This window comes from Armigeres subalbatus, chromosome 3 (assembly GCF_024139115.2).
Source record: "Armigeres subalbatus isolate Guangzhou_Male chromosome 3, GZ_Asu_2, whole genome shotgun sequence".
NCBI classification, from domain to species: domain Eukaryota; kingdom Metazoa; phylum Arthropoda; class Insecta; order Diptera; family Culicidae; genus Armigeres; species Armigeres subalbatus.
Window position 1 is genome coordinate 417,837,218 of NC_085141.1, and position 144,179 is coordinate 417,981,396.

The window sequence follows — 144,179 nt, forward strand, 5'->3', positions numbered from 1 at the left end:
TGTCACCCTCGATGACGGTACTTACATCATAGTTTTCCTTTGAAATAAACTACTGTTCTCAACACTATGGCTTTTCAGTTTTAACCAATTTTGTAATTTCGACCTTTTGTCCCTTCGACCTTTTGTCCTTTCGACATTTTGATCCGTCGACCTTTTGTACATTCGACCTTTTGTCCCGTCGACCTTTTGTCCATTCGACATTTTGTCCTTCGACCTTTTGTCTTTCGACCTTTTGTCCTTCGACCTTTTGTCATAGATTCATTTCAATTGCCTCTGGCAGTTAGGATTTTTCCTCTGGTTGATTTGAACCATGTAGGAATTACAATGTTTTCAACGAAATCTGATTAATAGTTTCACACTAGTCACACAGTAAATTAAAAGGCTTACCCGTTTTTAACCGAAATTCTTCAAGACATGTTTTAGAAGAATTTAAGAAAAAAAATTCTACCATATTTTTAAAACGTTTTTTTCTGCCCTCTTTTATTTTTGCAACGCCAAATCCTCAACGATTTTATATAATCCAATGCCAACAAAAAATCGACATAGCACCTTTGAATTCGCTGGAGCAGAAAAGCGGAAACTAATGAGAATAAGATTGCTTCTATGGGAGCCAAAGCACAGAGCTAGCGCCTACAGATTCCGGAATGACCTGTCAATGATTCCATTGTCTGCATTCGCTGTTCAACCTGGAGGAAAAAATCTAATTAAGATTTTCCTCATTCTTCACCGAAGTTCCTGGATTGGGGGAGACTTGCGAGCGTTTTTCTTTTTCGCTCACCTTCCCATGTGGGGCTTTCCATAGTCAAGGCAGTTGCATACGTTGAACCCCTCGGACACGGTATATGTAGCATCGTAATTTTCTAGGAGTAATAAGAAATATGATTATTGTTATTAAATTCCTTTTTACACATTATTATTACCGGTTCAGCTCCTTCCAAGTACTTGAACCATTGGATGTAACCGTTCTCCTTGCCCCAGATTGTCATAAGGCTTAGGCGAGGAAATTTTGCTCCACTCGCTCTGAGTGCCAGTTCCTAGTCGTATTTTTTGATGATGGGATTTAGGAAGTGAAGTGATGAAACATGAAAAGAATAACTGCTCTGTAGTTCATAGTACCGCTCTAATGACGTCTCCTTGGTTGGCAGACTGCAATGATTTCCCTAGCCCTAGAAAGATGCTACAAAGTTCTCCAACCAACCAAGCCAGTATGTAGAAGTCAGTTACGTGTAGGTACAGAAATTTCTTTTGGTCCTTCTGAGCCAACGGCAAAACCTACCGTGTGAAGGGATGAAAAGAAATGCTAATAAATCTGTCTGAAGTATACTCTCATTATTCTATCCATTTTTCTTGGGTACGATACACGTATCCTTTTCCGTTCTTAATCCAACTAATGATGTAAGAAATCAAATTGGGTTCTGCCTGCTCAATTATACTCCCGAACCATTGCGGCAGTATTGTAGCAGTTTTTTTTTATTTCCAAGTAAATTAATATAAATCGAATTACGTTTTGCAATAATAAAGTTTGGCAAGTGCTAAATCTATTGCAGCCCAATATCAAATTGTTGAAGGTGCTACTTCCAATTTGCAGCAGGCTTGGCAGCTTTTAATGATGATACTTCCATTTACTCGTTTATCTTTCAATTGAAACGTGCCTGCCTTGCTACAATAGGGTTAGCTACCTTATTATAGAAGAATGAGACAAGAAGAAAGATTCTTTTTGCTGAGAAAGTTACAAAAAACGTGGTCTATAAAACCATCGCATGAACTGAACAAATTAGTAATTTTAGCAAAATAAATATCAAACTTTCCATTCATTATTTTTAGTCTTAGATAAAGCCAACGATAAAGTTGTACCGATAGTCTATCATTTACTACAAAAACGCACTTCTTTATAGTAGACCCGTAGACCTGTAATTAGGGACATCGAAGGATTTATTGTGGTTTTATAGCACACATGGAGAGTAAATCGCTGCACAAATGGTTCATAGTTGCTACATCGCGATTGGACCATAAGAATCGCATTTGCACAGCGGCCCAATGAATAGGGCATGGGATTTGTTTTTCCAACCTCAATGTGCACAGTTCGAGCTTTAGTATTTCAAATGGTCAATAACGGTGCTTGCCACGTTCTAACGGTCTATCGGGTGGAGATGGAAATTAATTTACCGCACTGCAAGACGAGAGCACCTCTGCGCTCAAGCGAACTTTTTAGAATCTGGCGGTTATGTTCTATGACAGAGGTTCGTTTAGGTTAACGGGTCGCCAATATGATAGGACTGAAAGGATGGTGCACCCAAACAAAATATTGTGACATTATTTGTATTAAGTGCATGCAAACCGCTTAAAAATGTTATACTTGATATGCCAGCTCATTGCATTACGTCGGCGATGAAGATGTCTAAACGAGCCTTCGATTATTTGGAAATCTGACAGTTACTACTACAATCAGTCAACGGTTGAACTTACGATATCTGGGGTATGTAGCAGAAGTGGTAGCCATTGTTTAAGTTTTATAACGCTGTTAACGACCATAATTTACTCTACAAGACTGTTATAAAACCAGCATAAAACCAAATTGTTGCTGGGGATATGAACACCATCCCCATTTTTTCATAAATCAATACCTGCATAAACACAAATTAGGATGCACAAGAAAAGCATCACTACTGCTAGGTGCAAAAATCTGTCTTCTATTTGAAATAAGATGAACATTTTTCTTCAATGGAACAAGTTAGCCCTTTAAGGTTTAGCTGCTGGATATACCTACCGTTTTAACACGTACGTCCCCAACCCCCATTTTACGACAAAACTCAAAATTCAAAACCACGCTGCTCTGCCAATTTCTAACGGATTTTCAAGCAATCTTCTGGATTCGATCACAAAATTCCTATAGTTTTAGGAACCGAGGTCAATTTTTTTGCTATGGCCATGGTTCCAGAGATATTCCGGGGAGTACTGGGGTTACCTCCCTTCCGGAAAAAATGGTCACTGGCAGATCGACTTCGAAATCCATCGAGCGACATGTCAAACTTCATGATTTTGCAAAACAAGTACACTGGAGTACATTTCGGCGACTTTCGATCGAATTGACCACCCTCCGGGTGCTTCCAGGGCCTGGTTCCCTTGGGGAAGTGGCCAATATCCGTTCAATCTTGGAACCCATCTTGCGACATGTCAAACTTCATGATTTTGCAAAACAAGTACACTGGAGTACATTTCAGCGACTTTCGATCGAATTGGCCACCCTCCGGGTGCTTCCAGGGCCTGGTTCCCTTGGGGAAGTGGCCAATATCCGTCCAATCTTGGAACCCATCTTGCGGCATGTCAAACTTCATGATTTTGCAAAACAAGTACACTGGAGTACACTTCGGCGACTTTCGATCGAATTGACCACCCTCCGGGTGCTTCCAGGGCCTGGTTCCCTTGGGGAAGTGGCCAATATCCGTTCAATTTTGGAACCCATCTTGCGACATGTCAAACTTCATGATTTTGCAAAACAAGTACACTGGAGTACATTTCGGCGACTTTCGATCAAATTGGCCACCCTCCGGGTGCTTCCAGGGACTGGTTCCCTTGGGGAAGTGGCCAATATCCGTTCAATCTTGGAACCCATCTTGCGACATGTCAAACTTCATGATTTTGCAAAACAAGCACACTGGAGTACATTTCAGCGACTTTCGATCGAATTGGCCACCCTCCGGGTACTTCCAGGGCCTGGTTCCCTTGGGGAAGTGGCCAATATCCGTCCAATCTTGGAACCCATCTTGCGACATGTCAAACTTCATGATTTTGCAAAACAAGTACACTGGAGTACATTTCGGCGATTTTCGATCGAATTGACCACCATCCGGGTGCTTCCAGGGCCTGGTTCCCTTGGGAAGTGGCCAATATCCGTCCAATCTTGGAACCCATCTTGCGACATATCAAACTTCATGATTTTGCAAAACAAGTACACTGGAGTACATTTCGGCGACTTTCGATCGAATTGGCCACCCTCCGGGTGCTTCCAGGGACTGGTTCCCTTGGGGAAGTGGCCAATATCCGTTCAATCTTGGAACCCATCTTGCGACATGTCAAACTTCATGATTTTGCAAAACAAGCACACTGGAGTACATTTCAGCGACTTTCGATCGAATTGGCCACCCTCCGGGTGCTTCCAGGGCCTGGTTCCCTTGGGGAAGTGGCCAATATCCGTCCAATCTTGGAACCCATCTTGCGGCATGTCAAACTTCATGATTTTGCAAAACAAGTACACTGGAGTACACTTCGGCGACTTTCGATCGAATTGACCACCCTCCGGGTGCTTCCAGGGCCTGGTTCCCTTGGGGAAGTGGCCAATATCCGTTCAATTTTGGAACCCATCTTGCGACATGTCAAACTTCATGATTTTGCAAAACAAGTACACTGGAGTACATTTCGGCGACTTTCGATCAAATTGGCCACCCTCCGGGTGCTTCCAGGGACTGGTTCCCTTGGGGAAGTGGCCAATATCCGTTCAATCTTGGAACCCATCTTGCGACATGTCAAACTTCATGATTTTGCAAAACAAGCACACTGGAGTACATTTCAGCGACTTTCGATCGAATTGGCCACCCTCCGGGTACTTCCAGGGCCTGGTTCCCTTGGGGAAGTGGCCAATATCCGTCCAATCTTGGAACCCATCTTGCGGCATGTCAAACTTCATGATTTTGCAAAACAAGTACACTGGAGTACACTTCGGCGACTTTCGATCGAATTGACCACCCTCCGGGTGCTTCCAGGGCATGGTTCCCTTGGGGAAGTGGCCAATATCCGTTCAATCTTGGAACCCATCTTGCGACATGTCAAACTTCATGATTTTGCAAAACAAGTACACTGGAGTACATTTCGGCGACTTTCGATCGAATTGGCCACCCTCCGGGTGCTTCCAGGGCCTGGTTCCCTTGGGGAAGTGGCCAATATCCGTTCAATCTTGGAACCCATCTTGCGACTTGTCAAACTTCATGATTTTGCAAAACAAGTACACTGGAGTACATTTCGGCGACTTTCGATCGAATTGGCCACCCTCCGGGTGCTTCCATGGACTGGTTCCCTTGGGGAAGTGGCCAATATCCGTTCAATCTTGGAACCCATCTTGCGACATGTCAAACTTCATGATTTTGCAAAACAAGTACACTGGAGTACATTTCGGCGACATTCGATCGAATTGGCCACCCTCCGGGTGCTTCCAGGGCTTGGTTCCCTTGGGGAAGTGGCCAATATCCGTTCAATCTTGGAACCCATCTTGCGACATGTCAATCTTCATGATTTTGCAAAACAAGTATACTGAAGTCCATTTCGGTGATTTTCGATCGAATTGGCCACCTTCCCGGTACTTCCAGGTAGACCTGTGCGGTGATTAATATTTTACCGGCGGTGGCGTGATAGATCATTTTCAGGCAGCGGCGGCGGCGTCACGCCGTTAGTGATCAGCGGTGGAGTGGATCGGCGTAAACCAGTTCAAGCGTCAAAATTTCTTCAGAAATTCATCAAGGAAATCTTCCAGAAGTTCCTCCACTAGTTTTTTTTAAAAAGATCGTCAAGAAATTCCTTTGGACATTCCTCCGTAAGTGCCTCTGGGAAGTTACTCCAGAAACTCCTCTTGGATTTCGTCTGGAAGTTCCTTCAGGAATTCCTCCGGAAGCTCTTTTAGGAATTCATCTGGAAGTTCCTCCAGGAGTTCCTCCGAGAATTCCTCCGGTAGTTTCTCCAGGAATTCCTCCAAAGGTTTCTCCATGAATTCTTCCAGAAGTTCCTCCAGGAATTGCTCCGGAAATTTCTGGAGGATTTTCCGGATGAATTCCTGGAGGAATTTCCGGGGAATTCCTGGTGGAGCATAATGGATAAATCCTGAAGGAACGTCCGGACGAATTCCCGGAGGAACTTCGGCAGGAATTCCTGAAGGATCTTCCGGAAGAATTCCGGTACGAATTTCCGGAGGAATTACTGAAGGAACTTCCAGAGGAATTACTAGAAAAACTTCCGGAGGAAGTACTGGGGAACTTCGGAAGAATAAATGTAGGAACTTCTAGAGGAATTACTGGAGGAACTTCCGGAGGAATTCCTGGAGAAACTCCCGGAGGAATAACTGGAACTTCTTGGAGGAACTTCCGGAGGAACTCCTGGAGGAACTTCGGGAGGCATTCCTGGAGGAACTTCTGAAGGAGTTCCTTGAAGAACTTCTGGAGGAATTTCTGAAAGAACTTCCGGAGGAATTCCTGGCGGAACTTCGGGAGGAATTCCTGGAGGAAATTCCGGAGGAATTCCTGGAGGAAATTCCGGAGGAATTCCTGGAGGAAATTCCGGAGGAATTCCAGGAGGAAATTCCGGAGGAATTCCTGGAGGAAATTCCGGAGGAATTCCAGGAGGAAATTCCGGAGGAATTCCAGGAGGAAATTCCGGAGGAATTCCAGGAGGAAATTCCGGAGGAATTCCAGGAGGAAATTCCGGAGGAATTCCAGGAGGAAATTCTGGAGGAATTCCTGGAGGAATTCCGGAGGAATTCCAGGAGGAAATTCCGGAGGAATTCTTGGAGGAAATTCCGGAGGAATTCCTGGAGGAAATTCCGGAGGAATTCCTGGAGGAAATTCCGGAGGAATTCCTGGAGGAAATTCCGGAGGAATTCCTGGAGGAAATTCCGGAGGAATTCCTGGAAGAAATTCCGGAGGAATTCCTGGAAGAAATTCCGGAGGAATTCCTGGTGAAACTTCCGGAGTAATTCCTGGAGGAACTTCCGGAGGAACTCATGGACGAACTTCCGGATGAATTCCTGGAGGAACTTCCGGAGGAATTCCTGGAGGAACTTACGGAGGAACTTAGGAAAGAATTCCTGAGGAATTTCAGGAGGAATTCCTGGAAGAACTTCCGGAGGAATTCCTGGACGAACTTCCGGAGGAAATTCCGGGGGAATTCCTGGAGAAACTTCCGGGGGAATTCCTGGAGAAACTTCCGGAGGAAGTCCTGGAGGAACTTCCAAAGGAATTCCTGGAGGAACTTCCGTAGGAATTCCTGGAGGAACTTCCGTAGGAATTCCTGGAGGAACTTCCGTAGGAATTCCTGGAGGAACTTCCGTAGGAATTCCTGGAGGAACTTCCGTAGGAATTCCTGGAGGAACTTCCGTAGGAATTCCTGGAGGAACTTCCGTAGGAATTCCTGGAGGAACTTCCGTAGGAATTCCTGGAGGAACTTCCGTAGGAATTCCTGGAGGAACTTCCGTAGGAATTCCTGGAGGAACCTCCGTAGGAATTCCTGGAGGAACTTCCATAGGAATTCCTGGAGGAACTTCCGTATGAACTCCTGGAGGATCTTCCGTAGGAATTCCTGGAGGAACTTCCATAGGAATTCCTGGAGGAATTCTTGGAAAAGCTTCCTAAAGGAACTTCCAGACGAAATCCGGGAGGAGTATCTGGAAGAATTTCCCAGAGGCACTTATGGAGAAATATCTGGAGGAATGTCCAAAGGATTTCTTGACTTTTGAAAAAACTCGTAGAGGAACTTCTGGAAGAATTCCTGGAGATACTTCTGAAGAAATTTTGCCGCTTGAAACTGGTTCACGCCGCCAGCAATCACCAAAGGCGTGATGCCGCCACACCGCCGCCACTGGCTGCAAATGATCTATCAGGCCACCGCCGGTAAAATATCAATCAGCGCATGGAAGTACCCGGAAGGTGGCCAATCCGATCGAAAACTATCGAAATGGATTCCAGTTTACTTATTTTGCAAAATCATAAAGTTTGACATGTCGCAAGATGGGTTCCAAGTTTGGACAAATATTGGCCACTTCCCCAAGAGAACCAGGCCCTGGAAGTACCCAAAGAGTGGCCAATTCAATCGAAAATCGCCGAAATGTATTCCAGTGTACTTGCTTTGCAAAATCACGAAGTTTAACATGTCGCAAGATGGGTTCCAAGATTGGACGAATATTGGCCACTTCCCCAAGGGAATCAGGCCCTGGAAGTACCCGGAGGGTGGCCAATTCGATCGAAAATCGCCGAAATTTACTCCATTGTACTTGTTTTGCAAAATCATGAAGTTTGACATGTCGCAGAATGGATTCCAAGATTCAACGAAAATTGGTCACTTCCCCAAGGGAACCAGGCCCTGGAAGCACCCGGAGGGTAGCTAATTCGATCGAAAATCGCCGAAATGTACTCCAGTGTGCTTGTTTTGCAAAATCATGAAGTTTGATATGCCGCAAGATGGGTTCCAAGATTGAACGGATATTGGCCACTTCCTCAAGGGAACCAGGCCCTGGAAGTACCCGGAAGGTGGCCAATTCAATTGAAAATCGCCGAAATTTACTCCATTGTACTTGTTTTGCAAAATCATGAAGTTTGACATGTCGCAGAATGGATTCCAAGATTCAACGAAAATTGTTCACTTCCCCTAGGGAACCAGGCCCTGGAAGCACCAGGAGGGTAGCTAATTCGATCGAAAATCGCCGAAATGTACTCCAGTGTACTTGTTTTGCAAAATCATGAAGTTTGACATGTCGCAAGATCGGTTCCTAAATTGAACGGATATTGGCCACTTCCTCAAGGGAACCAGGCCCTGGAAGTACCCGGAGGGTGGCCAATTGGATCGAAAATCGCCGAAATGTACTCCAGTGTGCTTGTTTTGCAAAATCATGAAGTTCAGGCCCTGGAAGCACCCGGAGGGTGGCCAATTTGATCGAAAGTCGCCGAAGTGTACTCCAGTGTACTTGTTTTGCAAAATCATGAAAATTGACATGTCGCAAGATGGATTCCAAGATTCAACAAAAAATGGCCACTTCCCCAAGGGAACCAGGCCCTGGAAGCACCCGGAGGGTGGTCAATTCGATCGAAAGTCGCCGAAATGTACTCCAGTGTACTTGTTTTGCAAAATCACGAAGTTTGACATGTCGCAAGATGGGTTCCAAGATTGGACGCATATTGGCCACTTCCCCAAGGGAACCAGGCCCTGGAAGTACCCGGACGGTGGCCAATTCGATCGAAAATCGCCGAAATTTACTCCATTGTACTTGTTTTGCAAAATCATGAAGTTTGACATGTCGCAAGATGGATTCCAAGATTCAACGAAAATTGGCCACTTCCCAAGGGAACCAGGCCCTGGAAGCACCCGGAGGGTGGCCAATTCGATCGAAAATCGCCGAAATGTACTCCAGTGTACTTGTTTTGCAAAATCATGAAGTTTGACATGCCGCAAGATGGGTTCCAAGATTGAACGGATATTGGCCACTTCCCCAAGGGAACCAGGCCCTGGAAGCACCCGGAGGGTGGCCAATTCGATCGAAAGTCGCCGAAGTGTACTCCAGTGTACTTGTTTTGCAAAATCATGAAGTTTGACATGTCGCAAGATGGGTTCCAAGATTTAACGGATATTGGTCACTTCCCCAAGGGAACCAGGCCCTGGAAGCACCCGGAGGGTGGTCAATTCGATCGAAAGTCGCCGAAATGTACTCCAGTGTACTTGTTTTGCAAAATCACGAAGTTTGACATGTCGCAAGATGGGTTCCAAGCTTGGACGGATATTGGCCACTTCCCCAAGGGAACCAGGCCCTGGAAGTACCCGGACGGTGGCCAATTCGATCGAAAATCGCCGAAATTTACTCCATTGTACTTGTTTTGCAAAATCATGAAGTTTGACATGTCGCAAGATGGATTCCAAGATTCAACGAAAATTGGCCACTTCCCAAGGGAACCAGGCCCTGGAAGCACCCGGAGGGTGGCCAATTCGATCGAAAATCGCCGAAATGTACTCCAGTGTACTTGTTTTGCAAAATCATGAAGTTTGACATGCCGCAAGATGGGTTCCAAGATTGAACGGATATTGGCCACTTCCCCAAGGGAACCAGGCCCTGGAAGCACCCGGTGGGTGGCCAATTCGATCAAAAGTCGTTGAAATGTACTCCAGTGTACTTGTTTTGCAAAATCATGAAGTTTGACATGTCCCACGATGGATTTCGAAGCCGATCTGCCAGTGACCATTTTTTCCGGGAGGGAGGTAACCCCAGTACTCCCCGGAATATCTCCGGAACCATGGCCATTGCACAAAAATTGACCTCGGTTCCAAAAACTATAGGAATTTTGTGATCGATTCCAGAAGATTGCTTGAAAATCCGTTAGAAATTGGCTGAGCTGCATGGTTTTGAATTTTGAGTTTTGTCGTAAAATGGGGGTTGGGGACGTACGTGTTAATCTGCTTCGTTTTCTTCGGTTCAGGTTTTCTATTAACTATCACCACCGCCATCTCGCTGAGCACCGCAGTCGTCGTCTTTCGAATTCCGATCAAGATGGCGATTGTTCTAACTTCCACCCTCATTGGAGCCTTCTATCTTAGCAACCACTTTAACGGGAGAAGAAATATCCAAGTCCTAACTATAGCCGGAAACCTTTGGCTTAGACACAACCAGCTAATGTAAGATTTTTGAACAGAATTCTTTATAAGAACCGCCCAGAACAACACAAGCTTCTGAAAATTCCATCTGTCTGGGAGGTAACCTTACTCCAAGCATTTTTGCATTACCATCCTAAACATGTCCGAGAAGGCCAGTAGAGCAATTTTCAATACCACATTGTGAATTCCGTCCGGACAAGTAGCTTTTTTTACTTTCTGAGATTCCACGACAAGTACACGCTCTTCGTTGGAGGCCTTAGTGCCAACAATATCCTCTTTATCATCGTATGAAGTCGGTGACCACAGCGTAGAGCTGTGATGCGTGAAGAGACTCTCCACGATTAACTTCGGCGTATTCTGTCGTCACATGCGTCACATGCCCTCGCATTCAGGTTTAGATTACCACTTGGCGCACGAATTGGCTCAACTAGTCATAGTCAAAGAGCTTCATTTACAACAGCTTCTGTATCGACGTAAGATATCTTTGACCGAAGCTGTACCGGGTGGCCTGATGGTCGCTGTGAGTGAAATGTTCGCTAACTCTCCAATTTATTTCTCCCATCAGCGACAAGCTGCAGAACGTGATATCGACAATAGATTCCCGATCGTTTTTGCAGGATGTGCTAACGTTGCCTTCGTTATACAGTCTAACTTCCAGCTTTACTAGAGCCTTCAGCAAACTGTAGCCTTTAAGACTCAACTATGTTCCATTTTTATAATTTGTGCCAAAAGTAGGAATGCGTGATATAATGCATCCTAAAATTTACTGACTAAGTTCCACTTTGCCTGCAATTGCCTTGAATCATTTTTGATAGATGTTTTGTTGATCATGCTGGGTAGCACCAGCCATTCTTATGAGCGGGGGATTTCATAATTTCCGAACTGTCACTTTTAAGTTTAATTTGATTTTAATTCGGGAATCGGACCAAAGCCTTAGTTTTATTTTTAGAATCTGAAGGACCTTTGGGCAACGCTTTTTATTTGCCAATGGATCGTGCCATGAAGAAACGAAACTTCGACATGGACATTTTCAAATGGATTCACACCATGCTTGCAAAAAAAAATTCTTCAGAACTGGGAAGTTCGTCTATCATAGCATGGGCAGCAAAAGGTTGCCCTCAAAGAAAAGTCCTCTACGCCACTAATGTGGTCTATAGCTTAGAGGAAAAAGGTTTCGAGGTTGTAGACTTTGCGATGATTTTGTCATCACAGTGAGGGGGAAAGCTGGCAATATCATTTAAGAGAAAATGCAATTTTACTCAAATTTACTCATTTATAGTGTATTCAGGAAGGCGAGAGGGAAGGTGTATTCATGCCTTAGAATTAATCCGTTAAAAATACAATACACAAGGAAAAGGAATTTTAATTTAACAGCTCTTAAGCTTGGAGGAGAAAATCAGCTTAGTGCATATGTCAAATATCTGGGAGTCATTCTGGATTCCAAACTGAACAGGAATACTTTTATTGAGTGTGCGATCGGAAAGGCAATCAGTGTCTTCTGGATGCTCTAAAACATTTGAAACAACATGGGACTTAAAACCAAAAATGATTAATTGGTTCTCGTTCTCTTCTCTTCATTGGCATAGCCGCCTTGCAGCTTAGTGTTCTATAAGCACTTCCACAGTTATTAAATACAAGGTTTCTAATTCAGATTACCATTTTTGCATTAGTATATCATGAGGCCGTGCGGTAAGACGCGCGGCTACAAAGCAAGACCATGCTGAGGGTGGCTGGGTTCGATTCCCGGTGCCGGTCTAGCCAATTTTCGGATTGGAAATTGTCTCGACTTCCTTGGGCATAAAAGTATCATCGTGTTAGCCTCATGATATACGAATGCAGAAATGGTAACTTGGCTTAGAAACTTCGCAGTTAATAACTGTGGAAGTGCTTAATGAACACTAAGCTGCGAGGCGGCTCTGTCCCAGTGTAGGGATGTAATGCCAATAAGAAGAAGATATCATGAGGCTAATACGATGATAATTTTATGCCCAGGGAAGTCGAGACAATTTCGAACCCGAAATTTTCTTAGACCGCACCGGAATCGAACCCAGCCACCCTCAGCATGATCTTGCCTTGTAGCCCCGCATCTTACCGCATGGCTAAGGATGGCCCCTTAATTGGAGCTACACTTCCATTATTCGTCCACAAATGACGTATGCTGCTCTTGTATGGTAGCCAAAAATAAAAGATTGTCATCCTCCTGAGTAAGATATAACGGTAGCGATGGGTAGCACTCCTTCAAGATCCTTAGGGTCTGTCTCATTTGGAGAATTAAACTTAAAAGTGACAGTTCGAAAATTAAAAAATCACACCGTTATAAGAATGGCTGGTGCTACCCAGCAATTCCAACAGGACATCGATGGAAAATGATTCGATATCTGTCAAAAGTAATATTGCTCTGCGAGCAGGGTTATTTGATAATTATTTAGATGTCACTTTTAAGTTTGATTTCAGTTTAATTATTCAATTGAGACAGACCCTTAGATGCAATTCTAAATCTGTTACCGTTGCCTGAATTCGTGCAGTTAGAAGCGGAAAAGCATATGCAAAAACTCAAGCGATTGAAGTTATTCAAGTCAGCAAACTTAGTTGGTCACTTGAGTGTTTCACAAAATTTTCAATATGGCCCTGTAAAGAATATGAATGGAGACTGGATGAAACCTGTGGAGCGAACTATATGGCATTCCTTATAACATATGTGAGCCATCACGGAAGACTGCAAAAGGTAGACGAGCTTGCGAAACAAGGTTCAAATACACAGTTTATTGGGCTCTGAACCTTTCTGCTGTGTATTATTAAAAATGAATTGAAATCCTGGGAAGCACAGAGGTTGATGATCAACTGGATGGTTGCCAAAAGGGTTTTCAATCAAAGAGATTTATAATTCCCAATGTTTCAGTAACCGATAAGCTAGTAACCGGAACTAATAACTTGGAGCTCAATAAGAGAGCTCTTTGCACCTTTACTGCCCTAATAACCGGACACAGCCCAAGTAGATATCGTTTGAAAAATATCGACCAGGTTCAGATATCTGATGACATCTGTCATTTCTATAATATCCATAACATGGAACGTGAAACCTCGGAACATCCGCTTTTTAGTTGTGATGTGATGCATAATACAATAAATTTGGACTGTTGTGTGTATGTGTGTGTGTGTTTTTTTCTTCCTAAGCAATGGAAGAATCTGCTCAACAGACATCCTGGGTTGTCCAGGAAGTGCGGGGTTAGGGACCACCTCCAACAGCAAACGAGGGAGGCAGGACTACATCCCCGACCTGCTAAACCGTTTCCATTGCCGCCAAGCCCATCGTCCCTTCGGTACAACCAGAAAGTAATGCTTCAAAGGGGGGCCAGTGCACAACGCACCCTCGAGGTTAGCTGCGTGTCCTTGCAGCATCGAACATCGTAACTCGCTTTTTTAGAAGAACACCATGGTATCGTGCCAGCGCGTTGCCGGCTTTCCAGGTGGCCTTACCACGCCCTATGTCCTCGGAAGGTGGGAAGGGTCGACTTCGCGCCTGCTTCCCTCTGCACGACTGGTATCAAGAATGATGATGCCGGGTGCACCCCAAGTTGACCTCTCTGCGATAGGGCCTATTCGCCAACACACAGAGGGACTTGCCGACGCGGTGCCTACCCCAGCCTTGACGAGGACCCCTTTTCATCCTCGGGCTCGGAACCCGCCCGGTTGACCGACGCCGCGAAAGCGACGATACCATGTTGTTCTTCGCGCGGCCACTTGTTCGATAAAAGGATCGAGTTCGACCACAGGGCATGACCACCGGTATGACCCATGAAGCCGACTCCGAACCATTGGACCACCTCTTATTTGCGCCTGAACTAGCCATCCTTGAGTCCACGCGCCACCTTCTGTGTAACTCCGAGACGATTTGGGCGATAGCCGATAAAACGGCGTTCCAGCCAACTTCGTCTTTACACATCCTCCGAACTAGGTTGTCCGAGGTAGTGTCCGGGCCACATGTGGCAAGCATGTGGTCACGCATTGCGCGAAAACGTGGGCACACGAATAACACGTGTTCCGCCGTTTCCTCTAAACCTGCGCACACCAAACAATCGGGCGAGGCTGAGCAAGCCAGCTGCGTTACCTGCACTGTGATTTTGCAGCACGCTTAAACACCAGGCACTTCGAACCCCCCGTGGGGTGCTTGCTGTTCACAGCTTTGCTAGAACAAATCAAACAATTGGGAGGGTCCGTGCAGCATTGTGCCTTATGTCCCTACAATACGCAGCGTCGGCAAAGATTGCTTCTGTCAGGGCCTTTGCAGTCCCATTGCTTGTGCCCCGGTTCCAGGCACTTGAAGCAAACTTCGGGATGCTCGCATATGCCCACAGGGCACACCGACCATCCCACCTTGACGCTCCCTAACTTGAGTACCTTGGAGGCGTCCGCTGCAGATAGCCGAACCAATGCTACCTGCGTCTCTGCCGGACCTTTCCGTAGCCGAACGGCTGCGGTGGGCGTCTCCACTTCACATTGTCGCCGCAGTGCCGTGACGAGCTCTTCGACTTCGGCACGTGAAAAATTGATGAATAAGATGTGGAAATATTTTACTAGTAACACTTGTTATTGTAGAAAAAGTGATCGAAATTAACTTTTGTAATACCTTCATACCCTCCTTAGCCGTGCGGTAAGACGCGCGGCTACAAAGCAAGACCATGCTGAGGGTGGCTGGGTTCGATTCCCGGTGCCGGTCTAGGCAATTTTCGGATTGGAAATTGTCTCGACTTCCCTGGGCATAAAAGTATCATCGTGTTAGCCTCATGATATACGAATGCAGAAATGGTACCTTGGCTTAGAAACCTCGCAGTTAATAACTGTGGAAGTGCTTAATGAACACTAAGGTGCCCGCCAGAGTAAACGCGACGTGCGATGCGACGCGACGCGACTCACGTAAAAGAATAACAATCATTATCAACAGGCTGTCAAATTGCACTGTCGCGTCGCGTCGCATCGCACGTCGCGTTTACTCTGGCTTCATCCTAAGCTGCGAGGCGGCTCTGTCCCAGTGTGGGGATGTAATGCCAATAAGAAGAAGAATACCTTCATACAGTAGGCAGTGAGTTACAAATTGTTACACAGAATTATGTTTTTTATTCAAACCAGAATTTTGTAGAAAATTTTAAACTATTGTGGAAATTTTTTTTTTGTATGATTTAAGGACATAGATGGAGGAGTACCACGATGGCAGTCAATATGGCACCGAACCTCCCACGGGTCAACCCCACACCTCCCGCACTCCTCTCCCACCAACATACGAATGCATCGAACAGCATCGAACAAAAGTTAAATATTCAAATTACTAACCTGTTCACAGCGTATTTATTCACTTCCCGTGATAATGAACATGTTTATCCAAAGAGTTTTATGTATTTCAGCTCGAATAATATCATAAATCAGCAGCTTCGTGCCGATTTATTAGCCGTTCGCGATTTGATGGGTTCATCACTGCACTTCACTTCTTCTCAAAGGGCACTGAAAAAATCAAGTTTTAACTCACTTCTCCACACATGAGCAGCCCGAAATGTTGATGGAATGCAAATTAAACATCACTTTTCGAAATCAGTCACTTGTTTGAACCGAAAACTTAATATAAACTGCTATTTTTGCCCAAAAAAAACCATTAAAAACTGATCGCGGAGCGAATGTAAACAACGGCACCGGCAGCAGCAAACTAGTAACTAGGGTGGTTCAAAAAATAATTTTGCTTCGCCACGCTCAGTCGATTATGATTTATAATTTGGGTGTCATCCGATGGTTTGGGCTGGTTTGAACAGAGGCTTACCGTGCACAGGTCGTTACAGGTTTGTATGACAGTTGATATGGCGAGGTTGAATTTTACATTATTCTGATTGTGGCGCTCCGTCATTGGGCGCTGGCGAGGGGGGAGACTATATGAATGGATAAAATATTCAAGAGCTTTAACTCTGTAGACAATGCATATTGCTGCATATTGTAGCCAGTGTAATGAAAGGTTTTGTTTCCCATACTAGTTTTCATACAAACTTGAATCGGCTTGTGCTCAACCAGTTTTTGTTCAATTCGATTTTTGGAGGACACTCGGAGCATGGGACGGAATCGAGTGAGCGTGTTGGAGCTGGGTCGTTTTTTGAACCACCCTACTTATATTCTATGTTTTTTATAAATACGATACCAATACTACTACAGTATATGACAGTTTTTATTGTACCAACACTTTCAAAGCTTTGTTTTGGTACTCAACCCACCTTCACCTTAAACTTATGTAAATAATTGCTGGATATCGGATTATTTCGACTCACAAAACTAAAACAGATTTTTCTGTTGGTTTGAAAAACTTTTAAAAATTGAAATAATGTTGCCATTTAGAAAAAATACTATTTTCAGAAATAGCATTGCAGAGTCATAGAATATATTTTGAACATTATTGGACAAATAAGCAGCGAGCGTAGTAACAAATTTAAATATATTTTTTGAGATTAAAGGTTCGAAGTAAGATGCAGAGAAAAATTTAAATCTCCTCTAAAATAAAGTCAGGGGTTTCTTATGCGTAATCTAGGAATTTTAGAAAACAATAATTTCTATATGACAGACTTAAATATGGTAGTCATAGCACAGAATCTTGCCGGAGACCAAAGATTCATATTAAAGTTAAATAGTTTGTTCAGGCTTCTAAAATTCCTTAAAAATTTCTTGGGTTTCTTGGGAATATCAAACGGTAGTTCAAATTATTTCAAGAACTGATCGTTTGATCATTTGAGAAGTTCCTCGCTCACAATTAGTTTCTTTGAAATATCAGGAAGTTCATGTTGAATTAAAAAGATTCAATATGAATAGTTCAATTGATTATGGAGATTAATAGTTTGTTTTTTCAAAAATGTTAGAATATCAGTAAGGTCTGCAGTTAAGCTTTGGAATATATTTGGATTCTCGATCGCATTTTTATTACTTCACAGTATAAACATTCATGCATAGTGACATAGAATCTGTCCATTGAATTGTTATTGAAAAGCTAATAATCGAGTTAAAAGGCTGGCCAAGTTTAAGTGCATGAAATTTGTGAAAATAGTGACTTTTTACGAGAAAAAGTTATTTTAGTTACTTGAGCTAAAAAAGAGACTTTTTAGAGACTTATTCGAAAAAAAATGACCCGCTACCAGGCCTGTTACATGGATAAAATGTAAAGATTTCTATTACATGAAGAATTACCCTAAGCACATCATGCCACGGCTGCTATACGCAGCCAGGACGAAAGATATAATCATTAGCACCAGACTGCATCGAATCTGCACCCTCTGCGACGGCGATGCCATTGTCAACTGTCACTCAACCTTCACAGGAGGATGACGACTGACTGCTTGCTGTTGATGTCGTGATTTCCGTTTTCAATTGTTATTATCTGTACGATTGTGATGATGATAATCGTGATTATTGCCATCCATGATTTCGCTTTTTGTCAAAGATTCATCGAGGATAATCACGTCGCAAATAATTTAGAACACAATTAGGCTTATTATCTACCCGTTGTTTTCTAGGTCGTACTGGATACGTTTGTATCATAAATTATTACCCGAGCAGGAGGAAAGACCTCGATAACATTTATTTAGTTTATTTGGCTTAGATCTAAACAGATAACACTGAACCAACAATTTGACGCCACAATACACGGTTCGAGGCCGTATCTCTCCATCCTTGAATGCGCCCCACGCTCGCCAAGTCATTCTATACCTGTTCAGCCACCTCGCTCGCTGCGCTCCACGCCGTCTCGTACCTCAATAACATATTTTGGTATAAATTTGGAGTGTATAAGAGGTAAAACACCCAAAAATAATTTGCAAAATACTCTAGGCATTACATACTAAGTATTTTATTACCAAACGAACAATTTTTTTACGCGTTTGGTATTGTAATAACAGGCTTGCAGAAACGGAAAAATAGCCTGTTAAAGTATTTTGTTAAGAAAATTATTTTGAGCTTTTTAGTGGAATGTCTTCACTTGTCATAAGACGAGTTTGTACAATCCCATTGAATTCCACCACTTAATTGTATCTTGACAGATACGTATTTCGACCTCAACAGTAAGGCCGTCTTCGGTGTCTCGTACTTGACTCGACTTAAGTCATATTTTGTCATATTTCGACTTAAGTCGAGTCAAGTACGAGACACTGAAGACTGTCTTACTGTTGAGGTCGAAATATGTATCTGTCAAGATACAATTAAGTGGTGGAATTCAATGGGATTGTACAAACTCGTCTTATGACAAGTGGGCTGTTAAAGTAGTAAGATCTAAACATAAAACTCCAGAAGTCATTTCATATTACATATAATTATGTGTCAAATTTCAAACATTGTCGCATTTATCTGAAATATTGAGCTTTTATAAATCACTAAAATGATTTTTTTTATTTCTTTGACACGGTTATTATGGGACGATAATCCAAGATATGATCATCGTCTTCAACCAGAGATCGTTCAGACTGAGTACTTAACAACTAGCATTAGACAACAGGCAGGACTTTCATACAACACCCAGTGGACCAGTGTAGAATTTTCCACTTTATGAAAAGTTTTATACTTACCAGGACGGGAATCGCACCCACACTCCACGGAATGCAAATGCGCTTAGACGACTGACACCGCAGCCACACGGCAACGAAGCCCACTAATTATTATTTATGACTGCCTATTATTACCCTGATTTATCCCACTAAACATTATTATTTTGATGATGAAGTTTGGTGTAAAGTTTTGTAATTGATAAAAATATCTCCGCGTGTACTTCTCGGGTATGTTTACCCGACCAGTATATGGTATCAGAGCTTGTTATTCTGCTACAGAAATTTTGTATAAAAGAACAAACAAAACAAAGAACAAAGTTATCACTAGTTTTGTTATAAAAAAATCATTCGTATTAATTATATAACATTTTGTAATAATTTTGTTAAGGCGATCATGATTTTTTCTTTTCTTCATATAAGACAGAGATTGTATAATCATTTTTTTGCAGTTATTGTTATTTGTAAACACATATTGATATAATTTTGTTATGACTATAGCTATGAGATGGCTTTGAGATGACTTGTCAGACCTGGGCAAGTTTCAGTGGAAAAAAGTTTTCCAAAATTGCTTTATTACCACAAAAAATATTTTAACTGAAACATTGCAACGATAATTTTTCAATTTATCTTTCATTAAAATCTACAATAACGAAATGTTTTGTTTCTAATTACAGACCGATTATTATATAGATTTATATATTTCTGTGACTGCCTCATGCTTATTTCGATTCTATCGCCTATTATGCTAAAACTTTCGTTTATAGAATTACTTGTTATTACTTGCTGATGGAATACAAAATATTTACACTAACACCACTGCCTTTCTACATTAATTAACGAGGGAATCATTCAATTCATATCGTTAATAGTTAAAAAGATCATCCGAAACACATCTCCACCAGCTGAATGCACTGTCAATGCACATAGAATTGAATTATGTCGAGTATGGAACGAAATTAAAAGAATAAAAAACGAGACCAATAGGATAATCTGACAAATTGATTCACCGTTAAACTGATGATCGGTTAAGGTCACTCCTGACAGAATCCAAGTTTCAAAGTGCTCGCGTTTTCGGGGGCACACCACTCGATACGGAGGCGGCGGACAACTGTCATTTTTGTTGATTCAGCTTTGCTGCGTCGCATCGTGCGTAAGAAAATAAAAATGACAGTTGTGCGTTGCTTCCATATCGAGTGGTGTGCCTCCGAAAACGCGAGCACTTTGAAACTTGGATTCTGTCAGGAGTGACCTTAAAATCGTTATTTGCCTCAATGGTTCAGATACCGCCGACCCACTATAGGATGCCATGCGGTCAAAACGATAGTTTTGATCTAACTTTATATCTTTCGTTTAGTTTCACTTATTCAAAAAAGCGAAATGTTCGAAGCAATGTAAGTGACACAGAAACATTTTGTCAGAGATGAGCCAGTCTAGGGCTGCAAGTCACTTTAATAAAGACGGAAAAAAAACGCATTCTAGAATATTTTGGTTTCTCGGCAATATGTTGACATAATTTGTAAATAATTAGTGCTTTTTTATTCTCATAAAAATTGTATGGAGGTTAGAATTATGGAATAACTTAGCAGCTCAATGTCTCGATACCGATTTTTCTTGGATGTATCATATTTATTCCGATGAAGTTTCCGAGCTGAATAACGTTTCCTAATATCTAATCTACTGTGCGGTGAACTTTGTCGCTGTGCAATTTTCGGTCCGTTGTATCCTAACTCCGTTATAGCCAAATTAGAACAAGTATAGAGGTGTTTTTCTGTGAGCTGAGATCTGGAGAATATTTTAATCCTCACTAGTAATAACTGCAATATACAATAAAAAACGAGTCGAGTACGGTCATCGATGATATCTTTTTAGTAAATATTATGTTTGTTAAAACTTTGTTAGTGGATTTTCACCAAGAAAAAGTCCATCACGAATAGATTGGAGTACCTCACCGTTCAGGTAACATTAATTCGTTCATTTTCCAGACTTGGGACAAATTAATTTGAAATCCAATCTATGGTAATCTCCCATTGTGCATCCTCCCTGAGCGATTAAATCGCGTGAATGTGATAGATGAACTGAACATAATGCGTCCCCATCATCATCATCATCTGCCCAGATAGGATTTCTCTATCGCAAAAAAATCACCTGCCATTTCACCACATTACACCTTTATTTTTATTGATTGGGTGTCATTATCGTTGAAATTGATGCAAACCTGATGAGATTGGATAAAGCCAATACAACCGTAAGTTGACGGTATGGACTTTTTTTTATCGATGCATTTATTCTGCCAACCTGAACCCATTGGAATTTCTGTGGTAGATTGCTGTGGCAGGGCGCTTCCACAAATTGACAAAATCGTTTTCCGTTTTAATTTATCGGTTTTTGAATTTTTCACATGCCGTCAATGAGTGGTGGACAGCACCGCTTCGGAACATCACATCCATTTCTGCCATTCCGTCGGTGATACTGACTGGCAGAGGAAAAGAATAAAATAACACCATCAGGGCCCATGGATGACAGGAGAATAAATCAATTAATTTAGACTTTGGTTGCTTCGGCCACGGGTCACCAGGGAAGGGAACGAAGGCTGACTGGAACGGCCAGACAGTAGCGTGAAATGCGGTGTTCAACGTTCGAAGCGAACCGCCTGGAGGGTGGAGCTGTTGATCACGCGCTCCAAAAAAAATGTCCATCGTCATCAAATTCTAGAACGATTGAGATTGTCCGAGGTGATGAATTATAGAAGGCTTAAAAATGGACGGCAGCAATAGATCAGGTAATTGGGAAAAAAATGGACAAAAACCAATAGGGTCACTACCAATCAGTATTATTTTGAAAAATAAATTACCGTAGCAGATTATCTTTAGATGTTACTTCAAAGAGGAAAAGTATGACAAATTGTTTCTTTCATTAAATATGCTAAAGGCACCCACCCGACATTGCTAGAAATAGTCTGTATAATTTAACAGTTGATGATAAGTACTTACTGAATAGTGGTAAAGGTCGAAGTGGTAATTACTCATCTAAATTAGAGTGGGACAAAAGTGCGCGTGGGGTTAGAGTCTTTTCGATTTTTTGAAGTTATAAAAAAGATAAACTAGCAACACTGCATCAGTTTGACAGGTATTCTGACCAACTATTGTCATGTGTAATTGTAAATGATTTGAATAAACAACAAGGGAGATATGAAGTTAGAAAACTTTCTGGTCATTTTGCTAAAAATAATCGTTTTTCCGCAACTAGTAGGGTAACCAATTTAATTTGGACCCTTACACATTTTGGACCCTCCTGGCGACATTTTCTTGATTTCTGAACTAAAAACAATACCGCTGCTAATTCCCCCATTGGCTTCAGAAATAATAATCATTATCTGTTTAACTGGTTTCCCGTGCGAAAATACCGATGTTCAGATGAAATTTCGAGAAAATTAGTTTGTTCAAGAAGGCGAGCGTTACAATGCGTTACGTTTAAAAGTATACATCCCTGAAAATCTCAGAACGCACACAATAAGTTTTAGTCGAAATTGTGAATTTAAAACGTCAATCGAAAGATAAGACTTTGCTTCGGCTCTATTGACCGGGGTACATTAGGGGGGTACCAGATATGCATTCCTAGCGCATGAGATGAGTCTCATGAGACGTACATTGAGACACGCTCACTCAGTTTTTTATGCGCGCGCTAGCTTCTCTCGTCGCACTGAATCGGTGCTACGTGAGCTTTTGTAGCTCATGGCACACTGTCTCATCCATGTATACACGAGAATTAAGAGACTCTGGTTAATATATGACACAATCTACGCACTTCTACGCTAAGGGACCCAAATTTACATACATATTAAATTACAAGAAAAACATTTTTTCCACTGGAAAATGATTTGGAAACATTGTTTAATAGCTAATCAAAGTAGCAGAAGCAGACTATTAGGTCTGTTTCATTTCGAGAATTAAGCTGAAATTAAACTTAAAAGTGACATCTCAATAATTATCGAATAACCTTGCTGGCAGAGCAAGATTACTTTTGACAGATATAGAATCATTTTGCATCGATGTCTTATTGGAATTGCTGAGTAACACCAGCCATTCTTCTGACCGGATTATTTGCTAATTTTCGAACTGTCACTTTTAAGTTTAATTCTCCAAATGAGACAGACCCTTAGAATGAAAAAAAACTCCCTAATCAATGTGCTCCATCGTACCTATTTAGGTGCACATGTATTGGTGAATACGTCATTGAATACAGTTTTTATGGACCTTTTTGTGTGCACATTGTATTGCTTCGAAAATTTTAGTTCTCATGCTATATTTGTACTTTAAAAACAGTGACACTGAAATGGTGTCACGTTACGAAAATAGTCGTATAATTGATACTATACAAAAAGTACAAACATTGGAAAAGTAATATTTCGGATTCTTTTAGTACTCGCCAAGAGCTTTCTTTTCGTGTATAAGATCTAAAATCGGAGCATTTTTCATGAAGTTACTGCAGTACTTCTAATTCACCACAGTTACAAAAATATGGTGTCGCGTTACGCGAATTGAACGTGCTTCTGAAATCTATATAATAAAAATGAGTTGAGATTTCCTTCCTGACGATTTACGCGAACGGGTTGACTGATTTGCAAGATTTTTCCCTAATCCATTCGTTTTGGGAACCGTATTTACAAAAAATGATTAATTTAACCGGGAAATATAAAAAGACAAAAAAAGTGAAATTCAGCGATGGTGTCGCGTTAGGGTCTGTTCACAAATTACGTAACGCTTTCGGGGGGAGGGAGGAGGTCCAACTTACGTTATACTTTGTTACACTAAAAGGTGGGGGAGGGGGTGGTTACTACCAAATGTTACGCATAACGCGAATAAAAATTTATTTTAATGTCTTTTTTAAATCACTGATTGAAGTAATTGCTGTTTATCGTTATCGTACATTAGTCATTATCGAAATCAAGCCTGCTGCCATAGCGGGACTGATATGTGTAAAAATACCAAGCGAATATTGTATTTCTCGACACCACAGTTCCGCTAAACTATGTAAATGGTTATGATCGCAAATTCCTTTTTTCGTTTCTACAAGCTGCATTCTTAAAATCCTTGATTTTTGATCATGTGCCGTCCCTAACTGTGTTTAAAAAAATACCAAAACCCAAATGCAACAGCGAAGAAAAAAAATCTGCCTTTAAAATTTTCACAGTTACGCGTTATATGGGGGAGGGAGGGGGTACCAAAAATGTTACTTTTTGTTACAAGGGGGAGGGAGGGGGTCAAAAGCTCGGATTTTTGCGTTACGTAATTTGTGAACAGACCCTTACGAAATGCAGCGCGTTATATTTATCATATTCAAAGCGAAAAATCTCAAAATAAATATTTCATCAGAAAGGAAATTTAGAGAGGATAATTTTACACCTGTTTAATCATATGTCCCCGAAGCTAATTTTTGAATGCTGATCTAATTTCTCGCTAAAAGTCGGCTCCTCAAGATGTCGCGTTACGCTGGTATGTGTCATATACTTAAAAACATGATTGAAATATTACGTACTCCTACTCCACCCGACGCGCACTCTCACCCTACCGCTGGGTTCTACTATAACGAATTTCATTAATTTCAATATTTTTTTCCGCTGGGTAACATAATACAAAAGTGTAAGAATCGTCGACATTGATATGATATGCAGAAGCTTGCTTCATAAGAGCCATGTTCGATTGAAAACTAAGTGCGTACTATTGCCCCACTCTACTCTACTCCTAAATAGAGAAAGAAGCAATTGCACGCTTAAAATCAATAACACAGAGATATGTTTGCTTCACACCAGAGTCTATTATATAGAGTTGCGCAAAGAGGATCTTCTTACTCTTATTCTGAATGATGCTCTTGTTATTATGTTGAAAACTTTCATTTTTGTTCAACCCTTCAAGTGACTTCAAGGGAGTGATCACTTCTAAAGCTTTTTAATTCGATAACCAAAGTCACCTACAGAGTGCAAACACGTGAGTTTCTTGTTGCAACTTTATTGGGGGGTGTATTGAAGTTTTTTGAAGCTGTTTCTAGAACAAATCTAATACATTTCAATTCATGAGTTTTAATTCGCCATAATAATCATCAGGCGATAACAATACTTCCGCCTTACCAACAATCATTTGTTTACTTTGCTCGATAGGTAGACGGTTTGACAGTTCAATAGGTAGATTTGGCTTCACTCTTTGCGTAACTCTATATATATAATAGACTCTGCTTCACACAAAACGGGCCTAATGCAGAACAGCACCTAGATGAGCGAAAGCTACACAGCCACAAAAATAGCTCTTGTGATTTTATTGAAGCTTGGATTTCAATATTTTCAACTGTATTCGGTTCCTCATGAAACAAGGAATATATACAAACGTTTACATGTTGAAAAGGACCGACCGTACGAGGCATTTTTGTGCCTATGTAACTGTCGCTCATGTAGGTGATGTTCTGCATTAGGCCCGTTTTGTGTGAAGCAAACACATCTCTGTGTTATTGTGTAATTATTTGGAACTCGCTGAGATTTTCAACTTTCTGAAATGAAAATATTCTTCATTTTAAACAGTGCAACATATTTTGTACCCCCATTTTCGACACCCCTAGTTTAGTCTGTTCAAAGCCGAATTTTCAAGTTATATTGGTCAATTGAGCTAAAGCAAAGTATTATCTTTCGATTGGCTTGCATCGATGAGTCTTTTAAGTTCATAATTCCAACTTGAACTGATTGTATACGTTCTGAGATTTTCAACGATGTATGCTTAAAAGTGTAACGCATTGTAACGCTAGTCTTATTGAACGAACTGATTTTATTAAAAAAATTCTAAATATCGTTATTTTCGCACAGGAAACTAATCAAACAAATGCGTAGCCAACTTATCTTCATAAAAAGAGTGAAGGACGTATCAGCGGCATTGATTTTAGTTCAGAAATCAAGAAAATGTCACCAGTAGGGGTCCAAATCAAGTAGGTTACCCTATTTGAGCTTTATTTTGAAGTTTGTTGCAATAGAGTGGTCCTACTATATTTTGAGATAAAATTTTGGCATTGTACGATGTTCTAGAAAGTTGTTCCTTATTTAATGTTGAGGAACTTTGCTTTATGATAAGTTCAAATAATAATGTTGGGGTGACCCTGAAAAATCAATATTTTAATTGTAACTTTTTAGTTTTAATTTTTACCGAAATGACGTTTTCTGCAAAATGTAAGAGCATAAAAAATGCACGTCTTGGTTACACAACCGAGTGAATATACATTGATGGATTGCAGAGATATCACTGTTTTTCTTGAAAAAATCCTCCATTTTCAAAAGCCTGTATTTTTGAATGGGGGAAAAGGGGGGATCCATTTCTCCTTGAATTATACAGAGGAAGGGTTAAGGATTGCTCTGCATATTTTGGAACTGTGGAATTTTATGTTTTTGCCTTTCTCGTACAACAAAGTTGTACCAGAAGGCTAGAATTTCACTCCAAAAGCCAAATTTTGATAGAAGGCTCGGAGACCCATAGTGTTATATACCAATCGACTCAGCTCGAAAAACTGAGTAAATGTCCGTCTGTGTGTGTGTGTGTGTGTGTGTGTGTGTGTGTGTGGATGTGTGTAGCCCCGGGAATTTTCTAATGGTAAACACGTTTCATATAGAAGGACTTGACCGATTCGAGTGCAACTAGTTTCATTCGACGGAGAAACTTTCCTAGTTGGACACTATTGTTTTTGTTTGTTAATAACTCATTCGGTTTGAATAATATTTCTATTTTTCTTTTAACAAACACGCTGTTTTCATGCACACTTTAAGTCATTAATCAATTTAGCCGTGACGCAATCCATTACTCTCATTGTTGAGTAATTCTTAAGTAGCGTGATATAATCGCATCAAAGCTTTTAACAATTAGTCTTTGTTTTAACTGCCAAAATGTAGGCATTTTACGTTGCATTTACCATACTAATTTGAATTCAACACATTGAATCGAGAAAGGCATAATCACCACTGGTGGATAAATTTGGTTTTTTTTTTCATTATTTTATAATAGAAAGGCAAATATATATTAATTAATATTAATATTGAAATGCGTAAAATTAGAACACATTACGGTCTGAGGGCTGTGTATAGAGTCAAAACCAATGTCAAATAATCTCCAAAGTAAACTGTCAAAAAGTATCCATCGCATCTAGGGATGTTTTGAGTATTTTGAGCGCAGTCGGGAGAGTACACGTATAAATCAACGCATTAGTTCATTTCCAACAATTTTCAATTTTCTGGTGCCATTTCAAACAAATCGACGAATTCAATATACAGTAAGTGAACAACATGAATTAATTTTACATTCGACAAGATATTTTATACAGCAGGGACTATGTCCAAGGGCTTGACGATCCCTTCCCAGGCCATCTGCGAGTTGTTGGGCCTGCCTAGAATCTGGTAGGGTTTGACAGTGGGCTCTGTTAAACCTCTATAAAAAGCTGCATGTATCCACGAACTGTGTAGGCTCCGCCAAAGCGACCGTGTGCCGTTCAAAGCGCACAAGCCCAAGTCCTGGTGTCAGGTGAGACGCTGAACAGCCCTAACACGACGGCCCTCCGACGAGACAGGAGATTTGTTTAGGCCCAAGAAGCCGCCTTTAAAACAACCATTACGAACGACATAGAAGATAATACGACTCGAAATAATCGGCGACGAATAAAGGATCAAGCAGGCTTCGCAGGTTGCGACAGAATAATCGATGAATTACATCCCCGCAACTTCGACGCCGTAGCGCTGCAGGAAATTTGCTGGACAGGACAGAAAGTGTGGAAAAGCGGGCATCGAGCGGCTACCTTCTACCAAAGCTGTGGCACCGCCAACGAGCTGGGAACCGGCTTCATAGTGCTGGGAAAGATGAGCCAACGCGTGATTGGGTGACAGCCAATCAACGCAAGGATGTGCAAGCTGAGGATAAAAGGCCGATTCTTCAACTATATAGCATCATCAACGTGCATTGCCCACACGAAGGGAGACCCGACGACGAGAAAGCTAGAGCAGACATACGATGGATGCCCACTGCAGGACGTCAAAATTGTCATCGGTGACATGAACTCTCAGGTAGGGAGGGAGGAAATGTACACGGAAGAAATAAACTACCCAATAGTGAGTTCAATTCACCCTACCTCGAACATCCGTACGAGAAGCCAAAATTGAGTAAGTAGGGTCGAAGTAGTTTGCCTTTACTCCCATGTTAAAAAAGTACCCAACGGAAAATTTACTTACCCAATTGTAAGTTTAATTCATCAATTTCGACCAAAGTTTTCCGTATTCAACTGGCGTCGTTGGATTGTTTAGCTCTTTTGTTTTTGACAACAGAAGAAAGAGTGGATGAAAGAGGAGAGAAAAAATAACTCAAAAATAAGTTTAAAAAACTCAACGCTGGGTACTTTTTTTTCTTCCGTGTATAGACCGGTCATTGGACCGGATAGTCTGCATACCGTATTGAACGACAACGGCCTACGATGCATAAACTTTGCAGCCTCCCGCGGAATGGTAGTCCGAAGCACTTTCTTCCCCCGCAAGAATTGACCACGTTCTAATCGAAGGTAAATTCTTCTCCGACATCACGAACATACGCACTTACCGCAATGCGAATATTCAAACCACTACCTCGTTGCAGTATGTCTGCGATCAAAACTCTCGACGGTGTACAACACGCGTCGGAGTCGTCCACCGCGGCTAAACATTGGGCGACTACAAGACGGTAGACTAGCCCAAGACTACGCGCAGCAGCTGGAAGTGGCACTCCCAACGGAAGAGCAGCTAGGGGCAGCATCTCTTGAAGATGGCTGGAGAGATATTCGTTCCGCCATTGGAAGCACCGCAACCGCTGCACTAAGCACGGTGGCCCCGGATCAGAGAAACGACTGGTATGACGGCGAATGTGAGCAGTTAGTTGAGGAGAAGAATGCAGCATGGGAGAGATTGCTGCAATACCGCACGAGGGCGAACTGTGATATTCTGCTGCACAAACGCCCGTTTCAATCTACTCAGAGCCTAAGTAAAATTGTATTGTATTGTAATTGGAGGGTCTGGGAATCGAACCCATGATCATTAGCTTATAAGACGAACGTGTAGCCAAGTACGCTACGGGTGCAAATACTATTGTACCGCCATCGGGGGTGACAATGGGTCTAGGGGGTGAGAATGGGTCATCGCTCTCACCTGGGAGCCTGGAGGTCGTAAAGCAAAATCGATCAAAAAGGTCTTTTATATTTTAGTCTTCTTGCCCTCAGATACATTAAATCCATTCTACAAGCATTCTAAGTAGTTGAAACAGTGACCCATTCTCACCCCCGACGACGGTGTTTTATCAATTTAGTGCTTTAACAATCAATGAGAATATTTATTTTCCAAGAAGACAATAGTTATGTGGTGTTGCTCTATTGTTTTTTATCTACAATTGTTGAGGATTTTCGAAGAATTCTAGTACAGAGAACCAAGCCTTCATTCCAATGTTCATTTTGAATGGGGTACGTTTTCAGTTTCTGGTTTATTAACATTTCATCACTATGTATCAATTACACTGCAGCAACATTGATAAGTGTTTTTGTTTATAGTAATTGTCTCTCTGTTTATGCTTTCCTTTCTCTCTACATCATTTTTTCTACATTCGCTTCCAACATCTTTCACTAAATGTATCTTCCCCAAGTCCTAACTTTTTCGTTTCACTAATGATTCATTCTCTCTATGCATGTTATACAACTATCCTCGGTTATTCATCCGAGGGATATATGCAGGAATATACCAATTTCCATTACTTTTTGTTATTCGATTTTCAATCATAATCTCGTACTGCCTTTGTTACCTTATCGAAATACCATTTCCCCATTGTGTAAATCATTCATCGTCATCTGTTTAAACTTACTCCACTTAGATGTTTCGTTTCTATTCTTCGATACGGTTCCGTTTGCTTTCAGCAAATAAATTTAGTTGTAAATCGCTCCCAGAATACATACAAACGAATGAGATGAGGTGTGGTGAATGTCATTTTTTTTGGAGAAAAACATGAAAGGAATATCACGAGGGTGAATGAGCCTATTCTATTTTTTAAACTTATATTCACCCACATCTGCAAATAAGCATAAGTTGTTTAGCAGTCACATGTTTTCAATCGACAGTAAAAAAATAAAACACTTGCGCGTGAGAATGAATCAGCATAACATCGACTCTATCTGAATATAACTGTATAGGATGACTAAACGGGAGATAAACGCTTCCTAGCATAGAATTTCTGTTGCGTACGCTCCAGGAGGATACAAGTTATAAATTTCAACGAGTGTGACACCCGTACCATCTAATACAGCTCAATGCTCTGCAATCCACGGGCCTGGGTGGAGGAGAACGATTCTGCTGCGATGCCGAGTCGAAGTTTGATTGCAACTCAGCTAATTTATCTCTTGTTACGCATATGAAATGTAATTAGTATTTGTATCCCAAAGTCAGCAACAATCACGTAAATTGTGTTTCACTCCGATTGCGATACCATTAGGAGCTATCCTCATTCTTTAACATGTGAGTTTGTAACATTTTTCGGAGGAGCAATAACGATGATTACTAAATTTATGCTTCCCTAAAATTTGCATAATTTGCCTGCTTTTCAATCTATGCTCTACCAATGATGAATGTTTCTAACCTTCACGCTCTTGCGCTATATACGCTCAGTATCTTCTGTTGTGTGTAGCAGGCGTTTATGGAAATTTCATCGTATATTTCTATATGTACCTATGGTATACGGTGTGGGATTATGTGAATACTGTGGAAGGGATCTAACACTGCTTTTTTGTTTTTTTTCCTCAGGATAGGGGAGGAAGAGTTCTATTTTCCTTGATTTTAAACTTTTAAAGATATATTATTGCTGTTATTGTGTTGTTTGTTGTTGCGTGCTACCGTTGGCGGTTCATATGTGGCTTTTGTGTGGAAGTTGATGGGGCATCTACTCGTTTCGGTGATAACAGTTGAATCTCAATAGTGTGAAGAGTGTCTTGTGGTATGCATGGCTTTCCGCTGTAGACTTTGGAATAATTCCGTTCCATTTTATGTTTTTTGGGCATGTGAAAACGAAATGCATTCTGACATTGGATTGGATTGTAGTTGAATTTGAAATGATTTTTATCGTCATACGAGGGGTCAAGTAAGAGGGGGCAAAATAAAGGATGTAAGTTTGTCTGTGGTGCCAGTGTCACAAACATACAAACTTACTTATTTTTTGTCAAAAACTGGCTACACAAATACATAATTTAAACAATTTTCAATAAAATCTTAAGAGCCTGATATCAGAAATTAAACACACATGTCTTAAATCCCAATATAAAATTTGTTTTAGTTACACTTAGTTATTAGTATTACGTAATCATTTATAACAATTTCAGGCATTGCATTGGTTAGTTTCCTCTTACTACTCGAAAATTTATCAAAATGTGTAGAATTACATCGTATGTTATGTTTAGAAAAGTTAGCATAATTGTACATATCGGAAACATACGAACCCTCCAAAAGTTATTGAAATTTTTGAGTTATTGTGATATCGGAAAAAATATCGATTTTCAATTTTCTGAACACAAATTCTATTGAGCTCAAATTTCACCTAAGTTTGCATTTTGTTTAATTGTGAGCAATGTTCGTTTTTAAAATTCAAAATTGTATCATTCATTGGCACCCTCAATGCCAGTAAAAATACGTTTCAATAATTTTCCTTATTTTCAATAAGCGCAAAGAATCAATAATTAAGAAAAAATAGATTCCAAGCTAATAACAGAACCATATTATTTTCGTTTCGCTACTTACTTAATCCCTCTATTCTAAAATCAATGAAATCGTTTTTTTATCAATTCTTAGTAGAATAGGACTAGCATATTTAAAAAAATATTTTCAATTTCGGGAAATTTGGAACGACATATCTTTCTACTCATTTTTCAGCAAATGTTATGGTTCAGGATTGTTTTACAAAATGGTTGAATCGATGCACATTTTTTTTTATTGGAAATAAAAAAATGACAAATCCATAATAAATTTAAAGATAAATAAAAAAAAAGCTTTTAGCCGTTCACAAGAGTCAAATATGTCGAATCTGAGAGTATATTAAACATACTTATATTACCGAGAGGTAAGGAAAAACTTTTTTTACATAAAAATGACGAAGAGTTGAAAAACAGCCAAGCTACAAATTATCCGAATGCATAATGTTTTCATTTTTTTTAAAGTTGTTTTATTTGACAAACATAATTCGGATTAGTACGAACCTGTACAAACAAGTGTCAAAAGAATCGCGTTCAAGGTGTTGGTTGAATTATCTCTATTTGCTGTCTGTGTAATCTGTGGTTGTATGATTTACATCTTAATTTAATTCAAAATATCACACAAATTTAAATCCTTCCATTATTATTATTATTATTATTTCATATGCTGTTTGTTATCTAACAGTTTTATTTTGCTTAAGTATTCTAAATCGATACGGTTGCAAGCTTGTTGATTGATCGAATTAAATTAAAAAACAAATAGGGAACTGCTAGTACAACCCTACACGATTAAAAATTCAGTGCTTTTCTATACAATTATTTCCGTAAGCGACCTATAGAGTGCGATTTCTACACACTGATCACATTCTATCCTACGGTTCGTTTTGATTTCGGTGTTCCTGGAGCTTGGGCGTTGGGTTTTACGACCTACTACAACACAATGTTCACTACCTAATCTTCCATACATGCCCCCAACTTCGTTCGTTCATACAATTACTACCAATGTTCGTGGTTTCCGAACTGGTTGACCTGTGCTTTCCTGTCTTATTCTATGGTATTGTAAAATAAATAAACAAGTTTTTCTTGCGTCCATCGCAAATACTCTCAATTAACGAAATAAAGAACTAACAATTGTGAGAACATAATATAATAGTTATAACCAATACTAACGGAGCGTACTACTATAGATTTTTTGTTTGTTTATTGCAAGCAAATTCAGGGCGCGTCCTCTTTTAAACTTATCTTGTCTACCATGTTGATTAGTTGTTTAGTTTGTGATTGTTGCTGCTTTTGGGATGATAAGTTGATCGATTTAGCTGGACTAGTTCCACCGGGGCCACTAGTAGAAGACGTTGTTGATGCAGCCGGCAGGGACGTTGTAGTTGACGTAGATGGCGCCGAAGTGCTGATCACCTTGCACGCTACCGTATTGGTGGTAGTATTGGAAGAGGATGTGGCTGCCGCAGATGTTACGGCTTGCTGGGTTTGCGCCGGACCACTTGGGGACGACACCACGGGTGCGGTCGTTACGGGAGCAACATTAGACGGCGGAGTGGCGGTAGTGATAGTGGAATTTTGATTGGAACGCCAGATTCCGGTTACCTGTCGGGGTGTCTTCAGAGGGGTGTTGCAGCACAACGGTGATAGAACGCACTTGCTTTCGGCGCTTCTTGGATGCAGCCGATCAGGTGATAATGCCCTGCGCAGTAGCGGAGAACTCGGTTCGGCTGTTTTGGCCCTAGGAAAACCTTTCTTTGTAGGTGGAGTTGGTGAACCACTGATCGTTACAATCCCCGGAACGGCTTGAGGGGCCACAGTAGATGCATTAGGGAGCCCACCTGGACTGTAGGATTGAGTTGTGTTGGATGATCCCAGCGGATGAACGACTGGGAATGCCAATGGGCTAGACGACCGCGTTGGTGAAGCTGGAAGTGGCGATGGACTAGGAGTTCTAGCTAGTGGAGACAATGGCATATGATCAGCTGATTTTCTACGGTTAGGACGACCTGCTGCCGGAGTTGTGTGAAGACCCTTGGTGGTGGGACAAGGCGACGAATGGAGCTTGTGTTTTAAAACATGCAATGTTGATGGTCGCTGGTAAAGCGGAGCTCCATCGTTGTAGGTTATCGTGCCTGTTGGAGTGCTTGGAGCTGAAGTGCTTGGTGATGAAGACGGAGACGCTTGGTAAGCGTTGATAGTATTCAATGGCGAAAGACTCAATCGGTTGACGGGAGATGCACTTAAGGATGTCGAAGGCACCGACTGAATGGCAGATGGTATTGGACTCGCAGCAGCAACTAGATTAGGTTGACTTCCTTGGAATCTAGTAAATGACTGGAAACTTCTGCTAGGCGGAACCGATGTCGGCGACTGTATTCCAGCCACCATTTGTTGCATTTCGGCACTGGCTCGTTTACTGCTGATTCTTCTAAATAGCGAAGTTTTGCGTTTCTTCTCGTTATCTTTCTTTTGCTTCCGTCGACTGTGAGTGCTTTTCTTCGCAAATTTACTCTGCCAGGGCTCGCGCTTTCGACCACCGCTTTGAATACTTGTATGCTCCAGCGGGGTAGCGCGTAGACTAACCAATTCCGCTCCGCTGAGTAATAATTGAAGCACCTGAGTGTGATAAAGGCCTTGAACTGCTTCTCCGTTTACATGCGTGATTAGATCGGCAGGTCTCAATCCAGCCTCGAACGCTGGGCTTCCTTCGTCTACGGCCATTACCAGGTGATGCATCGTGTAGAAATCTGTATCTCCATAATACACCCGAATGGTGTGCACAGTGAAACCGAAACCACGCGGTCCCCTTCGGATGATTAATGGTGGCTTAAGATTAGTGACTAGAGGGCTGAGTTCCCGACAGGGAGAAGTATCACGTGAGCTGGCTGTGCTCGAGCAGTTACCGGCGGAATGCATCGTGGAGGTTATACCGGTACTGCAACCAGATGAAGACGAAAGGTTTGAAGCGGTTGTTGGTACGTTGTGTAGGCCTCCGCCACTACTACCAATGGTTGCTATTGCGGTACACGAATCATCGGAAGAAGTCATCAGGGACAGTCCCAACGCTGATGCGCTCTTCACTATGTGGCGCGATTGGTTCAAGTTGTTCAATGAACTCGATGGTGACGATGTGATCACCTGAGATGGCGTCGAAGATGACGTTTCGTGTCCACTTTGATCTTCTTCGATGGATATGGAGAACTTGGGAAGAATTCCTCGACTATGGACAATCTTTCGCTTGCGTTGAATTTGTGGGGAAACGTCATCGCTGTCCGTTTGCGACGATTCCGGCGTTGATAGCTGTTTAAGGGAGGAAAGCGGATAGAAATCACTGAAGCGTTTGTTGGTTTCCGGTGTTTCCGGAGTGGTAGGTACCGGTTGTTGGACATGTGGCCGTAGATTCAAATGGCTGATGAAATCTTCACGATCGGGTGTAGCTAGCTCTGGAAGGTACTCCAAATCTGGCGTTGATGGCATCTTATATTTCGAGGGATTGATGTTGAACTTGCGTAATTCTGGCGTAATGATTAGTTTGCTGATATCGTTCGGTTTCGGGTGGTTCACATCGAAGCTATCTTCAAACAGTGATGGAAGTTGTTGCTTTTCTTTAGCGATTACCGACGGAAGGTTGGATCCAGGAAGAGGCGAAGCTAGCTGTTCTTGTTGCAGAGCGTTAGTAGCCGGATTAGTTGTAGCTGCTTGCTGTTTCCTATACTGGGGTGAATATGAGCTGAATGAACCAAAGAGAGGGGAATCTTCCATATCGTCAGTATCATCGCCACATATTTCATGGTTATATCGATCAACCCGAGTATCGAAATAGCTTGTGTCCTCTTCATTATCTAATTGAGGAACGAATTCTGCTTTCTGTCGAAGCAGATTATTCCAGTCCAAACCAATGAAATAGTAATGCTCTTTCACTTCATGCGCTCCGCCCGTTCCTAAACGATCTCTGGGATTTTGATGCAGAAGAACTGTTATCAAATCTTTAGCTTCATCTTGTAGCGGCCAATCATCATTACTGGGCCATTCAATATCGTCGTTTACCGTGTGGGCAAACAGTTCCTCCGGTGTTTCTCCGAAGAACGGTACACAGCCGATCAAAAACTCATAAAGAATGATTCCCATGGACCACCAATCCACTGGTTTTCCATATCCCTGTCTTAAGATAACTTCCGGAGCAATATACTCCGGAGTTCCGAAAACCTGTTTATCCGAAAACTGCCTCGTTTCGCTATCCAAGTAACCCTCATACAAGTTTGTGGCCAATGACATCAAACCCATTTTGGAGAGACCAAAATCCGTCAACTTGATGTGACCCAAAGCCGTGATCAGCAAGTTGTCCGGCTTCAAATCACGATGCACAATTCCATAGCTATGGAGGTACTCGACTGCCAGTACCGTTTCCGCAAAATAGAATCGCGCCATATCGCATGGCAATGGACCGAGGTTCTTCAGCAGTGTTGCACAATCGCCACCTTCCACATATTCCATCACCAAACAGAGATGCTTCTTGGTTTCAAACGAACAGTACATGCTAACGACGAACGGATTATCGGCAAAACTTAAAATGTCTCGTTCGGCAAATACCTGCTCTACCTGATTACGCAACATTAGGCTGTTTTTGTTAATCTTCTTCATAGCAAAACGTTGCCTGGTTTGCTTATGTTTAACCAAATACACCGCTCCGTAGGCTCCATTGGAAATTAACTTGAGCATGTCGTAATCCTTCTCACTAGGCACGGCATTGGCTGTTCGCCCTTTGAAGCTCTTGTTGGCTCCAGGCGTTGTACCCGTACTGTTGTTATTGATTCCTGACTGGTTATTGTTTAGCGTGTTTATGCTGTTGTTCAGCGAGCCTGATCCTTTGGGCGTGGAGCACGTCATCGATCCACTTAGGTTAAGATCCCCTCTGCCGCAGAACGATTGGTTCGGTGAAAACGAGTTGTTGTTATCCAATGAATCACAGTTGGTGTTGATGGACGAATTCAGGGATGCCTGTTCGATGAGCTCATCGTGCAGTTCGGCGATCGGATCCCGGTTAAGGCCGAGCTTCTGAATGATGTACTGGGGGATGTCCGCCTTGATGCCTTGCGTAACCTTTGCTTGTCCCTCGGCTACCTCTAGAAGACGGTAGAACTCTTCAGGATCGAACTCCAAACATTCCAAAAGACGTGCCGGGCGGGATATTATGAGAAGCAGTTTCTTGATTACGGCGGTGATTTCCGGGGCAGCTTCTGGGGATTTCTCTTTCGTTTCCAACAGCAGGCGTTCGAGGTTTTCACTCATCTCGTAGAAATATCGAGAGGTAATCAGTTTGGCGTGGGATTTATGCAGACAATCGCGGGCCATTTCCAAAACCTGATGATGGACAAAGCGTACGATGGGCTGCGAAACTCGAGCGCTATCGTTTAAGATGGTTTTGTTCTCGTTGATGAAATGTGACAAACGTTCTTCCATTTGTTGCGTAGCTTTCGGGAAACGCTCTTTGTAGAAGGTGTTCATCAGGGATATTTCGTTGTCGGTAATAGGGGAGTGAGAAGGACTACTCAGGCTGCGTGATCGCGGTCGGTGGATAGGAGAACGGCAACCACAGAAGTTGTTGAGTTCGTCTTTACAGCTCCCGGAAGATTTTACAGAGTGAGGACTGTTGCAATGGGTGGCGTGAGATTGCAGACTGAGCGGCTGCTGGGTCGCATGTTGATATTGTGGAGCCAGCGGAGAAACAGGTGGATTGAATCCGGTTCCGCTATGCTGATGCGGATGATGATGATGCAGGTGATGGAATCCGTGATGATTATGCAGATTACGCCCTTCCATGCCGGGATTGCTATCGTTACTGGAAAAGTGTAGCGACAGCATGTGCAGATCATCATTAGTTGGAACAGGAGGAAACTGATGAAGTCTCTCCTGACTAGAGCACTGTGAAGAAATGTTCGAACTTCCTGGGGTTGTTACATATCCCGAGCTAGGCAGCGAAGCCACAGACCATCGACGACTGTCACTGTTTTTGTTGGTGATTCTTTTGATTGGAACAAACGGAAAATGTATGATGCTTGGCGAGTTTATCCGAGGACTGTCGATGGGACTTGCAGGAATGGGCGAATGAGATCGTGGTGAGATGTTGGCTACGAAGCTCAAACGATGCCGAGCTACTGCTCCACTACGAGTAGCCGATGATGAAGTCGAACGCCGTTGGCCAAACCCTCCTTCCTTGGAAGTTATCGACAGTGTCGGAGCCGAATTTCCAAGAGTAGAGTTTCGAACTCGCACCAGATTGGAGATATCGCTGCCACTGCCGGAGTATCGCAGAGAGTGGGAGTGCTGGGGTTTGTAAGATGACTTGCGATACGAGGCCGATTTTTGCAAACCTGTTCCTGATGAAGGGCGTAGAACGACGGGAGCCGCAGTAGTGGTTGGTGATGGTGCCGCTGTGGTGATTACGGGAGTCGGTAGCTGATTCATCGTGTAAACTGAAAGTGGAGGAACTGGGCAAGGCTTTGCAATAGCTGTTGATTGAGTAGACGCAGGAGCCGGAACTGATGATGATTTAAGCATTGCTGGTTTTGGGATTTCTTCGGGTTTTATAGTCGACTGTTGATGCATCTTTTTCAAGCTTCCTTTAGATGGGCTACCGGGTGGTTTAACTTCCGGTTCTAGTACTTGTTTTGGACTGCTACTGTGTGGTGGTTTCGAAGCTGAAACAACCGCAGGACTAGATATCGGCTTTGCAGAAATCGATGATACCGTAGTTGTTGTTGCCGGTACTTGCGTTTTGATTTCCTCCTTTTTCACAGCGGACGGTTTTGTCAGAACATTCGGAATGCTTTTCGTTTTGATGTCGTTTTCCTTTGGGACGGATGCTGATACTTTAACGTCTACTTTTTTCGGTTTAGAGTCATCCTTCTTTTCAATATTATCCGATTTGTTCTTTCTACCGAGTTCAGGATCATCGAAGTTTAATGCTCGAACAGTTGATGATGGTTTTGTTCTCTCTCTACCACTTGAAGTATCAGATTCAGCAGGCTTCTGTTGTTTCAATATAAGTTTACTGCCATCATCATCGTCACCCCCTGTGCTTTGCTTCGATGTTACAACCATTGACCCTATTGCTACTGTTGCAACTGTTGATGAAGTAGTGGTAGCCGTAGCAGTAGTAGAACCAACAACTGCGGCTACAACCGGTTTGTTACTGCCAGTAGCTGACCTTTGGCTCATTTTGACAACGAACGTTACACAATTTGTTGGAATAATGACCTCCCGTGATATACTCCGATTAAGTGTGATGATACGCGAGAGTGTTATACACTCAGTCGCGATTTAGATGTTATCAAAGTATCTGAAGCGAATCAATTTGAAACGACATTGACGACTTTGTTGCCAGAACGAGTATTGCATAGTTCTCAACAGTCACTTACCTGCAGTATGATAACACCATTCTGGCTCTACTTTGTGTGTCTTACTTGCTGTCGATCCCCGATGTGCAGTCGGTTGACTGCGAGCTGCATCGAGCACTAACGCTCTCTCACTGATGTTTAGGTTCCGTGCGGAACTGGCGAAGGTAACTTAGACCTTCATTTCTGGAATAGGTGAGAAAGAGAGCGAGAATAATGTTAGAAACTTCCTTATCAAACATGCTCGATAGATATAATGTATGTATTGAAAAATTAGTGCACTGCTGGCTCTGCAGCACTGATTCTCTACGTTAGAACGAAGAACAAACTACCCTTCTGGATCATCTGTCTTCCACTCTTTCTGTTTATATTCGAATGTTTATAATACGGAACACATGGCAGCCATCCAGACGAAGTAGGTAAAAGGCTGGTACAAAGCATGCAATAATCGATCTTTCTGTTTACTCGTCCATCTTCCGGGGCGTTTGGCGTGAACCAAATTTTCATAGTTCCCCAACTGAGACAGACCACTTTAAACTAATGGACAAGCAATTCTGATTTCGCTTTCTGCAACAATAACAACACCATCATTTTGACTGACTCATTCACTCTCTTTCTATGGCACACACAATTATCGAGTAATTCCCTTTTTTACTAGCAGTCAACCGAAACGCATCTCATTTGGTGCGGTCCGGTTGATGGTATTTTATTTACTACTGTCTAACGGTGGCACAGCGCCTGACTCATCACCGTCGCCAACCGTTTAGTAGACTACGTTCATAGTAGTTTGGACGGTTTTGTGACAGAGAAGCTACCTCGAGTTCAGAATCACAACTCATCTCGGATTCTGCCTGGCTATTGTTGGCAGGTTTTACCCTGAGCTTGAAAATTTTATGTGTCATCCGGCATGCGGCTGGCAGCTGACCTTTGAATTGCATGCATTTCCATCTGAAATCGATTATAATTATTATTGCTGCAAGGAAGCTCTCTTAGAATGATATTATATCATCCGATGATTCAATGGAAACGTGCGGCGCTGTGGTCTTAGGAGAGCCTATGATGATAATTGAAACAATTCTTTCTAAATAGTTGATTTTCAGACGTGCGATTCTTTTAATGCCAGAACCAATAGGGTAAAACGACCTATTATGGAGGGGTTAAGCACCGTGTCAAAACAGAAATGATTTCAAAAATTCTTCAAAAATTACCTGTTGGTCGATTTTCACATTGTAGTAGTTGAATAGGATGCTCGTTAACTCTAGTTTCGCAAATATTACGTCAATTGTGCTGAACTTATGTTGTTTTTTGTTTATCACAATAAAAACAAACTACCGCAATAATAGGACGCAGTTCCCCATCGTTGCGATATTTTTTGAAGGTCAGTCCTATTGTTGCGGTATTGCATGTAATTCTTATGGAGAGCGATACCGCAACAATAGGACCTTAGCACTACCGCAATAATAGGCTCAAAGGATTCATATTTTTAACGAAAAATGTTGATTTTTCATCATTTTGAATGGAATTTTGTCAAACAAAAGCTGCTCTAGTCGTTGATCCGAAGAGTTTTAGCGTACCCACAGTTGTTTTTAATGCTATTATATCCAGAATGGACTACTTTAACACTACCGCAACATTAGGACATACCACAACGATAGGACGTTTTACCCTACTGATTCCATTATTAATAATTAGGAGTTTTAAATATAGAAAATAAAAACAAAATATTTATTTTATTAAAAATTAAAAATTATTTTAAGTTATAGTGGAATGTCTTCACTTGTCATAAGACGAGTTTGTATCCTATTTAATTCCACCACTTGAGCAAATTTGGCCCCAAAATTTTGAATTGGGGGTTCGGAACATATGTTCTCATCTAGTATTAAAGCCACCTTAAAAGCTAATGGGCAAAAAAACTTGAAACATCCCCCGGTAGAGGCTGTACTCCGAAGCTTAATGATTGTCACAACCGCATATTGCTCCGCCTAATTTTGATAACAGTTTTTAACAGTCCAGTGCTGTCCATTGTGTGCTTAAATTAAATTAGATGCGTCCATTTCCAGGGGGCTCCCAGTGAGCTTCTTGGTGTGGGGGATAGTGGAGGGCAATTAAAAAAAAACAGTTTGCGAACATCAAGGTCAGTCCGCATATAGTTCGGAACGTTATCGGTGTAATCTGTAATTTTTTTTTCAGATTCTCTACATTTCCAGGTTAAAATAAACGTGTCATGTATTCAGGGTGACCACTTAAGTTATATTTTAAATTTGAAGATTATGTTTAGGGCTGTCCAGTTGTGGACAGTTTAAGGGGAGGGGGGGAGGTGGTGTATGGCAAATGTACACGATCCATACACTTTTTGTCCTCGCTAGGGGAGGGGGTATCTAAAAATAAACAAAACCTGTCTACGTGGTATATGGACAGCCTCTTAAAGTGATTTTAATTAGTGTTTACTGTCCAAAATTTGATCTATCTTTATTGTCTCAGTCAATTCATTGACTAATTTAAGGTCAATTTTTAAGGTTTCTAAGAGTAAAATCAGCAAAGATTTATTCTACGAACATTATTTTAAGCTTTTAGTGGATTGTTTTTACTTGTCAAAAGACGAACTTGTACAATTCCATTTAATTCCACTACTTTATTGTACCTTTGACAGATGCGTGTTTCGACCTCAACAGTAAGGCCATCTTCAGTGTCTCGTACTTGACTCCTATTTCCTATCTCTATTGTTTTCCTCAATCTATTTTCAGTATTTGAGACATAATTGACCAGTGAGTTATTATTGATTTGATTATTTCTACTATTACTACGAATCCTGATCTTATTAGGGTAGGGCATCATACTTTCCTTCATCCTTATGCTGGTTTACGATCAAATACTAATAATTAATCTAAAGCACTTCTCCTGCATAGTTTTATTTTGTGATAAAATCAACGAAGGACCCGAGATTGTTGAGATGTGTGTCTGGAATCGAACATTATTGGATATTCTCGACTACGGTGGACAAGTCTCCAGACAAACCTCGAGTCGCTTTCAAGAGAATATAGGTCAAACATCTTCTTCAGCAATCCAGCTTCTTCTAAGACTCTCGGAAATATTCTTGGCCTCAGAAACCTTCCGAAGCGTAGGTGGCATGTTGCTTTCCATTATCACTACCGAGAAGAGCTCTAGACTCGACATGAATGAAATCTGGTTTCAATATCATTTTCATATCATACTTTATACTGCTGACAAAGTCGGATAGTTCCTCAAACAGTTTCAAACGGTACGTGGAAAAGCCTATGCATTTGACATAGTAAACGATGTTTTATCATGTTTTACACTAGAATAATTATAAAAGAATGATTTAAATGAACACCTGGTGCCTTTTTCTAGATTTTTTGTATAATTTAAGAAATCCCGACTTTTTCCCGCATTTCCCGACTCACTGGCCACCCTGTGTACTGTATAATGTATGGAAACAGAATCATACTAGAAATATTTTTTACTATATAGGGGAAAATACCTATTCTTGGCAGTCTAAGACATTCGCCAAATTGAATGATAAAAATAATGAATAATTACACTAAAACACAGGTACAGTTTAACTGGTATACATTTGTATGCTCTTTCTTTTATGATTGGTATTCACTAAATATAGCAGCTTTTACCACAAACTCAGTAAATTTAATATAAAGTAACAGGTCAACGTTTCTTCTATTGGCATAGCAATTTCTATTATCAGCAATGAGTTTGCTCCCTTTAGCAACTAGACATGGAAGTAGAAAACTGGTAATGTATTGGTGCCAAATGCTGGTTGTTTATATCCTCCAGTAGTAAAATTCATTCATATTAATCGGCCGCACGCTCATCTCGCTTCACTCAATTTTGGAACAAACTTTATTATTTATCAAAACTGGCTTAAAACAAAACATGAATTTTAGCCTTGGCATCAATTTTATGTCATGTAGACGGCAAAAGCATTTAAACACATTGTAAAACAAATTTAACCCTTATGCGGCCAACAAAAAACAGACGTGAATGGCAGATAGGGTACTAGTGTATTCAGATATTAACATTTTCATAACTTTTACCATTTTCAACCTATTTGAATAATGTTGACCATTTTGGAGAAGGGAACTTATACAGGGTGTCGACTCAAATTTGAGAATGAAATTCCCTGACTTTCCCTGACTTTCCAGACCATTTCTCGAAAAATTCCAGGTATGAAATATTTTTTTTTTTCAATTCATAGAAGCATATGAAAATCTATGCATGTTTGATTCCTGTCCATATGAGTTACTGGAAGCCTAATCACTTCTGAAGCAGAACATTAAGGATATGTAGAATTTAGAATTAAGGTCCTGGATCATCCAAGCAGCCCCACCTGTCTTGTAAACGACAAGCGAGAATTTTCAAAGATGTTGTACTTTTTACAACGGTGCGAGTCCCGGAAGGTTAATAGGTAATTCTGATCGTTCACAAAGAATCAAATAAATGCGCAGAACTCCTGAAAGGTTTTCATAATTCAAATCTTTCCAAAATTTGCTCCAACGTTATAAACTTTCTGGTGCAATCATCCACCATTGGGAATTCACACGGACTCTCTGGAGTCGCAATAGACCTCTACTGACACGACTCATTTGACACGACTTTTGAACAATTGTGAGAGCTTCTAGAAATCCTTCTAGTGCCGTTAAACAAAATTTTACGGGTTAGGTATTTTTGTGGACTTCAAGAAACCTCCACTGGATTTGAATACATAAGGGGTAAGAATTCTTATTCAGTCTCTGGGGAATTAATGGACTTCTAAAACTAGTCACGGACACTGCAATCTTCCAGATAATCAATAATTCAATCCCTACAGCTCACATAAATTTATGCAGCACTTACAGCCCAAAACATTCTAACTATGCAATACTTACTATACTCAGGTCGATTGTGGCCTTTGCCAATGGTCCCATGGAAAAAAATATAAAAAAATGGTCATGTTCGTAAAGATGTGGCATAACTAGTCTCATATGCTAAGGGGAGCTACACCTACTCAATTTATTAAATATTCAATAATCAAATTTTGATCGATTTTTAGTTGTTTGCCAAAAATATCAGACAAGTACAACAAGCAATGAAACTTTATAAGGAACATCTACTGGACTTTTTTGAAGAACTCGTGGAAACATGTTTGAAGATTCCTTGGCATATTTTTGTATGAATTCTTCCACGAAGGCATTACAATTCAAATTTGAGTAAACACCATACACCATACACAGTTTTTGGAACGGAGCTTTGCAAAAAAATGACTAAACATTCATCAAGGAGTTCCAGGATTAAACTATTGAGCGAGCTCTTGGAAATCCTTTGGGATTTTTTTTATATTTCAGTGGGAATTCTGAAGTAATTTAAAAAAATTACTGAAGGGAATAATAATTATTATTGTTTTCACAAAATATACTAAAGCATTTTTACTAAAGTAATGAACAAAATTCTCAAAGATCAACCAGAATATTTCCTAATATAATTGTTTTATAAACATAAAAAGCGACGAATGTTTAACTGAAACATTACCATTACAAATTTGAAAAAATATATAAATTTGTTCTCAGGCTTCTAATTTTTTGTAGATTCGACAGATTTGATGAAGGGTTGGCAGGAAAAAAATATTTATTGCGTAGATATCATTAAAAGGGGATCAAGTCTTACCAAATTTGAATTCAATAACAAAAATCGTTCATGTATACACACAGCAATCCAAAAATTCCGCGTATTTTGACGGAAAAATATTTTTAAAATCTAAGGGCACCTTTCTAATTTTATCAAAGCAAGTTCTTGGAGAGGCATCAATTCCCCCGAAAATTTAAAAAGTAAATTTTTGACAGCACTCCAAAAAATCGATTGTGTATCAATAACAGTAATTCAGTAATATTAACCCTTAAAGGCGCAAAGCGATTTTTTTAGAAATCGTCGGAAATATTTTTAACGTAAATAACCATTGAAAAAATTAATATTGAACGTATTTTCGGTTTGTTGTTTTAAAACAACATTGCGCATTTAAGGGTTAAATACTATATTTCTTAGAGAGTCTGTGTGGAAATCACGTATGTTTATTTATTTTTGGCTGTGATACATCGGAAATCAGAAAAGGGGATCAAGTCTCCCTAGTCTCCCCTATGTAGTATCGAGCAAACGTTTCATTGAGATTATCGCCACCTACGTACATGAGGTAGATCATATGATGCTTTAATCCACTGTCATTCTCTCTACATGACTATAGTAATTTGACCATCTAAAGACGTGAGAATCGACCAATGACTTTATAAGCCCATCATCAAATGAAAGTTCACGAAGTGTTTTTAAAACATTACCCTTGAATCTTGTTTGGAGATGATGCCGATGCTGTGGAGTGTTATCGAAGGTCCACAAAGATAGTATTCGGCGTTTTCTTTCAACAAGCCTTTAAATATCTAGCTGTTGGTTGTAGGTTGAACATTATTGATGATTATTTGTGGATCGGTTCTGAACTATGGCACATTTAAGCCAATTGATTCAGTTTAGACTGCTTAGTCTAGACAATTTTCGAAAAATTGGGCGCTGCGTTTTCATCAAAAGGTAATATGATATGATAGAGTTGGTTACTAATCAGCAAGTTATATTTATCAAGATAGATCGCATTTCTTCCAATATCCCAATATCAGACTCTCGCGATTGATGATTAAGTATTTAAACGAACTTTCAAAACTTCTTTTGTTTAAAGGGAATATGACTCTAACGCTACTGATAAATCAAAACGACTCTGACACAAAACCACTCAAACTAAATAATCTAAAATATTAAAGCGGGCTTAAAAAAAATGTATCAGACTTCAACAGTGACCATTTGAACATGGCTTTGAAACCTGTGTTATTGCTTAGAGATTAATAGAAACAATCTCGATTACCATGGAATACAAGGCCCGGAGTAAACTTTTAGTCTAGAGACTGCCAACGGTCACATTTTTTTATAGCTTGATAGTGAAAATGGTTGTCTACTGTAACTGCCTCGGAGTATTGTTTTGTTTATCGACTATGCAGTCCGATAAGTGTTTGACATATTGCTCGAAAAAAAATCACTATAAATTTTCAATATTATGTTTTGTGATTTTTTCCCGGACCTCAATCGAAATTCCCTGACTTTCCCTGACATTCCAGGTCCAAATTGAAATTCCCTGACTTTCCCTGACTTTCCAGGTTTTTCCAGGTAGTCGACACCCTGTTATATGCTTTTTGTCCGCTGCCAAGATTTACATCTTTTGTCTTTTGTAATGCCTTAAAGTCGTAAGCAAAAGTCTATCAAGCAGTTTCAAATATACAACTTGCTCTTTGCGGTCCTTACGTGATATGTTTGTTTCATAAAAAAAAAAAAATCATGGTGGTTGTGTACAAGACACGACCGCTCGACGTAAACTACGTAAAACCAAATCTATACACATAAGAATTAATTTTTGTCTGTCTGCCCTTATAGATTAGGAAACGGCATGAACATTTGTATGTAGAGGTTTTTGGGAACGATGAAGATTATTATGATGGTATTAGACCCCTCCTCTTCTGGAGGGGCGACTCCCATACAAATAAAGTACAAATTTCTGTTTTAATCGAAAATTAATCTAAAAAATAGAATCTAAATTTGCAAATTTCGAATACTTCTTTTAAATAATGTAAAATATATATAATTAATCAATTTTAGGTGAAACGAAGCTCGTCGGTTCTGGTAGTATAGTATATTAACAATATATTCCACCTTGTAAGTCTTCATATGTTGAATAATGGGCAGCACTGTCCTACCCAGCCGCTGGAGCCACCCCATTCTTACACTACGTTTCACAGTTGAATAATAGATAATACCCTAAAAGTAGGCAATTATTTATGGTTGAAATGCGCTATGTAGGAACGGCACTTACAAAAATCTCCGCATTATATTCATGTGTTTACACATGGATTTTTGCAATGGGGGTTGCCAAATGCATTCCATATTTTCGACACATATATTTCATGCGTCCGCATGCATTACATGAGCGTTCATACATACTATCCATGTGGGTCATCGTATCCATGTGTGAATTTGTATGCAATTAAGTATGTGCCGACGCATGATATGCATAGATCAAAATACATGGATTTTTGCCATAAAGTATGTGTCGATTTTCCTGAGTGGGGAATGGTTATGATTTTTTTTATGAGCTTGGAAAGTATTAAAGTTGCAAAAGGAAAACGGTCCTGTCAGCCACATTAGGGTTAAAATACTACGGTGTTACTATCACTTTTGATATAATGCACGGTCTGCGTAAAAAAATATGAAGCATTTGTATTTCAACACTTTGTTATAAAATAAATGCCATCGCTGGATATTTTGTTCGTATTTTTGCTAAAATCAACTCACATAGAATTGTGCGTGGTATCTCCTTAGCGTGTGTTTGATATGCTCACAAACACATTCTCTCGCTCTATTCCGAAGTGTGTTGCTGTCAAAGAAAACGAACAGTCCCGATTTTATTTAGTGAAACATAGAGCAAATATTGCTTAAATTTGCTCTTTGTGGTGATAATCAAGTGGTGATAAAGTGTAAAAAGAAGTTTACGTACTTAATTTGTCGTGTCATACGCAATTAAGAGGAGAAACAGGCGTAACAGAAAGTAAGTAACAGTTTGCTTTTCGTGCGCTGCTTTCTTTGGTAATGCAATAATGGCAAGGATTTCGTAGGTGCAAATTTGTTTCGGTGATTAACACATCAAATCTTGCTACTTTTACACAAACAACTTATTGAAATGAAAGCTTAGACTTGAAATTGTGTGATTGAATCAAAATTATGTTCAAAAATAGTGTATGTTTGCTGGAAAACGCAAATATTTTTTAGGGTGCCAACAACTGTCGCACCCTGCCAATGCCGTATTCTACCCTACTAGAAATATTTTTTTGTTTACTCTTATGATATTGCCGAGCAATTTTGTTCCATGTCTCAATATAAGTTAATTTTCTCAAAATTGCACGTGGCGTTCTCTCTTCAGGAAAGGTACCGCCGCGCTTTCTGCGCACGTTTACTTGATTCTTAGGCTGATGCCATTGTGAACGAGAATATAAGAGATGCGACAAGTTCGAGTTTTGAGAAATGAAGAGGCAAGCGTTTTGTGACATACTGAAAGCCCTTGTAAAATCGTGCAGTATTGTACAGTTTACACGCGTGACAATGATATTTTTCGATGGATTGCTTCAACCAAACACGTAACTTTTGGAGTGCGAATAATACAAGCTGCTGGGCTCTAGTTGAAAGTGCAGGCTACCACACTATTTTAATTCGTACCTTTGTTCAATGTATTTGATCGTTGTCATCAGTTCAGTAAATAAAGAGTCGTAGAGTCGTATGAACATTTTAATAGACGACAGTTTTCATTCGTTTTCGTACATTATGATTGTTAAATTCCCTGCGACCCTTAGAGATAAGTCTCTTGAACAGCAAGTTATGGGGAGGAGGTTCGGTTGTGAGCACCGTTCGGTTATGGGCACCCCTAAGTATCTTTTGACAGATAACAGATGCTTTCATTCCGATAACCGTTTTTTTCTTCATTTTCCAAAAAGGGTGCGAAATTCGGTTATGGGCACATTTATTGGTTCGGTTATGGGCACCCTTATTTTATTGACAAATCATTCAAAATTATTTTAGTTGTCCACTAACTTATTTCAAATGTTATTTTGAAGCAGTTTTTATAATTATTTAGACATAATTGATTAAAATAATGAGTTTAATTCATATTTTTGTTCTTTAGGTATGTCTACTTATTATATCCACACTTTTTGAAATAAATCGTTGACTGATTTCTCGCTTAACTTTTCAAAAGGACCTAAGTAACATTTTTTTCATGAATTAATTTGAATAGCGCAACAGAAAAACATGAAAGGTTTCGATTGCAGTACTCAAATTAATTCATAGCGCAATCAACAGAAAAACATGAAAGGTTTCGATTGCAGTACTCAAATTAATTCATGAAAAAAATGTTACTTAGGTCCTTTTGAAAAGTTAAGCGAGATTTGCTAGTTGCATTCGACGGGGAATCCTGTCCCATTGTTTCCTATTGAAAATTGGTCAGATCGGACTATAGGATCAAAATTTATGGCCAAAATTACCCTAGCGAATAAATCAGGATTTTTTTTGACTGTGAGGTATATCAATAAAACGTAAATCAATGAAAAATTGAAATCCATTTACCTGAAGTGCCATTCTAGACTTTTCTTATGTGATGTTTTCAATATCCTTCCTAATGCACCGATGGAGACATCATCACGCTAGGTGGATTGATCTGATTTTTATAGTAACTCCTGGCTATTAGAATGAGTAAATTCTTTCTTTTCTTTAAATTTGGGTGGTTTCTATTCATGCTTCTTTATTTTTAGCTGAGTTTTCAAGGGTGCCCACAACCGAACCACAAAATTAAAATGTCCAAAAATGTCAAATTTGAACAATTGTCATTTTTTTCCATTTCAGCTTTCCAGCTTTCCATCGGTATACAAATGTCGGCAGAAGATCATTTAGGGCCAAAGTTATGGATCAAAGACAAAAGGGTACCCACAACCGAACCTCTTCCTCTAATTCCGTGACAAGGCACTAAATTCAAAACTTTTTGATTGAAATTATTTCAGAAATATCATATTTTTACGAAAAGATTCTGTTTATTAACAACTAGTCTACCCGGCAGACGTTGTCCTGCATAGTAGGCGAAAATGCGCGTTGTGAAATGCCCATGCGACCATATCGATGCGAATCCTAATTTTAGTATTTCATGATTTACTCAACTTAACTAATGTTTTTCCACAGAGGAAATATCATATAAACCCGTCGGAAACTATAACGAAAGTACTGCTGAAGGAATGAAGAGAATCCATCCAGCCGTTTTCGCGTTATGCGGATACGAACACAGACCATTTCATTTCTATTAGGTACTAGTTGACCCGGCAGACGTTGTCCTGCATAGTAGGCGAGAATGTGCGTTCCGAACTGCCCATGCAAAGTTCGCATAGGAATCACAATTTTAGTTTTTCACGGTTTGCTCAATTTTACTCGTAATTTTCGCATTAGGAAATATCATATAAACCCGTCGGAAACTATAACGAATGTTTCTGCTGAAGAAATGAAAAAAATCCATCCAGCCGTTTTCGAGTTATGCGGATACGAACACAGACCATTTCATTTTTATATATAAGATATAGAAAATTAAGAATAGACTCCCAAAAAACTAGTGTGGATGTGAATGAAATGGTCGGATTTTTAGAATCTAAAATAAAAATAAATTAAATTGATTTAAAAGATTTTTTTAATTTGAGATTATTTGGTCACTAATTTTTAATTAACTTTAATACTAAAGTCTGCCATTTAGAAATTAAAGTTCATTAGAATTGGATTTCTAATAAAAGGATTTTCAAAATTTTCACTATTTGATCACTTTTCCTGCAATTTTTCGTCATCGTTGATCACTTAAGTCACTATTTTGAACGACATTCATCGCTACCAGCCCTGGTAACGGTGTGCCGATAGAGTAGCCGCCGTTTATTCGCCCCCTAGTGCTCCTCCGATACCGGCTGCATCTGTGGATCCATACTTCCAATGGTTACAGCAGCAGTAGCAATTGTATAAGGCAGAGCTTTTTCGACAACAACAAGAGGCGAAGAGCCGACAGCAAGAGGCCATGAACCAGCAACAAGAACTGTTTATGCGTCAGCAAGAACAGCTGCTTCGAAGCATAATGACGACAATTCAAGTGCAAGTGCCACCGAATCCGGAGGCGATACTGGACTCGCTTGCCAACAACGTAAAGGAGTTCAGGTATGATCCGGAGAGCAGTGTAACGTTTTCGGCGTGGTACAAAAGGTACGAAGATTTGTTCGAGAAGGATGCTAGTCGGCTGGATGAAAGTGCCAAGGTTCGTCTGCTGATGAGAATGTTAGGAATGTCTGAGCATGAGCGTTATGTTAGTTTTATCCGAAGGCACCGAAGGATTTTTCGTTCATGGAGACGGTGACAAAACTACATTCTCTTTTTGAAGCCTCAGTCGGAGGTACCGTTTTTTACAAATAACGAAGATTATGTCACGTATGCATGTCGAATCAATAAGTCGTGCGTGGAGTTTGATCTGACAAAACTAACGGAAGAGCGGCTTAAATGTTTACAGACAGATCCGCCTCGCAGCTTAGTGTTCATTAAGCACTTCCACAGTTATTAACTGCGAGGTTTCTAAACCAGGTTTTTGCTAGCACGATGATACGTTTATGCCCAGGGAAGTCGAGACGATTTCCAATCCGAAAATTGCCTAGACCGGCACCGGGAATCGAACCCAGCCACCCTCAGCATGGCCTTGCTTTGTAGCCGCGCGTATCACCGCACGGCTAAGGAGGGCCCCTATAAAGTTTTGTTACTTGTGTCAATTGTTGTGTGTCAATTGAATCCTGCCTTCAACAACCAGCACAGTGTATGAAGGGCTGCGGAACAAAAGATCAAAAGGACAAAATGTCGAATTAATAAATTAAAAAAAAAAAGAAAAACTCTTCAATGCCTGATCGAAACAAAATGTTGAATAATATAAATATGTTAAGAATATGCTTCTGAACTGAAATCTAGAGTCTAAAGGTTCGGAAGCCTCCGTTTGAAAGGCATTAAGGCTTTTTTTTCAAATAGCTCGATTGCTACGTTGCAAGAGGATTGGAAGCATCCTTCTTCCGAGTAGCTCGGAAGCATTCACAGATAAAAATATGTTGTGGTTTTAAATGTATTTTCATGCACTTTTTGGAGCATGCAAATAAGCATAACAATCAATCGATCTTACTGCTTTTTTAAATCGAAATAAATTTAAATTGTTCTTGCTTGTAAAATTCTGTCAAACTTAATTGAATATCGAATGCAACATGTCATTGAATTTTGAAAACTATTTGCTATATTCTTCCAAGCAGCTCGGAAGCTTCCTTTCAAGGGGTTCTGAAGCCTTCTTTCAAGAGTCTCGAAAGCCTTATCAAAAGGTTCAGAAGTCTCTTCTCAAGAGGTTCGGACGAATTCTTTCAAAAAGACTCTTTTCAAGAGGCCGGGAAGCCGTTTTTCAAGAGGCCGGAAGCTTCCTTTCAAGAGGCTCGAGAGCTTCCTTTCAAGAGGCTCGAGAGCTTCTTTTCAAGAGGCCCGGAAGCCTCCTTTCAAGAGGCTCGGAAGCCTCCTTTCAAGAGGCTAGGAAGCCTTCTTTCAAGAGGCTCGGAAGCCTCCTTTCAAGAGGCTCGGAAGCCTCCTTTCAAGAGCCTTCTTTCACGAGACACGGAATTCTTTTTTCAAGAGGCTGGGAAGCCTCCACTCAAGAAGCTCGGAATTCTTCTCTCAAGAGGCTTGGAAGCATACTTTCAAGTTTCTCATATGCGTCCTTTCACATTCTAGGAAGCTTCCTTTCAAGTGGATCAAAAGCCGCCATTAAAGAGACGCGGAAGCCAACTTTAAAGAGATTCGGAGACTCCTTTCAGTTGGTCCGGAAGCCCTTTCAAGAGGCTCGGAAACCTCAAAGGGCTCGGAATTATTCTTTCAAGAGGCTTAGAAGACTACTTTAAAGAGGCTCAGAGGCGTGTTTTCAAAATGTTCAGATGCCTCCTTTTAAGTAGCTGAAAAGCCGCCTTTAAAGGGGCTCGGAACCCTCCCTTTAAGAGGCTCGGAAGCCTACTTTCTAGATATACGGAAGCTTGATGTATAAACTTAATTTGAATTGGACAGTTTCACGGAATAATGAAAATTTCATCCCAACTTATGGAGAGCCATATACCCCGTTAGTTTTCAAGTCCATTTTTCATGGATCTCGTGAGTTACGCTTATTTTCACTTACAGAAAAAAATAAGGGGTACCTCAATTAATGCAAAAGTTCGAAGGGGTACCTCTCAAGAAAAAGGTTGAGAACCGCTGCTCTTGAACAAGATAAACGAAAAAAATATAAAGAAAAATAAACGAAAATCGTTCCTACACACTTTTTTTTTACCGGGACCTCAGCAATTTGTTCAACTTTTACCGAAATTCGCACAGCCGAGCCCCGGTAAACTTGCCGAGATATCTGTCAAAGTTGCTAAAAATCAGCAAATAACTTTCCGAAACCCAGCTAACAAGCCTTATTTCGGACGGGATAACAGTTTTTATTTTGCTGGGCACACGGCTGTGCGGATTTTGCCGAGCTGCAGAAATTAAAACTAAGTGTGTACTTGATGAAATTCTTTCTTCGTTTCATCATTCTTACGCCTCACTAAGTTTTCGCGAAAATTTTTTGGGTGCATTTATAAAAAAAATATGACCGCAACGGGATTCGAACCCAGAACACCAACAAAAATGACACTGGGTTGGGCCCACTCTAGCCCCACCACCACATCGACTGCTTATTATTTATGGATAGGTTATTTGTTCCATAAAAGCTACTTTTGTTTGCATTGGTGAAGGCACAACAAGGATGAAAGAAGTGAGAAAACGAGCAAATCAACTTTTTGCATCACTGACAGTGAGGGAGAAATGGTTATCCTCAACCCCTTTTTCTTTCCGCAAAATGATTTCTCGTCGAAAATCTGCGTGAGTGAGCAACCTCTGCTTGTGAGAATGAGGGAGCATTATAATCCCTGGTTGATGTGAATGTGTAATATGCATGTGTAGAAGCATAGTTTCGGGAAATATATTACGAAAACTTCGACCAAATCTTCGGTTTGGACATTTCGGCATTTGGACATTGCTTATTTGGTTAATGCTCCAGTCTAGCGTACTGAGGTTCGTCGGTTCAAATCCCATCGAAGGAAAGTGTGTTATCGAATTAATTCTTACACAGTATGCATAGGCACAATGCACATCTAGTTGTCAATCAATGTGATTGTGAAAAATAGGTGCCTGATTGAACTGATTGTAAACTTTGATTGAACTAATCGTTAACCTATAGGTATTTTAATTTATTTCATCATTTTATCTTGATTAGGCTCATCTCTTTTTTTTAATGTTTTTACTGTGTAAGTCGGCCTTTTCATATTACGTCTTGCAGTCCGTACGGCAAACATCGGCCCTTAGAAGTCGTATTCGATAATCGAACACTTTTTGATCTTTCGGATCATCGTGCCTTTTAAAAATAGACCCTTCTAATGGATGTGCAATGTTTTTCTCGTTCAGCTTCGTTAGGATATGGCCGCCTTGTGGTCGGATGTTATGATTTCAATGGTGTGCGGTGACACTAAATCGCCAAAGGCAAATTCGAGCAGTCAACTTTGAGGTTGAACTTGAACAAGGAGGAAAATCAGCCTACTGCCTAGGGTTCAGGTTCTTGACATAGACATGAGAATGGTTAACGATATTCGCAGTAGTTACCGATGGATGAAGCAGGCAACAAGCTCGGATTTTGTTATACAAATTAGATTTTATAGAGCGATTTGAATGTGCTTGTAAATGCTTGAAGCAACGCAATAGCACAATAGATCTGAATACTTATCGGAATGGTAAAAATGTCTCTACCAAAAAAATATACGATCTCAAATTTCAATCTACCAATGCTAAACATAATATAATTAATATTTACTATGTCGCTGATTTATGTCGGATGATTAACCTCGTGTAATTGTAAAAATAATAATGCATCGTTATTCAGTAGAGACCTATTTCTAATAGAAACAAATCTTTGACTTTAGGTAGCAAATAACATTTAATGTGAGCGATTCTAAGCGTGAATCTAATTGCGCGGTTGGTAGATCGAGCGGGAAAGAGTGGCTAACGGGCGGTACGGCTTGACGTATTTAAAATGTTGTTTTTCGCGCAAATTGCTTACGGTCAATGTCAGTATGTAGTAGCGTGTAAGCTGTGCACCTCTCGCCGCCAATAGCGAGAGTATGAAATTTATAAATACCACCCACTTGCAACAAACAACCGAGACTCAGTGGTGATCGCGATCATTCAGTATATTCGGTATGTTTGGTATTTATGTACGGCCGTATCAAATGGCCTAGATGCTTTGGCAGACAAGTTGGGATCTGGGTTTGGGTGCATCAAACTGTGGAATATTCACTACTGAGCGTTGTCGGAAGCTTTTGTGCGAATTATTTCATAATAAGGTCTGATGTCTAATACGTAGCTTCTAAATACAAGAATTTTGGTAACCGGTTAGGGAGGTTCTGAAATTGAATACCGTATTGTATGCTCTCAACTTGAATTATTAGACAGCAAAATTAACTAACTAACTATTATACAATGTGGAACATTATACAAATGGTAAAAGTATACAGAGTATTTATAGTACACCACTAAATATATACACAAATACCAGTATTTTAAATAATATATTATAGATTAATGAAGCATCAATCTTGTCGGATCTTTTTGTAAATATGCGTGCTCACTGCTGGAAGAGGTCATATAAAGAGAAAAGGCACATTTGCTTTTCAATTTTTGTTGTTAGGATCAACATAGGCATTATGAGGATAATAACCGGAACACTAAACATTGTATTTCTCTGCGGGTGTACCACTAGGATCAGCTATTAGATCTTTTGAAGCATTACCAATGTTATTGTCAAATGGCATTCAATTCAATTTGGTAAGAAAGCAAAAACAAAGTTAAATGATATGTAAAATTTGAGCAGCAAATATCAGATCATTAACTGTGAGAATGTTGGTTCAACATAATATTTTTTAATTTTACAAAACAGTCTAATTGAGATCAAATTCAACTCTCAATAGCTGTTCATTCGATTGGATTTTATTTTTTTGGTACTCCGAAGATCTGTGTGAAAATGAACCCAAAATTGTAAAACATTTTTATTAGTGTAACGGTATTAAATTACATCGTTGCTGCTGCTTATAATGCTATATAGTTGTAATGTTGTAATTTACCTTGATTTTAACGCCTAATCTAAACAGCACAAATTTTCCCCAGTGGAGCAAACGTGCAAACAAGGGCTATAATTAGATTGCGTTCCGTCAGCAGGTATCATGTATCAGTGGAACCTGTGAGATATTTCAAACTGCTCTCCCGCCAAAACGATACTTAACTAAATCAAGGTCACGTTTTATTGCAAACCCTTGAGCAGATTTTTTTTATTAATCATACCCAGTTGGTGCGTGAACGAGCACATCAACAAGTCGATCCTAATCTCCTCAAATGAAAACGAATGTCTTCATGCCCTAGAGCAGCAAATATCCACGACTCACGTCGCACTTGTGGTTGTGACTATTTTTGGGATCATCCACTCGCCACCGAATGCATTGACCCCGCGTGTTATACCTACGTTGGATTATGCATCACCAAAAATGGTAAAAGCGACACACTCTACGATGGACGGACCGTCTGGTCGTCAGATAGCTTGTCTGTCCAGTAGTGGCGGCTACCTCTTCAAAACGCCATGTAGGCAACACATAAAAACAATGAAAATAAGGCAACGCATACTGCACATAGATTGTAGGAATTAAATTACATATTCATCGGAGCAGCTTAGCAAAATGCGGTAGCGACAGTAAAATAGCACGCGTCGTCGTTGTATACTCTGAGATAGCCTTGTCAAAGTCACACTAACTGGAGGAAGTGGCGATTTACCTGAGCATTTTTTTTTTTTGCTCGCTTCTGTTTTGATATAATTGACCCACCGAAATACTCGCAAGTGTGGAGCGTCCATCGGTGGCACGGAATCAGATCCCTACTACTTCTTACTGGCACTACGTTCTCATTGGATCTTGATTTGTTTTTGACAAAATGTTTAGACGTTTCACACATTCTAATGTCATCATAAGAACGAGAAATTTATGCTAGAGATAAAAAATGAAGTTGATTTTGTTTATTTCGAATCGTCCACCTACGGTTTGCCAATACCCCGTCTTTACTCTCACAGTTATTTGAAGGTCTTGTGAACTACTGCCGTAAATGAAATGTCAGTAGCACAGGATGCTGTGCGAATAGACAAAACGCTGTTCGCCCCTGTAGAATTACATTCACCCCATAGATTCAGTGATCGTGCTTTTTGCTATGTATTTATTATAAATACAGTAGATTCCTTAGATGATTCAATAGAACGAGCATGACGTTACGATTCCAATTCAATCAGTGAACGTAGTATGCTAGGAAAAAAAACATACAAAGTGAATTAACTTAGTGGTTAGCTTGACTTTCATTGCGTTTAGAGATTAAATCCACCCTTGTATCTCGACGATTGTCTGTCAAGGGTTTTTACCCTTAAGTTTGGTAAGTTATCCAATTTCTTGATAGGATGACATGAATACAAATTCAAAATTGTAGCTTGCGTGCAAAGGCGTAGGATTGCCAATCCGGAGATGGCGAGTTCGATTCTCGGACCGGTCCAGGATGTTTTTGGGTGGGAAACATCCTTGACTTCTTGCAAGAAGTCCTATGGCCATGGGCATAGTTAGTGTATCCATTGTGCTTGCCACACAAGATACAAACTCATGCATTTTGACGGGTATAGAAAGCTTTCAATTAATAACTGTGGAAATGCTAATAGAACGCTAAGTTGAAAAGCAGGCAAATGTAGGCAGTTGGAATGTAGAGCCATAGAAGAATAGGAAGAAGCTCCCATTGTTCTGTCAAACATTCTAATCAATTGTACGCTTTTGTATGCTAACAGTCTCAGTCCTTCTAATTGATTTGACGTGTGAACACGAATTCGTTCCACCTCACACTATTTAGGTTATTCAAAATTCTATTTACTACCCTTTCAAACCCAAAGTGTCTAATATGACCGAAAAGAAAAATGAATAGTATAAAATCGCAACTTCTACTATGGTCCGATTTGGGAGTCTCGGGCTCATTCAGTAGCCGCTAAGTTGCGAAGGTCGACGGAGGTCCTTCGTAGCTTAGTTGGTTAAAAGCACCAGCGTACTGAGAATTATGGGTTCATGTCCATCGAAGGAAATAAAAAGGCTTTGTTATCTCAAGAGCACCATGACAAGGTCCCGCTATTTAGACCCTTCACAGAGAGCAATCTCATTGAAAGCGTGCCCTTTGTCAATAGGAAATCAATCCTTTCTTGAGAAAACAGAACAGTAATACTGTTATTTGGCCATGCATCGGTGCCCTAGCCACATCCTTGTCGTGCTTCTAGAATATCACTGGTAAAGCTCCAAACCCGGGATTTTGTTCTATCTACAAAACCATTTCAAGCTAAAGAGTTTGTTCAGTAACAATAATTTTCGAGTGTTCCTCTCAATACCATTGTTAACAGTTCATAAAGAGTTAGTACGTATTTAAACCCCTAACTAGATTTTTTGTCTAGCAATAAGTTCAGCCTAGGACGATGGACACCGAGGTTTTTTAACTAATTGCTTGAAAAGTTGCATATGGTTTAGCCTCAAACGGGGGAATTCGAGTCTTTTACCCATCTACAGGATAAAGTTAATATTGTTATATTTCAAAAACTGCTATTGGCAGCGAGGACTTAATACGATGAATAATTACCACAACGTATTTCCCTAGCTCGAAAAATGGAAAGGAAAATGGTTACCTCCAATACATTATACAAATCAAATTCTCCCTTCTTCTACTGTAGCTGTAAAATTGTCGTAGTATTGGTTGAGTTGTGCAATGATACTATGTTCCATTTATTTCTATCTTCATTAAAACTACAATATTTAACAGTTCTAAGCTAATTTGATATGAAACAATAATTAGTTCTCTCATTTAAAGTCATGAACGGCTCATCATAAATCTCACCTATACTTTGCACTTTTGCAGCCCCTTTATCAGTGAGCAGTGTTTTGTTTTGATTTCTTTTATTGCTCATGCTGTACCTAGAGGTTGATCATTACCAATCAACCTGTAGGTGGTAGATAATGTGGAGATCAGGGCCGGCGCTGATTATTGCTCGAGATTATTTTGATAAACATTTAAGGTGCGTCGCAGCGTCCAGGTGTTGCAACAGTGCTGTAGGGGCTACTTGGTACTCAAGAACAATGTGGATGGCCCGGAGTACCCCAAAACTATCTTACATCTTCCAGAAGATGTGATAGGAACAACTGAATCAATCGAAACATTGAGTAATGCTAAAAGTACTGCAGCGTCTATAGATTGTAAGTATTTTTAAGATCAGTTTGGATATCTCGAAACTATCACATAATGCCCGTTGATTTTCCTGGAGATTGTTACCGTCGGGTAACAATTGATATTTAATCCGAATCACGTTTACGGGAAAATAGGGACAAATTTTGTAAGTTTTGGTAAAGTACACGTCCACATTAGAGGAGCGTGAGTATTTAGGATGTCTGGCGGCTGTACACATTCTTCATCAGCAACTGTACTGATCAAGTGAGGTTGTGTAAGCTATTTGCCAGTCGGTCGTCAAGCTCAGGCCCTACCGCATTGCGTAGGCAAGAGCACGCAACTCAGGTTCAGTTCAATCAAAGTTAATTGCCTATTTCCAGGAATTAAACCACCCGACTTGGACGTTAATTTACAATGTTATGAAAACTCATATGTGAATATGTACGTTATGTGGAAGATATTGATTTGGAAAATGTATTGGAGGTCTGAGCTTGACGACCGACTGGCAAATAGCTTACACAACCTCACTTGATCAGTACAGTTGCTGATGAAGAATGTGTACAGCAGCCAGACATTCTAAATACTCACGCTCCTGGTGCCCGTGATTAGTGGGCTTCGCGTACCCGGAGTTAGTCACTCCGTAACCCTTTTGTAACTTCTGGCTGATACACCCGGCCGCCATCATACGGCCTACGACGCCGCCGAGGGCCATTCCACGGAACCGTTACCGTTGCGATAAGCCTTCGAGATCACCACGCCAGCCGTCGGCGTACTCCGACTGAATCACGCGGATTTTGACCCCGTCAACCCTCCGCTCGCCCGCTATTCTTTTTGTAAGAAGACGCCGTCGCAGTTTTTCTGACTTCCACTAATTTTCTCTCCGGCGGTCACATTCGAGTTCTCCCCGCAGTGCTGCTTCCACCTTTCGATCACCACACGTTCGTCCGTCAAGATGCTCCCATCATTATCCCTGTACATTTCGGCTCGCGGCACGAAGCCTTTGCGGGATGCATTGAGCTTCTGATGGAGCTTGCGTGTTTCTTGAGTTTCTTGATCGCCCATCACTATGAAAGCTGTCCCAGCTCGTGTGTGTTGCCGCAGCTCTGGTAGATAGTATGATTATCGCACCAACGTTCGCACCATTCATCCCTTCCAACAAAACTCCTGCAGCGCTACGATACCGAATCCACGGTCCTTGAATACATCGGCGAGTATGCGTGTGCTCCCGATGATCCTGCCGTCTAATTACGGTACGTCTTTCTGTCTTCAAAGTTCTAGAATACTACTAGGCGGAGATTGGAAGGAAATACATCAAGAATTGCATCTTTTGGAAGAACCACTGGTCGTTCAAGCCGCGAGCAATAAAAGACTACGGTGGGCCGGGCACGTAACCAGATTGTCAGAAAGTAGTTCTCAATAGAGGTCTTACAAGCACAAGAAGGCGAGGTGCGCATCGAGCAAGGTGGATCTATCAGGTGACAATCGATTGCGGACTCTCCGTTTACTGCGTGGTTGGCGACACGTGCAACTATGGACCGAATGGAGAAATCTTTTATGTAATTCATAGAATATTTCGGTCTTATTGAATTATTATTAATTTATTCTTAATAAATTGCTTATGTATGTGGCTTTCTCAGTCTGAGGATAATCAAAACGGCTAGAATTTGAAATTACCTGACGTTTCGGCCGAATGTTTTTGGCCTTTTTCAAGGGAAATGTTTATGTAACATAACATTAAACAGATATTAAACATAGACCTACTTTGTCTACCGTTTTTCGTTCGCGAATTAATGTCTGTTGCATATTTTGTGCTTCTTGTATGCTACCTAATGAACATGAATAATTATTGGGCGAATTACGGAACATTATTACATTGGACATTATTTATCCTCAGACTAAGAAAGTTAAATCCATTATGAATAATTATAAAAAAAATAAGACTACAGGGCAGTACTGGTAGTTTTCGTCATCGTCATGTGAAAGCGAAAACAATAATTATTGCATTTTCATTTTCAAGAGACCAAATGAAAATGTAGCAGGATCCCAGTCACCAGCAGCATTACAAGTAGTCATGATGGGACTGTCTAAATTTCTACAATAGTTTTAATAGATCTGTGCAAATAACGATGGCTAGTCGATAAAATCATTATATTGTTCCTGATTTTGAGTTAGAAGCAACATTATTGAAAAAGAAACAGCTTGTTTACAATAGTGTGATTTGGCTGAATTCCTTTCATTGTTTATGTTTTCTATGAAAGCGGGAGAGAATAAAATGTAAATATCGTGTGACCTCTCTCAATGAAATTGAAAATCTGAGTACTACAGGGTCCGACAATTCAAGTGCTACATTAGAATAAACAGATAAATTGATCAAAACAAAAATATTTCATTTCAATTTCATAAGAAAACATATCTCTTTTTGAAAGCTCACTGGTAAAGCTCATCTTTTTTGTCCTTGAATTCAACCACTACACGTAGACGATCGAGTAACGCATCGTACGAGGCTCTCAGGTGCGCTTGAGGTATGTTATCAGATGCCACCAGATGTCGCTTCAGGACTCGCACAAAAACATGATGATTTAGAGCAGTCGCGATTTCCAACATAATCTAGACAGTGGCCGTTCTTAGCTCTTAATGAACCCTGAAAACCCCTTTGCTGGGTTTTCTTCACTTTTTGAACCGACGTCTACTACTAACTACTTGCCCTCAGTTCGACGATGTTTGGTAGAACTAGTTCCCAATACGTATTTTGTATTATATTATTTTTACTTACTTATGTAATAGTTCGTTTGCCAGACCCTGTATGGAAACTAATAACAGACTTTTCTACGAACGAACATTCAACTATCCCAAGATCCAATCCATTTGGGCCAGCAGGGACTATGTCCAAGGGCTTTACGACACCTTCCACGGCCTCTGGTCCCTACATATCGCTATTGGCATCTCTAGGCATGCCAGTGAAGTATTAGAGTGAGCAAATAAATAAGACTCAAATGGGCGAATGACATTTGGAGAATCTGCTTCGGCGGCAGGTTGGTAGTGGGTTGAATCCAAACACCCACAGTGAGGCATAAGTGGTGTACAGAGAGATCCCCTACTTCGGTAGGGTAGCGCGTGGTCTGCTTCGGCAGAAGAGTGAGTGATCGGCAGCAGACACGCAAGTTTTTCAGTGAGAGACAAACGGAGACAAGCACTGTACGAATTAGTTTCGCGTTTTGTACTGTACGAATTAGTTTCACCCAGTATGGGTAAGCGACGACGCCGGTCCAGTAACGGCTCCAAGCAAAGCAGTCCGCAAGCGGATAAGAAGCGGTTGAAAAACCAGATCCAAAATGTATCGAATAGGCAGCGAAGCAGCTTCCAAGACAACCACAGTGTCATCACCGAGGCAGCTACTGCTGAAAATCAAAGCGACATGGGCGGATTCGGCGACGAGGGTCCAGTGGATGACATCGTTGTCGGCTCCTCAAGTAACCCTCAACCCAGTAAAATTCCACCGATTGTGGTGAAAAACGTTCCTCTTGACCGGCTGAAACAGGAACTGAAAGCAACCGGCATTGATGCCCAGTTCAAGTTAACCCGAATTGGCATCAAAATTGTGGTCCACACCAAGGCAACATTGGATGCAACTAAGTTGAATCTGAAGCGGAAGAAAATGCAGTTTTTCACCCATGACGTCCCCGAGGAAAGACCTTTCAAAGCCGTTATCCGCGGCCTTCCGATTATGGAGAAGGATGACATCGAATCGGAACTGATTCAGCGCTACAAGCTCCAGCCGGTGGCAATTCACGTTATGTCAAGAAAGCACAGTGAAGGAGACTACCGTGACTGTCTCTATTTGGTCCACTTTCGGAGGAGTTCCATCACCCTGAACGCACTGAAGGCAGTACGATCGCTAAGCGACATGATCGTAACATGGGAAGCCTACAGAGGATCGCACCGTGACATTACACAATGTATGCGGTGCTTGAATTTCGGTCATGGGACCCGTAATTGCAACCTTTGCCCACGCTGCAATATTTGCGCTGGTTCTCACATCACTCCGGAATGCCTCTACGATGATGTTGCAGAGTACAAGTGTGTCAACTGCGGCAATGGACACAAAGCATCGGATAAGACTTGTCCCAAGCGCGAGGAATACAAGCAAATTCGGAAGGACGCGTCCACACGAAACCTCACAGGAAGAAGAGGTCCTGAGGAACGACAAATTTTTAAGCAAGGCGATTTTCCTGCACTTCCCCTGAACCATGATCAACGACAACCCCAGAATACCCACTCGTGGCCAAGACGTCAGCAGCCAACGCAGTTCTCGTCGGCTCCCCAGGTGAGTGTTAACGATACTGCCCCAGCGGCCGAAAGCGACGATCCCGTCCCGCAAAGTGCTCCATTGTATGCCCCGGAAGAGTTGGTTAGGATCTTCCTGGACTTCCTGGACTTCCTGGGTCCGTTAAGTTGAAACGTTGCTGTTCCAGGCATGAGCAGATTGAGACATTAGGCATTTTTCTGATCCAGTATGGTCGATAGCTCTATAAACATAGTTACCTGGAATGCTAGGTCCCTCCGACCTAAAGCGCTCGAATTTGGACACTTTTTAGCTGAAAATAATATCCAAATAGCACTGGTTACGGAAACTCATCTGAAACCTAACCTCACATTAAGTATTCCTAAATATAGAATCATCAGACAAGATCGTGAAGATTCCAGAGGTGGCGGTGTTGCAATTGTTATAGAGAAGTCCTTGAAATTTTATACACTTCCATATCTCCACACAAAACTCATAGAAGCAGTTGGAATAGAATTAGAATGCAGCATATGCAAGATAAGGCTAATTAGTGCATATTTAGGAAGACAAGCTAAAGCGTTAGATGGCAGCAAGCAGTTATTCAGGCAGGATCTTAAAAGGCTAACCAATCTGAACTGCAAATTTATCATCGGTGTGGACTTGAACGCCCGACACCCTAGCTGGGGTAATCCTAGATCCAACGTCAATGACAGATTACTGTTCGACGATTTACAGATTGGACACTACACAGTTTATCATCCAGTCTCACCAACGTATTTTTGTCAAACCTGTCTAGTGCCTTTTGCGACCCTGTCTCTATTCAGGAGTTAGACTCAGATCACTATCCAGTTGGCATCAAGTTAGGTTTCACCAGCACTCTGAGGCCAATATCAACCCGAAGAAACTACTATTGTGTGAAGACCATCGATAACCAAATAGATTCAGAAGTAATAATCAACACTCGAGAAGACATCGACAACACATTAGCAAATTTTGTCAACGCTATTCAGTCGTCAGTTGACGTTAACGTTAGTAAGGTTTCAATTCACTCTAATATGCTGATAATTGATAATTTCACGAAAATACTGATAGGTAAAAGGAATGCTTACCAAAGACAATTTCAGAGAACTAGAAACAAGCGATTCAAGAATATAGTTAATAGACTCAGATCAATTATAGCTAAACGTTTAGATGACTTGAAAAACAGTAACTTTCAAAATAGTTTGGCTAAGCTCGAAGAATACTCACAGCCTTTTTGGAACAAAGGTTCCAAAAAATCAAAGAAAAATTTATACTGAAAATAAGGCTATCAGAATACGAAGTTATTAGGAACATTTATAATTAGTAGGAAGTTTAGTTTTAAGTTAGGTTAAGTATTTTATCAAAAACTAGAAACAAATGTTTCAAACACTTAAGCATATACAGTTTGTAAGCACCGTAGAACAACTGACATGCCTAGTGGTAAATCTCTTAAAATGTTAGAATTAATGTACTGCCGTCATACGCATATTTGTCCCATGTTTGCTGGTATTTCCTATGTACATGGGACAGTTATGAGTTTAACGGCAGTGTATGTATTATAAAAATCTGAAATAAAAATTTATTTAATAATTAAAAAAAAAATAGTGGGTGAATAGTGTTGGAGCGGCTGAAGTGGCATGGCTGAAGTTTGTGCATAGACAACACATGGTGAGGTAGGAGTGTCTTAGCGTAGTATCTGTTGGCCCAGGCAGTTACCGCTATTGAGTCCTCGAAGATGGTGCCCAAGGAGGGTTTAGTGGGTAAGAGTTCCACACTCCGGTATTCTGCCATGTGGTAGTTTGGCGACAACTACGTGTGTGCTGGGTCAGTGCATAATGCATTACTTCTTGTAAAAAATAAGATCCAATCCGCCCCTCCAGATAACATGTTATATTCCTGGCTACACGTGGAATAAAAAAGTGTTTTAGGATTGGACGGTGGACGGTTTGAGTCCATAGAAGAATGTTGAAGGATCATCCTTAGAAACATGATTTAAACTCGTTGAAAATTCAGCTTATGATTGGTTGAGATTGGTTGCATGTCGGACTTTATTTTTGCAACAAGAAAGAGATTATAATGTTAGCAGATATGAAAACAAGACAATAGCCGATTTACTGTTTATTTCGCTGTTGTCTTGTTTTCCATTATCTTACTTTTGTACCAAATGTTTTAGGTGGCAAAGATAAGCAAATTTTTATTCACTTTTCGTATGAATACATATTTCTCTTGTCTGAAACTTGATTATGCATATGTACAACATGTGATAGATTTAGTTCGGAAAAGGTATTGGAGGGTAACCGCCCCTTCGGTGGGGTTTGATCCCACGACCCCAGTCGTCTAAATCTATCACATGTTGTACATATGCATAATCAAGTTTCAGACATAGTAATTAATTTCCACTCCGGGTGGCTTAATACCCGGCATATAGGCAATTAACTTTGAATGTACATATTTCTCTTTTTAGAACACAAATTATTACATAAATCAATACTTCAGAAAAAAAATTTTTTATTCAGGCGATGCGCAGTGTTTTTAATTTATAACAGAACAAAATAGCCAATTTATGTGTTAGGCATTTTATTTATCTGAAAATCTGATGCGAATTTTGAAAATAACAAAAAAACAAGACAAATCCTGTTGACCTATTGTAGAATAAAAAGATTATTTGCACTGTAAACGGAACAATATTACATAGTTATAACCATTGCTCTTCTTCATGCGGGAGATAATTTTCAGAATGTAAAAAACACATTTTGTAATTAACTGTACAATACTTTTTAACAACGAAATCAAATTGCATCTGATTCAGATCCATATGATATATGAATGACGAAGTTATTTTTCACTAGACAACCTTCTAAAAACAATTAAAATAGCTTTATCGAAAATATTGTTCAAATATGTCCCACTTGCCCCATGTATGTTAAAACTCAAGAGCAAATAAAAATTGCTGATTTTGGCTTTATTGAATAACATTAAATCGTTTTCGATGTCACACACTTATTTAATTGCTCAAAATATTCACTTTCCACATCAATGATAAATTTAGAAACGACTATTTAGTTGGAAATCCATTGAAACAAAATAAATGTAATAGACTTTCCCGGTAGTTTAAAGTAATGATCAAGCAATAGCATTAGTATGGAGCCTTAAATGGTTATGATTCCAAAATTTTTTGTGTGGGGTGAATTCGTTTATAGTTCTGCTTCATCTTCCTAGAACATTGTTACCATTAAAAACGTTCATCGATTCATCTGCAGTCATAGTACCCACTTACCCCGTATTTTCACTTGCCCGGGGTACCTTAATAGAATGATTTCAGAATAGTTCAGCTCGGTAAGCGTATATTCTTTAATGTCAAGATCCTCATATCCGAGTGCTCTGATTAATTATAATTGAACCGTTTGTTTGAGAAACTGCATATGTAACATTTTTGGCCAAAATGAGATTTTTATATATTCTGAATCCTCGTCCAAAAATACGTATTCTGGCAAAAAATACGAAAAAAAATTTTTTGTTCAGGAATGTATAAAAAATTTTTCGTTTGTTTGAGAAACTACATATGTCCACGTACTTTGAAGAGCAATTGTGGAGTACTGCTTGAATTTTTTGCACTGAAAATTTCCCAGGGTGTTGAGTTTTACCAAAAACTATTGATCGTTATCGAAGTAATCGAAAGATTCGGTGCAAATTTGTTCAGAAAACAGTTTTTTGTTGTTTTCTCGAAATAGTGTAAAATGGACTTATGCAGTTTCTCAAACAAATGATTCAATTATAATCAATGCATCTATTGGATAGTTCTGCAAAAGTTCTTCAAACAATATTCTAACTAAATAAAATTGACTAATTAACTAATCACTGTGTTAATCTGCCTTCATTTTCTTCCTAATTCCGAGAATATCATATGAGTTCGGCAATCTAGTTTAGCAGAATTCAGCAATCCTTGCCGAAACCATCCATATGGATGGACTGTCGATGATGTACGAAATGCCGACACTTTCATTATTTATAAGTGGTCGTCGTCGCCGGCAACTGTTAGCGCCAGCCCAGCGGTGCAATTCACACTTCGCTTTCGGTTTCATCGCTGTATATCTGACGGCTGTATATGTTGACTGGGCAATCATTAGAGGAGCGCTCGAATTGAATCGTAATGAACGAATCAATTTAACCCGAACCGAGCCCCAGCAGATGTGTTGTGCTGCGCTGTCTGGCTTACGGGCTCCGGGCGGCGGCTTTCGTATAATAAGAAAAGCGATACTCGACCGCAGCTCAAGGTGTGTTTGTTGTAGGCTCTAACTTCATTCATCGGTGTTCGGCACTAACTGCTATTGAGTTTTTGTTAATTGAGGTGTGCTTGGTTCGAAAATATGCAATGAATTCAATCCACAGTGGTGTAAGGTACCATTTGATGGCCCCATTAGTTTTTGTTTTTGATTCTTGGTGGTTTAGTCTTGTTTTCTAAATAACAAAGTAAGAATTGGCAATCAGATCGTAACGAGTTGATTTAACATTAAGGCGAAGCTAGATTTGAGAAGGGCGATCATTCAATATCTAGAATAAAATTTGGGTACTGTCCAAACATAGACTGATCTCCATCCTGTAGTTTTGATGGATTGTGTAAACGAAATGCGTTATTTCTTAGTCAAATTCTGTAAATCGTATAACTGTCCTAACCAGGCTAATAAGTTCAAATAGGTATGATACTGGCATATGTATCTACTGAAATGAGAATTTGTTGTGTCAAATCGATTAGCAAGAAATCATGCCATTCTGTCCAATGGTTGAAAGCCGCAACAAAATAGTTCAAATAATCAATTTTATCGTCTCTGTGTCGAAATCATCGAAATAGACACAGTTGTTGCTACTAGGTTTGCCATGCCATCGCCAATGCGATTCAATGAAACATGCGAGAACTGTCAAACCCAAGCACGACTGGAGCGAGGGCTGCTACCATGTTTCATCTGAGTGTGCACTACCACACACGTGCCGGGGCGGGTTCGCCCTAATTTGTACATGTCACAAGTTTCTCAACCGGTGGGTCGCGATCCATCGCACATACGTTGCTCGTCAGCTGATGTTTTCCTACCGGTTTATGCATAAAGCTACTGATGATATATATTTTGCGTACTTCGCACCGTACGGTCAACTTGGTGTGAAATGTGTTATACAACCGACAAAATTATTATTCATTAGTTTAGTAGTAGGTTTTGGGGTCTTCAGAGATTAGGCTGATTCTTAATCGATCGTTCTATTTCAACATTGTGGGGTTTATCACTGAGTCATTTGTAGCAACACGCAAATTAGACCCATTTAGATAGCAACTAATTAGCAACCAAATATAAGTTTTTTTTAATTTATCAATTCACCTTAATTTCAAATTGTTCTTGACACTTAAAACAGTGAATCTTTATACTTAAAACAGAAAAAAAGGTTTGGCAGCTTAGCTAAGCTTACCTTTGACTAACTACACCTGTGTATAGTTGTTGTTCTATAATTGACCAGAATTAGTGAAATTGCACAGAAAATCAACTGAATGATTGACTGGGATTGTACAAGCGTTCTCAGTGTGCAAGTTTTAGTGGTTCAAATGTTCAAATGATCAATATCGGCGCCGGTCAAGTTCTTGTCAGTTAGGAATAGTAAAGGAATATTAGTAGGTGGTTTTTGCTATTTAAAGACCGTGTTTACCTGTGCTTTTCTGCCCTGTGGGGGCCCTCATTAGCCGTGCAGTAAGACGCGCGGCTAAAAATCAAGACCATGCTGAGGGTGGCTGGATTCGATTCCCGGGCCGGTCTAGACAGTTTTCGGATTGGAAATTGTCTCGACTTCCCTGGGCATAAAATTATCATCGTGTTAGCCTCATGATATACGAATGCAAAAATGATAACTTGGCTTAGAAACCTCGCAGTACATAACTGTGGAAGTGCTTAATGAACACTAAGCTGCGAGGCGGCTCTGTCCCCATTTTGGGGATGTAATGCCAATAAGAAGAAGAAGAGGAAGTTTACCTCTGCGTCTCCACAAAAACCACAGGAAGAATTAACAGTTAGTCGATAGGAAATGTTGGATCTTTATTCACTTCACTTTCGTTCTAAAATAGTGAAATTTTTTATTTTAATTATTCGGCCGCACAAAGCACAACAAACTAACTACTTGCACACCAATCAAACGCGTATCAACTGGTTTGCTTCTCGACCGCACAAAGCACAACGATACCAGATCGTTCGAAGTGTCTATGAACCGAGCATGAGCACTCCTCAATCCAGGGTCACGTTTTGTACGACCGAAACGACCATTTAAAAACGGAAAATAGTTATGGCAAGTCAAAAACATTGGTTTCAAGTACAACGTGAGCAAACGGAACGCCACCCGTTGTGTCTCATTGTTATGGGCTTCTTCCTCGATATGATTCATTTTTAGCATTTTGCTTCGGAAATTATTTACAAAATCAGAAGGTTTGTGTACGTGACATTTTTTGGTGAAATTAATATTGTAGCGTCACGTGGATAAAAGGTTTCTAAGCGTCTCCGTCCGACGCACGCTTGCTTGTGATCTCGCTACTGACGCCAATTTTCTACCGTCGTCGCCAAGCGATAATGTTTTGTACTTTGAGGTAAATTCGTCTCGGAACAAGGGGGTCAAACGCAAAGGGGTGTAAGTGACAAAAAGTTGGTTTTCAGAAAAAGGGAGCACTTTTTTCAATATTTTTCCATTTCATATAAATTGTATGAATGTTTAAAAAAATAACTAATTTTCAGTAAATTTTCACATTTTTTATAAACATTGTTCAAACTATATCAACGTATTGTGTCAATTTTGGACCAAAGTTTTTATTTATTTATTTATTTTTTTGCTTCTAACCCCCTCACTTAATCTCAGCAAAATATTTACCGTATCTCAGCAATTGCAACGTCACGTTTACAAAAAAAAAATGCTGAGACCTCGGCGAAAAAATTTAAGTGTGCAGATCTTTACGGTACAAATCCTTCAAAAATGCTGTGAATGCCAGGTTTCAACGCACCGTCTGTTCATTGATTTCAGGGAGACATACGACAGTACAGACCGCGTAGAGCTATGGAAAATGAACGAGAACAGCTTCCCTGGGAAGCTTACCAGACTGATCAAAGCAACGATGGATGGTGTGCAAAACTGTGTGAAGATTTCGGGCGCACACTCCAGTTCGTTCGAATCGCGCTGGTGACTAAGACAAGGTGATGATCCGTTTTCGTGTCTGTTGTTCAACATTGCGCTAGAAGGTGTCATGCGGAAAGCCAGGTGTAACAGCCGGGGTACGATTTTCAACAGATCCAGCCAATTTATTTGTTTCGCGTATAACATGGACATTGTCGGCCGAACATCTGCAATGGTGGCTGAACTATACACCTGCCTGAAACATGAAGCAACAAAAGTTGGACTGGTGATGAATGCATCGAATACAAAGTACATGCTTGTGGGCGGAACCGAGCGCGACAGGGCCCGCCTGGGAAGCAGTGTTACGATAGACGGGGATACCTTCGAGGTGGTCGAGAAATTCGTCTACCCCGGATCCTTGCTAACGGCTGATAACAATGTTAGTCGGGAAATACGAAGAAGTTGGGCCTACTACGGGCTCCAGAAGAAACTGCGGTCATAAAAGATTCGTCACCGGACCAAATGTGTCATGTACAAGACGCTAATAAGACCGGTTGTCCTCTACGGACATGAAACATGGACAATGCTCGAGAAGGACTTGCAAGCACTCGGAGTATTCGAGAGACAGGTGCTTAGGACCATCTTTGGCGGTGTACAAGAAGACGGTGTGTGGCGGCGAAGAATGAACCACGAGCTTGCCCAGCTCTACGGCGAACCCAATATCCAGAAGGTAGCTAAAGCCGGAAAGGTACGATTCGGCAGGTACGAGATGGCGTGGAGCGCAGCGAGCGAGATGGGCAGACCAGGTGCAAAACGACTTGGCGAGCGTGGGGCGTATTCGAGGATGGATAGATACGGCCTCGAATCGTGTATTGTGGCGTCAAATTGTTGATTCAGTGTTCTGATAAATGAATGAACCTAGACTTCCTAAATGTCACTTCGATCTGTCAAAATAGTGCACGCTGCAGCCCCGCAGGCACGCGCATTAAAAATACAAAACTCAAACATCCATCTATTAGTTGTACTCACTAAATTAATGTTATTTAATTGTTAAAAATTGTGAAAAATGAAAGAGCAGAGTTTTTGCTAACTGTGTAGGGCAACTCTGGTGCGAGATTGATTCTTTCCTTTTCAGTTTCTTGTCTATTTCGACCTTTTGTCCCGTTCGACGTTTTGTCCTTTCGACCTTTTTTCCCGTTTGACGTTTTGTCCTTTTCGACCATTTGTCCCTTCGACCTTTTGTCTTTCGACGTTTTGTCCTTTCGACCTTTTGTCTTTCAACCTTTTGTCCCTAACCCCCAATACGGCATGCCGGACTAGGAGAATTGCACAAAAACAGACCACTTTACAATAGTACTTTGAAGAACACCTGAATGGTGATGCGAGCACAGGCGCAGTGAAGGTCAAGGTAGCTGAAAAAAAAGATTACGTCAGTTCAGCAGACGATGAAAACCAACCATCCAGCTCCACTTTGAGAGAAGTTAGGGATGCCTCCCAACAGCTCAAGAATAATAAAGCAGCAGGTAAGGATAGTATTGAAGTCGAACTCATCCAGATTGGCCACGAAAAGCTAGCCACACAGACTAATAGTCAGCATTTGGACAACGGAAAAGCCACCGGTTGAGTGGGAGTAAAGGGTTGTTTACCCCATCTACAAGAATGCCGATGAATTGGAAAAATTATCATTCTCATTGCCGTTAACAAAGTACTATCCCAGATCCGTCGTCCGTCTCCTATAATAAATCAGCACGTTGGGAGTGGGAGTTATCAAGCCAGCTTAGCACCATCTGTTTATCGGCTTAAAATGCGTACAGCTATGGCAAACCATGGACGAGATCACCTTCCACCGGAAGCTTGCAAGACTGATAAGCGCAACGATAGATGGTGTGTCTGTACTTTGGGCGAAAACTCCAGCCACCTCCTCAACCCATAAAGTGTTTGCGTAGTGTTTGCAGGTACGGCCCCAAACAAAGCTGTAATGATAAAAATGACAGTTGTGTGTTGTTTTCTTTTTGAGTGGTGTGCCCTTGAAAACGCGCTAGAGCCCGCCTACTAAGCAATGTGACGATAGTAGAGGCATTCCACGGGGGCATGTCAGTCGATCCTGAGCGACCATTTCGAAAATATTTGAAACTCTGCACAGTTTTTCAATTTCATCTAAATCGTCATTTTTCGATATCAAATCTTCATATTGAGTCACGACTAACTTTTCAAAAGGGTGTATGTGAAAATGGTTCAAAAATATTTAAAAAGCTGCACAGCAAAAACGGAATGTTCGATTGTTATGATTTTTTCAGCAAAGTTAGACAACTAAATGGTGATTCTTAAGAAAATGTGCACAGTAAAAAACAATTTTTTTTGCTTTTAAAAATATCATTTTTGTCACAAAAACTCAAATATCTCAAAGCCCTATCTTTTTTCGAACGTATTTTTTTTAGGGAAAACGGTCCATTATATTAGCTATCTACCATAAAAATTTGGTGATGGTAAACTAATAAACAAAAAAGTTATGACATTTCAAACATTTCACAATTTTCACATTTAGTAATAAAATTTTTTTTTCTGTGTAAGTTATTTCGAGAATTGCAGTTTGATGCAGATTTTATTGTTAAGGGACGTGATTTAAACAAGTTGTTTTCATGATATTTTGATTTAATTATTCATAGCATCTATAAGAAACTTAGACACGATCCAGTGTTGTGATCAAAAGTATTGATAGTGTCATAATTTTCATTGCACGTGACTGGCGAAAAATTCTTTTAATAGTGTTGAAACCTGTTGATAATAACGTTGATAGAAACATATCAGAAATGTTATTTTTAAGACAAAAGCTGCAAAATCAAAGATTTATATACACGTGTACGTCTATAGTTTACCTGCAATAAATATACTTCATAGAGATTAGACTTGATGATCGGGAGGTAACGGGTATCTACAACAACAACAAATTCATGATAGGTACATACCATTACAATGCTCACGAAAAAGCAAAAAATTACTACTACTAAGGTTGTTAAAGATCTTATAGTAATTTTTTCTTCAGTCAAGCAAATGACACCAAACTAGTCAGTAAAAACTTAAAAAGTGATTTTGTTTATTGAAATATTACGAACAACATGAGTAGCCGCTTTCTCAACTGTTGTAGGCCGTTTGATGGAAAAAGTGTTCAAAAGAGTTACGAAATCTCACCGAAAGCACCATAGATAAACTGAAAGCGACTGGTTATGCTCCAATGTCCACATTGAATACAAATTTACGCATTTGCACGTCCTGCCGTCTAAACGTTGACAAAAGAGCAATCTGTATATCATCGGTTGAGCAGAGCGCAGGAAGTTCGAAAACGACAGCAACTGAGGAATTGCCAGATGTATCGACAACAACTGAGGAATTACCAGAAGTATTAAGTGCTGAGAGCCTTGCCACCGTACCATCAGCGAAATCTGTTTCAACAAATCAATCGGAAGATGAGTGTATCCAAAAGGTCAACATCGAACGCTTTAACGAGGGCATAGCTGGGATAAAAGTGACTCCGATTAAATGGAGTAAGATGGACTACGTTTATTACCCGGAGAAAAAATACCGTGAAATAAACGAAGCTGTACGAAGAAACCTCTTCAAATTAGGACATGATGATGTGGAAAATACAGACTACGATGAGGTAATTATAAATATGAAGGAAAGGTTCTCGAATGCAGCCAAGACAGGGAAAGAAAATTATTGATTTTGTCGATGCTGCCAAGTTCGTGGTCTATTCAGGATGCCATTGATGAGTTCAAAACCAATAGAAATACAGTAAAAGAGGCAAAACAATTGAAGAATAACTGTCTTTCTACCAAAAATACTAGGTCTAGTACTGCATTAACAGATGAGACAAAATAAATAGTAGTTCAATATTTTGAAGATGATGAAGTAAGTCGAGCTATGCCTGGTCAAAAAGATTATGTATCAGTAAAAAAAGATGGAAAGCGTCAAGCAATCCAAAAACGATTAATGATGACGACTTTGAAAGAAGCGTACACACGCTTCAAGGAAATTCACGATAATATTAAAATAGGTTTTTCCTCATTTGCAAGCCTTCGGCCAAGGCAATGTAAGCTTCTTTTCAATTCAGGAACACATAATGTGTGTGTGTGTGCACAACCCATGAGAATATTAATCTTATTTTACATAGTTTGAAAAGAATCAATTTAACAAAGGATATTAAAATGTTAACTGGTAGTCTTTTGTGTGAAAATACAACATCAAATTGCTATCTACGATCTTGTTCGGATTGTCCAGATTCTTCATCATTGGAAAATACTTTTATTCGCTGGGTTTGAAGAAAAATATATTGTTCAGTTATCATTTGAGCAATGGGTCACCACGGATAGGTGTGACATAGAATCTATTGTAAAACCTGTAGATGAGGTTGTGTCATATTTTGCTTGAAATTAGAAAGTTTAATCCCTCACGATTTCATTAAAACAGAACAATCCAGCTTTTTAAAAATACGAAAATACATTACAAAATGGTGAATTTTTAGTCATTTGTGATTTTTCTGAAAATTACAGCTTTGTATTGCAAGATGAAGTGCAGTCCCATCACTGGAACGTACAACAAGCTACAATCCATCCATTCGTTATTTATTTTAATGGAAGTACGCAAATTGAACACTTAAGTTTTATTATAATTTCCGAAGATTTAAGACACGATTCAGTATCTGTAAACTTGTTCATTGAAAAAATGATTAACTTTTTACGCGTTGATAAGCATAAAGAAGTCAAAAAGATATATTTCATGTCTGATGGAGCAGCGTTGCAGTACAAAAATCGTAAGAATTTTCGAGCCTATGTCAATTTAAATCAATGTACGGAATTGATGCAGAATGACATTTTTTTGCTACATCACATGGCAAAGGTCCTTGTGATGCTATTGGAGGAACAATAAAGCGCATGGCCACAAGTGCAAGTTTAGCCAAAGAACGTGAGCATCCAATTAAAACTGCGAAAGAACTTTTTGATTGGGCAAATCGTAGAAAAGAAAAAGATTTAACCAAATTATCATTTTGTTTTACTACTACTGAAGAGTACGAAATAAAGGCTTCAGAGCTCAGCGAGCAATTTAATAACGCGAAAACGATCCAAGGAACCCAAAAATTTCACTGTTTCATTCCATTGTCGGAAAATAAAATTAAAGCAAAACTATACTCAAACTGTGCTGATAATAATTCAAAAGTGTTCGATATTTTAAAAAATTTGAATAAAAATAAATAAAAAATAAGTATTAATAAACTGTTTTCATGATATCATAACCCATACCAAAATTCAAACCCAAAACTCTTAGAGTTTCTATAACAACATTGTGTAACTGCCACATTTAATTTAATACTTAGGATAATATTAATTCATTTTTATTTATTTATACATATAATATTTATACATATAATATACATAATATCGATGAATACATAAATATGGAATATCATACAAACAACTTGTTTAACTCACGCAAGGCCCTTAACAATAAAATCAGCATCAAACTGCGATTCTTGGAAAAAAAAAATACACGGAAATTTTTTTGTTTACTATATGTGAAAATTGTGAAATGTTTGAAATGTCATAACTTTTTGTTTATTAGTTTACCATCACCAAATTTTTATGGTAGATAGCTAATATAATGGACCGTTTTCCTAAAAAATTACGTTCGAAAAAAGATAGGGTTTTGAGATATTTGAGTTTTTGTGACAAAAATGATATTTTTAAAGGCAAAAAAAATTGTTTTTTACTGTGCACATTTTCTTAAGAATCACCATTTAGTTGTCTAACTTTGCTGAAAAAATCATAACAATCGAACATTCCGTTTTTGCTGTGCAGCTTTTTAAATATTTTTGAACCATTTTCACATACACCCTTTTGAAAAGTTAGTCGTGACTCAATATGAAGATTTGATATCGAAAAATGACGATTTAGATGAAATTGAAAAACTGTGCAAAGTTTCAACTCAATAGAAAATCATGAATTAAAAATTTTCTTAAATTTTGATGCTGTTGCTTGGAATCGCTCAGTAGTGTCTATGGGGAGGTGCATCGAATGAACACAATGACGTTTGAGAGGTACGCTATTTACTAAAAATGTACATTCTTTCATACATCGAGTTCATTCAAAAGGAATTTCGGCACCGCTCAAACGGATCGACCAAACCGCTAGTCTTTCGGTTCCCCAAAACTAACATTAGGTATAAGATTTAAGAAATGAATTGTTAAACTTGATTTCGGCTCCGTAACGCTTCACGGCAATAGAGCCTCCAAAATAAACGAAAGATTAAAAAAAAGCCGCTCAAACGTCAAATAATGTACTTATGCACTTATGCTCAAGAAACTGCGGGTAAAACTGAAGCACGCGCGCTCGAACAAAAAAAACATCGCTAGCGGAACTCAGCACAAACGAGCCTGCATGAGCGTTTAAAGAGGCGTTAAAGAAAATTCGCACTCGACAAAAGCTTGAGCTTGATTGACTGCTCGTAGTTGCTACTCCAATGTCATAATGGATCAGCTGTTCTTGCACAGGGAACCAACAGGTGTTTGCTTGGGACTAGCACACATCTTCAATGTACAAGTACTGGTGATCTCATTTGTTAGGTCATACTGGCGCCTGCCACGTCAGAATGCAAGTCAATGTAGGGAAGGGGGAGGAAATGATGATGCAATCACTCGCCCACTGCAAGCTGAATATACTTCTGCACTTGCCACGAGTTCATGCGGAATTTGTTGGATTTTTTTTGGGTTAGGTTCGAGAGGCAGAGGTCCGTCTTGGTTAACGAGCTGCCAATGTGATGGATAGGAGAAAGCAACTGATGGAATTTCTAATTGGATGCAGGAAACGAGCTCTATAGTTCATTTCCAATTCTAGCACATTACTGTTAGAATACTCAAGTTGAAGGTATAGGAATAGTAATGGAAACGGTATAGAAGTCCGTTGCCAGTTCTAGCGATTGCTAGAACATGAGAAATATAGAGAAAGATACATAGTAGGATAATGGAACGGACCTGGGATTGAACCCACGACCTCCTACGTATGAGGCAGAAGCAGTAGCCACATGACTACCAAGCCCGCTAAAGAAAATTCGCACTCGACAAGAAAAGATAAACAGGCAAACTCCTTTATGTTTCGTGACGACCCAGCTGATGTTTGTTTAAGGCTCACCGTTTCCCAGCAAACATTTTTGATGTGCTTTTCAAGGCTCAAAACATCTCTCATCCCCGGCCCCAGTGAAATAATCGCCAAAACTCCAACCAGTGAATAACCACCTATTAGTAGATGGTAGTAGAACAATCCCAGTAATACCGTTGTTTTTATGTTGATCAGTCTCATTCTGGATTTCCTAGAATCTGTAGTCGGAAATCTAGTTTAAGAAATGCGAACCCAAAAAAAATGACAATTTTTTATACGATCTTTCCCATATTGCGAGAAACACTCCTAATACAGTGGATCATATTTTTTCAACATTATTCAAACAAACAGTTGAAAAGATAAAGAGCTCTCAGGCTTATGAGTTGCGTTTACTGTTACTAGGAGTTCAAAATCCGCCATGTCATGGTTTGTCAAATCATTGTTAAACGAACCATCACACGACACCAAATGCGTCAATATAATGTGCAAACCAATCATTTAGCTAAATAAATATAAATTAAATTGAATAAATATGTTTATCAATGCGAGTCGTGAAATCACACAGATTGCAAACGTCTGTAGTTCATATAATGTAGCGATTGCACTGGCAGGTAGCTGGATGAATGTAAACACAACCCCACCGTTTCTGTGCTGCTGGCTGGTCTATCATTTGTACAAACGCCTGTCACTGGATGTGTTAGTTATGTTGACAGACAGCCTCATTCTGGCAATTCGAGCCATCTGACTTGGGGCCAGCAGATGTAAAATTGTTGGCAAAAGTACCACAGAGATAATTCTTCCTCACACCTACCGTTTTCTATTTTTCTGCGATTGCTGCACCTGGGAGCACATTTTTCACATTTCATCACTTCGGCAGGTCCTGAACTGCTGCTACAGGGGGCATATGACGTACGACCCGTGCTATTTGCTGATCCGGTATTTATTTTAAACCGTGATTCACAAGTCCCAAAGTGTGATTAGTGACAATAACATACTCGGCAGGACACGCCACCACTCGATTTTTTCGCACATTAAAAACAAAAATGTAAAATTGACAACAAACAACAGCACAAGTCTATCGCAGAATGCACTGTGGCAGATCGCTTCAACTCGCAGTCTCGCTCGCGTGAAACAAGTCGAAAAACTGGTCGCATTTTAGGCACATTTTAGCATAAAGAGTGCTGCTATAGATGTAGCTTGGAGGATGCAATGAGTCATAGCTGGGTATGTGCTCTGGACAGTGGGTGAAACTACGATTGAGAGTTCGCGTTGTTGAGGTACGAAGGAAAATGGAAAATTGTTGAAAATGTAACTGAAAAGATATGAAGTCATCATAAAACTGATAGGAAGATTATTACCATTATTCACAACCATGTATTTTTATACTAAGGCAGGAGTTGTCTTGACCTCGCATTACATAATAGATGTCTCCATTCTTATCGATCCATACTTGTTCGTCAAAAATTGCTTATTCTATGGAGTGTCCGCAAGTCATCCTACGACTGATGGATTCACCACGCTTTTTGTACCCGTCGGATCACTAACGAGGAACATTTTCAACGGACTAATGTCCGACATTCTAACTACGTGCCCAGCCCATCAAAGTGATTCGATTTCTGCTGTTCCTCCTTAGTATTTTGACAAAACAGGATGTGTATTCAAATCTGAGAATTAAATTCTTTGACTTTTCAGACCACTCAATTAAACCAGGTCTCACTCTTAGCATGTTCATAATTGAAAATGGCTGCTAGGGTGAGCCTGGTCAACTGGAACGCTTGCTCGCTCGCCGCCTACTTATGCCGCGTGCATGTGTACTTGTTAAGAACGCTATCGTTGCTACACTTATCTCTGTACTAACAACCAGAGATGTATGTGCTGTCACAATTGATGCAACTGGTGGAACCCGCGTAAGGAAATACCTCTTTCGGTTTATTTCCATTCGGTTTATTTACCACATGATGAACCATTCCCTGCGGATGCTTTCAAACGAGTTGTCGTATATTGCACTTCAAAGGGCCTTCCCCTAATTGTGGGCAGTGATGCTAATGCTCATTACATCATTTGGGGTAGCAGAATCAGTCACGAATTGGCATGTGTCAGATGAGAAATTTATATCTGACAATCGCTACATCTACTATGATCATTTGAAGGTTACTTCGCCGACCTTGAGTTTTGGAAATCCTCGTTAAACCAACTGTGATCTTTATACAGAGTTGCCTTCTATCAAATTTCATGGATATCTACGTTCCATAGAAACTTCTACTGTCTAGGATGATGCAGTTGATACTACAACGTTGCACATCGTGGAAGCTTTCAAAGAAGCTTGCCCTTTGCGTTCTGTAAAAACCTCAAGAGGAACCCCGTGGTGGAATTCCAATTTTGCTAAGCTCAGGAAGCAGTGTAGATGGAGTTGTAACAGACGCCATTCAGCAGGGACGGATAATTTTAAGTTGGCTCGGAAATCTTACAAGAAAGCTCTACGATCTGCTGAGCGAGTCAGCTGGATAAACCTTTATGCAAATGTTTCCAATTTGAGTGAAGCCAGTCGATTGAATAAAATTCTTGCGAGATCCAAGGATTTCCAAGTTGGCGAAATTCGCAAGCCAAATGGCGACTACACTTCTTCTGATGAAGAATCGTTAGAGCACTTATTTGATACGCACTTCCCTGGATGTGTCGATAAACAATCATCAGATATTCCTGATGTCTTTTCATGTAGCTATGGGTCTTGGGCTCAAGCACGTAGAATCGTAACTACTGAATCGATTCAATGGGCACTTAACAGTTTTGCTCCCTGCAAATCTCCAGGGGATGATGGGATATATCCCGTTCTACTTCAGAGAATTTTTGAGCATATCAAACATGTTTTGAAAAAGCTTTTAGTATGCAGTTTTGCATATGGGTATATTCCCATATCCTGGTGGGATGTCACTGTAAAGTTTATCCCAAAAGGAGGACGTGCTTCGTATGAAAAAGCAAAGAGTTTTAGACCCATCAGTCTGACCTAATTTCTTCTGAAATGCTTAGAACGTATTATCGATCATCACATTCGTGATGACTGTTTGGCAAACACGCCTCTTCATGTTAATCAACATGCTTACCAATCTGGAAAGTCCACCGTGACTCTTCTACACAAGGTTGTGTACGATATCGAGAAAGCATTCGCTCAAAAGCAATCGTGCTTGGGTGCTTTCTTAGATATTGAAGGTGCTTTCGACAACGTGTCTTTCGATGCAATATTGGAAGCCGCACGTTATCATGGGCTACCTAATATTATTACCAAATGGATTCACCAGATGCTTAAAAACCGACATCTCTACTCGACATTACGTCAAGCATCGATTAGGAAATTAAGTGTCAGCGGATGCCCTCAAGGGGGAGTATTATCTCCACTTTTGTGGAATCTCGTTGCAGATACGCTATTGAGGTTACTCAATAATGGCGGTTTTCCTACCTATGGATTTGCCGACGACTATTTAACATTGATAGTGGGTTTGTGCATTACTACCTTATTCGACCTGATGCAAAATGCTCTTCTGGTAGTTGAAAGTTGGTGTCGCCAATATGGCCTTTCGGTCAATCCGAATAAAACATCTATTGTTCTTTTCACGGAAAAACGTAATCGTAATGGTATTCGTCCATTACATCTTTTTGGTTCTGAAATCAATGTTACTGATCAAGTAAAGTATGTGGGTCTAATTTTGGATTCAAAGCTTTCCTGGACTCCTAACATTGAGTTCAGAATCAAAAAGGCGTGTATGGCTTTCGGCCAATGCCGACGAACCTTTGGTAAAACTTGGGGTCTTGAACCCAAATATATCAAATGGATTTGCATAACAGTTGTACGACCAATTTTGGCTTATGGATGTCTTGTGTGGTGGCAAAAGGGGGAAGTGAGGACAATTCAGTCTAAATTAGGCCATCTTCAAAGGATGTGCCTAATGGCAATGACTGGTGCGTTCTCTTCAACTCCCACGGCTGCTCTCGAAGTTCTCTTCGACGTGGCTCCACTACACATACATCTCAAACAAGAAGCATTTTCTTGTACTTACCGACTATGGGTACTCGGTTTTATGGAAGAGAATCCTGTAAACCGCAGTTCTACACACACTTCGTTGTTACCGCTTATGGTTAATTGGGACAAAATTTTCCTTGCTCCAAGTGATCTCACACACGTTAGTAGTTTTTCTTATAGGACATTTTCAACACAATTCCCCTCGCGGGATGAATGGACATCTGGCTATTTGGAGAGAAGTATGTCGGACAGCCCTTCTTAGCCGTGTGGTAAGACTCGCGGCTACAAAGCAAGACCATGCTGAGGGTGGCTGGGTTCGATTCCCGGTGCCGGTCTAGGCTATTTTCGGATTGGAAATTGTCTCGACTTCCCTGGGCATAAAAGTATCATCGTGCTAGCCTCATGATATACGAATGCAAAAATGGTAACCTGGCTTAGAAACCTCGCAGTCAATAACTGTGGAAGTGCTTAATGAACACTAAGCTGCGAGGCGGCTCTGTCCCAGTGTGGGGATGTAATGCCAATAAGAAGAAGAATATGTCGGACAGCATTGTTTGTTACACTGACGGCTCCCTCCTCGAAGGTAGAGCAGGTGCAGGCGTCTATTCGCGTGAGCTGAGATTGGAACAGTCACACTCACTGGGTACACACTGCACTGTCTTTCAAGCGGAAATATTTGACATCATGTGTGGAGTGCAATCTGCAGCAACGCATTATGGGCAAAGTAATATACTTCTGTTCAGATAGCCAAGCAGCTATTAAAGCTCTCGCCTCGGCCAACTCAAGGTCGAAGTTAGTGATCGCATGTCGAACTCAAATTGAGGAACTGAATTCAGTTAATACTTTACACCTTATATGGGTACCTGGCCATTCTTCCATAGCTGGAAACGAATTGGCTGATGAGTTAGCTCGTAATGGAGCATCGCATGACTTTATTGGTCCTGAGCCTGCTATTCCAATATCCAAGTGTTGGGTGAAGCTTTTGATCAACTCTTGGGCTGTCACTCAGCACAAATGGCATTGGAGTAGTCTGGATTCATGTCATCAAACAAAATTGTACATCCGGGAGCCGGTAGTAGCAAACTATTTAGCTAATCTATCTAAACAGAATTGCAGTGTCTTAGTCAAGGCCTTGACAGGTCACTGTCGACTAAATTATCACATGGGAAATATTCAACGCGTTGAATCATCTGTTTGTGATAGTTGTGAATCCGATTATGGAACTTCTTATCCTCTAATATGCAACTGCCCAGTCTATGCACAATTGCGCTTCCAAATATTTGGTAAACACATACTTAGTGAAATTGACTTCAGAAACCTGAACCTTCAGAGTATTTTGTTGTTCATAACCCGTTGTGGTAAGGAGTTATAAGTTCTTGTACGCTTATCGCAGATAGCATTGGTTCGGCTATCTGCAGCGGACGCCTCCAAGGTAGTCAAGTTAGGGAGCGTCAAGGTGGGATTGTCGGTGTGCCCTGTGGGCATATACGAGCAACCCGAAGTTTGCTTCAAGTGCCGGGAACCGGGGTACAAGCAATGGGACTGCAAAGGCCCTGACAGAAGTAATCTCTGCCGACGCTGCGGATTGGAGGGACATAAGGCACAATGCTGCACGAACCCTCCCAATTGTTTGATTTGTTCCAGCAAAGCTGTGAACAGCAAGCACCCCATGGGGGGTTCGAAGTGCCCGGCGTATAAGCGTGCTGCAAAATCACAGTGCAGGTAACGCAGCTGGCTTGCTCGGCCACGCCCGAGTGTTTGGTGTGCGCAGGTTTAGAGGAAACGGCGGAAAACGTATTTTTCGTGTGCCCACGTTTTCGCGCAATGCGTGACCACATGCTTGCCACATGTGGTCTGGACACTACCCCGGACCACCTAGTTCGGAGGATGTGTAAAGATGAAGTTGGCTGGAACGCCGTTTTATCGGCTATCGCCCAAATCGTCTCGGAGCCACAGAAGGTGGCGCGTGGACTCAAGGATGGCTAGTTTAGGCGCAAATAAGAGGTGGTCCAAGGGTTCGGAGTCGGCTTCATGGGTCATACCGGTGGTCATGCCCTGTGGTCGAACTCGATCATTTTATCGAACAAGTGGCCGCGTGAAGAACAACATGGTGTCGTTGCTTTCGCGGCGTTGGTCAACCAGGCGTGTTCCGAGCCCGAGGACGGAAAGGGGTCCTCGTCAAAGCGAGTCACGATGTTCGATGCTGCAAGGACACGCAGCTAACTTCGAGGGTGCGTTATGCACTGGCCTCCCTTTGAAGCATTACTTTCTGGTTGTACCGAAGTAGACCTGTGCGCCGCCGCGCCACGCCGCCGCCGCCGACACTTATTGACGTACGCCGACGCCGGTCGAGGTGTCGGCGGCGCGCCATACGCCGGTTGGCTCCACGCCGCCGAATTTCGTATTTCACGCCGATGTTTGGCCAACACAAAAATTACATTATGCAGTGCGTTTGCATCTGCCGACCCAAGGCAACCTATCAAGCATTAATTAAATAGTAATTATACCTTTAGCAGATTTGTTTACTTTTATCCCTGTCACTTTAACCCGCTTTGGCGTGTTAAATATTAGGTCATCCAAAAACTTCTTGGCTACAGATCTACAAATGAATGAGCGTGGCGATTAACTTCTAATCTCATATGTAACTTCATGTGGAATAAACTCATTCTGGTCGCATTGGGTGGTTTATCATCTTTTTAAAGGTTGGAATGTTACATATCTTAATTGGTCCAGTGCTTACACACTCAGTTTTTATTTATACAGCTCGGCAAATTCCACACAGCCGTTAGCCCAGCAAAATAAAAACTGATATCCCGGCAAAAATAACGTTTGTTATCTGGTTTTCGGCAAATAATTTGCTGATTTTTAGCAATTTTTACAGAAATCTCGGCAAAAAACATGTTTGCTGGGGCTCGGCTGTACGAATCTCGGTAAAAGTTTAACAAATTGCTGAGATCCCGAAAAAAAATTAAGTGTGTACAAACGCGGCTACAAATCAACACCATAATGAATGTTGGATTTGGATTCCCAGTCTGATATGATTTTTTTTAGCTTTTCTTGGCATAGAGTATCATTGTGTTAGCCTCATGATATGCGAATGCAAAACTGGCTTCTGGAGCTGGAGCACGTGACTCAACAAATTGAACATTTCCTGCATTCTTCCTTGCAATTGCTAGATTTGTTTAAAAAAATTGGTTTCGATTTATTTGGATAAACAATTCCCAAAGAAATTTCTTGGTTTTCTTGAAATAATTTCCAGGAAGTCCTGAAGGTATATCTGAAGAAAATTGTTAGAGCCTTGTGGAATTTCTGAATTTATCTCCGTTGTAATTTCTGGAGTATTTTCTGAAGGAATCTCTGGAGAAAATCATGAAGGATACGATGAATGTCCAAAGAAATTGTTTAAGAAATTTAAGTATGTCAGTAATTCCTTTAGGAGGTCCTTTTAAAATTGGAAAGGAAATGGTGTTGGAAATTCCGAAGAAATTACTAGATTAATTTCCGAGGGAATGAAATGTCTTATGAAATACATGGAAAAATTCCAGTGTAATTGTTAAAATAATTTCCGAAGGAATTTTGTAGAAATTTTTAAATGTATGTTTGTATGTATGTGGTTATCCATCACCCTGGCTTGAGTCTTGCTCTGCATGCGGCTCCACCTAATAGTACAATCGAATTTAATTACCATTCTGCTTTCAATGCACTTCTGTGTGAAGGGCAAGAAACGGAGGGGGCGGACCCGTAACCAGAGACACTTCCACATCCCGCGGGATAGAGAGAATCTCATTTCAGCAATGTAATCCAACAGACTAATAAATAGATTCACAATCCTTTTTGATCTTTCCGAGGGATGGCTTCTTTGAAGAAGGGCACGACGAGTCCATTACAACTGTGGGGAAGTATACCCATCTACATGAATAGAAATTATTAAAAGTATTCCAAAAAGAATTTCTGAAGGAATTCTTTATGGAATGGTCAGTATGAATCTTATATGAATTTTTGAAGGAATTTCCAGAAGAATTCCTTAAGAAATTTCTTAAGGTCCTAAGAAGTTCCGAAGCAATTCCTAGGGGGAATTTAAAAGAAAACCCTGGTTTCATTTGTGGAGAGTTTTTAAAGGACTTCTTGACGAAATTCTTGATCGGATTGCTGACAGAGTTTTTGAAGGTATTTTAGAATGAGTTTCTTGATGACTTACCGAATTGATTCCTGAATATTTTTCCTAGAGGATTAGTTAAGGTATTTATGAAAAAAAATCTGTAGAAATTTTCGAAGAAACTCGTGCAGGAAATTCCCAAAGAATTCTTGAGAATATCCGAATATCTGCAATCTCGATATTTTGGGAGTTTTTCTTGGCATGTAGCCTTGATTCTAGAGCCAAAACTGAGTTTGTTTTACTACTGTCCGGACTTTCGAAGAAATTTCTGGAGAACTATAGGAATTTCTGTGTACATATCAATAGCTATTTGTTCGGAAAATCCATTAAACATTTCTTGGTAATTTACTTTCAGAATTCTTTCGGTTAGTTTTTTCATTCTTTATTATAGAGTTGATGTGATACTTTCGTGATACTTATATGACTGAAAAAGCCGATAATAGTCAAACAAAATTTATTATAGAGGTTTTCAGCCCTGGTTCACCTCTTTGAAATTCATTTAAAAATTCTGTTAGAAAATCTTTTCAGGTTCTCTTTCGGTTATTCCTTCAAGAATTGAGTCGGAAATTCATCCAGGAGGTAATTTTTTTTCAGAAATTCGTCCTGGAGTTCCTTAGGAAAATCCTTCAATAAACTATACAAAATTCATACAAGCATAATTTTGGAAAAGAATCTTATTTGGAGGAATTTATAAAGGAATTTTCGAAGAAATTTCCAGAGGTATTTGAACGTTAAACTTATTTTCAATTAAAAAAACACTTAAACAAAGGTTCAAAAAATTAAAGGAATTTACAAACAAAATTTTAGAAGATTTCCCAGAAGAATGTCTGAAGATATTCTCGAAAGAATTCTTAAAGGAATTTTGAAAGAAATTTTCGAAGTTCTACAGGAATTTCTGAAAGAGTTGCTAAAGGAATTTCCGGAGGAATGTTCGAAGGAATTCCTATAGGAAATTCAGAAAGAATTCCTGGAGAAAGTTCTAAAAATTCCAGAGGGAAAATTTCGAAAGAATACCAAAAATATCTTCGTAGAGTTTCCGAAGAAATTCTTTAAGGAATTATTGGAAGAATTTCTATTAGAAATTCCTAAAAGAAATTTTTGACGGAATTAAAAAAAAACAAAATCAAATTCCGAAGGTTTTCTCCTGAAGGGATTTCCGGATTTATTTATCAAACAGTGTCCGTAGGTATTCCGATGGAAATTCATGAAGGATTTTCCATGGGTATTTTCTAAAGAATTCTTAAAGGAATTTCCGAAGGAATTCTCAAAAAGTTTTCGAATGAATTTCCTAAGAAATTTCCAAAAGACTCCGTAAAGGAATTTCCAAAGCAATCCCTAAAGTAATTTCCAAGGAAATTCCTGAAGGAACTCTTGAAGAAATTTTGGAAAGTATTTCCGAAGCAATACCCAAATAAATTTTCAAAGGAATTCTTGGAGAAATTTCTGAAGGAATTCATAGGGTAATTCTAAATTAGTTCACCGAATTCCTTTTTCGAATTTTCTGAGGAATATCTTAAGGAATTTCCAAACGAATTTCTGGATTTATATCTGAAGTACATTATCTGGGAGTAGACGACTGAAGTTTAGCTATTAAGATTGATTTTTTTCGGCGATAGCGGTCTTAATAAGTAGCAAATACTTTGTAACGTCGGATGTAGGAGCAAAAAGTATTTGCTACTTATTAAGACTGCTATCGCCGAAAAAATTCAATCTTAATATCTGAAGTAATTTCCACTGAATTTATGTGCTGTGATGCGGCAATATCCTAGTGGAGGATGTAATGTAAACTTGAGCTATAGAGATATAAGGTATAGCTATTAGCATGTTCACCCTAGCTAGCAATTGTACAAAAACCTAAAATACAATAAAAGCATGATAGGCCTTGCTGCGTGATTTTTTTTTTCTCAGCTTAAAATCATTCACGCCGATTCACGCCGCCGCCGCCGCCGCCGAACATTGCTTACGGCGTGACGCCGCCGACGCCGCCGCCGCCGGTGTAAAAATGGCCTTACGCCGCCGCCGATCACAAATACTTCGGCGCACAGGTCTATACCGAAGGGCCGATGGGCTTGGCGGCAATGGAAACGGTTTAGCGGGTCGGGGATGCAGTCCTGTCTCCCTCATTGGAGGTGGCCCCTAACCCCGCACTTCCTGGACAACCCAGGATGTCTGTTGAGCAGATTTCCCCTCCATTGCTTAGGAAGAAAAAAAAAACACACACACACATACACACACACACACACACACACACATACACACAGACATCACCTCAATTCGTCGAGCTGAGTCGATCGGTATATAATATTATGGGTCTCCGGGCCTTCTATAAAAAGTTTGTTTTTGGAGCGATCATATAGCCTTTACGTATACTTAGTATACGAGAAAGACAAAAAGACACAATATAGCACAAACGATACCGACTCGATCGAATATTTACAACTATTCGAACAAAATAAAACCAACCGTAACAGGGTGTAAAATGAAAATTTCAAAATTGAGGACCGTCACGAAATCATGTAAGATTTGTAACATTAATAGGTCCTTTATCTTTCAATGGATTTTAAAGATTTATATATCAATCGATTCATAAACTCTCCACCAATTTGCCAGTACTATTGAAACTTTTGAGTATCATTGCTAGTCTATTGAAAATTTTAGTTCTTTCATGCATCATGCATCAAAGTTGGGTAATAGTGTCGGTAGAATAGTTCCATCTTTTCTATAATCCAAGTAAAAATAAGAATAAGACACACGACGGTGTTAACTTTGACAGATCCTACAGCACAGCATAGGAAGATCATTTTAAAATGCTTATAATAAATTCTAGCCAAAATGTAATTAAAATCTGATTGAAGTATGATACGGAAAAAGTTCCGAACTGTATGATAGATACATTTTTTGAAAATATTCAAAAAATTGAGATAAGCTTCCGAATATGTAATTCAGAAATTTTTCCGTATCGTACATCAATCAGATTTTAATTACATTTTGTCTAGAATTTATTATAAGCATTTTAAAATGATCTTCCTATGCTGTGCTGTAGGATCTGTCAAAGTTAACACCGTCGTGTGTCTTCTTCTTATTTTTACTTGGATTCGTCTATATAGAGCGGAATAATTGGTTCAGTGTACTATATTTGGTTTTACGTAGTTTACGTCAAGTGGTCGTGTCTTGTATACAGTCCCAACATTTTCCAGGAGAGGAAACGCCGCCTGGAAGAAGCGGAGTGCGAGGAGATGGCACAGCTGTGCCGTTCTCAAGAAACACGCAAGTTCTATCAGAAGCTCAACGCATCCCGCAAAGGCTTCGTGCCGCGAGCCGAAATGTGCCGGGATAATGATGGGAGCATCTTGACGGACGAACGTGTGGTGATCGAAAGGTGGAAGCAGCACTACGAGGAACATTTGAATGGCGCTGAGAGTACAGGCAGTGAAAGTCACGGCAGCGAAGGAGATGACTACATCAGTTCAGCGGACGATGGCAGCCAACCAGCCCCCACCTTGAAGGAAGTTATGGATACCATCCAATAGCTAAAGACCAATAAAGCAGCTGATAAGGATGGTATCGAAGCTAAGCTCATCTAGATGGGCCCGAAGAAGCTGGCCTCTTGCCTACACAAACTGATAGTCAGAATCTGAGAAACTGAACAGCTACCGGAGGAGTGGAAGGAAGAGATTATATGCCCCATCTACAAGAAAGGCGACAATCTGGAATGTGACAACTTTCGAGCGGTCACCATCCTTAATGCCGCCTACAAAGTGATATCCCGGATCATCTTCCGTCGTCTGTCACCATTAGTGAATGATTTCAAGGGAAGTTATCAATCCGACTTCGTTGACGGCCGTTCGACAACGGACCAAATCTTTACTTTACGGCAAATCCTTCAAAAATGACGTGAATACCAGATCCCAACGCACCATCTGTTCATTGATTTCAAGGCGGTAGACGACAGTATAGACCGCGTAGAGCTATGGAAAGTAAGTTATGGACGAGAACAGCTTCCCTGGGAAGTTTACCAGACTGATCAAAGCAACGGTGGATGCTGTGCAAAGTTGTGCAAATATTTAAAGCTCCAGTTCGTTCAAATCGCGACGGGTACTAAGACAATGTGATGGACTTTCGTGCCTGTTGCTCAACATTGCGCTAGAAGGTGTCATGCGGGGCCTTTAGTAATAGCCGGGGTACGATTTTCAACAGATCCAGTCAATTTATCTGTTTCGCGGATGACATGGACATTGTCGACCAAACATCTGCAAAGGTGGTAGAACTGTACACCCGCCTGAAACGTGAAGCAACAAAAGTTGGACTGGTGGTGAATGCGTCAAAGACAAAGTACATGCTTGTGGGCGACAGGGCCCGCTTGGGAAGCAGTGTTACGATAGACGGGGATAATTTCGAGGTGGTCGATGAATTCGTCTACCTTGGATCCTTGCTAACGGCTAACGGCTAACAATGTTAGTCGTTAAATACGAATGCGCTTCATCTGTGGAAATCGGGCCTACTACGGGCTCCAGAAGAAACTGCGGTCGAAAAAGATTCGCCACCGCACCAAATGTGTCATGTACAAGACGCTGATAAGACCGGTAGTCCTCTACGGACATGAAACATGGACAGTGCTCGAGGAGGACCTGCAAGCACTCGAAGTACCGATATGTTCCGTTTTTATCAACACGGTCCGTGAGTTTCAGTTGATAAAATCGGAACAGTGACAAAATCGGAATAATATACTTTGACGATTTTTTTTAGCTACAATTTTAGTAAAAATTATGTATTGCAGGGAAAATGTAAGAATTTCAGGTTCTAACATTTTTAACTGCTAAGAGACTGTGGACATGCTAGTGGGTGGCAAGGGTTAGTGAAAAGACATAAGAAATATATATTTATCATCAATGGTGACTAGTTGAGGTTCTTGCCAAGTAAGGGGTGCATCAAGGGAACGTCCATAACTTATGTTACGCAAAAAAAACATTTTTAATTTTCAATAATTTGATATGATCAAGGATGTTATCGATCATTTAGTAATTTGCGTTCGATCATTTAGTAGTTTGTCAACAACTAATTCCAGAAGCTGAATTTCAAAATGTGTTGTATGGTGGACTTCTAGTACGAAAGTTTTTCTGCAACTCTGCCTAATGGTTCGTTGTAAGCATTCAACTAATAACGGAGCTATAGCGCTAGTTGCAGTATCTTAAACTAAATGATTGGAATTTTTTTAGCATTTAGTTTAAGTTACTGATACTACAGCTATAGCTCCGTTACTAGTGGAATTCAAACAACGAACCATTAGGCAAAGTTGTAGAAAAACCTTCGCACTAGAAGTCCACCATACAACACATTTTGAAATTCAGCTTCTGGAATTAGTTGTTGACAAGCTACTAAATGATCGAACGCAAATTACTAAATGATCGATAACATCATTGGATATGATTAGTCACACTTCTAAAAACTCCCTTCCACTAAAAGCGTGAAATAATTTATGGATGATCCCTAATATCAGGTGGTATACGTTGATAACATAACAATAGGTTCGAAAATATCTGATCTCCTTAATCTTCGGGACGGATGGGTCATATATGCCCAGCCTATCAGATTGGCTGTGAAAAATCACAGAGGATAACTTGGTCCCCAGTTTCTTCAGCAAAAATATTCACCAAGATGTCGGCTACCCAGGAAAAATGTGGAAGGTCAAGTTTGACCTTACGCTAAAGACCTAGATATCGAAAACCTTGAAACATTTTGCTTCTGACAGCATCAGATGCATCTAAAATATTTGGATCCTATACCACATTGTTTAATAAATCTGAACACTCAATCAGGTTTAATCATCTTGATCGTTGAGACAGTGATCAATTTTCTGGAATACGAGATGCTCAAGGTTCTCCAAAACGTTCTCGATTTCAGCCCACGGTATCTACCAGATCAACCAAGGCTTATGCAATGTCTTCATCATTGGCATATACCCAATCCAGTTCAATATGCACATCCAATTTTTCGGTTCAGTTCAAAGTATCTGCTAGATCAATCATGACTTTTGCGATGTCCTCGTCGTCAGTATGTACCAATTCCAGTTCAAAAAGCATAATTTCCTAATTTTAATGAGCATAAGATGTCCAATGGGTCACGAGCTAGTCTTACCAGCATAGACGTAGGATTGCCAATCCGGAGATGGTGATTTAGATCCGGTCTGGTATAGGATGTTTTCGGGTGGGAAACATTTTAGATTCCCTGGGCATAGTGTTTCCTTTGTACTTGCCCCACAAGATACATACTCATGCAATGGCGGGCATAGAAAAGTTATCAATCAATGAGTGAGGAAATGCTAATGGTTCCAGTTGGAATGTAGAACCATAGAAAAAAAAGAAGAAGATGTTCAATGTCATCCAAAATGATCTTGAGTTAAGATCAAGATATACTAGATGCACAATAACTAAGGAGTCGAGTTTGTGTCGAGCAATTTGGCTGCGGAATTTTTTGTTGAGGCGTATAACGGACTTGGATGATTACATAAAACAATACGACTTCCAGGATGTTTTAGCCAACCGTAAAGGTCTGCAATGGCTAGTACAAGTGATGATTGAAGTCATATAAGCTAAATGGACTCACTGGGATATCATATCTAACATCATTTCAGAGGCGCCTCGTCCATACGTTCTACCTGTTCATGGAACAGGTAACCATTTTTAGTTCAAAAGTAGGAAACTTAATGTACTTACAATTAATTTCTTTAGCAATTAATTATTAGGGAAAATAATTATTCAGTGAAATTTTTTAAACAAAGTTTCACGTAATGTTTCCAATGATGGTTTACCGTGGAGGTACCATATTCTGCGCATTTAAGAAAATTTTGAAATAAAATCGTTGTTATCGAGGAACTATAATGATTTATGAATACCTTTATGTAGTAGTTGTGTAACTATAATCTACAAAAGACTATGAATCATTAAAATTTTGATTAAATTGACTAAGAACATATATTATTAATCGATTTGTGGATTGCCATGTGGTTCCTAATTCTGCGCACATATTTTGAAATGTTCCATATTCTGCGCACAATGTTCCTAATTCTGCGCACAAGAATAACAACTCAGTTTGGGTAATTTTTTGTCTCATGAAATGGTTTTGAACATTTATACAAATATTTCATTACTTTTGCACTTTTTTAGTACCATGTATGTTTTTTAAAGTCTATCTGACTACAACGTTTTATCGTTCTTGTACGCTAAGTATACGAAAAAACGTCTACTCCTATTATAAGACCTGGCAAATTAGACCCAAACCCAGTTGACTAAGCTGTGATGAATTGAGATGATGCCTGTGTGTGCGTGTATGTGTATGATGTATGTGCACAAAGGTCTTATTCATTTTTCAAGTCCATTATCCGATTGCTCGCCGTCCCACAAGTTGCTTTCGACGATCCATTTTTTTCCGTTAGATAACTTTCCAGATCGGTTATTGTGTTCATGCCAATGGTCAAGTCACTGTTTTGTTTTGTTTACTAAAGTTCGCCATTGATGAAAAGGCCATTTTTTATTCCGATCAAATCCGATATTTATATGGAATGGAAATAAATGTAATCCAACGCGAAAAATAAGACCAGTCTTACATAAATGCTAATTTTGCCCAAAGTGCTATTTTCTCAAATGTTGAAATGCCAATCCGACCTAGGAAATCTCCGACTGGGGAATTATGTCGATTTTTCAGGGAAAATTATTCGTGCTAGTCACGTGATATACACATGAGATAATATATCTAGAAGTTTAAAAAAAATGCTCAGTGGAGAGTGGAGGCCAAGTAGCAGATATCCCTTGTCTCTTTCCGGATAATCTATCTTCGCATTTTTTTTTCGCGTTTCTTGTTTTATTCCAGCATTTTGAAATATGTTTCCATGCCAAAACAGTTGCTACGTTCAATTTGGGTTGACAAGCCAGGCTTATTGTATTATGGTTCCAGTTGAAAATCGAATTTCGAACTCGCGAAAATAGATTTTATTCGCGTTTAACTTATAGCGCATCATTGCGCAACTGGTGCACATTGTTCGCAACCAGATGCGCTATACAGCGCACCAGATGCGCAATAATGAAACTTGCAACTAATAGGAGAAAAATTGATTGTCGTGAGTTCAAGAATTCGGTTTTGAGCTGCACACATAATACCTATGCATTCCGCGCGCACAATTAGGAACAGAAGGTAAATTTTGTGCCATATTCTGCGCAACATAAAACGGTTTCTATAAGATAGAGATTACACTCTGAAAGCCGAGTTTCATCATATTAAAGCAACAAATGATCTGCTTTTGAACTTCGCTTTAAAAAAAATGAGTCCAAATCTTTTTTTTGCTCAAATTTGAGAAAAATTTGGTTATGTGCGTTTTAGCGCTGCTGCTAATGGAGGCCATTTTTTGACATTTTCGATTTTACCGATTTTGTTTTTCTTCATATTCTCGTTATCAATGCTTATTTATTGCTTTATTATCTGCCCATGACAACAATAAATTCCCAACTTTTTGATAACATGTAAGTAAATATAATAATAACAGTAAAGACAATTTAAAAAAATGTTTTAGTGTCAAAGTGCGCAGAATTAGGAGCCGCGCAGAATAAGGCACGCTCACGGTATATATAACGAAACAAAATATTGCGTAGACAAATCAACTTAACGAACGACACATGATTGGTGTACAGTCGAATTGCAGCTAAATATGTGTTTCTGCTGGGATGTTTAGCGATACACAGGTACATCGTTCAGGACTTGGTTGATCAACTAGATCACATGTTCTGAACTTCAGGACGTTTTGAAGAACCGAAAAGGCCTGTAGAAGCTTGTAAAAATAATGAGTGAAATACTATCGGCTCAATAGACCTGCTGGGAGGTTCAACGATGCACGGATACATCGTTCAGGACTTGGTTGATATGGATTGCACATAACTGATATCATGTATTTCCTTCAAAAGATATTTTTTATAGAATAATCATAAAGCATTAATTGAAGAAGTTTGTTCAGTGTAGCCCCGCCAATGAATGTGTATTATGTGTGATAAGCATAATACAATGGATACACTTATTTCCAGGGAACTGGGAATTATAACCTCCCGACATCCTAGACCAGACAGAGAATCAAACTCGCCGTCTCCAGTTTGACAATCCTGCGCCTTTGCTCACAACTGGAGAGAACTGTATGAATAATTTTTATGTACCTAGTGTGTTAAGGAGAACTTGATCCAACGTTCTTCTGAATCCAAGTATTGAATCCAAAAGAGAAAGAAAAAGTCTCTCACTTATCATCTCTGTATCCATATTACGATATGTAGCATACCGCGAGAGACCTTATTCGCAAGCTGTCCTGATAAAGAACTGATTCGGGGGGCTATACTGTCCATAATCGCATATTTTCCCATATGAAATGAAACCCTGCTAAGATGGCACTGATTGGCGATCAAAGGCAGTATACCACATGATAAATTTCTTTTAAAAAGCTCGAAACGCGGGGAGCACTGGTTCTGATGATGCATTTCAACTTGTTCAAAACAGCTGTGCGGTCCCCAAACCACAATGACCAAAAACAAAGCGAGAATCATTACTTCTCTATGGGGGCTGTCTATTTGATTCTGTTTTTTCGCACTTGTAATACAAGTTCGATAAATTTCTTATCATGGCTTGTAATGACTCGGAACCGTTTTTGCCTTTCTTTTATCGTAGTTCGTTATCTATTGAGAGCAATTTCTGCAAACACTGCCTGTATTCCTATACATCAGTTTTTAAAACTGAATATACGTATTAACTCTAGTAAAATTTTATGATTGCTTTTTTGTTTATTTTAAATTTATAGCAAGAAAAGGGCAATATATTGTGTTGTGTTTAGTACAATGAACAAATTACAGATAGCTCCAGAATTAATAAAGGAGTAATATTGAAATCATTTTTGGTCCACTTATTTTACCCACTGTCCAGAAAACACGATCTCTCGCTTGCGTAAAAGCGACGACTGTAACCAACACACGACTGAGGCTTGGAAACCTTCGACGAGATAAAAAATAACACACACGCTCAACTAGCGAATTAGACAGATGCCTAGACTGAAAAATCCTCGGACTGACCTCCTCCGGAATCAAGGAAATGCTCATTGCACAGTGCATCGCATTTCGAGCGCATCGAACTAGAACCCTGAAATATGGACTCACCTCTAGAACGGGAGGATGTCCTCTTCTTGTTGAGGGGTGGAAAGATGACAGAATAAACAGAGCAGGCCCCCACTGGCAAACGGAAAATGTCACGGTCGATCCCTGCCGCGAGTGGGTCGATCCAACACCAGTGGCCAGACGTTTCCGCGAGCTTCAGCTACTGATCCAACGCGCTACAGGTGCACTTGAACTAATGAGACACTTCCTAGTTTTTTTTTGTCAAGTGGATTAGTATTTCGCCTTACTGATAGCTTCAGCTAAATCCATTTTTCACGATTACAAAAATTTGGATGACAGCTCCCCTCGCATATGAACGGAACTCTCTCTTTTGTTGTTGGGGAAAGATTGCAACTAAAATCGATTTATTCTTCGCCCTGTTTTACGCACTGAACCCGAGGCTTTCCCAGTGCAAATGAAAAACACTCACTTTGTTACCCTAGACGCACGATCGAATGCACTGAAATTTATGGTTTTGGGCACATTTTCACGGTTCCACGGGTAGAAATAGTCTCGTAACACGGTCAGCCATACTGATGTTGGCTTTTTCTGCAATATTTTGCTTGTCTTTCAACTATCGAATGCACTTTTTCATCGCTCTCCGTTTTTGCGATGTTGCTCTCGTCTTTGTGAAATGCGCAGGGCGACGCTAACAGAAGTTTGACAGCTGATGATGTCGCGGTGGTTGTCAATGTTCAAGCGCATAAGCATGGGCGGTACAGGAAAAAGATTATTTAGGGGCATTGTCGGTTTTAAAACGGGGTTTATTCCAAGTTTTGTCTGCGTTGAACATAATTGTGTTCTAAGACGCTCTTCATAGCATTTAGCATTTTTAGTCTGCTCATACAGCAGACTTTTCATTCCTCATAGGGAAAAAACCTAAATGGTCATCTATGGAATCGCTTTATACGCTTTTTGCGCTTTACACAATGCATTATGTATCTTTGATGCCTTGATAAGAGAATAGCCCCAAACACAATGTCAGCGGAACGGCAACGGAAACAGCAAATTTGACAGTTAGCCCATATATTTTCTGTCAAATTTTCCGTTACCGCTGCCGTTCCGCTGACATTGTGTTTGGGGCTAAACGGCATGTGCCGCCAATCGAACCGTCAAAAACTAGCAGCCAATCGAGCAAGAGACCTGTCACGCACAGGGATGCCAGATTTGAAGACATGTCTTCAATTTGAAGACATTTGAATCTCTGTGAAGACATTTATTTCATGAAGACATTTTGAAGACTTCTTCTTCTTCTTCTTATTGGCATTACATCCCCACACTGGGACAGAGCCGCCTCGCAGCTTAGTGTTCATTAAGCACTTCCACAGTTATTAACTGCGAGGTTTCTAAGCCAGGTTACCATTTTTGCATTCGTATATCATGAGGCTAGCACGATGATACTTTTATGCCCAGGAAAGTCGAGACAATTTCTAATCCGAAAATTGTCTAGACCGGCACTGGGAATCGAACCCAGCCACCCTCAGCATGGTCTTGCTTTGTAGCCGCGCGTCTTACCGCACGGCTAAGGAGGGCCCCTTAGACTGAAGACTTACCTTCTTATTTAAAGATACTTGAAGACAATCAATAAGCTAGCGAATAAATAATATAATTTGATGACTAACTTATAAATTTTGTGACTTCTATATGAAGATCATATACATATATTTCAAAAGTTATATACAATAGACTAATGCCTCGGGCTTAAAATTTCAAACGTAAAAACACATTTACACTAGCCGGTTGATAAGGTAAACAACTGCAACACATCTTAGTTTAAAAACTCAAAGGTGCAGCCCAATCGGATTGTACGCAAAGGTGACGTTGAACTACGTAGCTGTATGAAATATACAGGTTTTCGACTTTTCTGTTCGATGAGACCAAAGCAAGCGTGTTTCAAGCCCAGGGTGAATCTGTTTTCGCTGTTTATCCTGCTCTCCTGAGATTGAGTGAGATTTTAGACTAACATTTAAAAAGGATGATAATAATATTTTTTTCAAATAAACGAGGATGAATAACACTCTCAAGCGATCACATATCCAAATTATCAATTAATAAAAACTCGCTAGAGAGTAAGAATCGTTCGATAATTGTATCTTGATTCGAAGCATTATTGGCGAATGCTACTTTTGAACTTTTTTCCCTACATAACACCAAAACACAATGCCAAACATTCGATTGAGCTTCATTGTTTACAATGAATTGGTATTAGATTAGTTTGGTTTACATTAAAATAATAATTTTGTATTGCAAGATTCGAAAAGTTATCGTCGATAACAACTCGCCTACTTTTCACACCTGCGATTGACTGATTCACCGAAACCAATTCCTAAACTGTTAGCAAGTTTCAGTACTAAATATTATCATACGTATATATTGTAATACACTGGAGTCATTTTTTATGCAAATGATATGGGCTACGTGAATTAAAACAAAGTTAAACCCAGCGTAAATTCCAAAGTATGTCTGAATAAACCGCAGAAATCCCGAAATACGAGTGAAAAATCGCATAAAAAGCTATTAGTGTAAAAAACGGCGTAAAAACTACTTTATGAAGCGTTGACTCTTCCTTGATCGAATGGTCCAAGAAAATTGAAAATCCATCGAGAAATGGCTGAGATATTAACGATCAAAGTCTATCATATTTTCGTGACGTTTTTCGATTTTTAGCAATTTTAAAGTGTACCCCAATATAGAAAAGACAGACGTTGTTCTACGTCAAAAATTCCCGATGCAGCATTCGTTTAAATTTTCCTTGGTAGCGGTGGCGTTTTCGACGTGTCTGCTAAAAAGGTATTTCGACCATTGTATCAGAACGCAATGAGCGATCTAATTTATTTCAAACGTCAAAAAATTACAGAATTTTACTTCACTACTAAAAATCCACACATATTTATTGGCAAAAATCCATAGATTTAACTTATGATGTATATCAGCGCACACATAACATTCTCCAGTAAACACATCTCTGGAATTCTTTCTGAAATTTCCCATGCAATTCCTCCAGAAATTCGTCCAGCAATTCCTTCAGAAATTTTTCAGAAAATTTCTCCAGAGTTTCCTTTGGAAGTACCTCTAGCAGCTCCTCCACAAGTTCGCCAGAAATTTCTCCGTTAGACCCTCCAAGAATTCCGTCGGAAATTCCTGCAGTCGTTCCTTCAGAAATTCCTTAGTTTGTTTCTTTCACGACTTCCTTCAGCAGATCTTTCAGGAATTGCTCTCGAAGCTCCTGCAGACATTTGTTCGAAATTCCTCTAAGAATCCTTTCGGAAGTTTCTCCAGGAATTCCTCTTGATGATGCTCGAAAATGTTGTCGAAAGATTCTCCAATAATACAGCGTGAACTATACTCTGGAATTTATCTGTTATTCCCTCCAGTAATTCTTTCGAAAATTCCTGCCCAATATTCCTGAGCAATACCTCAGGAAGTTCCTCCAAAAAGTTATCCAGAAGTTCCTCCGGAAGTTTTATTAGACATTTCTTCAGAAATGTGAAATGTGAAAGGTTTAGTAATTGCTTAGGAAAATCCTTCAGGAAGTTTTCAGGAAAATCCTTCTTCTTAGTTCCATTAGCATTTCATCCGGAAGTTCTTTCAGAAATTTATCTGAAAGTTCCTTCAGAAAATCCTTTGGATGTTCCAACAGCAATTCCTCCGGAAATTCCTTCAGGGATTCCTTCAGAAAGTCTCCGAAAAATTCATCAGGAATTTATCCTGAAGTTTGTCCAGAAATTCTTCTGGAAATTTCTCTAGAAAATCTTATGGAAGTTTCTTCAGGTATTTCACGGTGAATTTTTCCGAATCCCTACAGGCAATTCTTCAAAAATAAATTCAGAAGAATTCAACAAGGAAATTCAGTTAGAAAAATCCGTTGGAATTATATTTAAAGACTCACTATAAAATCCAAGGGAAAGTCATTTCCCTTACTCATGAAGATTTAAAAGAATATTTTCTTGAATTCTAAAAATTTGAGTGTTAAAAAGTAACCGATACATAAAACAAGGGGACGATTGCCATTACAAAGCTATTGGATTTTGAATTTTTTTCACTGCTAATCATAATTTTGATATTGAAGACATTTGAAGACATTTTTACTCGGCTGTGAAGACATTTGAAAATATCCCCTGGCATCCCTGGTCACGCAGCCAAAACATCGGCACAAATACTGAAAACGGCTCAATTCGATTTAATACCATTTATGAATAAAACAAATTTGGAATGCAATTTACATTTATTATGCAAATCAATGATAGATTATGGAATGCAATTGCTTTGTTCATTGGATTGTATTGTCATGTGATGTGAACACATTAAATAGTGACATGTAAAAATTTACCTGGATAAACCATTCATTTCTTTTCATGTGTTGTTCTTTATGGACCCAACAAACAATTTTAGCTGAATAAGCTGAATTAGCTGAATAACTATAGTTTTTTGGCCGAAGAAGACTACTTCTGGCCTGGGTGCTGCGGATAGAGCCGCATTTCTGCTCTCAAGCGAGTGGAGGGATATTTTGAAATCAATCCCATACGCAAAATTATTTTGCAGTTACTTGACTGTCAAACATTTCCCGCCCTTCAAATTTCTCTTTCCATGCTGCACGAGACCACACAAATGCACGAGACTCTACATGACTTTACGATGGTTTACATACATTCCTTCTCCAATCAGCTGCTGAATCTCGTGAAATCTCGTAACGAGTGCTTTTTAGTTACATTCCTACTAATTTCCCACTCGAAATATAATATGAATATATTTGTTATGAAGAATGCAAAACGCAAACAAAATTTATTTTTATTTTTCCCCAAATAATAACAATACTTCTCAATATAAGATCTAAAACGAACATAACCACAATCTTCAATGTTTGGCTCCGGCACAATAGAGAATTTTGGCTTCACTTTGACAACCAAATCGATTCTATCCGCACCACCCAGCTTCTGGCCATAAAATCGCTTTACCCACCTCCAATGTTTGTTGTTGGGGACACTCCTCACGGAATCCAGATTTAGAAGTGCTCGCGTTTTCAAGGACACACCACTCAAAACGGAAGCAACGCACAACTGTCATTTTTATTATTTCTGCTTTGCTACGTCGCAGCATGCGTGAAATAATAAAAATGACAGTTGTGTGTTGCTTCCGTAGTGAGTGGTATGCCCTTGAAAACGTGAGTACTTTTAAATTTGGATTCCGTGAGGAGTGTCCTTAATGAACACTGACAAAAATCCAATCATATCTATTATGTGTGGCACACATAAATTTTGACTATCCAGTTTTCCGCGAGCGGTAATGGCCGCCAGCTTGCCTGCGGGTTAGTCTCTGATTTGACGTCTGTGGAGGTCAACTGCACCCACCGCTCCGAGCATTCTGACCAATGTGGCATATAAAAAGGTGCGGATTCAGTGAATTCAAGCCTTCTTATATGCCACATTGATTAAAATGCTCGAATGGTGTGTGCAGTTGACCTCCAGAAACGTCAAACCAGAGACTAACCCGCAGGCATGCTGGCGGCCATTACCGCTCGCGGAAAACTGGATAGTATTTCCCACATAACGCCTATGTGAATTCGCATAGCATATATGTGGAAACACACATAACCCTTATTAACTAATAACCTTTATGTGGATTCTTCTGTAGCGGGTGGTTTTTAAAGCACACATAAAATTTATTTGTAAATTTCTTTAGATTTTTGCCAATAAAATGTGTGGATTTTTATTAGTGAAGAAGATTGGCTGCAGTGTTGGCAGAGTTACATTTTCTATCCGCGTTTCTCTTATCAAGGTCTCTGATACAATTGCCTCTTCTTCATTAGTCCTTTAAAGACAAATGAGGATTGATTTGTTGCACATGGCTTAGATTTGCTTTCAAATAACCATCTCACACTACCTGAGGTGTCTGTTTGCGGCTTTGGGACAGTTCGTCGAATGACACTTAGTCGAATGACGTTTAGTCGAACGACATTTAGTCGAAAGGACATTTGGTCGAAGAGACATTTAGTCGAATGGACATTTAGTCGAATGGAAATTTAGTCAAATGGACATTTAGTCGAATGGACATTTGGTCGAATAGACATTTAGTCGAAAGGACATTTAGTCGAAAGATTTTTGATTAAATTTTTAAAAATAATCCACAAGATACATGAATAAACTGATTAGAGGAATTCAGTGGACGTGAGGAAATTCAATCAGTAGCGGAAGAAACGAGTACGGAAGCTAATGAGGATTTTTCACCTGAGCTAATAGAAACTTCTAGAGACCATGGTGATCCTATTTTTCGGCCCATGGTCAAAAACTAATGATATCAATGTTACTTTGCCAATACTTCATCACAGTCGGCTTTGGAACATTTCATTGATTGACATTTGGTCGATTGAAAATGATTTACTTATTCTTTTCATTGATACTCTTTCTTCCGCTCAATATTTAGTTCAGTATAAAATTGTCTTCCAACCATAATACGTTAATTATTGGCCGTCATAGGCATATTTGTTCCATGTTTGCTGGGATTTCCAATGTACATGGGACAGTTATGCGTATAATGGCAGTAATGTCTATTCGACTATACGAAGCATCATTCGACTACATTTGATTGGCCAGGTGGTATTGATTCAATGTAGTCGGTTAGAGGGGTTCGCCGAAGTCAATATCCAGTCTGGAATAATCTCGGAATATTCACCGTTTCGTATTATTTTTGTTTTTGATGAACCCATAATTCTTTGGACAATATTGGAGCAATAGTTATACGACTTTTAGAAACACCGGAATAAATAATTTATTTTTTAATCGTTATTGGCTAAAGTTCTTTTCCTTCAAATATCAATTCGACGGAACGTACTAAAGACTAAATGTACCAAGATTATAAATTCGAAAATTCGTTTTCTACCAAATGTCCTACGACCAAAATTCATATGACCAAATGTACGAAGATTCTTCTTTCTAAAATCTGATTTAGACCAAATGTCCGTTCGACCAAATGTCCTACGCCTCTAGAGGAATAAAATTCATTTTCGACTAAATGTCCCTTCGACCAAATGTCCATTCGACGTAATGTCCTTTCGACCAAATGTCATTCGACTAAATGTCATTCGACGAAACGTCTTTCGACGAAATGGTACAGATTCCTGTTTGCAGATTTTCGTTTACCCTTGCTCAAGAAAAAAAAATCTCATGGTCCTCCTACAATTGTTGTTTGATATCAGTTTGAGGCTTACGAAAGAAGTTAAAACCAGAAAGTTAAAACCATATGGATTGAAAACAAACGCCGCAGGAAAACAATAAGTTTATTCAGTTCAATCAAAGTTAATTTCCTATTTCCGGGGATTAAACCACCCGACTTGGACATTATTTACAATGTTGTGAAAACTCATAGGTGAATATGTACGTTATGTGGAAGATATTGATTTGGAAAATGTATTGGAGGTAACCTTTTTCCCTTCGATGGGACTCGAACCCATGACCCTACAGTACGCTAGACTGCTGCTTTAACCAACTAAGCTACGAAGGACCTCCGTCGGCCTTTGCAACCTAGTGGCTACTGAACGAGCTCGAGATTCCCAAATTGGACGCGTAGTCAAATCACTCGCAATCCATTTCTCAAGCCAACACTTCCACATGTGTATAGTACACGTTCACATTAGAGGAGCGTGAGTATTTAGAATGTCTGGCGGCTGTACACGGCTGATGAAGAATCTAACATCTCTGGGGATTTCTAGCTAACTAGCTGGGCTAACATCTCTGGGGATTTCTTCTGTTAGCTCTAAGACAGGTTCTGCGAAGATCAGCTATCGTGCTCGTCCACCAGTGCGCCGGTTTGCGGCTGCTGGTTGGCATAGTCCTCCTGGGCATTGTCACGTAACATGCTCGTGTTAGGACATTGGATATCTCATCGCCACTAAGGCCTAGAGTTCGATTTTCCCACCGTAGTGATTCTTCCATCAGTTCTGGGTCGAACTGCGATGTACGCCATCCTAGATCAGCTTTACTGACCCGCCTTGTGATTCTGTTAGTGGTATAGCTGACCTTAAAAAGTATTTTCTGATGCTCACTAGCAGTACAGTGATCGTTCGCTAATTGGGGCACAACCTCACCCCAACGAACGAATGCCGTTCGCTAATTGGGGCGTTTTGACAAGCTTCAATGTTGTTTACTTTTTGCATTGAACAAAAGAAAATTTTACGCGCCAGAAAATATCGATCCCGCCAAACACGGAAACAAAACGTCAACGCGTTTTTGACCGAGGGGCGATTCACTTGTGTATTTTTGATTCAGTCGGACGTATTGAATTATGTTTTGGTGTATTTCCGTGTATTAATGCGTATTGGATGTAATAATGCATTAAAATGAATTGAATTAAATTTTTGTGGAATAATGTAATATTCGTGTATTTTTTCACATAAAAGGATTGAAATCGAATATACGTGTATCATGACCTCGATTTTGACATTTTTATGTTTACGACTGGATTTTAAAACAAAAATAAAGTACATTCAAATGCATTATAATTTTTCTGCATGTTTTCCTATCTTGTATATGATAGGAAATTGTCTGCATATTGATATTATAAATTTGTCTTGTTACCCCATCGACGTTGAGCGAAAGCGTATCATCCATTCCGGAGACAAAGAATTCGATTCTCGGCTCGCGATGTTAGGATCGAGGTTAGGATGTCTTAGAATGATAAATAATTCCGAGTCACTGGAATGTATCCATTGTGCTTGTCACACGAATGATATACGTATTTATGCCATAACAGGCAAAGAAAATTGTTTAATCAAGAATTGTGCACATATCTGAAGAAAATGGGTAAAATTCTAATAGAACACAGATTCAGAAAGTATTTTTTATTAAAATATGTTTATACTCCATAGAAATTTTATTACTATTGATGAAATGACCGACAGAAATTAACCTATAATACGATAACGCAGTATTTTTTTATTTGGTTGACATATGTTCATGTTATTTCATGAGTTCTCTATTTGGTGATGGATATAATCCAAGCCTTGAATATATTTCAATCACCGAAATGGCGAGAACCAAGATGAGAACATGAATCTCCCTGATGCAGCCGAGCCTGCGGCACACCGATGTTTGTAATCACATCTCGGCAAAAACTCGAAAGTCGCATTGCATTTTGTTACTGATATTTTAGGTCTCATCTGTTGATATTCGACAAACCAAATTTTAGATTACTGCTTCTGACCCAAAATGTAGTTTGTCGAATAAGGTGATTTTTTCTTTTGCAAAATGCAAGGCGACTGATGGCAGATCCCAGAAATTTGCTGTAATATTGAATGAATTGGCGGAGATATTCTCGTTCATTGTGAAAACCTACTAAACTTTTGTTTTCTTTGAAACGTGCGTTTTTCAGTAAATATGCTTTTTCGCGTAATGACGATTTTACCCGTATTTAGATTATTTGATCATATTTTTCTGCACTTATTTGCATTAAAATATGATGTTTCAATTGTTAGTGTAATGGTGTATGTTTAAGAACTATTTGTATTTTTCGTGCACTGTTTGTATTTTTGTGCAATATTTTGTATTTTCGTGCAATATTTGTATTTTTGTGAAATTATTGCATTTTTGTGCATTATTTGTATTTCTATGAATTATTTTCATTCGCGTATTTTTGATTCAGTATTTAATAATAGTGAATCGCCCCTCGTTTTTGACATCACATTCTGACGTTTAGCTGCTTTTTAATTGGGTTTCGCCCCAATTAGCGAACCCCCAACTAAAAAGCGCCCCAACTAGAAAAACCCCAATTAGCGAACGTTCACTGTATACCCTTCGTGAACCCTCCATTCAAGCTCCAGCGTCCATCCCGCCCTGCAGAAGGCCACATCGATGCATGACTTGCCATTCGTTCCTTTGAACGTTGACGCTTGACCCTCGTTCAGCAGGACTAGGTTAAGTATCGCTAGAGACTCTAGCAGGATATGACCTCTACCGTTAGTGAACCGAGATGCCCAATCCACTGCCCACGCGTAGAAGTCACCTGCTACAACAAATGGTTTAAGACCAATTAGTCTCGTGGATCTCCTGGATGGAGTACCTCCCGCAAGTCCAGATGGTCACTATTCCGGACTTCTCCGCAACCCAACTGCTATGTTTAGCAGGGATGCGGTACGGGTCGGACAGTAAGGCAACATCAGTCTAATTCTCGTGTACCGACTGTTGTAGCAGCGCTTGCGCTGCCTCGCAGTGGTTGAGATTTAGCTGAGCTACCTGCATGACCGAGCCCATCTGGAGGCCGGACAGGCCTGGTCACCGGATGGGTGTTTGTTGTCTGTGCCAGGACCACAGATCAAACACCTTGTGCGGTCTGGCAGGTGTGAGCCTTGTGACCTTCAGCTACACACCTTCGGCAAAACCGACCTCAGATCAGGACCTTTACAGTTATATGACTTATGTCCGTAATCGAAGCACTTGAAGCAAGCCTGAGGTTGTTGGTTTGGGCTCACCGAGCATACCGACCAACCCACCTTCAGCTTAGCCTTATCTAGTACCTTCTTGGCGTCAGGCACCTGCGTTCCAGCATAAACTTTCCGCAACCGAATCGCGGTATCCTGGATTTCAACGCCATACTGATCTCTCAGTGCAGCTCACCGGCTTCGTTAATTTCGTCCAAGCCTCGGCATTGGATTACCTCTACTGGGCATAGGGCTCTCACCTGAACCGCATCACCCAGCACTTCTTCTGCCAACTTTTTATACGCGGAACTCTTCTGCGCAGCATCCCGCTACAGGACGAGGATCATCTCGCCCTTCTGCGTTCTGCTGATGTAGTTGACATCATCCCCTAGGCCAGTGAGCTTATAATCGCCCCGCAAGACCTTCAGAACGTCAGCATAGGTCTTACCATCAGTCTTGACGATAATTGCTTCGCCACTGTCCTTCCTGCCATGACCATTGGAAGGTATGCCCTTTCCTCTACGGGCACTCCCCTTCTTGGCCAATGGCGTCTTCGCCTCCTCTACCCCTTTTTGCTTCTTCGTCACCTTTTTGGGGTTCACAACCTCCCTCCAGCGCAGGCTTTCCTCCCGGCGAACTTCGATAGTCCCCCTAGAAGGAGAAACTAGTTTCCGTCGTTCCTTAGGGCCGGCAACCTGCTCAACCTTCTCCTGACGGATCTTATTAGCCTTCTTCTCGTGCAATACTGCCATACTGACCTTACTTAGCTTTGGAGTTGCTCCAGTGACAGCCATGCGTCTGCGGAGTTCTGCAGTCTGGCTTTCTGTCAGCTGCTTTCCTTCAGTAAGGACTCGAATCTTCGAATCGGCTTCCTTCCAGGCCTCCACCGCTTGGCTCACTGCCAACTTTTTCTCCTCGGTAAGTTGGCGGATCTTTCGTTCCCCCTCCTTACTTGCCTGCAGCAAGGACTTTCACTCCTGCTTAGCCTCTACAACCATGTTGCAGAGGGTCAGCACGGACTTCTTAAGGTCCTTGCTGTACTTCCAGCCGTTGTCCAGAATGGACATAATTACGTCCGTTACGTCCATTTGGACCCAAAATTTCATCACGATCACAAAAACTCAAATTTTAACCGATTTTTGATCTTTCGGCCCCAAACGAAAGCTGTATGTTCCTAGAACAAGAGTTCTCTAGTTCCCGGGAAACCTGTACTAAAAAGGTATTGTTTGAGCTTCTCAATTTAACACTTAATTTTCGAGCTTCGTGTTGTGAAACATAAAATTGCTTGCAAATATGTGCTCTGATGATCCCAACTGTATTTGCTATTTTGTATATGCCATTTCTGGGAAAATTCATCCCTCGAGCGGTCATCGGAAAGCCCTCTGGAACATCCGGAACTTCCATAAAAGTGCTGACTGGGGTTTAATCACCGTGGAAACTTATTTGTTGTTTTAATTGGCTTTTTTCGGTGACAATTAATAAATTAACAGCAATTTAGCGTTACGCGTTTCGGCTTACTACGCTTCAGCCATCATCAGACGCCTAAAATCACATTTATTACAATTTTCACAATCAAACAATAATTCACACAAAATACACTTACTACTAGCTGGCAACCTCCTAGCTGTTCAGTCAGACAAACATAACTATTTTTCTTTCTTTCCTTTCTCGCTAATCTCTACCACCCAAATCACAACCCATCGATTACGTAATTTTTCTCACTCTCAGTCATTCGTCCATTCTCTCCTCTCAGGTACTCTTCTCAATTCCGCCAATAGACCGTTGTAGGTTGTATCAAATATACCACACTCCCGCTGTAGGTTGACCGTATGCGCCTCGCCTTGTTTTTTTTATTTGGAATACTTCCGCAATTGTTCTGCTCGCCTGGTCTTGTATTCGATTCAAAATTTTAGTTTTGTTGAAGTCGAATACATGCCCCTCTTCCATGAAGTGGACTGCTAACCCCAAACCCCAATTATGTGGAACGCTCATTAATGCTCGGCCCGAACTTCAACATCAATGAAGTTAGTGGTTTTCCGTACATCGAAACAGTCGCTAACATCGAAAAGTATGTCCAACGGAACGAAAATGCTGACCAGATAAGGTCGGAAGTTTGTAATGCGATGATCAACCACATCCATTATCACAAACAACCGCGCCATTCACCAAATGAATGGATAGAAAAGGACGTTAGAAATGTCGCGAATACAACGTGCCCACACATCATTTATTCATAGACATCAATGTCTCATCTGAAACAATCGATCGGGACCAGCTATTGCAGCTAATGCACGAACACGGATTTCCGGATAAACTGATACGGTTGGGGCCCCTCTTGAGGACTGCTGGAATACAGTTGTTGCCTAATACTCCGAAGGGTGAATCGATGAATTTATTAATTTATTTCCAAGGATCAGTTTGGTGAATTAAATTATAAATTCCTATAAAGGATGAACAATTATTTAGAGAATTGGCGAATAGTTTAATGGAACTAGTCATAGCTTACTTTCGGTGATTCACCACTGCGTTTAGTCTGAAGGCCAGTATTTTGGCATGAATTATTGATGCGCTATCTGTGTAGCAGTAAACAATCAATAGTACTAGTCTTACTTGAAATATCAAAAAAGTTACCTATCTGTTAAAAACAAATTGGCTTTGCCGAATGCACTCTCTGCTAAACAATGGTTATGCGATCTGCGAACTGCTGTAGATAATAGGATACTTTAGGTTTAAGTTCAATTTTAACCGTTATCAAGCATGTTACCTAGTTTAAGCTACTCTAATAGTTATAAGTTCACTAGTTATCGTAGTTATTAGAAAATATAATATAGGCGTAGAAAATATAATAATATGCTTTATATTCAATGACGACTTCATAATATATAACTCTTGCTCTGTTGTTGGGTGCGAATGATCAATGAGGTGCTCTCCTTTCCAAACATATCGCTCTCAAATTGACCCACAGTGCGACAATCCTCCAAGTGGTGCACGGGTGTGGTTCGCCGGACCGAGGGGCTTGCAGATTGGTGGCGCTACTAACATTCCCCCCCTTGAATACTCGAAGGAGGGTCCTGAGATGTATTCTTCGAAACGCCAACGTCGAGCACTGCGAGCTTTACCGCTGGTCGCTCATATATGCCTCCATTGATGGTTTGCACAGCTGCGCTTCTCACTTGGCCATCGGTTGATGTAGTGACCCCGATTACTCGTCCCCTGGGCCACTGGTTGCGTGGCAGTTTGGGATCTACGATTAGCACGATGTCATCGATCCCAATCGGCTTAACATTTTCATACCATTTGTTTCTTCGTGTAATTGTCGGAAGGTAATCACGAAGCCAAGACTGCCAGTACTTGTTGGCCATAACCTGAGAGTGCTGCCATCCATATTTCAAGGCTGATGGACTATCATTGAATGGAATTCGTGGTTTGAGTCCATTCTGTGACCCTACCAGAAAATGGTTGGGTGTCAAGACCGGCGATTGGTCGTCGTCAAGCGGAATTTCTGTGAGGGGCCGGGAGTTCACTATATTCTCCACTTCCAACAGCGTGTTCCTTAGAACCTCGTCGCTTGGGAATCGATTGGACTGCAATTTCTTCATGTTTTGCTTCACCGTGCGGATAAGCCGTTCCCAAGCCCCACCCATGTGTGGGGAAGCTGGTGGGATAAAAATCCACTCCGTTTTAGGCGTAGTGAATACTGTGGCTAGACGATCCTGTAGGTTGTACATTTCTTCTTGTATTTCTTTACTGGCACCTTGGAAGTTTGTTCCTCGGTCGCTATAAATGACTGCTGGAACCCCCCTCCGTACCATAATATTTCTCAGCGCCATTATGCACGAATCAGTGGTTAAAGTGTGGGCAATCTCCAGGCAAATGGCGCGTGTCGTCAAGCATGTTCCCAATACGCCCCACCTCTTTTCGGTACGGCGACCAATTGTAACGAGCAGTGGACCAAAATAATCCACCCCCATATAAACGAACGGAAGAGTGAATGCAGCAAGACGTGATCGTGGCAAGTCTCCCATTGCCGGTGGTAACGGTACGGCTTGATCATTCCGGCATTGCTGACACTCTCTGCGGACAGAGCGGTAGACTACTCTCAGTCGTGTAACGTGATAGCGTTGGCGAATCTCATTCATCGTAGTAGCGTGATTTTGATGTAGAAATCTACTGTGAAAGTCGGCCACTATTAACTTCGTAATGTGTTCCTTGTGTGGTAGTATAATAGGGTGAACCGCATCGTAATCGATGAACTGACAAGCGCTGGTACGTCCGCGTATTCTTAGAATCCCATGTTTGTCCAAGAAAGGACTCAATCGATGAATCGAGCTACTCTTTGCTACTTGCTGCTTAGCTTTCGTGGAGTTCTGCGACGAGAGGGTAGTGATTTCTTCGGAGTATGCGGTTGCCTGTGCGAGACGATGCAGATAGCGTTCAGCATCAACAAGTTCCTGATGTGTCAAACATCCTTCAATTAACGGCGTATTGTTGACACGTCTACGCCAGTTGCCGACAAATCTGTAGAGATGTGCAATCCTTCTCAACAGGGCGGACCACTGGGAGAAGTTCTGCGGAATCACTATGGGCTCCTCGGGTTTGAGGTGAGTCAGCAGATGTACACGAAGCTCTTCTTCAGTAACGCCATTGGGGGGTATCGTTCCTGGCCAGGTTTCCGGGTTTTTCCAAAGAAATTCTGGTCCAGTAAACCAGCGACTTGAGGAGCTTAAGTTGATCGTCTGCTTCCATTTGGTTCCGTCATCGGCCACGTTGTTTTTGGTTGGAATCCATTTCCATTCTTTGACGTTTGTTGTTTCTAAAATCTCGCTGATACGATGGGCCACGAACTGGCTATAACGTCGATGGTCCGAATTCAGCCAGCACAAGACATCTCTCGAATCTGTCCAGAAAAAACGCCTGGATACCTTGACCGAGAGTGATTGCAGAATGGTGTCGGTTAATCTGACGCCGATGATGCAAGATTGCAGCTCAGACCGCGGAATTGAAAGAAATTTCAAAGGTGCAACTCGTGTTTTGGCGGCTACTAGCGAGCATTCGACAGTTTCTCCTACTTGGAACCGTAGGTATGCAGCGGCGGCAAACCCATTCTCACTGGCGTCCATGAAAACGTGGAGCTGGATGTCTATCCCTTCGACTAGCGATGTTGAAACGCGGTAGCACCGCGGAATCCTGATGTCCGGTATACGAGGAAGGGCCTTCAACCACTCTAGCCATTTCTTGAACTGTGCGTCTTTTATGTGATCGTCCCATCCTACTGATGATCTCCAAATCTCTTGAAGTAAAACCTTCAAATACATTGCAAAATGGGCGACAAGACCTAAGGGATCAAACAGCATCATTAGTGTGCGTAGAACCTCGCGTTTCGTTGGACGCCGAGCTCCCTTTAAAAGTTCCGAATCGTAGCGTGGGGAGAGCTTGAACATGAAGCAGTCTGAGCTTGTATCCCACCACATACCCAGGACTTTCTCAGTTATATTCTCTTGGTTGATGCTGAAGTCCTTTTCTGACGACGTTGGTTCTTGTAAGTCTAGTAACACGCGTGGTGAGTTAGACAGCCAGTTATGCATCTCAAAGCCCCCTTTTTTGTGTATTTCTCTTACGTCCTTGGAGACTTGAAGGGCTCCCGTTTCCGTTTCCACACTCATGAGCATGTCGTCCACATAGTGACGGTCGGTGATAACATTAACTGCGGTCGGACATTCCTGCGTGAAACGTCTAGCGTTGTAGTTTTTGACATGTTGGGCGATGCTAGGCGAGCAGCTCGCTCCGAATGACAACACCTTCATAATGTAGACGCTCGGCTCTGGATCTGACTCTTGTTGCTTCCAGAAAAAACGCTGACAATGTTGGTCATCTTCCCGCACGAGCACTTGATGGTACATGTCCCGAATATCAGCACAGACAGCTACCTTAAATTCACGGAATTTGATGAGCACTGTGAGCAGCGATGTCAATTGGTCTGGGCCCTTTAACAAGACGGAATTGAGGGATACTCCGAATGCGTTAGCTGCCGCATCCCATACTAATCTTGTTTTGCCTGGTTTGTTTGGGTTCCAGACTGGAAACATTGGTAAGTACCAAACGCGAGATCTAGGAATTGAAAGCTCTTCTTCGGATAGTTTCCGAATGTAATCCTTCGCAATGTAGTCGTCAATCTTGGATCGAATGGCTTTAGCCAAAGACAGATCTTTCTTCATGCGCCGATCTAAGCAATTCCAGCGTCTCAGAGCCATGCCTTTTGAGTCTGGTAACCTAACGTTGTCATACTTCCATAGTAGCCCACATTCGTATCTTCCGCCCTTTGGAATCGTGAGAGTTTGCAGCAACGTTTGAGCTCGTTCATCTTCTGATGATAACAGTGGCTTGGTAGACGTTTTAACACCGAGACTGTCCAACATGAAGTATTCTTTCATTGCAGAGTGCAGATCTTCGTTGCTTGTGCTGCAATTACACGCCTTGACGCTGTGATGGTTGACATGATGTGTAGACTTCCTATCATCTGAACAGCAGCCGTATACAGTCCATCCCAGACGTGTCTTGACGGCGATGGGTTCATTTAAACTTCCTTCTCGACTTTTGATCACATGTCCTAAAGTTGCATTGTCAAGTCCTATAAGGAGTCCAGCACTAACGTTATGATATGACTCCAATGGCAGGCCTGCAAGATGTGGATAGCGTTCCTGCAATTTGGACACTTGCAATGTTTGCGGTCTTATTTTCAAGCTTTCCACCGTGCGTACGTCTGAAAGACTAAACTGCTTGTCGGGGTTTCGTGCGGCAGATATTCGAAGTCCTACTTGTTGCGACGACTTCTCTGTTCGGCAGGTATCGCCGGTCCATTTTAGACACAAAGGAATCCTGGTGCCCTTCACTCCAAGCTCATCGGCTAGACTTTGTTCGACGAGCGTTAACTCCGAGCCATCGTCAACAAATGCGTACGTGCGAATTGTTTTACGAGGACCATGTAGAGTCACGGGAAAGATACGGAACAGGAAATCCGACTGTCCTTGATGCACGTTGATGCTGGTAGTTTCAGTTCGTGACGACTCCTGTTGCGGGGCGTGCTGTTCACCAGAAGAATGTCTGGCACCATGCAAAAGTGGATGATGGAGGTAGGAACAACCGTTTACTCCACACTGTTGCTTGAGTCTGCAATTTCCATTGTGTTTTCGGAGGCATCTACGACATAGTTTATGTTCCTTGATGGTTGCCCACTTTGAGTCGAAACTAAACTCATTGAACCGCTTACAGTTCGACAGTGAAGTGCAATGTCCTCTACACGCAATGCACAATCGGGGATATTCTTTTTTAATCAACAATTCTGCAGCTGCCTTCGTGGGTTGTCTACGCTGAACTTCTGAGTCGGTTTCCGAATGATGATTTAAAAATCCTCCATACTTGTTTCCGCGAAATTTCGGGCCACTGAATGGTGAAACCATGACAGTACTGGCATCTTCCGCTGTTCTATACATCCAGGTGCTGAAGTCGACCAGATTAGGGGCCAGGTTGTCGCGGCTACACCTCGCCCAGTCCAGCTTGAGTGCTGATGGTAGACGATCTACCAATTCCAGTCGAAGAGATGCGTTGTAGACGAAGTCGCCAATTTGACAGGCTTGCATGGTAGCGACTAAATTTTCAACTGCAAGAGCGAAGTTAACTACGGTGTCCAATTTTTCCATGTTAGGAGATGGAAGAGCCTTGATCTTCTTGATTATAGACTGGATGATAGCCTCTGGTCTGCCATATAGCATTTTTAGCGTGGCTATCACGCCATCGACATTCGATGGATGAAGTAGACGACATCTTACAGCTTCCAGGGCCTTGCCGGACAGGCATTTTCTCAATCTCAGCATGTTTTCTTCTGATGAGAAGCCGCACATCTGGGTCGACGTATTAAAAACGGAAAGAAACAGGGGCCAATCTTCGGAATTGCCGTTAAATTCGGGAAGATCCCTGGATACGGCCTGGCGGGCAGCCAACTGACTTCGATTTAGTATACAAACCGTTTCGTTCCCTAGCGGCTCGAAATGTTGATGTTGTGGATAAATTGCCGGATCCTGTATCGGCAATGGACGGCGCATAGGCGTTGATCCTTGTCGAGGTAGAAAATTGTTCGTGGAAAATGTCACGCCTGGGATCTGCTCTCGGTGACCGGATGCTGCTCCGATATAGCTTGGATGACCGATGGCATTAGCTGCTGTTCCAATTAGAGCTGCGCAGCCGACGTCGTTGACTGTTACTCTGGTGCCAGCTGGGTTTATTGCTTCACCGAAGCTTTCGGCTGACGGACGTTGACCTGTTGTTTGAGCGGTGTGCTCCTTCGCCCTGGCTTCGTTACTATGCTCATTAATTGACGCTGCATCAACTCCGGAATCCAGCTCTTCTCCGCAACCTTCTGTAGCGGCGATCCAATCTTTGATCTTCTCTAATTCTTCCTCATCTAAAGCCTCACTGCAAGATTCACTTTCTAGCTCTAGCATAAGACTATACTTTTGATCCAGGTACTGCTGGTGAAACTTCCTTTCCTCTTCCAGTTTTTTAAGCTGCAGTTCAATTCGCCGACTTGCACCACGACTGTTGACGGATGCTCTGCTTCCTCCTCGTTGAGAGAGTGATTTGTGGATCTGGACCGGGTCCTTGTGTGCCGCTGCTGGGGGTGGATTAGAATGGGAATGATCTCCGAAGGAGTTCAATGCCGTATCTGACGATGCCTTCGTGGGGAACAGCTGCGTTTGCCGGGGCTTTACTCCAGAACTTACTGCGGTTCGGCAATTTGTACACCACCATCCTAGGCCTTCTGGGCCTGACGAAATTTTAACACATTCTAAGTGATAATTTGCGTTGCAGCCATTGCACTGAAGAAGATTTTCACTAATTTGATTGCCACACACTAGACAGCGATCGAACTGATTCTCCCGCGCGCGTCGAAAAGGATTACGTCTGACAAACTCGGTGTTCACAGTAGCTTGGTTAGCCGGGAGTGTAGTGACGTTATCACCAACTAGCGGAATATTGGTATTCTTCTTCACCGCGCCCTTACTGGACGAGTTATTGGGCACCTTATCAATTACCTGCTGTACGGGAGGGGGATTGTATGGCTGGGGTTTACCACGCTCTGCTCCACAGACGTACGATCGCGATCCGTATTCCCTTCGGTGAAACCGGTAGCTCCAGCTGCGTCCGTCTGGATGGTGGTTTGGCCTTTCTTCGATCCCGTGCTCGACATCCCGATGCAGTTCGAAAGAATTTATAAGATGTTGCCTAATACTCCGAAGGGTGAATCGATGAATTTATTAATTTATTTCCAAGGATCAGTTTGGTGAATTAAATTATAAATTCCTATAAAGGATGAACAATTATTTAGAGAATTGGCGAATAGTTTAATGGAACTAGTCATAGCTTACTTTCGGTGATTCACCACTGCGTTTAGTCTGAAGGCCAGTATTTTGGCATGAATTATTGATGCGCTATCTGTGTAGCAGTAAACAATCAATAGTACTAGTCTCACTTGAAATATCAAAAAAGTTACCTATCTGCTAACAACAAATTGGCTTTTGCCGAATGCACTCTCTGCTAAACAATGGTTATGCGATCTGCGAACTGCTGTAGATAATAGGATACTTTAGGTTTAAGTTCAATTTTAACCGTTATCAAGCATGTTACCTAGTTTAAGCTACTCTAATAGTTATAAGTTCACTAGTTATCGTAGTTATTAGAAAATATAATATAGGCGTAGAAAATATAATAATATGCTTTATATTCAATGACGACTTCATAATATATAACTCTTGCTCTGTTGTTGGGTGCGAATGATCAATGAGGTGCTCTCCTTTCCAAACATATCGCTCTCAAATTGACCCACAGTGCGACAATCCTCCAAGTGGTGCACGGGTGTGGTTCGCCGGACCGAGGGGCTTGCAGATTGGTGGCGCTACTAACAACAGTCAAAGCAGCCATTAACGACGCAGCGGAGAACAACGTCGGGTATATAGGTCGAAGTCGACGGAACGATTGGTTCGACGAAGAGTGCAGACAGATTCTGGAGGAGAAGGACGCAGCGCGGGCGGTCACGCTGCAGCAAGGTACCCGGCAGAACGTGGAACGTTATAGACGGAAGCGGAGACAGAATACCCGCCTTTTCAGGAGAAGAAACGCTGCCTGGAAGAAGCGGAGTGCGAGGAGATGGGACAGCTGTGCCGTTCTCAAGATACACGCAAGTTCTATCAGAAGCTCAACGCATCCCGCAAAGGCTTCGTGCCGCGAGCCGAAATGTGCCGGGATAAGGATGGGAGCATCTTGACGGACGAACATGTGGTGATCGAAAGGTGGAAGCAGCACTACGAGGAACATCTGAATGGCGCTGAGAGTACAGGCAGTGAAAGTCAAGGCAGCGGAGGAGATGACTACGTCAGTTCAGCGGACGATGGAAGCCAACCAGCCCCCACCTTGAGGGAAGTTAAGGATGTTAAGGATGGATTCAACAGCTAAAGACCAATAAAGCAGCTGTCAAGGATGGTATCGGAGCTGAGCTCATCAAGATGGGCCCGGAAAAGCTGGCCACTTGCCTGCACAAACTGATAGTCAGAATCTGGGAAACCGAACAGCTACCGGAGGAGTGGAAGGAAGGGTTATATGCCCCATCTACAAGAAAGGCGACAAACTGGAGTGTGAGAACTTTCGAGCGATCACCATCCTTAATGCCGCCTACAAAGTGATATCCCAGATCATCTTCCGTCGTCTGTCACCATTAGTGAACGAGTTCGTGGGAAGTTATCAAGCCGGCTTCGTTGACGGCCGCTCGACAACGGACCAGATCTTTACTGTACGGCAAATCCTTCAAAAATGCCGTGAATACCAGGTCCCAACGCACCATCTGTTCGTTGATTTCAAGGCGGCATACGACAGTATAGACCGCGTAGAGCTATGGAAAATTATGGACGAGAAAAGCTTCCTTGGGAAGCTTACCAGACTGATCAAAGCAACGGTGGATGGTTTGCAAAACTGTGTGAAGATTTCGGGCGAACACTCCAGTTCGTTCGAATCGCGCCGGGGACTAAGACAAGGTGGTGGACTTTCGTGCCTGTTGTTCAACATTGCGCTAGAAGGTGTCATGCGGAGAGCCGGGTGTAACAGCCGGGGTACGATTTTCAACAGCTCCAGTCAATTTATTTGCTTCGCGGATGACATGGACATTGTCGGCCGAACATTTGCAAAGGTGGCAGAATTGTACACCCGCCTGAAACGTGAAGCAACAAAAGTTGGAATGGTGGTGAATGCGTCAAAGACAAAGTACATGCTTGTGGGCGGAACCGAGCGCGACAGGGCCCGCCTGGGAAGCAGTGTTACGATAGACGGGGATACCTTCGAAATGGTCGAGGAATTCGTCTACCTCGGATCCTTGCTAACGGCTGACAACAACGTTAGTCGTGAAATACTAAGGCGCACCATCTGTGGAAGTCGGGCCTACTACGGGCTCCAGAAGAAACTGCGGTCGAAAAAGATTCGCCACCGCACCAAATGTGTCAACCGCTTATAAGACCGGTTGTCCTCTATGGACATGAAACATGGACAATGCTCGAGGAGGACTTGCAAGCACTCGGAGTATTCGAGAGACGGGTGCTTAGGACCATCTTTGGCGGTGTGCAAGAAGACGGTGTGTGGAGGCGAAGAATGAACCATGAGCTCGCCCAACTCTACGGCGAACCCAGTATCCAGAAGGTAGCTAAAGCCGGAAGGGTACGATGGGCTGGACATGTTGCAAGAATGCCGGACAGCAACCCTGCAAAGATGGTGTTCGCTTCCGATCAGGCAGGTACGAGACGACGTGGAGCGCAGCAAGCGAGATGAGCAGACCAGGTGCAGAACGACTTGGCGAGCTTGGGCGTATTCGAGGATGGAGAGATGCGGCCTCGAACCGTGCATTGTGGCGTCAAATTGTTGATTCAGTGTTATCTGTTTAGATGTTTGGATCATGGCGACGATGAATCGGGTGATGTGCGTAGTTCGAGTTTCAGGGGCATTCTCGAATCCCTTCGAAACACACAGATGATTACGGCAAGGTGATGGTCTTTCGTGCCTGCTATTAAACATCGCTTTGGAGGGATTAATACGAAGGGTAGGGATTGACACGAGAGATACGATTTTTACGAAGTCCGTTCAGCTATTTGGTTTCGCCGGCGACATTGATATTATGGCACGTAACTTTGAGAAGATATAAGAAACCTTTATCAGACTGAAAAAGGAAGTAAAGCGGATCGGACTAGTAATCAATACGTCGAAGATGAAGTACACGATAAGCAGAGGCTCGAGAGACGGTAATATTAGCCATTCACCACGAGTTTGTATCGGTGGTGACGAAATCGAGGTAGTTGAAGAAGTCTTCAGTTCAGGTCGAAATATGTATTTGTAAAATTACAATAAAATTACTGGAAAAGCAATGAGCGTCATTCAGCTAGTGTTCATTCATCATTGGCATCTGCGGTAAATTTGTGAGAATATTGATCGATGTCATACGCATCTTCCACGTTATCAAAAAACTATTTTGCTGTCCGATTCACGATTGTAGCTGTAGGTATTACCCAGCTTTAATTACATGCGAATCCGCTTTGTATCGATTTCAATCGGTACCACCTCTTTGGTGACAGAAAAACGACAGAGGACACCAAAAGCACGGATAAGTGCACCGCTCGTCGTCGTTCTCGTAGCGCCTTGTCTTATCAATAATTTAAACATCCAGAACCGAAACAGACTGTTGCTGCCTTCGTTCGGTCATGATTGCTGCAGAAATTGCAAAGTGCTTCCCGGTGTTTTGCGCGAGGTGTGTCTTTTCCATCAGCAAAAAGGGGACGCGACGACGGAGTCAACGATGCTTTAAGCGCATTTACGTTTTTCCAGGTGCGAATCTATCACCATAATCGAGTCGTCTGCGCTTGTTTGCACCGTCATCTGCTGCTCTAAAACAACGACCCGTTCATAGCCAAAGTTCTATTCAGAAGGGAATCTCAACGCGGTTGTACTCGAGCGGATTTGCTCGTGAGAAAAAGACAATTTCCCATTCAGAGGAAAAGTGAGCGAATCGAAAATGGAAATTATGTTGATATTGATGGTCCGTAGCGTTGATTCAAATTGAACTGGGGTTTAAAGCGATTCGCGGGCGACATTCAGAAAGTGATGAGATTGCTCGAAATGGGGGAGGAAAAAGAAACACGTGATGTGGGTACGGTGGACGGGAAAAGTCGTTTGGTAGCTCAATTAAATTGATTCATTCCCTGCCCATGGATGGGGTCATAAATCACAGAAACAGGGTTATTAATTAACATATGTTCGAAGCTGCCCCCGTCCGACATTGGCTCTCTTGAGGGGGCATTTCCGGCACATCATTTTCGAATTCGCTACAGGTTCGGCAGAGTGTTGGCTTTTTGTTGGAGTCGGGATTCAGCATTGCAATATGGCATTACTGTGCCCGTTGACTGCGCTGGATCATATATCATAAAACTTCATACGCTCTTTGGCAAGTCTACTTTCAGACTGTGCCGGATGGTGTGCCATGGTCCATGGTTGACGCTTGTGGGAAGAATGGTTTTCGAATGAGTGGGGTGGGTGGGAGCACGTTGAAACCATGAAACCAGCAGATAGCGCCGATTATTGGGAGGGATAAACGTTCTTTATCCTCGCGAACCTTCCAAAGTTGCAGAGCAGCAATATCGTTGTCGCAATCGTTGCTCATGCTTTTCGATTTCAATTAGTTCGTTCGAGTGAAACGGTTTTCCGCTTCACGGGATCAACTTGGCGTTTGTGGTGGCGACGATGTTGAATTGGGCGGTTGTGCTGCGTGCAGTGAGTATTGGCAATAAATGTTTTGGAAACCAATCAGCATTTTGTCGTTGTTGCTACTTGAGGTCAAATTTAAAGTAGATGCCAGATGCCAGTTCTTACTGCACTATACCGTATAAAAATAAATTTTGAAACTGAAGTACAGTACTTTGATAGCGTCTGAGACCTATAATAGTTTTACATCCTGTTAAGTAGCTAGTTTTTAGTTGAATCTCACGCACTTACGCTTGGCGTGGTTTTATTGAATCTCGGTAGAAATATATGCTGATGTATTCGATAATTCTATTGCCGATCCGCCCATAGCTGACAGGACTACGCGTTTTGCAGCTCAGTCCGGAATTCGAACTTTTAACAAGATTTTTACCGAGCTTTCAGCTGTCGGAAATTTATTTTGCCGACCTCGGAGAAAAAAATTAAGTGTGTAAAGCAGACATTGCACACTTTCATGCCCTGTCACGGAATGAAAATTGTTGAGATTTAGTAGCATGCCTTTCATCCTTCACATTTCTAAAGAAATTGAAAGGGACAGATAGGTAAACATCGCTTGATATCTCTCATAGAAATTGAAAAATTGCTAAGATAGTTTAGTACTTACTTACTGCACCGTATTTGAACGATTTGAACCGATTGGAGTTGTTTACAACACATCGCAACCGTGCTGATGAAATGGATTCACGTCTTCTTATTTACCACATTGATCAAAATGCTCGGAACGGTAGGTGCAGCTGACCTCCATAACCGTCAAATCAGAGACTATCCCACAGGCATGCTGGCGGCCATTACCGGTCGAAAACTGGATACGGTCCAAGGAGTATAAAACTTCTGAAATCATGAAGTTTAATATGTCGCATGATGGTATTCGCCTATTTCCGTAATGTGAACCCCTAAAAGGGTCCGGCGGAACGTCCTGACTCCTGAATACAGAATACAGGCCATATTTTGGACCCATCAACTTTCTGATCAAATTTGGCATAGTTTATGCATAATTTCCAATCAAAATATCTAGAATAAATATTTGCGAAGTATGCGTTCTGAAAAATAGTTAAAAGCTAACTCCCATTTGAAATCCGGAACTAAGTGACCAATTCTGGAAATACTTAAAGTCTCTGAAATTTGAATGAATATATTTTTTTTCTGCTTCTGTATAGGGTTAAGGCAGGTATTTTCGTCTTTTCGTCATAGTCTTGTGAGGTTCTGATTCTCGCTGCAATTCGGCTGGTCGGTCTTCCGTTGGCTACTGACGTCGGAGTGATGGGAGACTGTTCGGGGAAAACGCGTGTGCTCGCGCCGGTGGTCGTGTTAAGAAAGAGGCAGAATCATGGCATGCTGTGTGCTGGGTGGCGAAACCGTGGAGGCGAATATTGCCTAGCGGTGGGTGGTCGTTATGCTACTTATGCAATGGCACCACTTACATCTCTATTATTAGGGTATTAATATTGCACAGATATCTATATCACACATCCCCCCTCCACTATAAAAAAGTATATGTCTATCATTATCTTTATTTTAGTATGAAGATGATAACTTTTCCTCGATTTTGTTTGTGTTTTGCTAAAATAAATTAGAATTATTATTTATTTATTTTTTTGTGATCCCCAATTTTTTTTTTATCATTTATTTTTATTTCAACAGAACATTTTGGACATTTCAAGTCCTAAACCGGTGTCTACAACAATTTTTTTTTTCGATGGCAATTTGAGCCGTAACCGATGTAATGCACATTTTCGAAAATTATGTTTATCAAAAAATGTAGGTGTTCCAGTGTTCTATCAGAAGACCATGTAACATTGCAACTCACATATCGGTGTTATCAACACTCTTAAACATAACTTTTCCAGTTATCAACGTATCCCCGGGCCGATGATCAGTCACAATAACAAATTGTCCAGTGTTCTCCCAAAACACCCTGTGACAATTAGAGCAACAAACCGATATCAATAATGTTCTTGATATAAAATGAAATATTTGGTCAAAACCATCCAAATGTTTCGTTGTTCTAGAACATTTTGTAGCAATTCAAGCCACAAAACCGATGCCAAGATTTTTTTTTCGAACAGATTCAAATAATCATGTGACATTCCAAGTCACAAACCGATGTCATCTTATCAACATTTTCTCCGGTGTCCGTTCAGAATACCTTGTGCCATGTCAAGCCACAAACCGATGCAACTCATCAAAAACATTTCCGATGTTCTTTCAGAACACCTTGTGACTTTCCAAGTCACAAACCGATGCTATCTTGTCCACAACATTTCCGGTGTTATTCCAGAACACCTTGTAGCCACTTGAGCCACAATCCGATGCCAAACATATTTCCTATCGAAATTCCATATTTTTCGTTAAATAACTATGTAGTTGTTCCGGTGTTCTTTCAGAACACCTTGTGTCACTCCATGTCACAAGCCGATGTCTATTTTTAATTATTTTTTTTTTGCCATTCCGGTGTCCTTTCAGGACACTTGTGCCATTCCAAGCCACAAACCGATGCAATCTCATCAAAAACATTTCCGATGTTCTTTCAGAACACCTTGTGACTTTCCAAGTCACAAACCGATGCTATCTTGTCCACAACATTTCCGGTGTTCTTCCAGAACACCTTGTAGCAACTTGAGCCACAAACCGATGCCAAACATATTTACGAATTCTATTTTTTTAAAGTAACCATGTAGTTGTTCCGGTGTTCTCTCAGAACACCTTGTGACACTCCAAGTCACAAGCCGATGTCATTTTGTCATTCCGGTGTCCTTTCAGGACACTTGTGGCATTCCAAGCCAAAAACCGATGCAATCTTATCAAAAGAACATTTCCGATGTTCTTTCAGAAAAACACCATGTGGTAATCAAGGTCACAAACCGATGGCAAGCACATTTTAGATAGAATATGAAATATTATCACGACCATTTATCTTTTCTGGTGTTACATATTTCACGTGGTCTTTCATTCACATTTCAATTCGTTCACTTTTTTTTACCCGTATGACCGCATATTATTCTCGAGGGTCCTGAACATGCAAATTCTAGAATTTACCTGGTAGGATCGCCAATGTGAGGTTCTGATTCTCGCGGCAATTTGGCTGGCCGGTCTTCCGTTGGCTACTGACGTCGGAGTGATGGGAGACTGTTCGAAGAAAACGCGTGTGCTCGCGCCGGTGGTCGTGTTGAGAAAGGGGCAGAATCATGGCATGCTTTGTGCTGGGTGGCGAAACCGTGGAGGCGAATATTACCTAGCGGTGGGTGGTCGTTATGCTACACCCAAAAAAATCTGCACGTTGTTTCCACCTGAAAAAGTACGTAGATTTTTTTCCACCTGAAATTCACGTAACCTTTACCTGATTCGTCGATAGAATTTTCATTCTACGTGAAAATCAGGTAAGTTCTACCAGAGTTTTGTATAGAATTCACCGGACACGTAAGTTTCACCTGAATTTTCTGAAGCATTTGCAATTACGTGTGCACGTAAAATGTACCTGAAAATTCATATGGAAACAACGTTTAGATTATTTGGAGTGTACTTATGCAATGGCACCACTGACATCTCTATTATTAGGGTATTCATATTGCACAGATATCTATATCACACAAGTCTCAAAAACCAATAGAAGAGACACTTTTTTGCTAAACTCATCCGTACCAAATCGTAAGCTCAGGAGAAACGTTCATCTATAGTAAAATTATGGCTAATGGACGTTGCTTTCATTGGTTTTAGACCCTACGACGATGAACGGAAATACCTGCCGTGCAGCGATGCCAGATTGCTTCAACATCGATTCCGTAGATTCGCTCAAAAATTTTGGCTGGCCCTATTTCGGCGCTCCTCTACAATCCTAGTATACAGAACATTACATGACTGATCTCTAACTTTTATCAATGCATAGAAATTAGATAAAAACAAGAACACTAACCGTCAAAATTAGTTACTGCTCTTGTTATATCAAAAATTTCATGAAAAACTTAAAAGGAAATAAATTCAAGGCATAGTGTCCATTTTCTGTAAATTTTTTAAACAATTCTATAAGAAAAACCTCCAGGAATTAAATCGGTGAGTCATCCAAAACATTCTTCAGGCATACCTTCATTTTTTTTGGGATGCCTTCAGAAACTCTCTAGATATTCCATCAAAAACTATTCCAGGAATTCATTTCAATATTCTAACAAGACTTCCTTTGAAAATTCCTTCGCAAATGAATTCAGAAACTTCTTCGGAATATCCTTAAAAAAGTTGCTTTCGAATATCACTAACTTCCCACAAATTCCTTCGGAAATTTCTATAGGACAACCTTAGTAACCGAAGAATTCTTTCGGAAATTTGGTCAGATTTTTTTCTAAGGATTATTAAGGGAATTCCTCCAAAAATTCGTTTAGTAATATTTTCAGAAATTTTAGAAATTTTATGGAAAACATTTTTTTTCAGAATTTGGAATTTTTCTCTAGAAAATTTTAGGACGAAGCTCTAGGAGTATCCGAACGAATTACAAAAGGAATTTCCAAAGTTTTGTAAAAGAATGTTCGACACTCAAAAGTCTTAAGAAGAATTTTCAAAATATTTCCCGTAGAAACTTTAGAAGAAACTTCTGGAGAAATTTACAAGAACTTTTCCGAAGGTATTCCTGGAAGAATGTGAAATGGAATTACGGGCGTTTTTTTTTTGAAAAATTATTTGGAACTCCTGGGGGAAACCCCGAAAGTATTCTTGGAGGAATTTACAAATGAGTTATTGAAGGATTTTCCGAAAAAGAGCTTGAGTAGATTTTCGAAAAGTATTCCTAAAGAACTTTCTGAGAGAATTGCTAACGGAATTTCTGAAAAAGTTTCTAAAAGAATTCCTTTAGAAGCTTCCGGATGAATCCCTAAAAGGGTTTTTCAAAGAAATTTACATCGAAATTTCAAATGGAATTTCCTAAAAAAATGCTTAAAATTCTCAAGGATTTTGTTTCGGCATTTCTTCTAGGATTTATAAAAAATAGCAAAAAATAATTTTTAAGAACAATTTTGGCGTAAACAAACAAATTTGGGGGGAAATATTCAGTTTAGTGGGTCGCGTGCACCATTGTGTCTCAGTTGAACTCCGTCAGTATAATTTTTTTAAGCAATTATGTATATGTAATAAAATGTTTAATAAATGTTTGAGCTGTGTTATGAATTGTGCAGTCAAGAATCCAAACGACTGGGTTTGCTTAGCCTTGAAATTAATTACGTTTATGGCAGCCAACTCTTATTATCTCTCTCTATGATGAAGAGGGTCTGGTAATTCAATATAATGGTCCTTCGAGTCGGATTATTGGGAAATTGCCCACGAAAATTGCGAAAATTGCCCACAGCTCACTTTTTAAAATCCACTTCTACATATTTATTATAAACTAGCAGACTCTACGAACTTCGTTTCGCCTAAAATTCATTTATTATCTGCTTAGTTCTCGAGTTCTGTAGAAATTTCTGTTTCATTTATATGGGAGCCCCCCTTTCCAAAGAAGGGAGGGGTCTCGGACCATCTTAAGAACCTTCCCCGGCCCCAAAAACCTCCACATACAAATTTTCACGACGATCGGTTCAGTAGTTTCGGAGTCTATAAGATTCAGACAGACAGAAATTCATTTTTATGTATATAGAAGAAGAAGATTGAATTTGTAAAATGCGGTTAACCTTATGCAGAAGTAATCTACCCATCTTTTAAATCAAAGAGATTCGATTTTTTTTAAATTGTTTTGGTGTATGAATGCGCCATTTTTTCTACGGATAAATCCAGTTTAAGATTTTTATGCGTATAGCCTATTTGTCTGTGAGTTATATATTCATATTTAAATTGAATTAAGCCGATATAATTATACCCAAGATTTTTTTATGTACAGATTATCCGACTTCGTCAGTAGATGGGAATAACCAGCGCGGGTGGGAAACATACATGTTCAGTGCAAAACGTAAACAAACGAGCATAAATTCCATACAAAAATCCAAGGTGGCTGAGTTGGGGATATTGACAAGTCGGATAACCTGTACATAAAAAAATCTTGGGGATACCACCCGGCTGGATTCATAAGGCATTTTATGAGACGTTTCGCGGTGGCCCGATTATTTACTTCTAATGTTTTGTTTTGGTATGATTCTGCGTGAATATTCCGTTAGGTCCGAACACAAAATAATGTTTGTAATGTTTTACTTTTCATTCGTGTTTTCTTCAGCATTTCATGCTTAGGATGCAATGGTATGAATTATCTAACGACACGTTTTAGGAATCATATGGGCTCATTCACAAATTACATAACGCAAAAAAACACAGATTTGAACCCCCACCCACCCCTCCGTGACTTGTTTGTTACATCCCCTTTCTACCCACCCACCCCCATCTATGACGCATAACATTACTAAAATTTCTCAAAAATGATAAATTGGTATTTTTAGTTAACTGTCCCTTAACTTCCTTCATAGTAAATAATAATACTGTCAAATTTGAATTTAATTACACAGAAAAAAAATTCCATGGTAACGGTTACTATTTTGTAGACTACGCCATGTTTTTAAAACAACCACAAATTTTCAGTTAAATTAACCACTCATTCGGACAAATTCACCACTGATTCAGTTCATGCAACAACATTCCACCAGGACCACAGTTGATTTTTACTGCGCGCATGGTAAAATCAAACGGGTTTGCTGTCTGCTGAAAATCGTCGGTGTGTATTCTTAAATTAACCCTCGGAATGGTAGTTTCGACCGCAACATTTTTTTGCGTGTAGAAATTCCGTTTTTTATATTATTTCATTATCAAAAATGTTACCCATAACAGAGCTAAGCAAACCCACCCACCCCCTAGACAAACCGTAACATTTTGTAACGCAATATTGTGTACCCACCCACGCCTTGATGCGTTATGTAATTTGTTCTTTGTTCTAAAACCCTGGTACCAGAGTGTATGTAATTAAGAGTGGCGACATGTGCCGCATTTGACAGGTCTCCTGCTCGTTTGGAACACGATTTTGTATGGGAATGACAGATGAATTCTGTTCCAATTCTGACAGTGTCGCCACTCTTAATTACATACACTCTGCCCTGGTAGACAAAAAGTAAAACAGGCAGAATTGATGATTGGACCCATCAGAATGTTCAGCGCGAAACTACCAAACAAACGGGCTCCCACTTGTCAAAGTAGATAAACACGAAAAAACAGCTGTTTCGATCTGTCTCATAAAATGCCTTATTGCCTTTACGTGCGGGCGTCCATCACACAAAATTATGATAATTTTGATCCACAAAAGTAGAAGAAAGTGATTAGGGTAAGACGGTATAATATGCCCCCCCCTAAGGCAAAACTATGATAACTTTTTACTTTTGAACGAAATTTATGCAAACTTTGTGTTATTTGGTAGACCAAAAAGTCGCAAATGCATTGCCTGTGAGTAGTCATATAAAAATATTACTGAGTACTTTTGAAGAGTCGTGAAAAAATGGATTTCAAAAAGTGCATGGGCAAAACGCCAATAGAGGTAATAAACTATAGAGGACTATTGTCGCTGCGGTTCCCATTGTTATCGTCCCCAAACATGTTGGGTACCTATCTGTCAAAACGTACTGATTTTTCCTTTGTTGACATTTAGTGCGCTATCCTCGCCAGCAAAAGATGTTTTGCCAGTGACGACAGCGACAATCTTCCTCTATAGTTTATTACCTCTATTAAAACGCCCCACCGTAACCAAAAACGTTTCATACACAGATAATTGTATTTACGCTAACAATCATGCACATAAATGGAACATCATTATTAGCGTAATTCAACACGGACTATAGCCTAAATGTATACAATATTTGACGTGAACTATCTATATTGCATGCAAGTTGTACGCAATCTTGTTAGGAAGAGGACCATTTCAGCGAAGAATAGTGTAAATATCCGCATGACAAATTTTATGCGTTGTTTACTTTTCATTATTATTTTCTGTGTAGTCCTTCATTAGTATTTTATCTTTCATAATAAAAAAGTTACAAATCCTAATGTACTTGACATTAGGTCCATTTGAGCAGGTTTGAATTACATTTCAATGGTTTCCATATAATTTGGAAGCAACTGCTGCAAGCTCGCCGCGCTTGTGTCCAGTTGGTAAGGGCATATTGTCCTGGCTTGTCTGAGGCGTTTTGGCCAGAGAAACATATTTTCGAAAACGTAAGATTTTTTTGAAGATGGAAGCAATTTTATATCATATAAACCGATGAGAAAGGTTATTTTATTGCCCAACTGAGTGTTCCTGTGCAAGTTTTGCGGACAGTATGCTAGCGTCGCTTCAGAATGTTGAGTAAACAAACATTAAAATCTACATAAAAACTGTAACTTTTTGCAGTTTGCTATTATTTTTATTATGTAATATTCACATAGGATAATGGTCTTACAAATATTTAAAGGTGACAACTGATTTTTACCTTTAGTTAGTTATAGTTTCTAGAAATCAAACGTTTTGGCCAGGTGGGGCGCATTATATCGTCTTACACTACATTAATTGGTGCGTTATCGGACGTGTTTTAGGTAGGACGCAAAAAATTCGCGAAATCCGAGTTTGTGGTTCTGTTTTTAACGGTTGGCGAGTAGGTAAGTGTGCGATTGAACGTGTTTTGTATATGACGCGGAAGGCTGTAGGACAAAAGGTCGAAGGTCAAAAAGTCGAAGGACAAAAGGTCGAAGGTCAAAAGGTCGAAAGGACAAAAGGTCGAACGGTCAAAAGGTCGAAGGGACAAAAGGTCGAAAAAAAATGCGTCAAAAGGTCGAAGGACAAAAGGTCGAAAGGACAAAAAGTCTTTCTTTTTTCTTCCTTCTTCTTACTTCATATGTTTCCTTCCTTCAATTCTTTTTCCTCCTTTCACCTTTTTCACCTTTTTTCTTCCTTATTTCATCCTTCTTTTTTCCTACTTTCTTCCTACTTGTTTTTTTCTTTCCTTCTTTTCACCTTTTTTCTTCCTAATTTCTTCCTTCTTTTGCCTTCTTTCTTCCTACTTGCTTTCTTCTTTCTTTCTTTTTTTTCCTCCTTTCTTCCTTATTTCTTCTCTCTTTCTTCTTTCTCTCTTCCCCTTCTTTTCTCCCTGTTTTTCTTCCTTCTTTCTTTTTACTTTCTTCCTTTTTTTCCTTCTTTACTCTTTCTTTTTTGCTTCTTTCTTCCTTCCTTTCTTTTTTCTTCTTTCTTTCATCCTTTTTTCTTTCTTTCTTCTTGCTTTCTTCCGTTTTTCTTCTTTCTTTTTTCATACTTTCTTCCTTTTTTCCGTTTTCCTTCTTTCTTTCTTCCGTCTTTTCACTTTCTTTCTTTCTCCTTTTTCCTTCTTTCTTCCTACTTTCTTTCTTCTTTTTTCCTTCTGTTTTTCTGTTTTCTTCTCTCTTCCTTCTCTCTTTCTGCCTTCTTTCTCCCTTATTTCTTTCTTCTTCCTTCTTGTTTTCTTTTTTTCTTTCTTTCTTACTTTTTTCTTTTTTTCTTTTTTCCTTCTTCCTTCCTTCTTTCTTCCTTACTTCCATCTTTCATCCTTATTTCTTTCGTCTTTCTTCTTTATTTCTCTCTTCTTTGTTCCTTTTTTCTTCCATCTTTCTTCTTTATTTCTACTTTCTTCCTTATTTCTCTCTTCATTGTATCTCATTTCCATCCATCTTTCTTCCTGTTACTTGTTTCCTCCTTCTTTCTTTTGTTTTGCTTCATTGTGTCTTCTATCCTTCTTCTTCCTTCCTTCTTCTATTTTCCTTTTTTCTTCCTTCTTTATTTCTTCCCTCTTCCTTCTTTTCTCCTTCTTCCATCTTACTTCTTATGTCTTTCTCTATTCTTTTTTCCTCTTCTGTTCTTTTTCTCTCTTACTATATTCCTCCTCTCTTCTTTCTTCCTTTTCACTTCTTATTTACATCTCACTTCTTACTTCTCCGTTCCTCACTTCTCACATCACATTTCTCACTTGTCACTTTTTACTTCTTATTTCTTCCTCTCCACTTCTCACTTCTCATTTTTCACTTTTCACTTCTCACTTCTCATTTATCTATGATCACTACTTCCATCTTGCATCTCACTTTTCACTACTAACAACTCCCATCTCATTTCTTGTCTTTTTGTTCTTTCGACCTTTTGTCCTTCGACCTTTTGACCTTCGACGTTATGTCACATATTCGACCTTTTGACCCTTCGACCTTTTGTCCATTCGACCTTTTGCCCTTTCGACCTTTTGACCCTTCGACTTTTTGTCCTTTCGACTTTTTGTCCTTTCGACCTTTTGTCCTTCACACTTAATTTTTTTTACCGGGTTCTCAGCAAAATGTTGAACTTTTTTACTCAGCTAACAAACGCCATTTTTGCTGAAATATCAGTTTTTCATTTTGCTGGCACACGGCTGTGTAGATTTTTGCCGAGCTGCAGAAATAAAAACTGAGTGTGTTCGACGTTTGACCTTCGACCTTTTGACACAGATTCGACGCGGAAGATTACGTTGTTCTACGTTGGATGGTTCGTAAGTTAATAAACCTTCCTAACGTGTTCGGGTCAATATGACCCGAATCGCACTTTGAAATTGTTATAACTTATAACGCGCAACAATGTGAAGGTCTGAAACTTCTTGACTTTTCCTAATTCGTAGCAAACTATGTTCCTGAACGTTGACCTACTTTGTACGACGTTCCTGAAGGGCTCCAAAAAAACTCACACAAAATCACATGTTTATATACCATAATCGTCAGCTCATAAATTTTCCGAAACTGTCCTCAGATTGTTTATCGGCCACACCTACATTCAGTAATGGTCGGAGGAAGGATAGTCAGTTGGCCACTTTTGTATAGACGAAATTGCAAATGAAATTTATGAACGAACGATGAACCATTTTATTGCTTTTTCTCTCAAAAATGTATCTAATACTATTTCAAAGATGACGAATTGTTATTCGCAATGCAGAAAATATTTCTTCAAACTGGATGTTTCAAGTTCTCCAAATCTTTCTGGAGAGCAGACTAATTGGTCTACCAAGACAACTGGGCTCGATACAAAGCCAATGGCAATCCATGGTGTCCTTACAGGGCCTCAAAGGCCATGCGCATGATTTACGATTTAGATATGCCCAATATGTTTTCTGCTCCTTCTACTTCTTTTTTTGAATCATGGACATATCTATCTCGTATAACATGTACATGGCCTCTGAGAGCCTGTATGAACACCATGGGTTGCTATTGGCTTTGTATTGAACCCAGCTGTATTGAAAGACCAATTTATCTCAAGTCCAGAGTGATTTGAAAATTTTCTAACATCTGGTTTGGACACATGTAGAACGTAAATTATGCCCATGGTCTCTAAGGGTTTGCATGGACACTGGACATTGGCTTTTCATCGAGCCCAGTTGTCTTGGTAGACAACTTCGTCTTAACTTCAAAATGATATGGAGATCTTAGAATATCCGGTTAGGTCATATCTTAATCGTAAATAATGCACAAGGCCTCTGAGGTCGGTATCATGGGTTGCCATTGGCTTTGCATACCGAATGATTTGGAGAACTTAGGACATCCGGTTTGCACATATTTCTATCGTTAACCATGTCCATGGCCTCCAAGAGCCTGTATGGACACCATGGGTTGCTATTGGCTTGATATCAAGCCCAGTTGACTTGGTAGGTGGTGTTCATACAGGCTCAATTGATCTGAACTCCAGAATGATTCGGAGAACTTAGAACATCTGGTTGGAACATATCTAGATCGTAAATCATGGGCACGGCTTCTAAGGGCCTGTATGGGCACCATAGATTGCTATTGGTTTCGTACCAAGCGTAATTGACCTGGTAGACCAAGGCTCTGAAATCCAGAATGGTTTGGAGAACCTAGAACATCTGTAGAAATATTGTCTGCATTCATTATTCGTCATCTCTGAAATAGTATTGGGCACATTTTTGAGAAAAAACAGCAATAAATACGTTCATGCGCGATATTCGTGTGCAATTTCCGCAAAATCCGTGTCCGTGTCCGCAAAATCCAGATGCATATGTGACCGTTCCTTACACGCCACATCTCTTAATTGGTCACTCGAGTGCAACGGTGAATGATACATTCGAAAGTGCATCACCCTACTTCAATCCATCCAAGATCATAAACGAGGTTGATACTTCGCCTGCAATCCAAATTATTGATTTCGAGCCATCAAGCGTACTCGTATTTAGACCTGTGCGCCGCCGCCGCCGCGCCGCGCCGCCGCCGCCGGTGGTTTTACTCACGCCGCCGCCGCTGGCGATTTTGGGTCGGCGCGCCGCCGATCATAATTTTGCCACGCCGATGACTAATCTCAATAAAAAAAATCAATTAACTTGAGTCGAGTCGAGTAAAATAAGAGACACTAAAGATGGCCCTACAGAGACGAAATACGTATTTGCAAGACAATACAACGTGGTGGAATTGATTGGAATAGTACTAAACTCGTGTTATGCTTGTTGTTGTTAGTTAGTTGTTAGAATTTTGTTGAGGTGGAACTCGTCAGAATTCAATTTCAAATCTACCTCAAGTGATGGTGCCTCTAAGACAGTGTGGTGACAAACATTGGATAATGAATTGGTTGGTTGATTAGTTGTGAATTTGAATTAGGCTGTATCTAGTAGATTTAATCTGCTAAGTAGAATAATACAAAAAATGTTGAAATGGTCTTTGGAATTCGTCTAAGCCAAAGCCTCATTCAGTCGGGCACCTAAATCTGTAGGCAGTGTTGTCCTACACTCTGTGCAAAAAAATCTGCTCTTTGATTTTACTCCATCCAAACGATTTTACAATCTTAACTAAGTAAGTGCAACTAATAGGAGGCTATTTGAATTTTCTAAATGTCCATCGTTTAGATGGAGTAAAATCAAAGAGCAGAAGTTCTTGCACAGAGTGTAAGACAACACTGCCTGTACTGCCGCTAACCGCAAGTCGAGCACATCTGTACTTGAATACATCCCCAAAGCGCCAAAACCACTTGGTATATTTCCTAGTAAATTCCTCCAGATATTCCTCCGAAAAGTTTCAATAAAAAACCTTGGAAAATTACTTTATGTATTCTTCCGGAAATGTCTTACAAAATTTCTCCGAAAATTCCTTATGGAATGCATACAAAAAAATTGTTTCAGTAATTTCTACGAAATGTTGTTAAGAATCGTTAAGGAATTCCTTCGGAAGTTTCTTTAGCGATTCCTCCGGATATTTCTTAATAAATTTCTTAAAAAATTCCATTTGGAGTTTCATCAAAAACTAAGGCTTGTTCGCGACAAAATCTGGACACATAACTTTAAGAATAAAAATAAACTGCTGTTGGTTTATTTCGGTACGTTTTTCACTTCAAACGGCTTCATTCCTTATCGATGCTTCGATGTATGCACGAAACTTGGTGACATTTGAATTTTCTAATAAATAATACGTGCCGAATAATTTGACATCCTCAGTAGAATCTGTTTCGAGCTCGTATCCTTCTGGTGGCTCATAAAATCCGTTTTTAATCCACTCTCTGATGTTTTAGATATTGTCAAACAAGCATCGACATATTTTAAAACGCTTTGAGCAGTGTTCACATGAAAACAAAATGTTTTTAGTCAGTTTCTAGATCAAGAGACTCGAATTTCAATGGCGACTGCACACAATTCTTTCCGAACCTACAATTTCTTCGACGCCATTATTCACTACGAACTTGTAACACTTATAAGAAATATATTTCCAGAAAGTACACACATACATTCATCAATCTACGAAATATTTCACTCGTTGATGTTCTATTTCAAAAGTTATGCGTGTTTAAAGGTGTTCAGATTTTGTCGCGTACAAGCCTTATTTAGCAACTCTTCAATTTTTTAAAGGAATACCTCCTCATGAATTTCTTCGGCAATTATTCTATGAATTCTTCAAATAAATTCTTCCATAATAATAAGGGATTTCTTCCAAATTTTCCTAAGAAATTTCTTCAGAGCTTCTTCCAGCAATTCCTTTAAAACATTCTTCGAGAATTCTTCCAGAACTTCCTGCAGGAATTCCATCGAAAATGCATTCATGGGTTCTTTACAAAATTCTTTCAGTAATACCTTCGGATTTTTTTCAGTGTTAGTTGTTTAATTTATTTGTTTTATTTTTTCAAAAATTCAATTAGCAACTCCACCGAAAACTATTTCATTATCTAATTAATTTTCAATGAATTTCCTGGAAGAAATCTAAGAAGGAATCCGGGAGGCTTTTCGAAGAAACTTTTAAAGAAATCCCTGGTGAAATATCCAAAGGAATTCTTGGTGGAGTTTGTTTTTAGATTATTCAAGGAAATTTTTTGGAGGAGCTTTTAAATGAATTTTTGGAGAAGTTTTTGAAGAAATTCCTGGAGGGTTTTGTGCAGGAATTTCTAAATATATTTCCGAAGATATTCTTGAAAGAGAGCCTGAATGAATTTTCGAAAATAATTCCCGTTTGAACTACTTTAAGAGATTTCGAGATTTCTAAACAACTTCCCACAAACCACGTAGGCCGAATTTTCACAATTTCAAACCCACCCCCCTTTCCCCCCTAGTATACTTTTCCAAAACCCCCCCCCCCCCCCCCTTGAAGTCTACGTAGACTTTTTCAAATTTAACATAATTTAACATTAATGTCATAAGTGATTGGAAAAAAAATTGGAAATCAACCACGTTTTCAGCAATTCAGATATACAAATCCATTGTGAACACTACAATAATCCTGAACTGAATAAAATCCAACTCAATATCAACGAAATCAAATTCAATCCTCTGTCCATACCTCCTGAAACCAAATCTCGAAGCCAATTAATTTAATTTCTGTTGGATTTGATTCCTCCTAGAAAATCCTTAAAATCTGTCACGCATCTGAATTATAATTCTTCAGTTATTATTCCGAGAACGTCAAGTCTACATTCCAAAAAAATTGTCGTAGAAATTCCGTAGAATTTCCCGATTGATAACCTTTAAAGTTTTCCCATTTTAACGGGTCGAGTAATTTTCCGTGAAAATTTTGAATTATTTCCCGTTGAAACCATGCTAAAGGTTTCCTACGATATTTCGACATTTTTCATGCAAAGTAGCTCCTACTTCGCTCCGATTTACTGAAGAAATTTAAAAAAAATCCTATGGACATTCCAAAGAGTTTTCCAGATAATATTCGGTGGAAATTATGGAGGATTTCAGTTGAATTTGTGGTGAATTTATCGTAAAAAAATAGAATAAATTTTCATGAAAATTACTAATGCTTTCTTACAGGAATTGCAATATTTTTTTTTTGTGAAAACTCCAATAGTTTTTGGTGGGAAATTCAAAAAATTTCTCGTGAAAGTTTTGAAATTTTTTTTTTCCATCGCTAATTCCAAAGAATTTTCATTAGAACTGCCGAAGCAATTGTCGTTAAATTTCGAAGAATTTCGCTTATATGTATGTCCAAAGAATTCCTCGCGAAAATTCCAAGCATTTCAGAAATTAAGAAAAATTTCCCGGGGACTTCCCAGAAAATCTTCAGTGGAAATTCTGAATTCCCCTTACAAGTTCCAAAGAATGTCTTCTGGAAATTCCAAAGACTTCTTCTTGGATATTCCAAAATGCTTCCTTTGTAAATTCTAAAAAAAAAATCGTCGAAGTGCGATATAATTCCCCGTGGAAATTCTAAAGAATACCTCGTAGTTTCTAAAGATGTTCCTGCCGAAAATGTAATCCAAGTGGAAATTTTGAAATTTTTTCGAAATTTTTTATAGAATACTTTGGAGAATTTTCGTGCTCAACACAGAAGAATTTGCTGTTAAAATCATGATATTTTTAAGCCGTAGTTCAGATTATTACTTAAGTGAAATCCATAAGAGATTCGAGAGATTATTTCGGTAAAGTCTTGCAAAAAAAAACGGAAAAATCGAAAAAAAAATCAAACAAGTGAACTTTGCACAAAGCTGCAAACTACCTTTCTTTAATGTGTCCACTATAACTTCAGGAGGACCGTTTCTGGGACATTTGGGGGTCACAGAAGACTTTTACTATTGATTGCACCCACAATTTTCCAGAATGAATGGTTACTAAAAAATTGCGAAGCTCTGGGATGAACTTTTGGAATTGGCCATTTTACGGATGTTCCGGATCTTCCGGAGGACCGTTTCTGGGACATTTCTAGGTCACTGAAGGCTTTAACTATTGATTGCACCCACAATTTGCCAGAATGAATGATTACGAAAAAATCGCGAAGTTCTGGGATGAACTTTTGGAATTGGCCACTTTTACGAATGTTCCGGATCTTCCGGAGGACCGTTTCTGGGACATTTGGGGGTCACAGAAGACTTTAACTATTGATTGCACCCACAATTTTCCTGAATGAATGGTCTCGACAAAATCGCGAAGCGCTGGGATGAATTTTTGGAATTGGTCATTTTACGGATGTTCCGGATCTTCCGGAGGATCGTTTCTGGGACATTTCTAGGTCACAGAAGGCTTTAGCTATTGATTGCACCCACATTTTGCCAGAATGAATGGTTACCAAAAAATCGCAAAGTTCTGGGATGAACTTTTGGAATTGGCCACTTTTACGAATGTTCCGGATCTTCCGGAGGACCGTTTCTGGGACATTTGGGGGTCACAGAAGACTTGTACTATTGATTGCACCCACAATTTTCCAGAATGAATGGTTACGAAAAAATTGCGAAGCTTTGGGATGAACTTTTGGAATTGGCCATTTTACGGATGTTCCGGATCTTCCAGAGGGCTCTCTGATGACCGCTAGAGGGAATACTTTGCCCAGAAATGACATATACAAGATAGCAAATACAGTTGGGATCATCAGAGCACATATTTGCAAGCAGTTTTATGTTTCATAAGACGAAACTCGAAAATTTGGTGCCAAATTGAGAAGCTCAAACAGTACCTCTTTAGTACAGGTTCCCCGGGGGCTAGAGTGGTAAATTTGAATGAATAACCCCATGATCTTGTTCTAGGAACCTACAGCTTTCGTTTGGTGCCTAAAGATCGAAAATCGGTTGAAATTTGAGTTTTGATGATCGTGATGAAATCTTGGGTCCAAATGGACCCCAATGCACAATGTGTTACTTTTTTCTAATGCATTAGGAAGGTTAAATGTATTCCGAAAAAAAAAGTCTACGTAGACTTTTCATATACCCCCGCCCCCCTTCGTAGACTGACGTAGACTTTTTCGAACCCCCTCCCCCTCAAGAGTCTACGTAGTTTATGGACAACCCCAGGACAACAACGTCCAGGAATTCCCTCGGATATTACCTCAAGAAGTTCTATAAAAACTCCTCCGGAAACGAATTCCAGAAAGTCTTTCGAAAATTCTCTCAGCTATATTCGGAAATTTCTCTCAGGAATTAGTTCGGAAAAAGTTCCTCCAGAAATTTGTTTAAGAAAACCTTGGGAAAATCGTTAAGGTGTTTTCCCGAAAATTCCTAAAGAAATTCTGTCAGCTTCGGAATTTTGCTTTGGAATTTCTTTGAAAATCAATTTGATATTCCTTCGGACATTTTTTTTAGTGATTCCTCTAGGAGTTCCTTAGCAAGTTCCTTGACAATAATTGTTCTTGGAATTCCCATAGGAATTCTTCCAAAACTACTTTAAGCAATTTAATAGAGAATTTCTCAGGGTAATCCTTTGAAAATTCCTCCAGAGGTTTCTAAGCCAAGTTACCATTTCTGCATTCGTATATCATGAGGCTAACACGATGATACTTTTTATGCCCAGGGAAGTCGAGACAATTTCCAATCCGAAAATTGTCTAGACCGACACCGGGAATCGAACCCAGCCACCCTCAGCATGGTCTTGCTTTGTAACCGAGCATCTTACCGCACGGCTAAGGAGGGCCCTGCATTTTGCAAATACTGTTAGGAATTCCTTCGAAATGTCTGTGGGGATTTGCTCAACATTTTCTTAAAAGGTTCCTACTACACTTTCCAACACTACTTCAGAAATTTTCTCGGAAAGTCCTTTAGAAAATTCTCTTAGGAATTCCATCAGAAAATAGTTCATTCTTTGATAAATTTCCGGAAGAATTCCTGCAGGAATATTTTATGTTTTACTAAAGGAATTTTCCAAAGAGAACCTAAATGGATTATTCTTTCTAAAATAGGAAAATTCTGCAGACATTGTCATAGGACGAAGGAATTCCTAATGAAATTTACTGAGAAATGCCTGTAGGAATTAAAAAAAATCATAGTTTCCTCCAGAAATTCTTTCAGAAACTCCAACAAGAGCTTTTTTGGCATATTTAGGCAAATTTCAGGAAAATATTAGATTTTTTCTAAAACTTAGTTATTTTGAGACCAAAACGACTGAAGTGTATCTAAATCCTAAATTGGAAATAACTTTTGAAAAAAGCTTTTACCAATTTGTTCTATGACACCGAAATCTAATTCTTAACACTTAAGGGTCACGAAAAAGTGAAGCAGGATTTATTGTTAAAATTTGATTAATCAAAATTAAAGAGTAACAAAATAGTGGTAATTCAAATATCATTTTGAAATCAGGTATTGATTAGTATCGCCGGCAATTGACTATTTTGAATGTGCTGTTTGATGATCGGCATACGGAGAATATTGCAATTTTAAGGTGATTATACAATCAAGCCATGTGGCGAATTTAAAATTCACCACACGGTTTTCTACTCCTATAATCAAAAGTTCAAATCTAGCGTAATAATTTCCGTACAGTGCTGAAATTAAAGTCGATTGTTTAGCATAAGTAAGCAAACGATCTACGGATGTTTCATCCTCGTGGGCGTTGTGTATCTCTCAATTCGTGCTCTTGAAAAATCACTAGAAAAAACACGTGGTTTCCAAGATGGCCGATTTGTGGCTTTGTTGTATAACCACCTTAATCTACTGAAGTCAGTTTTTATACGGGCGATTCCTACCATGTGAATCAAACCGCATTAATCCAAAAATCAGTGGTAAAATTGATTTTTTCAACCATTCATTTTTTCATCCACGCCGGTTCACGCCGCCGCCGCCGCCGCCGATAAAAGTCAACGGCGCGCCGCCGTGACGCCGCCGCCGCCGGGGCAAAAGTGACCAATTATGTTCGCCTGAAAACCATGTTCAGACATTATTTCACGGAATTTGCCAAGGATCATCAGCGGGCTAAACATCTGATCCGTCATGCCTGGAATTCGCTGACGAAGGATTCAGGATCAAGCGGTCTCAGTCTGTTAAAAAAGATTTTGTGTACGCAAAATCGGCCAAGCAGCCCCGATCTTCCCTAGTGTGTGCAGCTCGTTGCAAAACTTTTTTTTTGCAACTAGTAGCACAAACTACTATTCTCATCACTTGTCATAAGACGAGTTCGTACCAGTTGATTGTGCATTTGACAGATACGCATTTCGACCTTAACAGTAAGGCCGTCTTCAGCGTCTCGTACTTGACTAGACTCGTCGAACTCGTCTTATGACAAGTGAAGTCCTTCCACTAAAAGTTCAAAATAATTTTAAAATAATTCCATATACAGCAGAGCTTATTTGTATTACAGAAAATCGCTTCCGCCTGCAACCAATTTTCAATCTATAAATGGGTCGGAAATCTATTTAGCATCTTCCCCTACAGAGATATGTAAGCTTGCCTTAGCTTAAACGACGACGACGACAGTCTTATGCTTAACCCATACTACCTTTCGATCAACCGCATGCATGGTTCCACAGAAGGCAAAATCTGCAGGGGATTGTTCACATATTTCGTAATGCTTAATCACACATTCTATATAACTCCTCCCATCATTCGCAAACGTTTCTATGTGGTCCAATAAATTTTGTTTTTTCCACCTCATGTACAGCGTTACGTAATTTGCGAAAAGCTCCCGGCAAGCTGCAGTAGAACCCGATATCCCGATGCACTACAACAATAATGCTCTTACGACCAATATATTTCATTCTTCGGTTGTCGAATCCTTTTCTTCTACGGAAAGATGTCTGACTACTGTACGGTTTACTTGCCATACTCTCCCCGGTGCGGGAAGTGTTGCCCTTGCTAGCGCTCCTGGTGCTGGGCAAAATGCAAAGGATGCTGTAACTGCAGGAAACTTGATTTATGGCATATTAACTTTTTGTGATTCCGCTATTCTCAAGGATTGTGCTTCTTGCCCAATTATGGACGATGCAGGGCTTTGTCAGTTCTGTCCGAATGTTTTAACATGCCAGGCAGTACCTGACAGGGATTAGAATGCACATAGTGCGCGCCGCTTCAAGGTTGAGTGATCATCAAATAAAGATAAATGGAACCACACTCGAGAAGACGAAGCCGTGAGAAAATATATCACGTAAATAGTCAATTACTTGAAATTGGTAATTGAGATATTATAACGATGAGCTTCCAGAATATTGCTCGGAGGGGTTATTCTTGGTGATTAAACAAGCTGTAATTATTGTCTGCATGAGATTCTCTTCGCAGCTCAGCTGTTTACGAGCGACAGACGCAAGTGGGAAGACACCTCAAACCAAACCTAGCGCTGGCTTGCGTATTCGTCATCGTTTAACTCTACTTCGCCTATGCCCTCTTTGTAATCAAGCAGGTAACCTACTCCCATGGGAAATCAGTGTCTGTGACACAAGCTCTTCCCTAGTGAAGTCCACCGGTACGATGTGTAGGATATGTACGCAGAAAATTGAAATACTATTATTCGTATTAACCTAACATACGAGTCATCACGCAGAACCCTATCATGCTGCTTCGCCGCTCGGGGAAAGACGAGACGACATCAGCAAGACTACGGAGACTTGCAATTTCTTTCCGTTGTTGTCGACATCATTGGATCATAATTGCCCTTCTGCGAGTCGGCAGCGGAAATTCCGAAATAGAGGGAGCAATGAGGGTAAGTGTACGTGTGTTTGTGCTTCCATGTTTAAGCACTTACGAGAGTAATAAAATTTTAATCCTATTACATTCAGTTTTGCTCCATCCCGAGAAACTAGCACTCGACCTTTTTTTTTCAATGAAATTCTCAACTAACCGTACGGCACCCCATCAACGGCTTCTATTTTGTGTCTTGAGCAGGAACCGACATTCTTTGGATTGGGATAAGCTTGGGCTTGTAATTAATGATTGCTTAAATCCTGTCGCGTGAGACCGGGATGATAATTTAAACTTTTGCTTTTCTTCAACGGCTTGCGGTAGTGTTCTTTTCGTATTGGTGGAAACAGCAGTGAGCAAGGTTTACGAACAGCAATTAGCTTATTTTAATTCCTGCGATCAATTCTCTTAGCAGAATAACGACTCATTAAAACGAGTAATTGGATGAGATCATTCCAATTTTATCATAGTGCGATATGAGTTTTTGTTCGTGGAAAAATAGAAAACTTTAGAAAGCTGTAGAAATAACTTTTTAGTGGAATTTATAGATAGAATAAAAATTGAAAATTGAAAATTGAAAATTGAAAATTGAAAATTGAAAATTGAAAATTGAAAATTGAAAATTGAAAATTGAAGATTGAAGATTGAAGATTGAAGATTGAAAATTGAAAATTGAAAATTGAAAATTGAAAATTGAAAATTGAAAATTGAAGATTGAAAATTGAAGATTGAAAATTGAAGATTGAAAATTGAAGATTGAAAATCGAAGATTGAAAATTGAAGATTGAAAATTGAAGATTGAAAACTGAAAATTGAAAATTGAAAATAAATTGAAAATTGAAAATTGAAAATTGAAAATTGAAAATTGAAAATTGAAAATTGAAAATTGAAGATTGAAAATTGAAAATTGAAAATTGAAAATTGAAGATTGAAAAATGAAGATTTAAAATTGAAGATTGAAAACTGAAGATTGAAAATTGAAAATTGAAATTGAAAATTGAAAATTGAAAATTGAAAATTGAAAATTGAAAATTGAAAATTGAAAATTGAAAATTGAAAATTGAAAATTGAAAATTGAAAATTGAAAATTGAAAATTGAAAATTGAAAATTGAAAATTGAAAATTGAAAATTGAAAATTGAAAATTGAAAATTGAAAATTGAAAATTGAAAATTGAAAATTGAAAATTGAAAATTGAAAATTGAAATTGAAAATTGAAAATTGAAAATTGAAAATTGAAAATTGAAAATTGGAAATTGGAAATTGAAAATTGAAAATTGAAAATTGAAAATTGAAAATTGAAAATTGAAAATTGAAAATTGAAATTGAAAATTGAAAATTGAAAATTGAAAATTGAAAATTGAAAATTGAAAATTGAAAATTGAAAATTGAAAATTGAAAATTGAAAATTGAAAATTGAAAATTGAAAATTGAAAATTGAAAATTGAAAATTGAAAATGGAAAATTGAAAATTGAAAATTGAAAATTGAAAATTGAAAATTGAAAATTGAAAATTGAAAATTGAAAATTGAAAATTGAAAATTGAAAATTGAAAATTGAAAATTGAAAATTGAAAATTGAAAATTGAAAATTGAAGAAAATTGAAAATTGAAAATTGAAAATTGAAAATTGAAAATTGAAAATTGAAAATTGAAAATTGAAAATTGAAAATTGAAAATTGAAAATTGAAAATTGAAAATTGAAAATTGAAAATTGAAAATTGAAAATTGAAAATTGAAAATTGAAAATTGAAAATTGAAAATTGAAAATTGAAAATTGAAAATTGAAAATTGAAAATTGAAAATTGAAAATTGAAAATTGAAAATTGAAAATTGAAAATTGAAAATTGAAAATTGAAAATTGAAAATTGAAAATTGAAAATTGAAAATTGAAAATTGAAAATTGAAAATTGAAAATTGAAAATTGAAAATTGAAAATTGAAAATTGAAAATTGAAAATTGAAAATTGAAAATTGAAATTGAAAATTAAAAATTGAAAATTGAAAATTGAAAATTGAAAATTGAAAATTGAAAATTGAAAATTGAAAATTGAAAATTGAAAATTGAAAATTGAAAATTGAAAATTGAAAATTGAAAATTGAAAATTGAAAATTGAAAATTGAAAATTGAAAATTGAAAATTGAAAATTGAAAATTGAAAATTGAAAATTGAAAATTGAAAATTGAAAATTGAAAATTGAAAATTGAAAATTGAAAATTGAAAATTGAAAATTGAAAATTGAAAATTGAAAATTGAAAATTGAAAATTAAAAATTGAAAATTGAAAATTGAAAATTGAAAATTGAAAATTGAAAATTGAAAATTGAAAATTGAAAATTGAAAATTGAAAATTGAAAATTAAAAATTGAAAATTGAAAATTGAAAATTGAAAATTGAAAATTGAAAATTGAAAATTGAAAATTGAAAATTGAAGATTGAAAATTGAAAATTGAAAATTGAAAATTGAAAATTGAAAATTGAAAATTGAAAATTTAAAATTTAAAATTTAAAATTTAAAATTGAAAATTGAAAATTGAAAATTGAAAATTGAAAATTGAAAATTGAAAATTGAAAATTGAAAATTTAAAATTTAAAATTTAAAATTTAAAATTTAAAATTTAAAATTGAAAATTTAAAATTTAAAATTTAAAATTTAAAATTTAAAATTTAAAATTTAAAATTTAAAATTTAAAATTTAAAATTTAAAATTTAAAATTTAAAATTTAAAATTTAAAATTTAAAATTTAAAATTTAAAATTTAAAATTTAAAATTTAAAATTTAAAATTTAAAATTTAAAATTTAAAATTTAAAATTTTAAATGATAAATTTAAAATTTAAAATTTAAAATTTAAAATTTAAAATTTAAAATTAAAAAATTTAAAATTTAAAATTTAAAATTTAAAATTTAAAATTTAAAATTTAAAATTTAAAATTTAAAATTTAAAATTTAAAATTTAAAATTTAAAATTTAAAATTTAAAATTTAAAATTTAAAATTTAAAATTTAAAATTTAAAATTTAAAATTTAAAATTTAAAATTTAAAATTTAAAATTTAAAATTTAAAATTTAAAATTTAAAATTTAAAATTTAAAATTTAAAATTTAAAATTTAAAATTTAAAATTTAA

The 144,179-nt window shown here is 39.8% G+C and overlaps 1 protein-coding gene and 1 non-coding gene across 5 annotated transcripts; both read right to left on the bottom strand.

The window, feature by feature from the left end:
* Positions 1 to 29,432: 29,432 nt before the first annotated feature.
* On the bottom strand, positions 29,433 to 96,659 carry LOC134227303 (microtubule-associated serine/threonine-protein kinase 3). 4 transcript variants are annotated; one of them, XM_062708687.1, is made up of 4 exons: positions 96,048 to 96,659; positions 39,131 to 39,292; positions 35,088 to 39,051; positions 29,433 to 35,012 (listed from the first exon to the last, which is right to left on the bottom strand). In XM_062708687.1, exons 3-4 carry the CDS (start codon positions 38,928 to 38,930, stop codon positions 32,928 to 32,930), a joined length of 5,928 nt encoding a protein of 1,975 aa, XP_062564671.1. In that variant the 5' UTR covers positions 38,931 to 39,051; positions 39,131 to 39,292; positions 96,048 to 96,659; the 3' UTR covers positions 29,433 to 32,927. The 4 variants fall into 4 exon arrangements, with proteins under 4 accessions (XP_062564671.1, XP_062564668.1, XP_062564669.1 ...); XM_062708684.1 differs by having other exon boundaries at positions 29,433 to 39,051; XM_062708685.1 differs by lacking the exon at positions 96,048 to 96,659 and adding an exon at positions 78,510 to 78,837 and having other exon boundaries at positions 29,433 to 39,051.
* A 6,806-nt stretch (positions 96,660 to 103,465) lies between these two features.
* Trnaa-agc (transfer RNA alanine (anticodon AGC)) lies at positions 103,466 to 103,541 on the bottom strand. The gene has a single exon. It is a non-coding gene; the product is annotated as a tRNA-Ala (tRNA).
* Positions 103,542 to 144,179: the final 40,638 nt, after the last annotated feature.

Bases quoted from the DNA above. Each gene is read 5' to 3' on its own strand.
- LOC134227303 (XM_062708684.1), bottom strand. From the start codon at position 38,930: ATGAGCCAAAGGTCAGCTACTGGCAGTAACAAACCGGTTGTAGCCGCA.